Below are 130,026 nucleotides of genomic sequence, written 5' to 3' on the forward strand. Positions count from 1 at the left end.
AGCAAAATGGTTAACAATGTTCACGTTAAAGAATCATTAATGATCACTAGTTTTCGGAGCCAACATACATCACTGAGGGCAATTCACACCTCTTGGAGCTATTGTTTCAGGCTGTCCACAGAGTCAGGTACAGATCACTGCATCTGAGCACTCTGAATGAGCTCTGCACCCTTAGAAAGCAGAGCAGGAGACCCACATTTGCAGAAGGGTTCTACATCCACAACAGGGGCAGATTTTCAAAGGAGCTAAGCCTCTGTTTAGGCACCGAAAGATGGGGGCAGATATTCAAAGTACCCAGCACCCAACCACTCCTACTGAAAGCCCTCTTGAAATTCCCACTGCTTGTTTCAGCGTTTGGAGAGTTGCACCCTTTTTTAAATCTGTCCCTAAATCCCAGAACCACGGGGCAGCTCTAACATCCATCTGCCAGTCCTCTTGATCTGAAGGGAAGTTCCCTCCTATGGAGTGGTTCTTAGGGCAGTTGGCAAGCCTCGCTTATCCCAGGAGAGGTTTTCCAATGTGTATGCATCAATCAACCCTTTTATTTTTTGCTCTCATCCTTTTTCTTGACATCTCTATTTACTCAGAGCTGTCCCAGAGCAGCCCAGGCTGAGACCAAACAAAAGAGGCAAAGAGAAAAGGGAAATCAGAATGACCCTGCAGCAACAGGACAGAGAGAAGTGCTTTCCCAGGAGGCACACAATGGTCTTGGCATGCTCCAAGGAGTGAGTGCATAGCCACTCCCAAGGGAGTTGGAATCCAGCTCGGGGGCGCGCGCAGCACGTCCCCGCTGCCCAGAGGAGGAAGTGCTGTGCAGGAATAAAGTTGTGGATCTGAGTTTGCAAAGGAAGGGAAACCCACACAAACTTTCTGGAAAGACCCCTCTCTGCAAGAAGCCATGGGCTGGAGTCTGCAATGAAAAAGATGATGCTTTCCAGCAGCTGCTGTTTCTGCATGGGGCTTCTTTTAGCCTCTTTCTTGCCTGGCTGTTGGAGCACAGAAGGTGGGTCAGATTTGAAAAGAAGGGAGAGAGAGAGGAAGAAAGCAAGCTTGTGTGGGACGTTAGGGAAAGAGAGAAACCTCAGATCAGGGAGCGAGAGCTTGGCATGTGGGCGAAGAAAAGTGCTAGTTCTAGATCTTAAAAACTCGGGGTTCCACCCAAGCACACACCACCCCAAAAAAGAAAGGGAAAGGGAGACCCCAAAAACTTTGTCTAAAGTTTTGTGTAACTTGCATGAAGAAAGAGACCTGACCTAGTTTAATAATCTCAGTGTCGTCACTCGAAGATCCCGTGAGAAGAACACAGAAATTAATCATTCCACCCAGCACAGTGAGGTGTGAGGAGGAGTATGGGGGGTGGGTGAAGAGTTTGTTAATTACTTTAGCGATCATGAAATTGACTAGGTCCCAAGAGTCCTGGTTTAGCAAGGAGTTAGCTGGAGATTTCACTCCGCAGGGCTGCCACTTCAGGGAGAGCATGTTTATATGTGTTGTGTTGTTTTAGACAAAAGGGCGGTCGTTGCTTTTCTTTCCCAGGGACCATTACACCCTTCAGACGTGACTATAAAGGCAGAGACTTGCAGTTGCACCAGGAGTGTAGGGAGGAGAGACTCTGCTGGTTTTTAAAATGGTTTCTTTCATTCCCCTTTTCTCGTTGTTGCTGTCACAGGGAAAGAGTGGGTTTAAAAAACAGGATCCGTGGAGCTTGTTTCATAGCAAAAAGGCAATCACATGCAGCCCCTAAAGTTGCATGCAGAGATCTGGAGTGAGTTGTGTATCTAATCAGTGCATTGTAAGTGAACCGAGTTACCCATCTGATTGTTCTGTACGGTACCAAGTGGCTGGATCAGACTTTCTTTAACTCTCTCTAAGGTGTTGGATGACCTAGACAGGCTGAATTTTTTCTTTTTAATTGTATTTTGTTCTGTGTGTGAAATCACATCTGAGAATGAATTTGATTCCAGTAATAGTTTACCTGGGCAATTATTTCGTATCACACTCACAAATAAAATAGTCTGAAGAGGAATTTGTTACAAAATTCGAGGCTCGGATTCTAACCAGTTTTTGTGATGGGGCTGGCTGAAAGTAAATGCTTATTTTGCATGTTTCAAAATTTATGATGAGGCAATAAGCAAGGCCAAAAAGATCTTAGCCTCCTTGATTTATGCAGAAGGCAAGTTGTTTGTTGATCACGTTATCACCTCATCCATCTTGTCTGCTGTTTACTACAGTGTCAAGCTGTTTATTGTATTTGAATACTGTGAGGCTGCAGCTTTATGCTGCAGTTACATTTTGTAGTTCATTGTCTGGCCCCTTCTCCTGGACAGATAGGAAACTCTAGGTACTGACTCCAAAAGGAGTTATTCAGTATGTTGGATTTAAGTAAATAATCCGTTGCACCTTATGCACAAACCTATCTTTACTAGCTAATAGTATTTGTTTTCTGATGTCTTAGCTGAGTATGAATAGGACTTGCAAATGAGACAGTTCTTACTTTATACACATACCTAGGGTCCCTGTAATACATTACATTTAGCTATAAGGGCGGCTGCATGGTGTGGCCCTCAGAGAACAGTATTTTATAGAGGACCTCTCATCCTTGAAGCGCTTCAGAGATTTTACATATACAGGAGTAACTTCACTCACAAAGTGAGATGCAGCCAGGTCTGGTGTGGAACACAGAAGATGCCTAACAGCACAGAGCAACTTAGCCAGCAGTTTGAGGTCAGAAGCAATAGGGAAAACTCCTTCAGTTGAATCTGCAGGAGTGAAGGAGGATGTAGCCTGGCAGAATGTATTTACTCAGATTGGAATTGGCTAGGAAAGCAGGGTTAATACCCCTTCTCCTGCGGGGGAGGAGGGAAATCCCACAGGATCTTTAATTACTTTGGTTGATAACTCAGCCAAAAAACAGCACCAGTGCCCCTGACTGTCATGGTGGGACATTGGTTCAGAAAGAGCATGGCCTACTGACTTGGGAGCACTGCTAGGGTTTTCCTGTGTGTATCTGTCTGTCCCACACACATTCCATCTAGGCCCAATACTGCTAAGCTGGTGAGGTCCTAGCAGAAAGTGGGTACTGATTCTGAATCACCTCTTCTAATTCACACACCAGTAAGATGCTTTGTGTTTGTCGAGACCAGACTATTTGAAAAAAAATGTTTAAATGAATGTTCTCCCTAACTTCCCAAGAGGGACATCATGGCAGGACCTGAGTTACAGTGTTCCAAAATAAATATTGGTAATACCTCTGGCATTAAACAGTCACTGAGGATTCTTCACTTCTATATTCTAGTTTTGGGATGGGGGGCTTCACAGTTGTACATAGGGTGACCAAATGTACCTATTTTATAGGGACAGTCCCGATATTCGGGGTTTTGTCTTATAGGCATCTATTACCCCCCACTCCCTGTCCCAATTTTTCACACTTACTATCTGGTCACCCTTGTTGTACATGCCCCAATCCTGCAAACACATAAGCTCGTACATAACTCGACATATGTGTGTCTTCCCATCAACTTCAGTGGGATGATTCATGTGGGTCAAGTTTGCAGGATTGGTGTCTGTAGCGATTCTGTCCATGGTTTTATAGAGTCACTGCTGGTTCCGGTAGAATTGCTTTGGACGCTAAGAGAACCTGAGTCTGATAACGTTTGGAGCACAAGGTCAGGCCCATCTGTTTACGCAGTTGGTGGTTGTAAGGTTTATGTGCGGCTTAACCCTGGGTTGAGTCTGTGTGTGTGTTGTTTGAGGACGTTTTGTGCGTGTTCCTGAAATCAGTGCATTTCAAAATCTAACTAAATTAACTATTTCCAACCTACCAGTCACGCTGTGGAATTGTCCGGGTTAGCAGTGGGAAAAGGCATCTTCCCAGCAGCTTCAGGATTGTTCGGTGGGTCTATTCTCGGTGCTTATGCAGTCCTCTAGTTTTAAACATCCGTAGAGATGGAGCATCCGCACTCTTCCTTAAGATCCAGTTCCGCAGCCTAATGGAATCTTTGGCCATGCAGTCATCTCTTCGATTCACTCTCTCCAGACCCTGCTTAGATTCTTTTTTCAAAATGGTGGCTGTTATTTGAATGCAGATAATAAATAATAGTCCCTAGAGGCCCCCACTGAGATTAGGGCCCCACTGTGCTCGGCAACAAATAGACCTATAGTAAGACACAATTCCTGACTGAAGGGCCCATGCCAGAAATCACAGAGTGTGCTATGCTTTGCACCCTCTGCAGGTTCTTGTGAATGCACCCATCTAGTGATAGGCCCGCTTCACCAGAGGTGGAGTCCTGCACCTCTGCTACTGGGTCCTTGGGTGACAGCACCCCCCTCTCTCCCCATGACTCCTTTAGCAGGGCCAGTTTTGGCTTGGCTCCCTGAAGGAGGCTTCTCAGGAGCTGTGTAAGCAGATAATGTATGCAACCACACAGTTCAGCCTTTTCAAAACAAAGTATTGTTTATTACTCAAGAGGAACACAGTAGTGAGAGAAATGGGTTAGAATAACAAAGGCCAACACGCATGAATTTGACCTACACTTCATTCCTTCCTTGCAAGGTTTGGGCAAGTTGCACTCAGCCCAGACACCCCTACACCTGACCTGGGAGAGACAGACAGCTCCCACAGCATCCTCCTGTCAGAGATTCACCTCCAGCTGCTGCTGCCTGCTCACCATCCTTTCTCTCTAGGCTAAGGTCTTTTAATGGTTTAGTGTCCCTTTGATCCTAGGCTCTGGCCTGGGAAAAATAAACCTGCGGTCCTAGCTGGAGCCAGGCAGATGGGCATTTCCCAGTTAATAGCCCACCTCCCATTTCCTCTATCCCCCCCACTTCTCCCTTAAGGATTCTTGGTATTCTCTCTGGAAATACCTTATCTCCATCATTGTTTTGTTTCCTGTTTTTTTCCCTCCTCTGATTTAATGATTTAATGCCCTGCAGTCAGGGAAGAGAATATCAAGCAAGTAAACTGAGGCACGTATAATTATTAACAGAAAATAATATGGAAATCCCCCATGCGCTGCACAGCTAGTTAAAGGAATAGAGATTCTTTCAGAGCTGAGTGGCCTGTTTGAATCTAGTCTGTCCCGTAGCTGTTACTGTCTGATGGCTTTTTCAATGGCAAATGTGTGATGAGTTTGTGGAGCCTCCATCCAGTTTGCAGTAGAAAAGTGCTGGCACTAACTGGACCCCTTGTTAGCAGGAATTGAAAGCTAGACTGCCCACTCTGCCGAAGAATTGTTCCCTCCAGGTCAAATTTGAGAGCCATTAGCAAGGTTTGATGCATGATTGTGTGGGGCGCTCACCCCACTGCTGCCCTGCTCTGTGGTTAAACAGAGATCTTCTGTCTCCCAGCTTTTTAGACAGGTTCTGTGCACACAAGGCATTTAAAATCAGTATAAATAAGAGGCCCTTAGCCTCACGGCAAAGTGTCTAGTGCTGACTGCATGAGTGAGCGTTTAATGATTGATAATTGACTAACCTTGCTGGGCGCCTGGGCTGTCTCACATTCCTATGCAACTTTAACAACCTGCACCTAATACTCCTCCTTTGGCATCCGGCTCCCTTCAGATTCACTGCCAGGGGCGCAGAGCACAGCTGGGGAGAGAAGGGACCGCCCCATCCCCCCACCTCCACCACGGTATTCAGGCCAGCCTGGTGAAGGGGGAGGTAGCAAAAACAGAGGGCGGGGAAAGGGGTGATCTTCCTGTAATGGATGGATGGATCTAAGCTTGGGACCATCTCAAGGATGTTGCATCCCTGTTCAGTATATAGGAGTGCTAGCTGTACTTCTCCATCTCCTAGCATGTGGGTGAGATGGGATCATAGTCAGAGCATCGATTCCACCTCCTGAAACAGCAGGATACGTCCCCCCCCCTCCCATCAGAGAGGACAGAGCAGTTAGGACAGAGCTCTGGATCTTCCTTTTCTAGTTTAAATGCTGGCTGGCCAGCCCTGGAGGCTAACGTTTCTTAGCCTATCCCCTGAAGGAGCACAGCCCAGAAAACAGCAGCGCATGCTTTCCATGCCCTCCCTCCCCACACTGCCTCCCTGCAGCCTGTCTTGTGCCTGACTCTCCATCGCCTGCTTAGTCCTTGGCTCAGGGGACCAATAAAGGGATCAGTAGGTGCCAAGGGTGATGCTTTTCTGTGCTGTGCACGGTTGGCCAGTGGGCTGAGACGCACCCTGCTCGGTTTATTCCAGTGGTTCTTAACCTTTCCAAACTACTGTACCCCTGAAGCCTGAGTCCCACCCCCACGGGGCTGAGGCATGTAACTTAGTTTCATGGCGCCCCTGTGGCTCCAGGCAATTACCTTTCTTGCCACCCCCAATACCAGCTCTGCACTTGCGACCCCTCTAAAACTCCAGGTTAAGAAACACTGGTTTATTCAGTCCAGAAGCTGAGATTATCCTAAGGGAGTTAGGCACTCAGTGGCCACTGAATTTCCCACAGGAAACTTCTCCCTCCCACAGCCTCTTTTGAACAACTTGGCCCTGGTTAGCCAACAGCTGTAGAGGAAGGGATGGCCCAGTGGTTAGGCAGCGAGCCAGTGATTTAGGAGACTTGGATTCAATTCCCTGTTTTGCCACTATACGTTGTGTGACATTGGGCAAGTCACTTAGCCTCTCTGTGCCTCAGTTTCCCCATCTATACAATGGGGATAGCTGCCCTGCCTCACATGGCTGTGTGAGGATAAATGCATTAAAGAGTGTGAGGTGTTCAGATGGGGTTAATATCAGCAGATAAATAGACTCCCCTTTTTTTAAAAAAGGAGCATCATACAGAATGTGTGCTACTGATTGATTTGGATCCACACAGAGATAAAAGCTGCCCTGTTCCATTCCCTAGGAGCATATGAAACAGCTTTTAAAAGACAGGAGGTCAAACTAAAGCCAGAGGCTACCCCAGCGACAGGACAAACCTCCCCTCCCAGCATTGACTCTCCTTCCCCAAAAGGCAGAGTAAACAGACAGGCCGTGTGTGTGTAGGTGAGAGAGGTGATAGGAGGGTGAGACTCGGAAGTCAGAGCTCGTGGATTTTGGAAACACAATCCCATTTAGTTGTAACTGGGCATCCAAATCCAGCTTTGAGAAACCACCATAAAACGTACTCGTGCTCCTGGGACCAGGGGCTCGTAAAAGGCCAGTAGCCAGCAGCTCCCCCTTGTGAAAATCTGGCCCTGCCTGCATGTGCTGGGCCCTTCTGGCCTTTGCCCCACAGGAAGCCCCATCCCAGCTGCCACGGCACATTGTTCTCTGGAATTCCACACCAATCTTTTGATTAGCAGGTGGATTTAGACCTTGAGCTTTGGCTGCAGGTAATAGCTTGTTTTCGCTTTCTTGCCTTATATAGGAGGGGGGAACCCCCCCATCCCCAGAATTATTCCCCTGGCAGCAAGAAGCTGTATGTTCTCAGTTCTCATCTACGCCCTGGGCATGCTCTGGGATCTGTTCTGGTCAAACGACAGTCCCCAGGCCTGGTTGGTTGGCTCCCATGAGCCTCTAGGAAACAGCGCACACCTTCAAGAGCCCAGGCTGCCCAAAGGGGAGAAGATTCCATCTCCAGAAGGGATTCCCACATCACGCTGCTCTTGGTGCATGGGTGGGGGGGACTGGAGAACCCCTGTGATGGGGCAGAGCAGGGCTGAGCCGGGAAGCTCATGAGGATGGATCAGATCAGCCCCTGGCATTAACTCTTCTCTTTCCCTCATTACCTTTCCAGCCTTTGAGGGATTCCTCTCCCTGTGCTAGCCTCGTGTGAAACACCAATCTCCTGGGGCCCAGCTTGTTCCAAAGGTGGCCCTGCCACAACAGAGATCTCTCACACTCTGACCTCTCCTGGGCATCCAGCCTCCCAGTCCCAGCAGCTGCTGTTAAATGTTAACTCGGTTTTCCAGAGCCCTGCTTGCTGCACCCTGGGAAGTGCAGCCAGCACAGAGGGGTAGCGGCTATTCCCAGTAGTGGGGTGGGTAAGGAATGGGTGGGGACAGGAAATGGGGATGCCCTGCTGCCCTCTAACCAGCCCTGCTGGCTTCCCCAGCTAATGGGGCTGGAGATCAGTGCATTGATGTGTGTTTGGTGCAGTGGTTCCCAGCCTGCCACGATCTGCAACAGAGCGTGGGGCCCTCCTGGCCTCCATGGGGAGGGCTAGGGAGACTGAACCGACTGACACCCTTGGGCTCAGTGGAGGCTTTAGATGGGTCCTATGGGCTAGTTGATGCTCCCGTTGGAATCAGGGCTGCCCCAGCGTGCTGGCAGAGGAAGGTGACGTTAGCAGCTGCGCTGTGGCAGGCTGGAAGGGATGGCAGCGAAGCCGCGGAGTGAGGAGTGGCGCCAGAGGGTTGGCAGGAGGAAGGGGCAGGTGACCCAGAGGAAGATGAGACCCGGCTTAGTGCGAGAGAGAGAGCAGCTGACGATGACAGCCAGTTTAGGAGTCCAGGAGCTGGAGAGCATGTCGGAGCCCCCTTCATGGCGATCCAGGAGACGGCTCCAAACGCAGCCCCTCGCTCACCCTCTAGTTCCAGGCCGGAACCTCTTCCTTTTGACATTTAGCCCATTTCCTGGGACGAGGGAGGCTGCACAAACACATCCTGTGACCCAGGCCAGGAGGCGTGGCTGTCGCACACGGCCGGCTTTACGCACAAGGCAGACCACTGCTGGGCCCAAGGCGAGCTGTCAGTCAGGCTACCCGGGGAGCGATCCGTTTGCTATCCCAGCCCACAGGCCGAGGGCCGGGAAGGGCTGGTAATTTACCACTGGGGTGGGAGCAGGGGGTAGGATTGTTTGAGCTGGAGACTAGCAAGGACGGTTAGGAATCTCTCGCTGAAGTAATAGCGTGTCTGTGACAGAGGGAGAGGAGGAAAAATGGCGTCTCACTGAAACTCTGTGTGGATCAGTTCTTTCCAACCTGGATTTAAAGTCCCAAGCCTGCAGCCTGCCCAGCCCAGCCCAGCCCAGCACAGAGCTCAGGACCTGCTGCTCGGTCACGTAGCCGACGCAGCCCAGGCTTTCCAGGAATCTGACAAATGGAATCCCAGCTCCTGCAGTCTGTGGCGAGCAGCCAGTGCGCTCCTGCTGTAGGGTCACAGGGCCAAATGCCAGCAGCGCTCTCCACGGGACATGACAAGGCAGTTTGCTTTTACTGTCAGGGACTTGGGGGGCACAGTATGAATCCCAAAGGCTGAACGGCTGCTGCCCCTTTCCCTCCTCCCCCTCGTTCGCAGAGAAACGTTCGCACCCTCTCCCTTTTTTCCCCATAATCTGGATCCTGGAGAACAGCAGAATTAAACAAATCCACAAGGCTCCCCAATGGGAGGCGAGAGTGAGGGGTGATGAGTCAGGACTCCTGGGTTCTGATCCCAGCTCTGGGAGAGGGAAGTGTTTCCTGCTGGTTAGAGCAGGGATGCTGGGACTCAGAACTCCTAGTTCTATTCCTGCCCCCCCCCCCTGCTGTGTGACTTTGGATAAGTCAGTTCATCACTCTGTGCCTCAGTTTCCCCACCTACCAAATGATATGACTTCATTATTCAGCACATGACGACCTCTTGCTGCACATGTGTTAATTAAAGCTCAAGTTAGTTAAAATGGGGATAATAAGCCAGGCCTCTTGGAGTGTGGAGAAAGTTTGTTCATGTGTACAGGGTTTTGAGGTGCTCAGATGAAAGGCAAAGGGACATGAATAGAAAATTCCCCAGTGATCAGCCCGGGGGCCCGATTCCCCAGCTGGTGGAAAGAGTCGCTGCGGGGGAGAGGGGATGCCGACAGAGCTGATGGAAGAGAAACGACCAGGCTTGGGTGAACTTGTCTCTGTCCCTCAGTTTTCTATAAAGGGGTGGCTGGAGGCACAGCGCTTGCATGGCCAGAGACCCCTCGCCCAGCTGGCAGCCTGCTCCATTCTCTGGCTTCTGTCTCCACCCTGCCCACGGTGAGCCAGGCACTATCCAAGGGCCCTTTGCTCACTGGCTCTAAGCCCTGGTGCAGCCCTGGCTGGCTAGAGCCCCAGCAACCTCCTCACCTATGTGTATGGCGGGGAGCCAGGACACGCATGGGGAGAGAGCCGGAGGAGACCCCTGCCCTTTCACTCCCTGCTCTCCCCAGCGGATCCCCTGTGTTTGCCAGCGTAGATACTCTCCTGGGGAATCAGGCGCGCATCCATTTTGCCAGTGCACGGTCATCACTTGCCCACGCAGTCCAGGCTACTGGGGGGCGAGGGGGGCCGGAGTACTCTTTGCAGACCCAGTGGTGCAGCAGATGGGGGTGGGTGCTGGCTGGCTGGAAACCTGCCCCCAGGAGACCAAGGGGTGATCCTGAGTGAAGACTCTCTGGATAGCAGAGTGGTATCACGGGCAGCGTGGCCCGGGGGTTATTGATTCCCAGCCCTCTTGCTGCGGACACACAGCTGCACCTGTCTCTCCGTGGCTGGGAGTAGCCGGGCCTGTTTGCTGGCGACTTTCATTTTAACCTGCCCTCTGCCCAGGCGCCAGATAAGAGCTCCAGAGCATTCGGCTTGGCCAGGCAGGCCTGAGGCCTACCGCCATCTGTTGCTAGGAGACTGGCCACCGACAGCCGGAGAATGCCTAGCCGTGGGGAGCTGACTTTATTACAGGCCCTCGCAGGCCATTGTCCCCTGTAGAGACCCCGCTGCGGGCTGAATTCTGGGAATGAAATGTCCTTAGACGGGGCGGGGGAGGGAGGGAAGCTGAGGAGGAATGGCGCAGCGGCGTCCGGCACTGCCGTGAGATCCAACCATTCGCTCTGCTGCAACTCAGCTGCTTCCCCTGAAGAAAACTCATGCCCCCTCCAAGAAGTTTTCCCTCTGTACCATCCTCATGGACCACCCACCCTGCTGAGCCCTCGACCTGCCCAAGGGAAGACCTTGTTCCTCCAGTGAGTTGGTGTCACCCACTGGTCAGTACTTGGTGCAGGTCCCCCTTTGTGTCTGGCTTGCTCAAACTTTTAGCTTTGGAGGCTCCCTGGGCTGGTTCATTCGCCAGGGTGTTGGCCAAGATGGCGGCTATTGTAGAACTGGGACCATGTCCTGGACCTGAGCAGGAAGTATGCTGTGGGTCAGGCTCAGACGGGGACCAGTAACACGCATGCACCCAGTGGGTTATGCCAGCACCTCCATGGGGATTGGGTCCCTCAGCCCCACCACTTCAGGAGTGCTTCTCCCATCCATGTCGACCCATCGAGACCCATTATGGTCAAGGAGGAAGATCTCCATACTGCTTCCTGCCTTGAGATCACCATCCTCTGATTGCTGTCTCGCCCCTCACTAAGATCTGATCTTTTCTCTAGTTCCTTGGGCAGAGTTAGTTTCCAACCCCATTCCCCCAAGAACCCTAAGAGGCTTGTCTGTCTGCAGCCCAGCAATGCAGGGGGGTTGCCTCTTGCTCTAAGGATGGACACCAACTTGGCCAACACACAGGGATTGAAATGGTGACCTCCACTAGTGTATTGTGCTGCCCAGTAGAACAGACGTGTCTAGGAAAACATCGCACATTCCAGGACTTCAAACTGGACTGGCTCAGAGTTTCTGGTGCCTTATTGTCTGTGAGTTCCTGGCTCATCTTTAAGAAGTAAAATGGCTGGTATTTATTATCCTGTTGCAACTATTTCCCCTCAGTTTGGTTTGGATCAGTTATAAGTGTTGGACAGAGTTGGGGCATTGGCCCATTTTGAGCCCCATGTCCCCCTGGCAGCATGCACTGTCCTGGGCGAGCAGACAGCAGGCTCACAGCTGGGGGAAGGCTGCGTTAGGGTAGGCGAGGCGGAGGTGTGTCGGGGAGGGGAAGCTTGGCTCAGCCACATTGCGTCAGTCGTTTGCCTTTTTAAACACGCCCAACCTGAAAAAGCGGTTCTGCCAAAAACTGTAACAGCCTGAGGGTGACCCGCTGCCACCATCAATCGGGGAGACCAGGTGACGCAGCGCCTTGGCTGCGTTGCTCTGTGAGGAATCTGCAGTAGCGACTGGAGCCTCAGGCAGGAGCAGTCGTGTCTCTGAGCCACCAGGTCTCGAGTTCCTATCCCCATCCAGGGATTAACCTTATATAGAAATTGCCATGCTCTAGCTCACTCCCGAGGCATGGGCTGTGTGCCTGGATTGCTGGGGCCAATCCTCTGGCCTGTGCTGTGCAGGAGTCAGGGTAGATGGTCAGAATGGGCCCTTCTGGCTTCAAACTCTGGGACTCTGCACAAACCAAAGGGGTCCCAAGGCCTCTGGTCACGGCTCAGCAGAAGGAATGAAGAGCCCCATCACAGAGATTTATCTCCAGGTCAACTGTTCCCGCTAACTCACCAGTGGCCTGAAGGCCATGGACAGGCTGGTGGCTGAGACAGCAGGGACTGAACTTGAAACCTCCAGCCTAAAAACAGGAGTTGCTACAGCTGGAGCTCCCAAGGCATGGCTGGTTAGGGGGAGGGTGTAACAATAACAACTGCTCTGCTCTGCGGCTCGGCCCCAAAACACACTCACCGGTGGGTGACACAAACCCAGAACTCCCTCAAGCACCAGTTACCTGTGCAGAAGCTGGGGTAGAAGAGTCCCCTGTTCCCAGAGCGTCCCAGCAGGGAAAGCCTTGGGGGGGGGGGTTTCAGAGAGGGGTGTCTCTTCCTAAATGATCCACTGACTAGCTTAAAATGTTAGCCTCCATGTGCAGCACGCCTTAAACATGGGCCACATCTGGGCCCTTCCCGGGCAGCAGTTCCATCTGGGGAGGGAATGTTTTGTCTTGGGCTAAATGCTAACAAAGGGGTAGCTAGTAATTGGCAGTGTTGTGTGAAAGCTAGACAGCCTGTTGGCCTTCATTATCTTCTCCCACAGAAACCAGACTGACCCACTGCTCAGCACGGTGGACACAGAGGCAGAGATGCTGGGGCGAGCATGTTAACGGCCTAAGGGCCGTTTGCTGAGCCCAGTGCAATGAGTTTGTTGGGTTTCAGCTGGGTTCCTATTGGGCAAACTTCCACCCCACACAAAACCCACCCTCCTATTTGTCAGTAATTGATCTATGGCCTCCATTATCGGAGCACCTCACAGGCCTTAAATGCATTTCTGCTCACACTCCCATGAGGCAAGGCAGTGCAATTATCCCCATTTTATAGATTGGAAACTGAGGCACAAAGAGGCTAAGTGACTTGCCCATGGTCACGCAGGGACTTGAGGCCTGGTCTCCTGAGTCCCAGCTTAGAGCCCTAGTCAGGGCATCAAGCTTCCCCTCATTTCATACCATGGTGATAGAGATTGTCCCAAGTCCCTTCCTCTTCCAACCCACCCCACCCCACCCCTCCCCTTGACCCCCAGTGCAGTGCAGCCTCAGTGGGGAGGTACTCAAATCTAATGCAAGTGCTTCTGCTCTCTGTAGTGATCCAAAGCGCAGCACACAACCCTTTGGGGGTCTGACCCTTGTGGTTTGGGCCTATCCCTGCCATTGCCATTCCTCAGAGAAGTTTGTCTGGGGGGCTCTGACCATCAGCTCTCTTAACAATTGGGTCTTTTTTATCCCCCCACTTGGACTCTGGCAGAAAATCCCACGTCCCTCTACCTCCCCCAGCCCCCTTGCTGCACACTTCATGCCAGCCACGGGCACAGGGATTTGAGAGCCATCTGTGACATCAGAGTGAGCCATGGGAGGGAGCATTTCTACCATCTCTGGGCCTGGGGGTGTCCCTCTTGGGATGTGATTATAAATAGAGCCCTCAGCTGATCCCACTCCCTCACCCCACATGTGACTCCGGTCAGGTGGCTTCCTCCGGAACTGCCTGGGTTTTTTAAATCAGCATTGGCTGGCTGGGCTTGGTTTACAGAATCCCTGTCTCTGATTTCATGAGCTGCAGCTGGCTGTGACTCGGATTTAACTGCTTCAGTGCCGGGTGTGTGTGTATGTGGTGGTGGTGGGGCGTTAAGGTGAACTAGTGCAAAAATAACATGCCTCGGAGACTGCCCCATACATATCCCAGGCACAGCTGCCCCTTCAGTGCTGTGTGCTACAAAGCCCCATCCGCCAATGCCCCTCTTTGCACAGCTTCACCCCCAGGGCTGCACCAGGCACTTCTAGGGGGGCAAAATGCTCCTCCATAGCTTTCCATTGCACCCCATCAAAGGACAGCTTTATTTACTAGAACTCTGGCAGTCCCCTCCATAGCAGCAGCTACATCAGCACCCCTCTGCCTGGATTCGCCCAGATATCTGCACGTATGTTGGAATGGGAACCGTTCTACTGCCAACCTCCTCCCGCACAGAGCAGGTCTGAAAGCCCGTCTTCATCTGAGAATGAGGATGACTGGCAGACAGATGGTGGGGAAAGGGGGAGAAGTTCTGATAAATGCTTCAAAGTATGGATGCTTCTCCGACCTCTCCAGATCTCGTGTCTGCAAAATTGAGGTGGAGACTGGATAGGACAGGACTTCCCTTTGGAGTTTGGAACCAGTTTTGGGTCCTATCAGGCGGCACCGTCCTGCCTCCCAGTATTTCAGTGGTACGAGCTTGGGACAGCCTGGAAACAAGTGGGCAGAGAGCACACTTCAGCGGGAAGGTGGGGGCTCAGTGTGAGTTTGGGGCCATGCTTTCGTCTGTTCAATCCACCTGTGAGCTCCACCCTTGATTATCTAACTCCAGCCAAACACCAGCATGGCTGTAATTATTGTTTATCAGGAGCCGTGCAGAATCCATTTCCCGCTAAGGAGGCTTATCTGATCAAATGCGAAAGTGCCAGCATTGCTTTCTCTGGGTGTCTGTCTGCAGGGAGGGACTGTGGGAAGGGAGCACATGCAGCGCAAGGTGCTCTTCCTTTCTGGTGGCCAGTCAGAAAAATGAGGTCTTAGATCACCTGCCCTCGGGTGTGTTTTGTAACTGGTGTTTCATTTGCTGGGTGAACACTGGAGATCCAACAGAGGCCCTGCTATGGGGGTTGTGGGTGAGGCAGGGGCAATTCCTAGAAGCTCCAATGCCAGCCTGAGAGTTCTCTTCCCTCGGGCATGTGGTCAGGTTTGTAGATGCAGAACCCTTGACGAGCATTTAATTCTGCCCATGCCAATGCAGCTTATGTCACAGGTGTAACCCCCACGCCCGCTCAGTGTGATGCTTTGTCTCCCTCCAGGAGAGGCTGGGCAATCAGAGCCTCAAGCTAAGATCTCCAGGTCCCACATCTGATCCCCGCAGCGGACAACCCACCTAAGGGGATTGTGTGATGTAGATCTGCAGCTCCCTGAACAAGTGTGAACAACAGGCCGGGACCCGTGAGCCAGGGGCTTGGAGTTTGTACTCAGATCCCAGTTTCTCCCATGTTTGAGGCTAGAGTTTTGTTTATAGAGTTATTTTGTTAGGATCTGAAACCCCTCCCCCAAATTGGGGTGCCTGGGGGGGTTGTTTACTTCCATCCTTAGACTGTGAGTTCTTTGGGGCAGGGACTGTCCCTTGCTCTGTGTATGTACAGCACCTAGCATGCCGGGGCCCTGATCTCGGCTAAGGCCGAGGTGCTACCACATGTCTCAGTCTCACTGTTGAACCCCGCGTGGTTTTGATAGTCTTGTTCTGAGCCTGACTGAACCTCCTGCAGTAAGGGAAACTTACGGGGCTGAGCAGTGTGTTCCCAGACAAAGACAAGGTTTGCACAAACACGTGTGAGTCCAGACCCCCCACTTTGCCTGAGATCACCCTGTGCACTAATAGCACAGCTCTGATTAGGGCCAGGGAATTCTGTACAAAGGCTCCTGCCATTGACTGGACTCTGCTGTCAACTAAACTGATTCCACTGGTCACGAAAGCTCTGTAGAACCAGAGCCTCGTGTTGGCTTCCCAACGAACTCCAGACGCCTGGAACAACTGCTCCTCGGCAGCACTGTGCTTTTATCCTGGTTTAAGTGTAGATCTGAACCGGGGACAAGGTTGAGGTGCAGGGTTCCTATCCTGGGCTCTTCTGGAGCCTGCTTCCTCCTCAGAGACTTAGCTTCCAAACAAGCAGACAGGCTAGCACTGGAGGTGTAACGATCTCCAGTTCCTTCATACATTCCCCCCAGCGCAACAACACCCATGAGGACTGAGAAGTTGGGCCTGTTTGGAAAAGCCCCCTTGTTTATCGCCCTGTCTCTTTCCTTTCCCATCCCTCCCCGATGGAGCACTCTCTTCTAGAGAAGATGGGGTAGGAACTTACTCAGAATTGCAAGGAAGTTTGCTAAGGCCTTTTAGTTTGCACACACGGTTTGTCCCACCTGCGGCTCTGGAGTCAAAGCCAGAGGGAGGTGGAGATGCTGCGTGGGTTTGTTATGGTTTGTTTGTTCTCTCACTGGGCTGATTTCCTCGCCCAGCCCCGGCCAGCTCCACCCCGGCCCCGCTACAGAGAAGGCAGCAAAGCCAAGAGCTTTGAAGCCAGCATAAGGTTATGTAATGCCCCACCCAGAGGCCTTGGAGACCTGGCTGGCACCATCCCGCCACGGTTCAGGGTGCCCACCCTCTGCTGGCTGTGTGAATCAGGACTGTTTAGTTTGGGGCAGCCGGGATTTTAGGAAACCTGGCACGGGGTTGCTGAGCTGATGCCAGTCCAGGGGGATGTGCACCCATCCCTTAGCTGTGATTGAGGGCTAGCAAGAGCATGGCATAACCAAGGTAGGCCATAAGCCTAAACCACCACCTGCTATCCTAGGGAAATAAAACAGGGGGGATGTGGTGTATAAACAGCAGGCAGGACAGGAGCTGGGGAATGGGTACTCTGGGAGGGGAAGGATCTAAACCACGTGGTTCCCTGTGCCCCTGGGAGGAGACGGAGGCCCATCAAACGCTCTGTGTTCAGTTACCCTCAGTGGAGCTAAGGGCTCAGGATGGAAAAGTTCACCCCAGCAGCAGGGGGGGCCCAGCCCACCCCAGCCAGGGGAAGCGAAACTGACTGGAGGCGTTAAGTGAAACTAATTCATCTGGCTGGGCAGCTCCCAGCAGGACTAGGAGCAAAAGAGCAAGGCCAATGGACCAGCAGCGTCGCTGGGGAATGTAAACTAGGTTTCTTTAAACTAAACTGTTCGGTCTGAGTCGCCTGGGGCTGAGACAGGGCTCCTAGGAAGGAGGTGGTGGTTAGAGTTGGAGCAGGGCTTTGGGAGGCAGGATCCCGGCTCTGGGAAGGGAGTGTGATCTCATTGCTCCTGAGTTCCTTTTCTCCAGCTGACTGGATAATCTGAGCTGGAACAAGTCACTTCCCTTCTCCAGGCTGAAATTTCTCCCTCTGTGAAGTGGGCACAATGGGATTCACCTGCCCAGGAGGGCAGGCGAGTTACCCGGCGGCGTTTGTGACTCGGTGGGAAGTCTTTGTGCGAAAGGCGCCTGGGGGCTCCTTGCTGGAGTTCCATGTTGACAGCTTTTGTCTAATTAATTGACAGGAGCTTTTTGTTAACTGCGCACAATGGTGGGGGTGAGAGGTCTTGACACAGAGAAGCCGTCAATCCATTTGGCCTCCCACTGCGGCCTCCTCCGCTCACGATGAGCTTTTACATGAGGCAGTGAGGGGGCTGAGAACAGGGGCTGGGACAAAAGAAATTGCTCATTTACAGGGTCGTGGCTAACCCGGATTGTTCTGCCTTGTCGTAGGGAGAAGTTACACAGGAAGCCCATAGGAAGCTGTTGAAAGCCGCCCTGAGATAAATGGATGTTACTTTAGTTCATGGCATTTCCTGTGGAAAGTGACACTTCCTAAACACAGCCGGTGTCCAGAACGTGTGGGGAGCAAGGCTGTGACCCGGGGGGTATTAATGCCGGCCTTATTACAGCTCCAGGAGTTTGGGGGAGTGAGTTTCCAATAGCAGGAAATCCCGAACTTTCTACAGAGCTGAGGGGGTTGAACTTGGCGTGGATACAGCCGCCCGAGTGCTGAGCCTCAGTAGCCAATTGTGTGGGTGTCTCTCCCTCTTGGTCTGGTTTCTGAGGACCAGCAGGGTTTGTAACAAACACGGCACAGTGCCCAGCTGTCCAATACTCCTTGCAATCCCTCCTGCAACTTCCTACCCGCTTTGCCTCCAGTTCAATCACTTACAAATAAACCCAGCATTTTACCCATCTGCTCCATTGCATCAATTCCCATCAGACCCTTCCTCTCTGCCTGGCAGAAGTCCACCACAAGAACCATGCACAACTGTTTCTTGAATCTCTGCTTTAAGCCCAGCAGCCTGATCCTGGCAAATGCTAGCAAAAGGAGGGGGTTTTTGGGAGGGAGCAGGCGTGCTTGTAAATTCCTTTTTCATAATCTCTCCCTCCGGGTTTTTGCAAGGATTTAAGCAGTTCTGATTTACAAACAATCAGCAGTGGGTGGGTGTAGGTGCAACCTGTGAAATGGATAAAGGGAGTCTGCCTACAGGCGAGCAGAAATGACCAAAGGGGATTTCCATGATCCACCAGAGAAGTTTGGGGATTTGTTTAAAAACACCACGCCTGGCACATTGACCCACTGAGACCTGAGTTCAGGGTCGGGTGTTTTCCTTGCAATGACTGATACATAATAATCCCGTGTGAGTCTCTTGTGGGTATTTATGGTAGCATCTAGGAGGCTTAGCTGATTGGGGCTGATGTGTCAGGTGCTGCACCCACTGCGCTAACAGAATCCTGGCCCCCAGGAATTTACTATGTAACAAGACCAGCTGGGGAGGCTCATTGCCCACATTTTGCAGGTGGGGAACTGAGGCCCAGAGAGGCAGAATGGCTGGATTTTCTCAGCAGGCCTTTTGGAAAACCTGCCCTTATTTAGGTGCCTAAACGGGAACTGAACTCTGCTGCAAATCTGGTTCCGATTGCTGGAGGGGTGCCCTTGGAAATCAGACCCCCGTGACTCCTGCCACATCCCATGGGGAGAGGGGCGTCTGTAGCAGAGGCAGGAACTGAATGCACATCACCCGTGTCCCAGTCCAGGCCCCGGGCTGCCCTTCTTCTCTTTTACCTTTGGGCAGAATGCCCTGCAAAAGGGCCCGGCGCCTCTTGGCTCACAGCTCTGTGCCCGGGAGACATGCCCCCAGACTGTGGTTCTGCACAATGAAAGCCCAAGGGGCGGGTTGGGGCTGGGTCCCGTTTATCTGAACACCCACAGCTGGGGTGGTGCAGCCTGCTGATAAATGGTGTGGACCATCTCTCTCAATGGCATCCATCTTCTCTGCCCCCTTCCGGGGCACCGACCACCGTGGCCCACCCACCCTGACTGGCTCTCCCTTTCCTCTCCCCTGCAGTCTGCACGGGCACCGACATGAAGTTGCTGCGTCCCTCCAGCCCAGAAAACCACTACGCCACCCTCAGCCGCCTCTACCAGGACTGCCAAGTGGTGCAGGGCAACTTGGAGATCACCTACCTGGGGCCAGACGTTAACACGTCCTTCCTGAAGGTGAGAGACTCGGCCGGGGGCAGGAGGGGGGAGCGCTGCCCCCCAGCTCAGCATCCTCCCTTCACCCCTCCTGCTGTGGGACACTCGCTAACAGAGCACCTCCTGCTGTCGAGCCATGGCACTGCAGAATCCTTGCCTCTACCGCTCCCAGCCGATCATCTCTTTGGCCTTGCGACGGCCTGTCTGTGTCCACGACTCAGCTCTCGGTCCAGGTCCTTTCCGGGGTCACCCAAGTCTAAACACCCCAACACGAGATCCTCTCAGACTCCTCCCGGCCCACCCTCGGGGCTCATTCCTCAGCCCCACCCGGGCTCAACAGTCCGTTTGTTGGGGTTTTTCCTCAGGGCTGGTAGGGGAACCCTCTGCTCTGCGGTCTGGCCCAGGGACTCTGTGTTTAGCAGCTAGATCGGCTCTTTTGGACAGGCTGCTGCTGCCCTGGGCCACTTGCTACCTCTGAGCCCTTTGTGCTTCTTCCTAGTAGCCTGTGGCTAGTAGAGCCTCTGCTCTAGCTTCTTCCTCGGTCCTGCCATCTCAGTCCGACCCAGTACGCCGACCCAGAGGGTTGCCGGGCTGGGCCGGGCTGTTTTCCAGGGCCTGCAGCAGAGATAATTCCATCCCGGCTGCCCTCGTCAGCCTGCCTGCTCCATCCCTTCCTACAGCACCGGCACTCCCGGCCTCCTCTGTCCTGGGTCCCCTCTCCCCAGCCGAGCGCTCTCTCTCTGTGCAGCCCCCCCAGACCCTACCACGGCTGGGCTCACTAGTGGTAACACAGCCAGCAGAGCAGGGCGGCTGCGAGTCACGGGCAAGGCTGGGCCTGGCTCTCTTTGAAGGGCAGCCAGCCTGTGACGAGTGGCAGGATGTGCCTCTCTTAAGGAGACATCTGGGCCTGTCCCAGCAGGGCCTAACGTAACAACCACCTTCATGTGGACGTCAGCCCTCGGTCCTTCAGCACTAAATGCAACCTCCTCTGGCTGGAGCTAAAGGAGAAACTCCCCTAGCTAGTGGCTGTAGTAGACTCTTATCCGGGCCAGTCACTAGTGTGGGGGACACAGACCCACACTCACCTGCCTGCAAGGAACCACAGGGCAGCATCTTGACAAATCTCCCCTTGCTTGCCTTTTTATTGAGGGCGGTGCAGCTCTCCCCACAGAAAGAGGCTTCCCAGTGCTTGGAGCACATGCTCGCTGCATTCCCCTTGGGGCTCTGGCCCCATGAAACTGGCAGAGTCTGACACTTTCCCGACTCTGCCGCCCTTGGCCCATGGTTGGGGTGGTGCTGTGGGTGTTACCCTGTTGCTCAGACAGTAGCAGTTCCTGCTTCTAGCTCCAGGGGTCACAGGTTCTACTCCCGCTGATGGCCCATCCCGGGGCCTATTGCCTCCACTTGATGGGGCAAAGCATCTGGTCTGCCTCCCTTTACCCCCGCTCTCTGCCCCCTAGGACATCAAGGAGGTCCAGGGCTATGTGCTGATTGCGCAGAACCAAGTGAGCCACGTGCAGCTGGACAGCCTGCGCATCATCCGGGGCACCCAGCTCTACGAGGAGAAATACGCCCTGGCTGTTCTCTCCAACGCCGACCCCACCAGGGTGGTGGGGCTGCAGGAGCTGGGCATGAGGCATCTGACAGGTGGGGAGGCTGGCATCTGAGCCGGTCGGGGGTCTGGCCTCATCTCAGTGAGCACGCAGAATTACGGGGGATGCACCAGGGACCTCTTTAGAAGAGCTGAGTGTCACTGGACCGCTGTGCCAGATCAGAGCAGTGGCCCTTCCAGTGCAATATCCCCACCCTGCTGGACCAGTGGTTCCCCCTCCCCTAGTATCCCTGTTGCTGTGCCAGATCAGACCCATGGGCCATTTAGCCTGGTATCCCCCACTGCCCTAGATCAGGCTTGTGCCTGGTGACCCTGCCCTCCTGCTGCACCAGTTCAGCCCAGTGGGCCCCATCTAGTCACATCTCCTCCTTTCTCTGAGAGTTGCCAGTGCCAGATACGCAATGCCCCTAGTGGTGCAGTATCCCAGCACTGGGCTTGGTGTGGGGAGGTTCCCCCTGTGGCCCCTTAGCTGGTGGATGCCCTGAAGCATGAGGATCGACGGCCCTTGCTGTTCTGATCCGAGCCAGCGGGCTGCTGCCGATGCAGCTGTCAAGGTCAAATGCCTTCCTGGGCGTCACTAAGCGCTGTGCCTTGCTAATGTCATTTAAAATCAGCTTGCGGCCCCCTCGGCTGGGAGCCGGATTCCCCAGCCACCAGGAGAATGTCACATGGCTGGGCCGCGTGGGAGCCCAGGGATTGCCGGGCTGGCCCATGCAGCCCGGGGCGGAGGACTGTAGCTGTGCCGGATGCTCTGCTCACTGTTCTGTCCTCCCCCCGCTCCAGAGATCCTGAAGGGCGGGGTGCACATCGAGGACAACCCCCAGTTGTGTTTCCAGGAGACCATCCTGTGGGACGACATCTTCCACAGGGACAACGACATGCACAAGCAGATCAACAGCAGCAGGGAACGGACCTGTACGTGCCCATCTTGGGTTCCTCCGCCTGCAGCCCGGCTCCTGGGGAGGGACAGATCGTCCGACTTGTTTCGGGGGAGGGCGGGGGCGACAAGGTGCCCAGCGTGTCAGGCAGACAGATATGGCCCATCCCATCCAGTGCTGGCCTGTGGGCAAGGTTGCTGGGCTCTGGCTCTGGACAGGGGACGCAGGACTGGCCTGTGCCCAGGACCTGCTCTTAGCACCCAGCTGCAAACCCCTCTGCATGCACTAGGGCGGAGCCTGATGCCAGAGGCGGGGCCTGGTGCAAGGGGCAGAGCCTCTACACCCTTCAGGGACCACGCCTGCTGTCCCCATCCTGGTGCCCCCCAACAGGCTGGTTTATGACTCCCCCAGGCTTCATGCTCAGCCACTCACACCTGCGCCTCCCCGGATCTGCCCCCCAGCCCATTGCTCCAGGCTGAACTGTGCTTCGGCTGCTCCAGGAGTCCGAGGGGAACGGGGGCGTCGGTGCCTGCAGCCGGGGCGAGTAAAGGAGCGACGGAGGCGGGGAATAGCCCAGCTGGCTGCTCCAGGAGTGGAGGGAGGGGGTTTCCATGCCTGGGGGAGAGGGGCAAGGGAGACGGATGTTGCATCCCCCTGTGCCAGCGCTCAGCCTGGGGCATCGTCTAACGCCCTCTGTCTTCTCTCGTCCTGTCCAGGTGCTGACTGCAGAAGCTTCTGCTCCCAAGGGCACTGCTGGGGGGAAGGGCCGCAGTACTGCCAGACCCGTGAGTGAGAGGCCGAGAGACGGCCCAGCACAGCCTGGCCAGCTCTCCGCCTGTCTGCCCAGCGCAGGCCACGCAGCCCGGGGCCGAGAGAGGCACATGGGGCTAGCTCGCAAACAGGACACAGTCCCTAGAAAGCCTGGCCGGGGTGGGGGCACTGTGCCAAAGGCCCCGGACCATGGGCATCTGAGTCCGTGCCACCCCGAGGCAAAGCGAGCGAGTTGGCGCCCAGGGGAACCATGTGGCTTTCTAACCGCTCCGCGAGCTGGGGCCGGGGCAGGCATGGGCAGAGGTGTAGATGGGGGGGTGGGGGTGGAGACGCAGGTTGGGGGAATGCAGGCTGTGGCTGGGGGTGGGGAAGGGGGCACAGACACTGAAGTGTGAGGGGAGGGGGAAATGGATCCATTAAACGGGGCAGATCTCAGGGTGGGCAGAGATCCTGCCCTGGGCGCTGCTGAGACGGGGAACCCCCTGCGTGGCGGGCCGGGGGCAGCTGTTTGCTGCGGCCATGTGGGTTCCTGGCTGGGACGGTTCCCAGCAGAGTTCTCCAGATGGCAAGAGCCCGTCATGCAGCCAAACAGCCAGGCCTTAATGGTGCCCCCCTCCCTCCCCCCTTCTCTCTGCCCCAGTGACCAACAGCATCTGCCACGGGTGCCACCGGTGCAAGGGCACGAAGCCCACGGACTGCTGCCACGAGCAGTGTGCGGCGGGCTGCACTGGCCCCAAACACTCGGACTGCCTGGTGAGTGCCAGCCTCCACCGTGCCCGCCCCCGCCCCCGCCCGAGGGCCGTTAGCGGGCGTGAGCATGGCGAGGGAGTTAATGCAGCAGATGGTGCGGGGAGGGTCAGCATGGGGGGGAGGGTCAGCATTGGGGGGTGGCAGGTAGGGGCATGGCGGGGGATGGTCGGAGCAGTGGATTGGTGGAGAGAGGCTGGTGAGGGGGGTGAGTGTGGGGGACGGACAGGGAAGTTGGTTGAAGGTGGGGGGGTTGGAGACTGGATGAGGGGGGCATCCCAGTTGCTCACACTCAGGGCTGGCTGGCTCCCCCCAGGCCTGCCTGCACGTCAACCGCAGCGGGATCTGTGAGGGGCAGTGCCCGCCCCTCTTCATCTACATCCCGAACACCTTCCAGTCGATAGTCAACCCGGACGGGCGCTACACCTTCGGAGCCAGCTGTGTCAGCAAGTGCCCCTGTAAGTGCCCCGGCCCCCGGGGGGGGGGGATCCTGTGGGGTGCACGGGCGCGTCCCTCACTCCCTGCCTGCCATGAATGCTGGCCTTTGGCCAGGCACCCCCATCCAGGGGGGGTTTGCAAAGTGCCCCCTGCCGGCAGGTTCGAGTCAGAGCCTGATGGTCTGCGGGGCGTCTACTGACCTTTGCCTGGCATCTCCCAAAATGGGGGCCGGTTCCTCCAGGGGGCCACAAACTCCTGAAGCTCCAAGGCCCATAAACTCCTCCCCCCACAAAAAAAAAAATCGCCCCACCACACACACAATGCAGTTCCAGCTCACTGGGCAGCCTGCCACGCGCCTGGTTGCTAACTCAGCCCTTTATGCTGGAATGCAGCAGCCGAAGGGTTCATGACAAGGGCGCTGAGTGGCAGGGGTGGAGGTGGGGCCGCCCCCTTCCCCCCACCAGAGTCTAGGACCCAGCTCCAAGCTGTGTAGGCAAACGGAAGCCCCTGGCTTGGAATGTGCTACAGCTCGGATCTGGACTCTGTGTGAGCTGGGCAGGCTCATGCACCTTCCTGAAATATTGATCTGGCTCCCATCACCGGAGCGTCTGGGCACCTCCCACTCCTCAATGGCCTTTATCTTCACAGCCCCCCAGCCAGCAGGGACTGAGCCCCAGAGGGGTAAAGGATTTGCCCAAGGCCCCACAGGCAGTCGGTGGCAGAGCAGGGAATTGAGTCACAGGCTAGCGCCCTAACCGCTGGGTCATCCTTCCTGTCCACGTCTTCCTCTCCCACAGACAATTACCTGGCCACAGAGGTGGGCTCCTGCACGCTGGTGTGTCCCCAGGACAGCCAGGAGGTGAGCACAGACCGCGTGCAGAAGTGCGAGAAGTGCGGCACGTCCTGCCCGGAAGGTAACATCTCCCATCCCCTCTGACCCACCCTGGGGTGCCCCTGTCCTGGAGAGGGACCATGGGAGGCATGTCCCAGCAGCTTAGGGATGAGGGATTCTCTGGATTTGAAGAGGGATCTGGGGTGGAAGCACATGAAGATCTGGAGGGCTGGAAGGGTGTCTCCATACTGGGGCTCGATGGATGAAATGGAAGCATGCAGGGGTAGGGCTGAGTGATCGATGCAGGGTTATTCCATGCCGGGTTCCCTCCCAGCCACCTGCCCTGCTCTCTCTTAGTCTGCTACGGGCTGGGCGTGGATTTCCTGAAGGGCGTCCGGGCTGTCAACGCCTCCAACATCCAGCACTTTGCCCGCTGCACCAAGATCTTTGGCAGCCTGGCCTTCCTGCCTGAGACCTTCGCTGGGTGAGTAGCGGTGCCAGGTTCCCTGATCTCCGCTGCCCGTTGTCCAAGCACAGCTGCTGGCTTGCCCGGGGGAGTTATTGGCCCTGCAGGTAGGGGGTGGAGGCGAAGGCAGCTCTGGACTCAGCTGGCATGGAGTGAAGGATGCGTGTCCACAGCATGTTGGGGTAATTTGTGAGGGCAGCAAGAGCTGGTTATCTCCTGCGCAGTTATCTGGCCACCAGGGGAGCAGAAACTATATCCCCCTGCTCCAAAGCACAGGCCCTTACTGCATGAGCCAAAGGAGAACCTCCATTAGCAGCGTAGGGCCTATGCCACACAGTTGAGTGGTTCTGATTCTATCCAGGAAGGGGCAGCAATACACACACCAGCCAGTCCACTTCAGTGCTGTCTGGATCAGACTCCTTTCAGAAACCGAAACTGAAACCTCCCGTGGGCCTTAGTCCGGCAGACCTGAGAGGAGCATGCACACTAGTGAGTCCTGGGGCCTGACCGGGGGCTCCCACCGGGGCGTCCCTTTACTCTTCCAAAAGCTCCAGCTGGGCCTGGCAGAGATCGTAGTGCAAAGGCTTCCTCAGGCTGGGCGGTATCTGCGACTGCACAGCCGCAGGGCAGCCACCGCCGTGGTCCCAAGGGCCTGCGCCTCTAAGGATCCCCTTCCTGCACTGTGTTCCTTCCCGAACAGGGATTCCAGCACCAACACGGCGCCCTTGGAGCCAGAGCAGCTCAAGATCTTCGGGAGCCTGGAGGAGCTGACAGGTGGGTGATGGGCTCCGTCGCGCACGTGCTCGCTCACCCGTTCCCCTGCCCACGTCCGCCTAGAGCCTGGGGCAGTCGCCATCTGTGACGCGCAAACAAACCCTGTTTCTGTTTCACTCGCAAAGTCGCTCGTTGGGGTTCGGCCCCTTCTAGCAGCAGAGCTTTGGCTAAAGGTCACATGCTCCTGCCCTGGAAATCTCAGAGCCGCTTTAGTGTGCGCACAGAGGGAGCCCATCGGAGCCTGGCCCTGGGGCCTGAACGTGGCAGGCACCTGGGACTTTGGGAGACCATCCCCAGCCAGGGAGAGCCCGCTGCTCGGATGACTAAGGACGTGCCTTCGTGCTCCATTTCACAGGTTTCCTATACATCGAGTCCTGGCCAGAGACCTTCCCAGACCTGAGCGTCTTCCAGAACCTCCGGATCATCCGAGGCCGGGTGCTGCACAAGTGAGAGCGCGCTGGCAGTGACCGGGGGGTCTCCTGACAATGGCAGGGCCTCGCTGTCCTTGTTAAAACGGCTGGGGACGTGGTCACTCCAGGGGAATGGTACTAGCCAGCTGTCCTCACATCTTCCCCATGGGCCGAGGCCCCTCTAGGCCGTGGTGACGGGGCCTTTCACAGTGGAAGCCCAGACACGAACCCAGTGGCTGGAATCTGCCACGTGTGGAACGAGCTTGGCGTATCTCAGCCCAGAGGCCAGCACCCAAAAGCCACCACCCCAGTTTGTGGTTCGGAGGCCGCACATGGGAAGGCGTGACCCAGGTCCAGAGTCTCCCAAAGCGTGGGGCTGGGAGGGACCCTCTGCCCCCTGCTTCCTGGTCCTGCTCCTCCAGGCTCACCTTGTGCATGCCCATGTCTCTCTGCAGCGGCGCCTACTCCCTGGTGCTGCAGAACCTGTCCATCGCCTCGCTGGGCCTGCGCTCGCTGCAGGAGATCAGCAGCGGGATGGTGCTCGTCCACCAGAACCCCAACCTCTGCTTCCTCCAGAAGGTGCCCTGGGGAGCCATCTTCCGGAACCGGCGCCAGACGCTCTTCGAGACCGACAACAAGCCTGCGGAGCAGTGCAGTAAGGGGCGGGGGATCCTACCAGGGCTACAGCGGGGTCTCTGCCCTGCCCGGCTCACTGGGGCTTCAGGTGGACATGCCAGATTAGATGGGTGCCAATGGATAGGCCAGGAAGGAGTGACCCCCCAGCATCCCCTGCATCCTCACACGAGGAGTCCACCCCCCGTGGCAGGTGGCACCCAATGCCAGCTATGTCTTGTCCATGGTCTGCCTCTCCTGGGTGCAGTGGGTGCTCTCTCCTGCCTGGGGCACAAACCCCCAAACCTCCCTGCCTGTCACTCTGATACCAAACGCCCCCCCCAGGCATCCACTGCCCCCTGTGCCCAGTGGAATCTGCGTTCCCCCCGGCAAAGGCCCCTCGGTCTGGCTGCCCCAGGGGATGGAGGGGACCGGCTGGGTTCCAAGTGCTATCCGTGTCTCCTTCCCTCAGAGAGCGAGGGGCTGGTCTGCTTCCACCTCTGCACCAACGGGTACTGCTGGGGGCCGGGCCCGACGCAGTGCGTTGCCTGCGAGCGGTTCCTGCGCGGGCAGGAGTGCGTGGAGTCCTGTAACCTTCTGGACGGGTAAGCAGGGCTCTGCCAACGCTGAGCGTGTCTGTGAGAGGGGATGGGGGAGCCTTTGGCACCCTGGCTGGAGGCGATGGGGGCAAAGATGCCACCGAGCCGCTGGGCCACCCGCCCTGCCGTGGCCAGGCCCCTTCTCCCTCAGCACTAATAGTGCGGGCGGCCTTGCTTGGGTTTGGTGCGCCTCCAAGGGGCCTTGAGAATCAAATAACCAGGGAGTTTCCACCCTTGCCCCCCACCCTGCGTCTCCCCCAGGGAGGATCCTACCGATCTGGGTGGGGCGGGAGATGGGGCACTGGAACTGCTGCTCAGCTGCTGGGGGCAAGGGGCGGGCTGGGCTCTGTCCCGACCTGCCCCTGAGAGATTGTCGTTGGCGCTGCCTCACAGCAGGAGGCATCTCCCCTCCCCTCCCCCCCAGATCACGCCTCCCTCTCTGGGGTGGGGACGGGACCTGGACCATGCAACCAGGTCCTTTCCTGACGCAGGGAACAACGCTGCCACCCGCGGCCCCGATCCTAGCCCTGCCCCCCACAGGGGCCGCTGGGAAGGCAGCAGGACAGCTGTGGGGCGGCTGTGAGGTCGGCCAGCAGGCAGAGCCTCTGACATGGGCCACCACCTTCCAGGCCTGAGTTTAGGGATCTGAGGTTGGGCCCCTGGCTACAGAGGTGGCTGCGTCAGCCCTGGGGAGAGGGGGGGACTCTCCGTCTGCTGCCTGCTCCTCTGGTGGGCAGGGGCGGGTGCTGAATCCTGCCCCATCAGCTGGTGCTGTGGGGGTTAGGGTGAGACGTGTCTTTGTGCAGCGATTGGCTCAGGCTCTTTCTTCCTGCAGGGCCATCCGGGAACATGCTAACGGGACCCGCTGCCTCCCCTGCCACCCTGAGTGCCTGCCCCAGAACGGCACGGAGACTTGCCACGGATCGGTGAGGAGCTGCCTGGGATACTTGGGGGGTGGACAGATGAGGTGAAAGCCCCTTTAAGACAGGGCAGGGGGTGATCTGCATTCCCAACCAGTTTCAGTTTCTACTCTCACTCAAGGCTTTGGGCTGCCCCCGGATTCCTGGGTTCTTCATCCCCCACCCCCCTCAAATACACCCTGCTCACGCTATATCCTTCCTGGCAGGAGGCGGACCAGTGCGTGGCCTGCGCTCACTACAGAGACGCCCAGAACTGCGTGGAGAGGTGCCCAAGCGGGGTGAAGGCGGATTCCTCCTTTGTGCCCATCTGGAAGTATCCAGATGAACACGGCGTCTGCCAGCTGTGCCCCACCAACTGCAGCCACTCGTGAGTACGGGCGCCGGCCGGCACGGAGCACTGCTCTGCGTGCAGCATGCAGCGCATCCCAAATGCCAGGAGTGGTCTAGGAGCAGACAGCAAAGTGGGGCAAAGCAGTCAGGGGCAGGCATAGTGTTAGAGTGCGCAAGACTTCCTGACGCGAGATCGGCAGAGCTTGATGAGAGCAAGGCCCGGAAAGCATTGCTAAGCTTTTGCAGCAAGTATAGCAAGAGTTGGGCTTCTCGGGAGCAGAGCCCAGACGCTGCCCTCTGCCCGACCTCGGGCCGAGGGAGGAGGTGCCATGGGGTCTGGAAAATCCCGAGACGACCACATACACCTGTTGATGCTTGATAAGCTGAATGATTCCTGTTCTGGCAATAATAAAGTGAAAGTAATGCTATAATCAAGTTCTTTTTTGAAGTAAACAACTAACATCACTTTATCCCAAAAAGTCCCTAGCTAACTACCAATAGACTAATAGTAACCAAGTTTTAAGGCCCAGTCCCTACAGGGATTGAGATATACGTCATGTATTACTGGGTAAGGCTTACTGTGAGGTGAGGAGATAAAAAGGGTATATCAGACCCCCGGGAGCCTCCCCTGATTGAGACTCTCCGTGAATCCGTGCAAGCGCTAGCGGATGCCTCGGTCAGGACGGTTCCCCGGACGCCACCCGCTTATCAGAACGAAGTATGGGTCTCCTCGTTCTTGTATTGGTAAGCGCCCCTCTACCTGCTTAGATAAATCTCTCTCTACTAGATCGATGGGCCCCCAGGAGTGTATTGCTGTAGGTATCCTCTTGGCGGGTCTCTTCCCTGCTGTATGGTTCACTTCTCTGTTTACTAATTGCTGCTCAGCCAATGATAACAATAACAATAATACTGAGCGTGGGCACTTCCCCCTAGTGTAATATGGCCATGCATATCTGCAAGTTGTTACTTTATATCCTTGTGATTGATTGTATCTTCATTATCCTCTTTGCCTTAAGACTCCTGCTGGACCTTCTGTTCTATTACCGCAGAGGGCTCCCGCTCCTATTTTTCTTACGTTATCTCATTTAATAAATAAGCACTACTGAAATCATTTTGTCCGTTTGCTCCATTCCCGCTACCAAAATAAAATACGGAGCATTACACATAGGTTTCCAGGTGGGGGGGAAACTGACACGGGGGCCCATGAGCCATAGCAGGGCAGGATGCCCCGGCGCTTGGCAGTGAAACCAAGGCCTTGCGAGGATTTTTCGTGTCACTTCTGCCTCCCATCGAGTAACAAGGTGTCCTTCCCCAGGTGCACGCTCCGGAATGAAGACGGCTGCCCTGTGGATCAGAAGCCAAGGTACCGCACCCCCATCTGCCCAGCCTCCTTCATGCCAACTTCCCAGGCAGGCCCCACCTTGGGCAGTAGCCAGGATCCCCCCCTCTTCTGTGGGAGCTGGTGCCATCTTCCTTCTGCTCAGCATCTCCCTGCCCCTATATGCACCTGTAGCCCCCTTACACTCTGCCAGGTGCCACCCTCCGGCCAGGAAACACCAGAGGGGAATCCCTTCTGGAACTGATTGGCAGGGGACAGGGCCTGGCCAATGGGGCCAGGTGCTCTGTCCTCCCCCATGGGCTCCTTTCCCCCCACCACTCCCAGTCCGAAGGGGGTGGGAAATCTGGGATGTTATGAGGCAGCCCATTAACCACCAGGCCACCCAAGGAGCCACTGCTTCCAAATGGGCCACCCATGGGGAGTAGTGTCTGGAGAAGGCCCTAGATTTACCGCACCATCCATGTCCCCCCGTTCCTCTGGAGAGAGTCGATCCCGCCGGTGGGACTGGCCTCCCCAGTGGAACCACCCCCCAGTACCCAGCAGCTTCCCCCCCTTCTCCCAGCCAGGTGACGTCCATCATAGCTGGCGTAGTCGGCGCCCTCCTGGCCCTGGTCTTGATCCTGATCATCATCGTGTGCATAAAGCGGAGGAAGCAGCAGGAGCGGAAGCACGCCATGCGGCGCCTCCTGCAGGAGACCGAGGTACGGCAGGCACCGCCCCGCTAGCACCTGCCCCGGTGGCACTCGTGGTGGGGCCCATTAACGCGGCAAAGTCTCCCGGGGCACCTGAGCGGCCAGAGGATCCCAGTCTAGCTAAGGGAGGCCCTGAGGAGAAGTGACTGGTGGGGAGGCAGGGGGCAGGAGAAAGCCAGGGGATGGGGGAGGTTGAACCACCATGGATACCCCTCGTGACCGGTGCCCAGGCTGGGGCCAGGCGAAGTGTGCAGGCGCTTTGGAAAGGCAGGGGTGTGCAGTCCTCATAGCCCCCGGGGGTGGGGATGGCCCAGGCACCCCCTCTGCTGGCAGAGGCAGGGAGATGCCACACAGAGGGGTGGATGATGGGTTCTGAGTCTCCCTGTTGGCGCAGCGGGGAGCCAGTGGGCCTGGGGCAGCCTGGCTCATGCCCTGGCTGACACGGGCCCCTCCTCTCTGCCCCTCGCAGCTGGTGGAGCCCCTGACGCCCAGCGGGGCCCTCCCTAACCAGGCCCAGATGCGGATCCTGAAGGAGACGGAGCTCAAGAAGGTGAAAGTGTTGGGCTCCGGGGCTTTCGGCACCGTGTACAAGGTGAGGCGGGGCTAGGGGGTAACCAGGGCCAGGCTGACACTCAGCAGCAGGGGAAAGCAGGAGCTGGGAGAGGGACGAGGGGCCGGGAGCCGGGTGGGGCTGGCAGCGTGGCTGGGCCTGAAGCAGCACTGAGAGGCTCCAAAGGGGTGCTGGGAATTGTTCCTGCCCCAGGACCCTTTTCAGGGACTCCTAGTCCCTCCTGAGCGAGGCTGATGCTTGAACGGGTGGCCTGGCTAGCGTCTGTCCCTCCTCAAGCGTGCGGCCCCGCGGCTGCATCCTCCTGGCTGTGCAGCCCCAGCCTGCGCAACGCCTGTTCGAGCCCTGGCGGCGTGGCCCCGTTGAGCACGCTCACCATCCTTCCCTCCCCTCAGGGCATCTGGATCCCCGACGGCGAGAGCGTGAAGATCCACGTGGCCATTAAAGTCTTGAGAGAGAACACGTCACCCAAGGCCAACAAGGAGATCCTGGACGTGAGTGGGAGACTGACACGCTCACCCTGGGGGCACACGCAGCCGCATTGCGTGTGTGCAGAACGAGCTGCCCTTGCCTACCAGGCTCAGCTGTGTGCCGGCCGCCAGCCGTGGTTTCACTCTGAGTTAATGAGCCGCCGGGTCCCTTGTCTCAGTGACAAACACATTGGGCTTGCTCCGATCAGTGGCTGGGCGTAGCAGGTACAAACTCCCCGGCTCAGGGCGCTTTCGAAGCTGGTACCTACACGTCTCACCTTGTCTGTGTACGCTATTCCTGCCCCCAGCCTGGACCTGTGCATCCCAGCCCGTGGCTTTGCTGGAGAGAGACAGGTTGTTGTGTGACCCATCGCTGCAGAATGATAAATCGCAGGAGGGGGAGCAGCAGACCCAGCCTGGCCACTGTTTTCTCCTTGCAGCTCTACTCGTGGCTCTCCCACTGCAAGGCCTCCAGGCGTGGCTGGCCCATGCTGTGGAAATCTACACCCCGCAGGCAGGAGGAGCTGGGCGGGGCCACAAGTCTCTGCCTGGTGGCCCCACGTGTGGCCTTTCCGCGGTGCAGGGGTTGGGAAGCCAGCTCCAGAAGCTGGGCCGCAGGGAGGAGTGTCCCCTGTGCTGACCATGTCAGGTCCTGCCGGGGCTGATTTTGCTCCAAGCTGGTTTCTCTCCTCCCCAGGAGGCCTACGTGATGGCAGGCGTGGGCAGCCCCTACGTCTCCCGCCTGCTGGGCATCTGCCTCACCACCACGGTGCAGCTGGTCACCCAGCTCATGCCCTACGGCTGCCTGCTGGACTACGTGCGGGAGAACAAGGATTGCATCGGCTCCCAGGACCTGCTCAACTGGTGTGTGCAGATCGCAAAGGTAGGAGGAGCCCCGAGGTGGGGCGAGGGGCTCCCAGTGCAGCTCTCCTGCCAGAGGGGATGGGGGAACAATCCCATCAGACACCTTCCTGCCGCCCAGGAATCACAGCAGGGCCGACTCAGCCGTTCCACAGGAGAGAATTCCCAGGCTGCTTGGGCCTTTGAGATGAGACCCTCAATCCTGAGGGCCCCTTTGCATTGAATGGGTGTTAAAAGACTCCATGGTCACCCTTGTAAGCATGGGACAGGGAATGGGGTTGCACCCTGAGGCCAAAAATTCCTCCGTGAAATTGCACTCTGCTGGTCATTCACGCTGCCCCCCCTCCCCAGAGGTGGCTGCATTATTCCTATACATGCATAGTTCATGACGCTTGTTTGGGTCCTTCAGGCTGAAAGGTGCTACGCAAACATAGGAAGTGATCGATGTCAAAGCACAGCTGCCATTTCTGACCCCCCACCGTGATACATGGCCACAGCAGCCACTTCACAAGTCCTAGGTACATGGGGGCAGTATCCAAGGGGAAGATGGCCAGCCATAGATTAAGGGGGAATGTTGCCTACTGGTTAGAGCAGGAGGGTGGCCATCAGGACCCCTGGGTTCTATTCCTGGTTATGCCACTGACTCACTGGATGACCTTAGGCAAGTCTCTTTCCTGCTGTGCCTCAGTCTCCACAACTATAAAATGGGACTAATGTCTGTAAAGTGCTTTCAGATCTTCCGATGTACAGAGGAGGTCTCAAATCAGCTGGGTCCACAAGAACTCCACCCACGAGGCTGAGAGGTTTATGGGCCTCTATGCTGGTTCTCTCCCCCAGGGTATGAGCTACCTGGAGGACGTGCGGCTGGTGCACCGGGACCTGGCTGCACGCAACGTCCTGGTGAAAAGCCCCAACCATGTGAAAATCACAGACTTTGGGCTGGCCCGGCTGCTGGACATCGATGAAACGGAGTACCACGCGGACGGGGGGAAGGTGAGCCGGGCGGGGGAGCAGGGAACTGAATGGGGAAAAGCCAGTGGCACTGGGAGGTGCCCAGACCCCAACCCTTTACTCATAGAGATGCCATGTGCCATGGAGCAGTGGCTCATTGGTGTAACGTAGCTGCCGGTGCCAGTGCCAGCCAGGACTCCCCGCCCATCCCGTCTCCCCGCTGCTCCCGAACACACGACGAGGCAAGGGTGAAATGAACAGGTTCAGTCGCCTCTGTGTTTTTCCGGCCCCAGGTTCCCATCAAGTGGATGGCTCTGGAGTCCATCCTGCGCCGGAGATTCACGCACCAGAGCGACGTCTGGAGCTACGGTATGCCACGTCGTCTCCAGGATCCCTAGCTGCGGGGGGCGTGGGGTGAAAGTCCCATTGCTTTTGGCCCTGATGAGCCTGTCTTTCCAGGAGTGACCGTCTGGGAGCTGATGACCTTTGGTGCCAAGCCATATGACGGGATCCCGGCCCGAGAGATCCCCGACCTCCTGGAGAAGGGGGAGAGGCTGCCCCAGCCTCCCATCTGCACCATTGACGTCTACATGATCATGGTGAAATGTACGAAGGGCATTTGCTAGCCGCCTCCCCCCCCCTTCTCCACTCCTGGGTCGTATTGGTGGGAGGCACGTTTGGGCTTTACGCCTCAGCAGGAGGCTCTGAAGAATTCCCTTGCCCAGAGGAAGAAAAGGCAGGGCTCCTCTTGCTACTACCTGACAGCCACCTGAGGGTGAATTAGCAGGGAAAAGACCCTGGGGCCTAACCTCTGGGATGGTTAATAGCCCGCTCTGTTCAACCAGTGTTAGAGGGAGGGACCGCTTTGCAGGACAGGCTAATATTTGTCCTGTGGCACGGGCGGGTTAGCTGGGCTACCTTTTAGGCATGGGGACTGGGGCTTTGCCTACTCCTAATTGGGGACAGAGGGTAAAAAGGCAAGACAGGAACCCCCCCCGAACCACCACCAAAAAATCCTTCAAGCCAGCCTTGATGGTGTAGCCTCCCTGGCCAAGGCGATGCTCAGGCATGTGTTCCAAAGGGAAGCTCGCGTAGGGCATCCAGAGAGGAGGGGCTGGGAGGTGTCTTCTTCACCAGGCCCCTTGCACGAGCCCTTGCTCCTGTATCAGTGAGCACAGCCTCGCCCGGGCTGCGCATGCCTCGGACTCACTGGCGCCTTGCTCTCTGCTCGAAGGCTGGATGATCGATTCGGAGTGTCGTCCCAGGTTCCGGGAGCTGGTCACGGAGTTCTCACGCATGGCGAGGGATCCGCAGCGTTTTGTGGTCATCCAGGTGGGTGGAAGTGGTTTAGGTCACTACACGGCTTGGCATGGAGAAGGGGTGTCCCCGTCTCTCAGTGAGAGGCCTGGGCAGCAGCCATCTTCCTCCCCACCGCTTGGTTCCCCAAACCTTTCAATCTTTGGCCCCCAGCGAGAGGACACCGCTCGAGGACTCGCACCCCAACCCACCCGTAAGTGAGCTAGCTTCCTCCAGCCCGGTCAGCTCTTCAGCAAGCCCAGGGTTTCGGGTTCTTCTCTACCAGCTGGGATGCTAAAGCGTGGCATAGGGCAGGGCACGACAAGCCAGGACTCCTGGGTTCTATCCCTGACTCTGATTCACTGAGAGGCCTCTGACAAGTCACTTCTCCGTGGCTCACATTCCCCTTCCGTAGGAAAGGGATAATGCTGACTTGCTCCCGGGTGCAAGGGGGAGGATGAACGGCTGTCCAGTGCTTGGGGATCTTGGGATGAAACATCCCCGAGAAGCACAAAGAATAACCCCAATCTTTAATCAAGGGACGTTTTGTTGGGGCCGTTAACCACTGAAGTCCAGTCTGTGTGTACCAGGAGCAGTGTGCATCACCAGTACACCGGCTGCAATAAGCCCAGTAGTTGCTAGTCCTAACTTCCCCATGGTATCTTTCTGCCCACCTACTTGCCCTGGAGTTGTGATCCCAGGCTGAGGAGCCCTGAGTGCGTTTGTAGCACACAAGAATGAGGCTGAAAGGCCCTGCACTCTCCCCTGCAGAACGACGACCTGATGGGGCTGTCCAGTCCCATGGACAGCACCTTCTACCGTGCGCTGCTGGAAGAGGAGGACATGCAGGACTTGGTGGATGCTGAGGAGTACCTGGTCCCTCACCAGGGTTTCTTCAATGCAGAGCCCTCCACCAACTATCGCAGCCGGCTCCCTTCCACCAAGGTAAGTGCCAGCGCGCTGTGCTGCGGGGCCTTCGGTTGTCCACACCACGGCTTTGCAAACCAGGCTGCCGAGCCCCACGCTGGGCTTCAGCCAAGCCACCTTCAGCTGCAAGCATGTGAGAATTCGCAAGGTGAGAGCCGGTCCGGCCTGGATGGGAGAAATGCCAGGTGCAGCGGGGGGCGCTGGTGAGTCAGTAACTGGCTTCCCTTGAGGCTGCAGGTGATAAGCTGCCGTGCTGCTAATGCTGCCTTCATTCACCAAGGTGTAAAAGCAATTTTTCTCCCCGTGCTTCTCTGGCAGAGCTTTCAGTTCACAGGCCTTCTGCCTTGCTTGCGCGTGAGAATAGCTGGCCTCAGCAGGTGACACCGAGGCACAGAACCACCCGTTCCTTAAGGCTGACTCCTTGTTCTCCTCCCACCCTGCAGAGCGTCACAGACACCCAGGTGGATGCAGAGGAGTCGGCCCAGTGTCCTTATGTGGGCCAGGCTCTCTCAGAGCAGTCAGAGGGCCCCATTCCCGACATGTTTGATGGGGACTATGTGGCAAGCAAACCCCTGCAAAGCCCAGCTGTGCAGGAGGCCAGCACCTTCCAGCGGTACAGCGAGGACCCCACTAGCATCTCAAGTGACGAGAGCGAGGAACCAGAGTCTGAGAGCTACATCCCCTCAGCATCCTGCAGCACAGCTCCAGGTATGGAGAACGGGCATGGCCCTCCACTGGGGAAACCGTCCTCTTCTAGAACTACAGCCTGGGACTACTGCTGAGCAGCAGCAGGGGAGGGTGTTCTTGGAGCAAATCACAGAACTGGGATTCGGGTGATGAGGATTTATGCCCAGCTCTGCCACCGACTCACTGGGTGACCTTGGGCAAGTTCCCTGCCCTCTCTCTGCCTCTGCTTCCCCCTCTGTGAAATGCAGATAACTAGCTCTCAGGAGCTTTTAAGGCCTAATTCATTAATACCTGGAAAGCACTTTCTATCTAAGGTATTTATATGGCCCCCCCATCACCAGAAAGTCAACTCACACTCTGATGTAATTATCCTCACAACCTCTGGTGAGGCAGGGCAGGGCTATTATCTCCACTGCACAGATGATGAACTGAGACACAAAGAAGCTAAGTGACTTGCCCAAGGTCACAGGGAGGCTGTGGCGGAGCAGGAAATTGACACTGGGTCTCCCATGTCTCAGGCCAGGACCCTAACCCTGTGTCCAGCTTTCCTTTGGGAGCCTCAGCGAAGGGCATAGCATTATATATAACACTCGCCCATGTGTCTCACAGTCAGTCACTCCAACCCCACGGCCCCCACTTGTGACTCTTGCAAAGATTCCTGAGGTCTGCACTAGAGATGCTGTGTTGGCATCTCCTACAGCCTGGTTGCTTTATAGCAGAGGTTCTGAACCTGTGGCTTGCAGCCCAATCAGCACACAGCTGCAGCCCATGTGACATCCTCAGGGCCATACAGTTAGTGTATGTGTTGTGTGGATGCGGCCCACGTAACACAGAGAGAGCTGCATATGCAGCCCACCATGGTAGTAGGTTGAGAGACACTGCTTTATAACTGTGGAGTTAGGCCATTTCTCTGAGTTTCCAGGCTGGACCCTGGGGGTGGCTAAACCAAGTTGTTCTGCAGGTTCCATTAAAAAAAAAAAAAAGTGATGAAATAAGGTAAAACAAGGTCAAATGAAAAATAGGGCAGATGGATCATGAGCTTAAGAAGATAGTGATTTGGGACAATGAGAAATTTGATACTTTGACTAAGACAGGGATCCAGCCACGCACAGAAATCTAAAGGGTGTGAACACCCAGGAGGAACTGTTAGCGTTGCACAGCTAGGAGCAATAGGATGAAATGAAGCAATGGCAAATTCAGACTGAACAGCAGGGGAAGTTTGAGCTGTCAGGAATATAGGATTTTCCAGACAATCTGAGCCATCCAGCCTCCTGTCCTGTCTCTGGGTAAAGGCCAACACAGGAAGCTGCAAAAGAAGGCAGAATTAACCTATGCAGGTGGGAGGGAATGCCCCCACAGGGAAGTGTTGGAAAAATTTAAAAGCTAGACTTTGCAGGTGCTAAGAGTGAACAGGAGGAAGTAGTCCTGCATCAGTGCCGGGGCTCCGAGCTGCATGGGGAGTTGGGAAAAGAGATCCGGTTTCCATGATTCATTAGACTTTTTGTCTCCTGTTGCAGAGTACGTGAACCAGATGGAGGATTGCCTCTCACCTACCAAGCACCAAAGATCCCAGGTGTCCACGCTTGAGAAGCCAAAGGGACACCTGGGAAAGAACGGGCTAGTCAAGGAACCAAAGAACCCTTTCCAAGGCAGCTTCGCCAACGCAGTGGAGAACCCAGAGTACCTGACCCCCCATAACCTCTCCTTGGCAAGTCCGTTCACACAAGCCTTTGACAACCCTTACTACTGGAACCAGGACCCTTCCAAAGTCAACCCTGCCGAACTGGGATCCACAACCAACGGCTTCACCACGACACCAACTGCCGAGAATCCAGAGTACCTCGGCCTCACGGCATCTATCACGCAGCCCAAGGACATGTCAGCTTAATGGCTGCACCTGGTCAGCAGAGGAAGCTATTTCAGCCAAGGTAACAGTTCATTTATGCAGAGTGGGGGAGTCCTGTCATGACGGACTCCATAGGAGAATAACACCAAGGCCCATAACTATCCCTCAAAGGCAGCTCTGCCAGTCCTCTTAGAACGAGCTCTGGCTGAATATGGGAGAGGACCTGGAAGGACCGAAGAGGGCTGGTCCACGCCTGATTCCAGTGTGCGTGAAAGGGCTGAGCACTGCTTTCAAACAAGCCTCTCCTTCATTTATCTATGCAACCGATTCACTTTGACAAATACCTTGGTGTCCCTGGACAAGATGGGACTGACGGGGTCTCTTCCATCTCTACCTTTTCTGTGCAGGGGTGGTCAGACCCCTCCACTTCCACACACCAACCATTGGGGTGCTTTGCTCAGAAAAGCCAGAGCCGGGACAATGGTAGAGTTGAAATTCAAGGGCTTTAATCAGAACGAGCCTGACTGACTGGAACAATGTGAAAAGGAGCCTACAGGGACAGCAAACCACTGGCATCTCTTCTCCTTGCTGCATTCCCACCAGGAAGGGTGGGGTACAGGCCTTCATTCACCTGGGGTAGCGATAAGGGTGGATGTGCTCTCTCAATCTGAATGGGGTCACCAGCAATGTGTTTTAATACCCACAGAAAAGCTTTACAGGAACTGAGTTTAAAAATGGTGCTGGGTAGGCACTGACTGTGACAGTGAGCAGCCCTTCCCTGCCTCTAAACAACTCAGAGCTGCTCCAGGAGGTCGTGCAGGCAGAAACAGGGTGAAGCAGGCCCTATAGATGAGTTTTCTCTGTAATAAGTAATCAAGAGCAGCAAGGGAGGAGGTATGTCCAGACCAGGCCACTATTAGCACAGGTACTGGCCACGGACAGGACAGCTCAGCTGTCCAATTCAGCACACATTGTGGAAAACAGGATGGGAACAAGAGGCAAAGAATGGAGATCAGAGGTTCTGGTCCTTTCCTGGTGTGTCCAGCAGCTACAGAAACCTACTTACCAGACCTTCATTCCAACTACCTGTGGAGCTGGGAGACTCTGTCCGAGCTCTATAAAATGAGTAGGGGGCGGAAGCAGGTTTTGCTTTGCTACAGTATAACCTCTCACACCAGATCACCCACTGAGCTGGTCACGCTTGCTTTGACTTCCTGTTTTAAAACAATGGACTAAGTGGCAGAAGTACCATCAGTTCCCACGGGAGTGGCACTGTCCGCACGCAGGTGATGGTTTCCTCATCACTGTGCCTGGAGTATTTATTTTTTTTTAAATTGGCTGTCACTCACTGTCCCTCCAAATTATTCAAGAGGGCTGCATATTACACTAAAGAGCAATGATCCACTTCCAAAACTGGCTTGGGTCTGCCAGTGTGGTAATCTCCCACAGACTTCTGTTAAAGCCTCAATCTCTCCCTATAATCCTTTACGTGTACATGGGGCATTGCAGGACAAACCACAGATAAGATCCAAACCCTCCCTGTGTCCCTACTCAATTCAAATCTTCCCTAACCTACACATGCAGGAGAGAGGTTTGCTCTTACAAAAGTTCTTAAGGGGATGAGCTGACTTGTGATAAGACATCCCTAGATCCTGTTTTAAGATGTTCGTTTGATGCATTGTACAAGGTGACTGCTGGATTATTTTTAATCAACTGTATCAAAACTATTTGTATATTTGAGAATTGTACATTGTTTTTCTATTCTACGTGTCAGAAGTGTTTTTCCCCCCCTGAGTGCACATCTTCCTACTTCAAGGCAGGTGGTTTTGCTGTTGTTTTCTCCCATCAGCAAACATTAGAAAGAGGAACACTGAGCATTCAGCATCTGCAGAAGACAGTGACACTTAGCAGTGCAGTAGCACCCTCCTGCACAGGAGAGCCAAGGCATATAAGCACATTATCTACCCCTCAGGGCTGAGATCTGCCTTAAGTCATTTGTTATATAGGCTGGTAAACTGAGCCAGACACAGGGTAAAACCGGACTGCTAAGCCCTACTTTAACATCTGTTTGGTTCTCACGATGAATAATTCAACCCAATTTAGCCATCTGAAGGGGGAGAAAGGAGAGCTGAAGCCTCCAGTGTCTGCCAGTCTTCATTCAGTGATGACTAATGTCTCCTACGAGGAGGTTAGGTTCACCTGCACTACCTGAAAAAACCTTCACCTTGCTGGAAAAAGTGAAGGTGACCCGCAGCATTTCTCAGCCTGGAATCTTTCAATGGGTGGTTTAATTAGAATTGTCCAACAACCTCTCAGTTTAACCTCTATGATAAACTCCTCAGGCCAACTCTAGGCACTCAGATGCCATGGTGGGGAGCACAGCATAAGAATCTAGACAGAGCAGAAATGTCTATTTTCACTCTCACTTTAACAAAGTTGGTCAGGGGTGTGAAAAACCCACTTCCCTAAGCGGCACTGTTAAGCTGACCCATGTCTCTGTGTAGACAGTGCTAGGTCAACAGAAAAATTCTTCTCAGTGAGCTGGATTACTTACTCTGATAGGAAAACTTCTCCCGTCAGGTAGGCAGTGTCTACACTGTGTAGACAAGCCAAAATCTTCCCACCTATAAGGCAAATCTCCTTAAGAGTATCTGCTGCAAAAAAAAAAAAAAAAAAAAGTGTTTGTACACTGAGATAGCTACCTCGATGTAAAATCCTAGAGGAGACATAGGTAGTTTTTTTACCTGAATGCAGCTAGATGAGGTCAACCCCGGGGAGTATTGAAATTGACCTTGACTAACTGCATCCAGGTAAAAACTACCTATGCCTTTGTCTCCTCTAGGATTTTACATCAAGCTAGCTATCTTAATGAACAAACACCATTTTTTTTTTCTGGCAGCAAGGACAGCCTTATTTTACAAAAAGAGAACCTAAGGCAGAAGACCAAGGGACTGCCCTGAGTGCAGATTCACAGATGAAAATGTGTACCTGCTAACTCTTCATCTAGCATAAGGCAAGCACAGCTGCAAATAGACAAAACAAACAGATATAAACAACAAGTTTGTACCTTTCTAATCAAATGCATTGCAACCCTCAAGCAGCACATTTTGGGCAACTCAGGGTTCCAGCTAACAACTCCATGAACAATATTCCCCTTGAGCTCTATTGTAACCACAGCTAGAGTTTCATAGCCCAATGCACTGTACCCCTCATTTACAACACAGTGATAGTCTCTCCAGGCTTTTATATCCCCAGACAAAGTAAAAAGGAACAAAGTTTTACTCTGATTTTATTTACTACTGGCTTTTTAAAAAATACACAGTCTATAATAAATAAAGTCATCCTCCCTTGTCTCAAAGCATAAATTACACCAGGTAGCCAGAATTTCATTGGCACTGCCAGGTTCTTATCCTTAACACTAGCATTCTCTTAAGTCACTTAGCACTTTATCCTTTACCTCATTCACCCCCTTAGCATTCAGTGTCAAAGGGCAAAGTCATAACAATAGAAAGTGAAAATTGAGTGTTAAACAGAAGGGCTGGGTTGGAGGGGGAAGTTTTCTGCAGGGAGCAGATGGGCAATTAGAAGTCAGTCACTAATTATGGTACCCACAGGAGGAGAGAGAAAATAAAGGGATTTTACTATCCAAAATCTGATGTCTAATTGATCCTGCTTTAGCACTGGTTTAAACAGTGACAAGGGGGATTTGAATGATTAACATTAGTGTTCAGCATTTAAGAACAATTCCGTTCTTCTTTAGAATCTGCTTCTGATCCAAATTACCAATCTTCATAACCACTGTGGTCAGCTCTCTGCAGAAGGCCCCAAAACACTGACTATATCCTACTCCACGGCATGAAGCGCTTCTCATTTCCCAACCACAGTGCTAAACAAAACAAAGAAAGCTTTCTCAGCACACTTTGAACGCCTGTTGGGGATAGGAACTTGAAGGTCAATCCGGTCTTTGGCAGACTCCATCCAACCCAACAGGATTTTGAGAGGGTGGCAGCAAGCCAGGAAGTTCCTGTGTGTGCGCTACAGAAACAGGAGAATTGGGGACATTTATGGAGTGAAAGAGGTGGGGTGCTTTCCTCCTCCTTGGGGCTGGGGTAGGTGTCTGGGGCAAGATGGCATGCACAAAGAAGTACCAAAGTTTAGTCAGCCATTCCTACCCAACCCAATATCTCAGCTGACCCACTTATTTACATGACCTCCCCACAGCCTCCAGATATGATGCCATTCCCTACAAGCCCCTTTGTACAGCAACATTAGCAGTTTTCATGTTACCTTGAGGTCTCTTCCACACATGACAATGCCTGGCTATATAGTAAGATAATTAAGCCAGAAGGCAGAGAGGAGCAAAGCAGCAAAGTAATGAGATTTAAGGGTGGATGGGCAGGGTTGAAGGTGATCAGAACAGAATGGTGTTGCTGGGGCTACAGGATGACACAGGGGGGACGGCTGTTGGTGATTTTTTCTAGTGGTTCCCCATTTCTGGCTCTTCTTATTGCTTCAATGAGCTAGAGAACAAGAGACAGAATGGAAATGCATTAATCCTTCCATCAAAGATTCTCCCACAGGCCTTTCTAATGGAGAAGAATAATTGAGTCCTCTCCACACACGAGCCAAGATTTTCAGAAGCATCTACTGATCGTAGGTGCTCAGCCTGAAACAGCTTAAAAGGCCAGACTTCCAGAAGGTGCTAAGCATCCCGCTTCTAAAAAATCAAAAGACACCTTAAACAGTGTCTCAAGACAGGCACCCAAAAATCACTACTCAATTTTTAAAACCCTGGCCAAAGTTTCTAAGCCATGTAATATTAGAGGCAAGCAGCACAGTCTGTGGTTTAAGCTGTACTAAAGCAGGGTACAGGATGGTGTTTCAATTCCGTTATAGGCAATGTGGTTCTGATTGCAATAACATGCCCTTCAGCTTGGTATGTGCCTTGATAGACTATGAGGAGAGCAGCGAAGCCCTAGGATGATGAAATGCCTTTGAAAAGCACTTGGCTTCCAAAAATAGAAAGCCTCTGGGTCAGAAGGGGGTTGTTGTGAACAGGAGTATCTCTATAGGCACCTTCCACACAAGCTGATGCAAGAGTCAAGCTGGGATCTGGATACTTACATCCTTCTCATAAGGAAAGCCACCGTTCTCTAGTTTGGAGAAGACAAGCTGCCCATTGATTTCAATTTCAAAGGCACCTTAAAAACAGTAAGCACAACCAAGCTGTAACCATCCACAGACACTTCCAAACTACATTTTAAATTCACTGAGCAGTCCCCACAGGATCACAGACTCAATCAATGCTGATGGTCAGGGCATTCAGTCGGAGTTTAAGCACACAGGCAGCAAACAGAGAACAACATGTCTAACTGAAGCTACATTACAAGCTTGTTCTAGGCCTGTCTTAAACATGTGCCTTTAAATCCAGGAATCTCAAAGAGCTGCATAAAATGTCTTCCTACACCTCACAACCTCACCATGAGGTCAGGAATGACCATCCTCGCTTTACAGAAGGGGAAAGTCAGCCACATGCCTTGACCCTGGTCACACAAAAGGCATGATATTCAGATACAGAACCCAGGAGTCCTGCTGTGTTAGACTACACAGCTTCAAATTTGCAGTTAAGGATCAGTCTTTGTGTACAGTAATATCCCAACATCTGCATAAAAATGAGCCCATCTGAATAATGTTAAATATCTTCTCCCTCTTTAAGACTACTGCCTGCATTACTTGGTCTGAGGCTGTGTCCTGACTTTATCAAACACCATGTGCCTAAGCAGGGGCAGACTGGGTCATGCGCATGTACAATCCCTCATGATAAGACAAGACAGGACTGGAGTGCAGCAAACACAAAGGGGATTCTTTATATGCACAGAGGTGTGTCCTGTCCTGAGTCCTTGAAGATGCAGATTCCATCTGGTCACTGTGAAAGGGAATTCCATAGCCATGGATCTCAAACAAAAAAGCTCTGCCCCAGGCTCCTGAAGGTTTCAAACTGAGATTAATCACTTGCTACTTTCCTGTTGACCCCTAGTGGGCTGAGAAAGAGACAGTTCCTGTGGTTAGCAGTTCCTGGCCCAATGAGCTATATATCCAAAAGGAAAACCATGTGTATAGGATCAAAGCTGCCTAATCTCTTCTCCCAGACACTATTAACCCCATTCACCCTTGAATTATTTGCCAACACACAGGACATGTCACCTAGGTGGCCCTTAGAGCACAAAAGCTTTGAGGCTGCAAGGGTGGCATGGACGAACCTAAGTAGTTGTGACAGTTTGGTGGAAAATCCTACCTTTCCCCCCAAGCCTGGATTCGATGTCTATATCCGGGTACTCGTCTTTCACTGCACTTGCCAATTCCAGGTATGTGGACTCAAATCCACAGGGCTCACTGATAAGAAAGGAAGAAAAAAAACGGATGGCCAGAGAAGGCACACACAGGGCAAAGCTTTGGAAATGCTACTGGAGCTGCTGAGAGGCTAACATGGGGGAGGACGAATGTCAGTACCATTGCTATGCAGAGCCCAGATCTGGTGGCAGTGGAGCTGAAATGCAGAGCAACACGCACAGAGGGAAGGGCATCCACGAGCAACATGCAAAGAGGGTGAGGCATCCCCCCCATCATCGCCCCACTGAACCCCACATCCCCTATGCATCCATTACCCTACAGCCCCCCCATGAACTGCCAGTAACTCCCATCTGCCTGGCTCAGCCCGCCACGAAACACTCCCCCGCCACATTCCCTCCACGGCAGGATCCGCTCTGCAGCCCACAGTGCCCGCATCGCCCCCTAGAGCCCATACCACCCCCAATGCCTCCAACAGCCCCCCAGGACCCACACAACACACGACCCGGCCTAGAGCGCCCCCACATGACACAACAACCAACCCCCCGCTCGCTCGGTCCCTACAGGCCTATGACGCCCCACCCACACAACCCCACCCCGCCCCCCGGGCTGGGGGCGGGGCGGAGCCGGCCTCTCACCAATACTCCACCACAATGCGGACCCCGCGCCCCCCGGCAGGCGCCACCGGCTCCGACCCTTCACTCATGGCGGCCAGGCAGCGGCTCGGCCCGTCCGTCTCCCAGCTGGTGCTTCCGGGTTCCCTGGTCACGTGCAGGGGGAGCTTCCGGGACCCGCCTCTCCCTCCGCCGGGTCACGTGCAGGGGGGAGCTTCCGGGACCCGCCTCTCCCTCCGCCGGGCGCCGGCACCCGCGCTCTGGCGACCCCTGGAGGCGGAGAGGCGGAACCCACCCCCACGGGATCCGGCGCCCGCTTTGGGGCGCCCCCCCTCCTGCGCCCTTCCGGGGGCGCCCGATCCCCATGGTGTCTGACCCCCCTGGGGCGCCCCACCCCCACAGGGTACACCCCCTCCCAGAGGCGCCCCATCCCCATGGTGTCTGACCCCCTAGGGCGCCCCATCCCCACAGGGTACACCCCCTCCCGGGGCGCCCCATCCCCATGGTGTCTGACCGCCTAGGGGGCCCCACCCCCACAGGGTACCCGCCTCCTGCGCCCTCCCGGGGCGCCCCATCCCCACAAGGTCCAACTCCCCGCGCCCACCCTGCAGCACATCTGTCTCTTTTTTTCCTTTGGGGAAACCCCCCCTCGCCCCACTCCCCAGACCCCTAGAACTGAACCATTTTTCTTCCGATTCCATTTGACCTGAATCCACAAACGTTTCACTTCAAATTGATTCCTCAAACGACCAGCCAAGGCGGGAGGATACAGAAGTTTTTCACCAAATGGTCCCATCTTTTCCAAGAGCCGTTCTCCCCCCACCCCCACTTTTTTTCATGACAAACTTCCACCCACTTGTAGCCCCTGCAGTAGGGGCGGGTGCTGGCGGGAGCGTATCTGCCTCATGACACCCATGTGAATTTCCCTAATCCAGACAAGCCCCGCGAAATATTCTGCTGCCTCCTCCAACAACGGCATTAGCCTGGCCAGTGCTCGTGATTTTACAAGATTTGGTGCTTTTTCTTCAAGCCCCAGCTCCTGAAGTCAACAGAGTCTGCAAGAATCTCAGCTTTCAATTTTAAAAAAAGTACATGTCTAGTCCTCGTGGCTCTGGAGAGCAGCTAAACATGGCCCCTCGAGGCCCCCGTGCTGGAAGAGAAATTAAATAACCTCCAAAGTTGTGACTTTAAAAATTTCATTTTTAAACCAATCTCATCATCTTTGGGGGCCTGATTCAGAATTCTGGAATATGTCAGGTTGGCAATACCGCCACAGGCTCATTTGTTGCGTCAGGACAGAGATTGGGGGTTGGGGGCTATGGGACATCACTGCAGGTGATGATGCAGGAGCTACACGGGAAAATCCAAAGTGATCCTACTCCCTCCCCATACCCTAGACCTCACACAAATGAAACACTCCCAGGTGTCACAGAGCAGTGCTCAGTTTATTTCTCCTCTTTCCCTTCACTGATTTGATATCTTTACCTTATAGTTTAATTGCCAGCCAATCCAGGCCCCCATTTGCTCCATGCCAGCTGCCCCTCCACCTCACTCAGGTGATCCATTAGCTCCAGAACACTGGCTGCCCTCTTGGTGACATCCATCACCCCATTCTCCAGAAAACTGAGTACCTGCTTCTCCTCTTAGGCCGATCTTGGCCATCACAGATTGCCTCAAAACATACAGGAAGCTGTGCATCTCCTGGAAATCTGCTGCCACCTCCTCCGGGAGGGACTGCAGGTCACTCTGAGTAGCCGGGATCCTTTTCTTGTAGCAGCAACGGAGCTTTTCCACACCCTCCTGAGCCTCTAGGAAGGACGGACCACGTCTTCCACTTCCTTGCCACCACTCCGCTCTCCTGAGTACCTCTGAGGAGCCTTCACTTCCCTCCCTTCACCCTGCTGGTTCAACTGTACCGATGGGAATTTAGCAACCCTGTCAGGGCAGGAAGGTGCATTCGGTGGCGGGCTTCCCCTTACATGCGTTTTTAAAGAGTCCCCAAAGCAACATACTGCAAATCTCAGCCCCACTGATGCTGGGGCAAGTCCTGGTTCCCAGTTCTTCCCTGCAAATTGCAAAGTTCTTCCCTGAATGCAGCGGGAGGATCCCAGGTTCTAGCTGCTTGTGAAATCTGCTGGTGTCTGTCAGAGGCTGGAGACCTCATTATCCACAGTACAGAGCTTGTTATGCAATAATGGCTGAGTTTTAAACACCCACCAGGCCTGCCATCTGAGCACCTTTGGATTCTCTCACCTCTGCCTCATTTCCTTTCTCTCACCCTAAAGCATCCTGGTCTGCAGGCGCATGAGATCTCCTCAGCAAAACAGCATCATGGCCAGGTTTATTTTGCACTGGACATCGGTACTACTGGGTGGGGGCGAAGCTGCCTCAAGCAGCAATTGTGCACAATGCAAAATGGGGGAGGGAAGGAGGAATCCAGCTAAACTTTTCAAACCAGCCGCCAGGGGCAGATTCTTCAAACCATAGATTGCCTCAGCTGGCCTGTTGTTTGCATGTGGAGCAGGTGGAGTTGTGATCTGTTACAACAGGCAGATGATGCCCTGCTCTGTGCAGATGGTCTGTTATACAGGGTGCAGAGACGGTGACGTTGTCCGTAGGTGCATAGATCTGAAAGCCAGAATGGACCTCAGATCATCTCATCTGAACCCTGCAGAAGAGAGGCCAGAGAGAATCTCACCCAGTTACCCCTATCCTGAGCCCAATCATTTGGCTAAAGAATCTTCCAGAACAGCATCCAGTCTGGAACTGGAGACTGCATGGCATGGAGAAGCCACTCCTCTCTCGCATTGCATGTTTGTAAATCTGTGGTGGCGCCTGGAGCTGCAGATCTGACTCTGAGAGGATACAGCCAGAGGAGAGAAAACTGCAAGTCAATGGCCCTGGCACTCTCACCCATGGCGCCGGAGACAGCGGAGCTTGTCAGGGACGGGGTGCTGGGACAATTGGTGTAGTGCTGCTGCTGGAAGCTAATGAACAAAACTGTAACCTGCACAGGGTGGACACGCCGCAGTCAGTCGCTACTCTCACTTCAAGCCAGAGGGTGCTGCTGTATCCCCAGCACCTCTAGTTCCAGTGCCCCTGCCGCAGGAAATGCCAGCCCTCCCCACGCTCCCTGAAAAACAGGCCCCAGATTTTACACCTCATTTGAGCAGGTGGAGGAACGGTAGGTGTCACAGGAGGCCTTGGCCCTCTCCTAGAGTGAGGGGAGAGACCTATGCTGCTGGCTCACTGGGCATCGGTTTCATACATAATCAACCCTCCATGAGATCCTGTTCTGCTGGTCCCCCCGTCTGTCCTGAGCCGGGATCCAAACCAAGGGCTTCCAGTGGGATCAGCATCCTGCAAAGCCAAGGTGCAAACCAGTGAGGACCCACAGCTTAACCCAGCGAATACAGCTCCCTGTGTCAACACCAGGGCTGGGGAGGAGGGAGGGCTGTGCTCTGCTGGAGTCCAGCTGCCCTTGTGATAAAGGAAAGCTCCTGGCAGGGGAGCACCTAGACGGGAAGCGCAATCCCACAGTTAAAAGTTTACCACCAGCTGGGGGAGGAGACTGACGGCGCCATAAACCCTTTCCCTGCGGCAGCCTTTAGAAGGCAGGGAGGCAGCCCTGGTGGCCAATACCTTTGGCAGCAGGTTGAGGGTGCCAGGAGGCTCTTGAGCCTAGGGCGCTGGAAAAACCAGGCTGACATTGATGGCCAACCCCCATGCAAGCAGCAGGGTGCTCTGTGATGTCTTCGAGGGGTGGGGTGGATCAGGGTGCAGTCGATCAGGGTGTCTCCCTCCCCACAGCTCTCCAGCGTGCCACTTCCAATCCGTGGTGGAGTCCAGGGTTTTCTGCCAGCGAGGGCTCACATCCTGCCTCCGCTCACACCCCCCTTCCCTCCCCCGGCAGACAGAAATAGCTCAGGACATGGCTTGGCACCAGGTGGAGTCTGCGGCCCTCAGGATCCAGGGGTAAGTGCTGCTCGGCGTGTCAGCACACAGGAATTCCAGCATGCAATGGAACAACTGGCTTCCCCTTTATTCAGGTTGTGACGCGGGTCCGGCCCTGGAGAGAAGGAAGGGAGCCCAGGGGCAGGCAGGTGTGGAGGCCAGCGAGCCGGAGCTGGGGAGAGCCCAGCTCCGCTCTGCTCCTTGCGGCGCTGGTCTTGTCACTATCTGAAACATCCAGCCCTGTCATCACACAAGTGTGAAGTGTACGGGGCCCTCGCTGCGGCTGCGTGCGTGCAGGGCTGGAAGGGAGCCGGGGAGGGGGCTGCCCGCTCGGCTGACAGCTGAGTCATTTCGGAACTGGGGCTGGAGCTGGGCGGATGGCAGTAAAGCTTGGGCCCCCGGAGCCCGCCCTTGCTAATGGGGCCGTTTGCCAATTAAAGAGGGGAAGAGGAAAGGAGGGGGAGGCAGCCTGTGAAAGCCACGTGGAGGGCACTGGGATTGAGCCCAAGAGCTGCAGCAAGAGGGTGGGGGAACCCTGGGAAGGCGTCGAGTGGAAGCCGCAGCAGAAGATCGATGGATCCGGTTAGGCCAGAAAGCAGGCTGCTTCACTGGAAGAAGGCTGTGGGGATGGTCTTCTGCTGCGCCTGCTTCAGCAAACGGGGCCCCCCAGGGAAGGTGCAGGCGTATCCTGAGCAGAATGGGATCCTCGGCACGACCTCCCGCCGCAAGGTAATCGCTCCTTCCCCAAGGGGCCATCTCCTCTCCGCAGCTCAGGGCCCCACCTGCTGCCAGACATTTGCAACGCAACTTACTGGGAAGGGACAGCAGCTTCTGGAGCGTTTGGGCCTGCCGCCTGCCAGGCAGGGGACCAAGCCCTGCCAGTGTGTAACTCAGTGTGTAAAACTTCTGCATGTGCATGTGTCTGTGCGTGAGGGCACAATATGAGCGTTTGGGTGTGTGCACGGATGCATGTGTCCATGTGGCAGTGCATGCACGCACAAATGGGTGTGCATACATGTATGCCTGCAAATATGTACGCACTTGTGAACACACAAAGCGACTGGCATGTATAGGTGCAGAGGTATGGGCTGAGCCCTGAGCTGGGCGCCTGCCGTCCTTGGGTTCTAATCCCACCTCAGACGCTCCCGGTGGGCAAATCACATCACCTCTCTGTGCCTCGGTTTCTCCAGTTGTACAATGCAGGGAGGATGATATTCATCTACCAGGTGGGGATCAAGTGGTTCGTGGGCCCAATCTGTCCGTGGCGTATCTCTGCTGAACGCAGGACAGTATCTCTAAAGTTCTCTGGAGCTCAGTGGGGCCAGAGACTGAGTGTGCGTGTGCACAGGCTGTGTGCACGCTCCAACCCACACCACAGCAGGCGTCCCGGCACCACATCTGCAGGGCTCTCGGCCCCAGCCAGTTCCCACTGCGGTCAGTCGCATCCTCTCCTGCCTTCTCTGTGGAGTCCAGCAGGAGCAGGATCTCCCCTGCAATGCATGGGCTAAGCAGCCTCCGTGGGTACATGTGGAGACTGGTTAGCAGCCACCAACGGTGCCAGCACGTAAGGATGCAAGTCCGGATCCAGCCTAGTAACAATCCCCATGTCAGAACCAAATCTCAGCCCTTCTCCGGCTCCCTACTTGCTTTCTGCTCCTCCAAAGGCTGCTGGCGCAAGCCCTTTGCCCCACCCCCCCTCACAAGAGGCGGCTCTCAGGATTCAGACGCAGGGGTCACAGGCACGTGAGCCCTGCTGTTCCTCCCTGCCCTCCATCCAGTCTCTTCGCATCCCCTCCTCCTCCTCACAGCTCCCTCTGCCACCCATGTCAGGCTGTCCTCTGGCTGTCTCTCGTCTCCCTGTTCTCTCCGTTACACACACACACACACACACACACAGCTGCAGCTTTGGGCAAACGTCTGGAGTCCCTTGCACCCCCTTCCTCTGGGAAAAAACTTGTGTGTGCATGAGTGTGCACGGATGGGGTACAGTGTGCACGGCGCACTGAGGAGGGGCGACAGGTGTGCATGGCGCCGACAGGCTGCTAGCCGTGGCCTGCTCTCACGGTTCCAGCCTGCAGGAGCTGGGGCAGACGGGGGCTGTCAGCGGCTCTGCACAGGGCTCATATGTGCAGCAAGCGAGAGAGACAAGCTCCGCTGACAGCCTGTGGCTGTCGGAGTTAAGACCCGAACTGTCCTGCTTGTTATGGGGCCTTGTTTGGCCCAGGAACACAGGGCCCGAGGCTGGGGGAAGTGAGACCCGGGGCGATGGGGGGCAGAAGTGGGTCTGCACAGGGCCCAGAGAGGTCAGGCCTGCGCAGGGGGCCGCTGGAGCACAGACATCCCGGGGAGGCTCTGGCCAGGCCTGCCCTCAGCCTTGGCTGGCTCCATGAGGAGGTGGGGCCGGGCCGGTGGTAACGGCTCCTTGAGCTGCTGATTTACTGGCCTCTGTCAGGGCTTCTGAGAGCTCTGGGGGACCTGCAGCAGCCAGCGCTGCCCAGTGCTTCAGGGCCACCCGGCAGATCAGCTGCTGAGCAGCAGCCGGTAACCCCGTTCTCCTTTCCTCTCTCCTGCCCCGTGCCCACCTGTGGCGTTGGCCTCGCTGCCGGCCCACTCCACTGCAGCATCGTGCTGCGGCCGCCCTCCTGACCCCGGGCCATTGTCATTGTTCTCTGATGGCCCTGCACCCTCCTCTCCGGGGCTCAGAAAGAACAGCCATCCGGCCCAGTACAGAGAACGCACGCAGCCCACTCCCACGACAGCCAAACCCTTCCCTACATTACCAAGCCCCTGCTCCCTCTGCCACCCGCATCGTCCAGCTGGATTGCTGAGGACCGGGGGGCTGTGATTTCTGCCACCCAGAGCTCATTGGTAATTAAGAGCTGCCGGGGCTCAAGCAACTTTTTTTTTTTTTTAACATTCATAACAGCGGCAGCAAGCCCAGAGGTGCTGGGGCTACGAACCGCCAAGCCTGGAGGTGCCGGGGCTCAGCCCTGCCACAAATAAGCATTGCAGCCATCTGACCCACGCAGAGGGTGCATCTACGCTGCAGAAATGCCTCGGGTTAAAGCAGCGGTGTGGATGCTGCTGCGCAGCTTCAAATGGGGGTTAGCAGCTTGCGTTCAACCCCAGGCTCCCCTCCACACTTTTACTTGAGCCGCTAAGCTGAGTTTACAGCGAGCGCAGGGGCCTTGTCTGCACTGGTATTTTAACCTGAGTTAAGAGTGCCCCTCTTTTTGCAGTGTAGACAGACCTGAGTGGGCCAGAGCCAGGCCAGAATCCCTGCTCCTGGGCGTGACAGACTCGGGCTAAGGATCCCACGTGGCCACAGCTCACAGGTCACCCTAGGGCCTTAGCGGGCGTGGGCAGCAGGGAGAAGACAGTCTCGTGAAAGAACAGCCGGGGATGCAGAATGGGTCTGATGAACAGCAGCCCCTCCCCGCCCCTCGCCAGATTCGGCTGTTCCCATTGGCACTCCATGTGGCTGTGTCCCGTTGGGTTTTTTCCTGGGTGGCCGGGCTTGCGAAGGCGCCTGGAAACGCTGCCATCCCAAACGTTCCTGGAAAGCAGCTCTCTGTTCTTGGAAACCTAAGCTCAGCCTCTGTGCTGCACAGGGATGGGAGGCGGCAGGAACGCCACGGCAGCCGCAGCCAAGCCAGGGCTGTAATTGTACATCTATAAACGGCTTTTTCTTTCCTCGGGATGCCAGGACCGACTCTCCCTGCTGGGCAGAGCGGGCTGGCGGGCACCAGCCTGCCAAGGAATCCAGAGCTCACCGCTGCTTTGCTCTCGGGACCATTTGCCTGAGAATCTTGAGGGGAGGGTAAAATGCAAGCTCCCATCAATTGAAACCACTGGCGTTCTTTGCGGGAGGAGGGGCTGGTGGGGAAAAAGGGATGCCTGGAGGATTGCCATGGCGGAGGAAGGGCCCCACGCTGATCGATTTGGGGTTACCCCTGCCCCCTTCCAAGGATTGTGGGAAATATCCTCATCCATCATCACTGCTGCACTCCAGTCTCAGTTCTGACTGTGCCCCCCATCTGCTGTGATTGTGTCCATCCAGGTCTCTTCTCCCTGGGCAGAAGTCTAGGACAGGGAGAGGGTCATAGATTCCCCCTCGTTTCAGCCCGTTGGACTCCCGGCCGTCGCTCAGATGCTCACAGCACTGCTGTTCAGAGCACATGAGGCTTGGTCGGGAAATCAGACAGTCAGTGAAATCAGAAAGTGGCAAATTTAAAACTGATTTAAAGAAATACTTTTCCGGATGAAGTATAATCAGTCGGCGGGACGCCCTGCCACATGATACCACTGAGCTTAGCAGGATTCAGAAAAAGGACGGGGCATTTACATAGAGAACAAGAACATCCACCGTTCAGACACGAAGGAGTAAAAATAACCAGGAGCTTTGGATGGGAAAGAAACCCGCTGTCTTCAGGGTGTGAGGTCACCTCTCACTGATGGGGGTTACTCCATAAATGACCCGGGGCGGTTCTCACTCCTTCTGGTGCTGGGCTCTGCTGGAGCCAGGACACTGAATTAACCTTACCCTGGTCGGATCCAGACTGACAAACTGTGCTGCAAATTAACTCCATGCAACATGCCTCCTGCGGCTCAGAAGTTCCTCCTCCCAAGAGTTAAGTTAGCCCCGATGAAACTAGAGGCTCCGTGGAAATCCACAAAACATCCTCCAGGCCCTGTCTTGGGGCTCATTTTAACCTTGGCCTCTCTAGTGAGACTCTCCTATGGGCTATGACACAGACACGGATCCACCTGGAAACTGAGCTGAGTCCTGCCCTTCACTGCCCCTTGAGGAATCCACAGCCTAGGAGGAAAAGGCTCCACATCTCCCCATTCCTGATTCTCAGGGACCTTCAGCCCTCTGCTGAAAGAATGAATAAAACTCTCTTCTCCCTCAGCAGCAGGCTGGCCAGTCCCATCTAGTCAGGTTCCTATCCTGCCCCCATCACCGGTGTCCGAACACCACCTGTGCACAAAGGGACATGGTTAACATCAGTCCCACGTGGTTCTTTCTCTCTTCCCTGCTCCCGGGGGCAGTGCTGGGCCTGCTGTGACTGAAGTGGCTTGTTGTGGCAGGCTTTGGGCTGGCAGCGTCCATGCTGCTCCATGCTGGAGCGCCCGCTGCACTGGCAGCTGGAGGCGGGGACCTCTGGGATGGCCCTTCGCTCCCAGGGGAGCTTGTTCCAGTCTGAGACTGGCCCCCGAGAAAGCTCTGCCGCCTGGACAGACAAGCTCCTCCCTGCCTTGCAGCCGGTGTCCTGGGGCGTTAGGTACCACGCTCTGCGGTCAGGCCGCTTGCTCCGCTGAGCTGGGAGTGGACGGGAGGCAGAGACTCGGGGCTCCTTGGCTCTAGGCGTGTGTTCAGGATGGAGTTTAATCTAGTGAGAGCAGGTGACTGTGGACCAGGACTCCTGGGTTCTCTTCCCAGCTATGGGAGGGAGTGTTGACAAGTGGGGTAGAACACAGGTGCAGTTCACAGGGACTCTCCCATCCCCAGCTTGGCCACTAACTCACTTTATGGCCACACGCAAGTCACTTCAGCTCACCGTGCCTCAGTTTCCCCAGCTGCAAAGTGAAGTTTCTCATCTCAGCCTCTACGGATGGGCAGGCTTTGAGGCTGGATTAATTAATGTTCGATAAGTGAGACGAGATTCCCTGATGTAAGATATTTGTAGGCGGTTAAAACTTGTGCCCTCGCTGGGGGGGTCTGGACCAACGCCATGCTCCAGAAAGGTGCATGCCTCAGCTCATAGCAGAAAATGTGGGGGGCACCTCAAGAGCTTGTGGGTGCTGATGGAGGTGGGGGGGGGTGCTGTGCAGAGGCAGTGCAGAGGATCCCTCTCCTTCAGTCTCTCTTCTTCCTTCTGCACAAAGCCAGCAGCAGCAGCGAGCTATAGCTGGGAAATTACAGCAAAGCAAGAGTCTAGATAAGGCTCCCCGCGGGGGCCGGTGGTTTGGAACAGAAATGGTCAGAACTGCTCGGAGAGGACAAGAGGACGCGGAAGGGGAGTGCTAGGAAGTGGGCACCATGGGCGAGGTAGGGTGGGCTGTGGGCCCCTGAGGGATGGGGGATTCTGCTCTCTCACTTTAAAGCTAATTCTCTGTGTGGGGGGCTGGTCGGTGAGCAGGTCCCTCGAGCCAACTCTTGAGGGGTCCTGGCACTGATTTCTACCAGGGTCACTGCTGATTGTAGACGATTGGCACCAGGGAGGGAAGAGGGGGTGTCACATACAAAGCTATAGCCAGCACCACAGCTGTGTGTTGGGGGGGCGCTCCAAAGCCTTTCACTGGCAGGGCCTGGTGGGATGCAGGGAGGGTCTAAGGACAATGCCCAGACTCCATGGTGATGGGTGCAGTATAAGAATCGAGCGAGGCAGTTCCCGTGCCTCTCCCCTGCTGCTGGCACCTACCGCTCCCCTCACCGCCAGGCTCAGCAGTGAAGTCGAGGGCTGCATGGGCCACAGAGGCTGAGCTCTGGGGTTGGGAGGGTTGGGGGTGCTTTTAGCACCGCTGTCCGCACTCGGTGGCTCTCCCTCTGGGTGCCCGGCGTTCTGCCGGCGTCCCGGGTGCAGCTGTGTGAGCTGGGGCTGAGGGATCCTTCCTGTCACCTCCCACAGGAGAATGTGGAGTTGGGGATGTCGGGGCGCCGGATTCGGATGTGGATCCGAGGGAGATCGCTCCGCCTCGCCGCTCGGGGCCAGGGGAAAGGTAGGCAACCCCTTCCCCCGTGGCTTGGCCTGCCTGCCCGTGACAAACCCCAGGGAGCCGAGAGATCGGCCCATGAATCAGGGTCCCAGAGCACAACACGCTGCTGAACCCTCCCAGCCCCACTGTGGCAGCTCCCCGTCGCCCTCCCTGCCCCACACATGGGGACAGAGCCCAGCTGTCCTGGGCTGTAAGCACCAGCCCCCTGCAAGCTCTGCCTTCTCCCTGGAGTGCACTGGAAGCTGCCCCCACCCAACCGCCCGGCCAGCCCAGCACCTGGCCCTGGACATGGCAATCCCACGGCCTGGCCAGGAGACTCTGCCCCACTCCGAGCCCACCCGTGGGGGACTGCAGCTAGGAGACGGCTCGGGAGCGTTCCAAACCGGGCTGAGGGCTGCTGGTCGGGGGGCGGCATCTGAGTCGCGGGGACGGAACTCACCGAGTCAAAGCAAGTGAAAAAGTGACTGTGGGCCTGGTAATAGTCCATAGCTTGAGGGACAGAGACGCCGAGAGAAACATCGATACGCCCCCGTCCACACCCATCCATCAGACCCTCCCTCTCTCAAGTTATTTCTCTCTAAGGCTCCCATCACGGTGGCCAGGGCTTAAATTCTCACGGATTATTTCCTGGAGCCCCCCCGCCAACATGCTGTATAAACGCCAGGCCCCTGCAGCGGCAGGCTCAGGAATCCGGACTTCAGCTACTGGGCTGGGGGCGGGGAGGGGAGCTCGGGGCTTCTGTCCTGTGGGGTGGCAGGCTCTGAGCTTCGGCTGCAGGGACGGGGGGACTTGGGGCTTTAGCCCCACGGGAGGCGGGGAGGATGCCGGGCTGCTCATGGCATCGGCACCGTGGGTTTGAAAATATTTACCAGAGCTCCGCTCCAGACGGCTCCAGCTGAATTTAATCCCTGATGGTGGCATCTGGTGCTAATCCTCCCCGTTTTACTGTTCCAGTGCCACTAGCCAAATCAGTCATCGCCCACATTTCTACATCTGCAGTCTCTTCCAGCCCTGTGGATCCCAAAGCCCTTCGCGCCTGCGGGAATCTCTTTGCCTGCCTGTGGGCTGGGGACAGTTCAGGACAGGAAGTGAGGGCGAACAGATTGGGGCGAGGTACCCTGGGAGAGCTGGGCAAAGAGCGGATGCTGGAGCTGAGACGGCTGGTGGTCAGGACTGAGGGATGCTGGCAGAGCCCAGGGCGGGGAGAGCCAGGCAGCTCAAGATGGGGGCTGAGAGACACTGCGTGTGGCGAACTCAGGGCTGGAATAGCAACGCGGGAGAGCAGGGGGGAGGACTGCGGGGCATTCGCAGAGCCGTGCGCCTGTCCTGGGAGGGGTCGCAGGACACAGGGCTGCTGACAGCTGGGCAGAGCTGTCTGGGAAACCCCTGCCCTGAGCTTTCATCCTCTCGCCGTCGGTAGCACGAAACCCACCCACTACAAGGTAGCTGGCCCAGCAGCCTGCCCTCCCTCGGACCCGATGCACGCCACCCTGCCCGGCCAAGGCTGCCGTGACAAGAGGTGGAAGGGGGCTTGGTTCAGCCCATCTGACTTCTGGAGGAGCGGCCCAGCGGGTGCTCCCGTGGCTGTGACCCCACTTTCACGGGCCCAGTCACTGATCTAATCCGGATCCCAGGCTGGGTGCGGGCATCTGGCGGGTGTGGTGCCACCCCGTGGGCAGTCTGTGTAAAAGCAAGAGGAGGCTGTTTCTAGACTGGAATAAAGCCTGAGACTAACCCCAGGCCACAGAAGGCTTCAGGACCATGGCCGCACTGCCCGCCACAGCCATGCCAACCACCAGGGCAATGACTGGCTAGAGGCAGAGCCCAGAACCTCTTGCTCCACAGCGCCAGCCTTCTCCCCCGGGTGCTGGAGGAGCACGTCAGTGGGGGTGACATGGTGGAGTGAGTGTGGGGTTGGGAGGTCCTGGGTTCTACACCCATCCCAGGACCAAAAGCTAGGACTCCTGGGTCCTATTCCCAGCTCTGTGACATTGGCCAAGTCTCCTTTGCCTCAATTCCCCCCTTGCAACCTGTGAAATGGGGATCAATGTCCTGACTCCACGCTCAGGGAGGGGCAGGGGGTTAACCTGTGCCAAGCTCTTTGGGATTGTCAGAGGGGAGGGGAAGCAGGCCGAGAGCAGCCTGGGCGACTGGAAGAGGCAACAGTATGAATCAGGGATGGGGAATTTACAGGGCTCGCTCCCTTCCCCTCCTGCTGGGAGCCCCGACAACCGCAGGGGAGGAGGAAGCTACAGCACACGCTGGATTGCAGCTGATTTATTGAGCAGAGGTTCTGCTCGATTTCTGGGAGTATTACAGCAGTGCCTAGAGATGCTGGGTGCTGCAGATACATGAGACAACTCCCTTCCCCCAAAGAGTTCACAAGGCCAGGGGATCATTATCCTTCTTTACAGGGGAAACTGAGGCACTGAGAGGGGACACGACTAGCCCACGACATCTGGGGCAGAGCTGGGAATTGCACCCAGATCTCTAGAACCCTAGGTGTAAGCCCATCACTTCCCTCAACTCACAGGCTGCTTTTCCTGCCCCAGCCCCTGCTGTGCCAGCTCCCCACCTCATTGCCTCTTGGCGCTGAGCCTGGGACAGACTCAGCACCTGGCAGGAGGCACTGGTGGGTCGGAGGGATCGACCAAATCTTTCCCACCCCGCACCTTCTCAGCAAGCCATTTCCCAGGCTGATGGAGCAGCCCTGGCCCCAGCTTGACGATGGGGATGGAGTAGGAGGGGGCAGAACACGCCCGCCCTGGCACATCCTGCAGTCTATTTTGAGCTGATCTCTGTGGCTTGTGTCTCAGGGGAAGGGGACAGATGTTGAGGTAAGGCTGGTGTCCCGGATAGAGTCACTGGGCCGGGCAGACCGGCCAGAGCTGGGAGAGTCTCGCACTGGCCGGACGTAGGGCTGACTGTTTCTCGGAAGAAGGGATGGTGGTTTGTGGTTAAGGCTCAGCGCTGAATCTCCAGGCCCCGGCTCTATTCCTAGCTCTGGAAAGAGAGTGGATCTTGCGCATCAGAGCACGGGACTGCGAGTCCAGGACTTCTAGGTTCCATTTCTGACTTAGCTACAGCTTCTCTGTGGCCAAGTCACCTGCCCTGGGCACTAGGGCACCTGGGTTCTGTTGCCAGTTCTCTGTGCAAGGTCCCTTATTGTGAGTTCTTTGAACTGAGGTGGCAGTGAGGCGCCCCAGTCATGGAGGCCGTGGTGCTAGGCGCTCTGCAAACATATCTGTGCCGCAGTTTCCCTATCTGTGAAATAAGGAGCAGAACGACCCTCCCCTCTTTCCCAGCAGAGGGCTGAGTAATGCATGTAAAGTGCTTTGAGATCCTGTCACAGAAGAGTCGGGTATTACCCTTTGGGGGGAAAGGTAGTGCCAGCTGCTGTCATTAAAGGACACTGGTCTTGCCTAAGCACTGCTTTCCAAGCTTCACTTCTCCCTAGCAGGGCGTCGTTGGCGCAGAGAGCCGGGCGATTGCTCGCTTGGGACTGTGTGTGCTAGCAGATTGCCCCGGCAGGGTTAGCACGCTGTCCGCAGTGCTCTGGACAGGGGCTTTGTTGCAAGGGACATTCCCAACTCAGAAAGGGGCGCTCGCATGGACCCATGAGTGCCGGGACCAGCGAGGAATCCTGACCTGCTCCCTGCACCTTTTGCCTCCACGTGGCTGTCCCCGCCCCAGTGCAGAGGAAACTGAGGCACAGAGCAGGAAAGTGCCTTGCCTGAGGCAAGATTCAAGGGGGGCAGAACCAGGATCAGAACTCAGGCCGGCCGGCTCACCCTGATGGGTTCAGCCCACAAAGCTGGGCCAGGTGTCGGGCAATGGACACGCAGGGGATGGGCCCGTCTCCTCCAGCCCAAGGAAGGATAATGACTGTTCTAACAGCATCCCCCTTCCCCCGCCTCAGCCCTCTCCTCCAGCTGCAGAGAGAGAAGTGGGGAGTGAGCGCTGTAGAGCTGTGCGGAGGGTGGTGGTGGTGGTGAGGGCGGGGGTAGCTCTAAAGTCTCCCCGTCCGTCAAAGTCACTTCTTCCGTGGCCGGGGTTGAGAGGGGACAGCGGCAGGTGGGGGGCACCGATTGCGCTTTGAATGTTGAACATTAATCTCTGCAAGTTGCACAAGACTCTGATGGAAAATGCTGTCCCAGCACATTGTCAGGATTTACGACTCCGCTGCTGCTGGCTGGACACGGGGGAAAAAAAATCACTCCACAAGGTTAAGACCTGTTAAGACCACCCGCTACCTGGAGGAGGAACCAATGCAGCAGTCTAGGCACACGGGCATGAGCAGGTGTGGACACAAACAGGCCCTCTGCATGCAAGCCTGTGCACCCACCGCCGGCTCACCGTGAGCCGGCACACGCCCCATACTCAGACCTGCACTGTGCACACCCATCATGCACAAACCTGCCACACACTTCCAGCGTGGAACCCAGACATGGACTGGGCACACCCACCCCTTGTCCGCGAGGAGGACACGGGCAGTCGTGCCCAGTGGTTAGAGCAGGAGTCAGCACTCAAAGCCAGTGGTCAAGACTGGGTTAGGTTCAGTAAGGCAAGGCTGGGTGCACAGCAGAGGCAGGGCTGCAGGCACTATCCCAGCCAGACTTACATGATTCCAGCAGGTGAAGCAACTGGTGAATTGCGTCTGCCGCTGGCCTGAGAGCAGAGCTCTCCCAGCCCATTAGACAGCGCAGCCAGTCAAGCAGCCTGCCACAGACCAGCTACACTTGTTAGGTTGCCTGAGACTGGCTCTGCAGCAGGCCCTGATTCCTGACCCGGCACACAAACATCCACTCTGTGCACAGTCACTGTGCAACCCCAGCTGTGCTGTGCACAGCCACCAGGTGCAAAGCTTGCACCGTGCATCTACACGGTGCACAAGCGTGGACTATGCACACACCTCAAGCATAAGTACCACGCTTATCATGGAGAAGTGTGCGCCACTGACATAGACCGTGCAACATGTGCATGCACCATACTCTGCAGCACACGTTCAGTGCGCATGCAGCTCACACAGCCGCGTGCCACACACATGCTGCATGCACAGTTGTGAACCATGCGCATTAGCCCTCCTACCCTGCGTAAGCCAGCAGCACAAATTGCCCTGTCGTGCAGGGAGCATTTGCTCCCATGGCACCAGGCTGGACAGAGAATTCTCTGCCCCTCACCCTGGTGTCAGGACTGGGGGATAGCACCCCCTGGTGTGAGAGGACTGCTTTAGGCTCCTGTATTGTGAGTTTGCACGGCCTGCCCTGTGCCACGGATGGGCAGATGAGCTCGGTGGGACGAAACCCAGCACGGCTTGTCAGGACACGCAGGGGGATACCCAGCCGCTTTGCTGGGGTTTGCTGCAGCAGCAGCAGGGCAGAGGAGGCAGCTGTGCACACATAGCAGGAGTGAAGGGATCAGCCTGGGCCCGGGAGCGGGGCTGCGTAGGCAGCAGGACACCTGCTGGAGATAGTACAGGGCCCTGACATGCAGGGCAGTCCTACCCTGGGATTTCCCGCATGATAACCAGCCGGAGCCGGTTCTTAGGGGCAGCTCTGTTCTGTGCCTCCTATTGCTCTCTGGGTACCCAGGGGAGGTAATAAACACCCTGGAGCGTGCTCCCTGCCCGACCCCGCAGTTGGGCCAGGGCACGGCAGGGCCACACTAGCTCTGCCCGTCTCCATGGCGAGCCCTGAACGGTGCAGGTCAGGCCAATGTTGCTCTTGGCCGGGGGCCAGGCAGTGACGGGGCCCTCTGCGAGTTATGAAATCCATAATGAGAGTGCTGAGTAACACAGGCTGCTCGCCCCGCCTGGCACCCGCCCGCCAGTTCACAGGGGCACGGAGAGTCCCAGACGGGGGAAGAGGCAGAGGTCAGATGAAGAGAAGGGGGCACAGGGGGTGCTGGACAGAGCAGAGTCCCCTTTGTGTGGGGAGCCCCGAGTTGGGGCAGCAGGGGGGCTGCAGGTCAGGACTGAGGGGTGTCAGCCAACCCACGGGAGGGAATCCTGGAGAGCATCTGTCCACGCTAGGCCTGGCCTTCCTTGACGTTCCACGTGGCAGCGTCCTTCCTCCTCACTGGCGGGAGTGGGGGGCTCATGAACACAGACCCCCAGGGAAGCTGCAGCGCTGCCTCTGCCCTTCGTGGAGAGGGTTGGCGGTAAAGCATGGCATGGCAGGTGCTTCCCCATCCAGGGCTGCTCTGAGGGTCGGTCCATAAAGCCAGCGAAAAGCCTAGGATGGGGGACACGTATCCCCACTGACGGGCGGTGCGTCTCCCCCAGCTTCGACGCCCCTCACTCCTGCCAATCAGCTGGGGGGAGGGGGGGGGAGATTCATAACGCCGGGGGGAGGGTGGGGGGAGGCCTCTCTGATGCACCCAGCCAGGCAGGGCAGGGAGGGAGAGGCACTAACCACACGGGATGCCGTGGGGCACGGGCCAGGGGAGCGCTGAGCTCCCTGCCCCAGCACAATGGGCCCATTGATTCTGGGCCAGGTGAGGAGGCGCGGGAGTCTGGTCCGGGCCAGGGTGGGGCCCGGAGGCGGCGGGCAGGTGCCAGCGAGGACGTTGGGGCTCGGAGCTTGGTTAAGTCTGTGCTTTGCGGAAGCCTCGCGCGCCCCAGGCGTGGTGGGTGGGCCTGGCTCGTCCTTCAGGACCTGGGGACCTGAACGCCTGGGTTGGGGGGGGGGGGGGGAGGGGAACAGCCGGGATTTGTTTCCCTTAGTGACCAGGCACAGCCTGCCCCTGGGTGGGAGCCAGAAGAGGGCCCGTTTCCTGGCTAGGGTGAATGGCCCCAAAGGGCGAGACTCTGGGGGGCGGGAAGGGAGGGAGAGAAAACATGGCAGTAGCGCTGAGCAGCGGCACATCAACCTGTGGGCCTCCAGGGGGCACTGCTGCCCTTCCTCCCGCCCGTACCCCCCCATGCCCCCCGGCTGCTCAGCCCCCCGAAATGCCGCTAAGGTGGCCAGGTGTCCCGGTGTTACAGGACGGTTGTGTTGATATTCGGGGCATTTTCTTACAGAAGCGCCTATTACTCCCCCCAATACCCCTCCCGACTTTTCACACCTGCTCTCTGGTCACCCTACACCAAGCACGCCCACTGCTGACCCCCCGGGCCTGGCTCCAGGGAGCACCCTGGCAGCAACGCCTTGTTCTACCTCTTCGCCGCTCCCTGCCATCCCCCTGGGCACCGGCACCTGCCATAGCCCTGTAGGATGCCTCCTGCCGCGGGGCAGCCATACCAAGAGGCAGGATGGCACCCGCCAAGGGCAGGGCCTACAGCGGAGGGGTCAGTTCCCCCTGGGGTGCAAGAAAGCCCTGAAGAATTAGTCCACTTGTGACGGCGGGGGTGGGGGTGGGGGAGCAGGGAGGCTAGCCCAAGGTCACACGGAGCAAACCCCGCTCTCCTGGATGCTAGCCCAGTGCTTTAACCACTAGGCCAGCCTCCCTCTCCAGGGCTGTGGTGATCACAGGCTCTTTCAAGGCCTCATGGGCTGAGTGAACCCACAACTTCCTCTCCTTCCTGGTCCCCTCAACCGCCCGCCCCGAGGCTGGGACAAAGCCTGATGCAAACAGTGGTCCCCCGGGGAGGGCATGGAGGTTGTTGGCATCTCCCGATTCTCGGCTCTGCTGAATCCTAGCGGCTTGGCAAAAGAGAAGGGGCAGGGCGTGTGTGTGTGTGTGTTATCAGCAAAGTGACTGAGTTACAAAGTTAATAGCAAAGTGGCAGCCCCAGCCAGGCCTTACACCTGCCCTTGCCACGGAGCCTTTTGTTGATCCTGCTGGGCCGGCCAAGTTGTTTTTCCTCTCCCCGCCGTGATGTCAAGCAGGGGGCGTGTGCTGCCAGCCGCCAGCAAGGCAGGTAGATAAAGGGTTAGAGCGAAACAGGAATCCCCAGTTTTTCCGTCAAGCCAGCAGGGACAGAGCGTCTCCCCACCGCTGGGGCCAGGTAGGCGGCTGTTTTGCTCCCCTGACACACTAGTCTGGGACGCGGGGCACGGCTTGTAATGCGGTGTGGGGCCTGACGCTCCCCGGGCCAGCAGAGCTTGTGGGCAATGACCGTCCGGTTTCAGACTAACGCCTTTTCTCTTCCACCATAGCCCTTCCTTCGCTCCCTCGGTCCTTTGTTCAACCTCCCCGTCCTCGCCTTCTCCCTCCCGCCGTTCCTAGTTTTCTTCCCTTTGTTTCTTTCCCCTCCCCTCCCTTCTCACCTGCTCCCCAAATCAGCCTCTCCAGCCCAGCCAAGCGAAAGCTGCGAAAGAGGGATAATCGGGCGAAGGGGATGCCCTCAGGGGGGAGCTGGGCCCAGGTGCTGCCAGCACAGTGCCTTGTTCCCGGGGTGTCTGCTGTTGGGAAGGGAGTAGCCCCAGGGAGGGGTTCCCGGGGAGCACCTGCAGCTCCCGCCCTGTGTCTGGCTGCTGCAGCCTCAGGGCAGACCCTAGGAAAGCCAGGGCCTCAAGCGACGTCTTCCCTGCAGGGCCAGGGGGCTCATCGCGAGTCTCTGGAGCTCCGGAGTCCAGCACCTGGCTATGTTTATTCTCTCGGAGGCTGAGGGCCCTGGATGTTCCACTTTGCCTCCCTGGCCACTGCTTTTGTGCTCCATCGACCGTCTCTGGGTTACGTGTGGATCTGGCACCTCTACAGTGTGGGATGGTGTAAAGTGCCTGCAGGGGCACCCAGAGCAAACAGGCAGCATTGGTACTGAGCAATGTGACACCTGGGAGCGTTGACCTGAGGCCATGGTGATGGGGTAGGGGTGCGGACCTTGTTAGACCGGACTAGGAAATACAGTAAACCAGGGTAGGGGGAAGCCTCTAACGGGAGCGGCTGGTCCCCAGGAACATCCAAGCGGGGCCAGGTTACAGACAAGAACAGCGATGGCTGGAGGACCTGTCCGAGGGCCAGGTTTGCGCTTGACAAAAGGATCGGCATGGAAGCAGGAGGACGAGACGAGAACCTCTCTCTTTATTCCTGTCCCCAGCAGCGCCAGCTGGGTCTCTCCTTGCCCTGCTGATGGCCAGGGCAATGGACGAGCGAGACATGGCATAAATGGAAGCCACTGGGGGCCAGCCCGCCTGGGACAAGGGAGGTCCCTGAGTCGTGTGGGGGCAGAGGTGTTGTGCGGGTAGGGCTCTGTTCGCTCTCTCTGGCCTCCTCCCTCGGGTCATGTCCTCTGCTGTCGAGCTTGCAACAGTCAACAAAGGCCGCGTGCTGCCACGCCGAGGGTCTGCGTCCTTCCTGCAGTCGGTGTGCTTTGTGCCCAGGGCCCAACCTCCCGTCCCTCCGCGTGCCGCTCGCCTGCCTGGGAACGCTTGGGGCAGGCAGCGCATGTCTGTGCCCTCCGAGCTCTCTGAACCAGAGCCTGGCTTACCAGGCAGCTGCAAAGTGAAGAGCTCTGCCGCTGCTGAGCTGGGGGGACTTCCCAGCCCCTCCCGGCCAGTGTCCTTCAGTCCTGGGGGGCGAAATCATGCTGACTCCTGCTGGGCCGCATGGCGGGCGCTGCTTGGAAGTTGCTTGCACATGAAATGCAAGCAGACAACCTCCTTATGAGAAGTTTTAATGGCTGGGGGTGGGAGGGAGTTCAGGTGAGGGTGCATGTTACTGATTAAAGCCTTTGGTTTGTGTTTGCCAGGGGGCCGTCAGTGCTGGGTGGTCTCTCAGTGGGTGGCAGGGTCAGAACATGGAGTGAATCAAGCCCCGGGCACCTATATTCCCTGCCTGCAGCCCATCAGCTCAGCTAAGCATGACTGTCCTGAACTAACCAGCGGAGCCAAGAAGGGCTGCGCTTTGGCAGGGTGTTGCTGATGTTTTGTCAACCATTGCTAAGGCCCATATGGGCAGCTGCTATTGTTGTGTTTAAACTTTAAACAGCTTTCATGGGCACATGGGATTTTAAAAGGTTCAAAATTCAGGAACCCGGGAGGTTCTAAACGGATCAAAATCTTTGAGCCCGGAAAATCATTGATATTATCTGTGATTTGAGAAATGCCAGCCATGCACAAAGCGCCCCCAGTCTTTGGCCAGAGCCGTAGCTAGTGTAAACTGGCCTAGATCCACCAGCCTTTACCTGATTTACATAAACTGAGAATTCGGCCTGTAGTCCCTGCCCCAAAACGTTTACAGCCCAAAAGAAAGTTCTTAAGGGTTCTACAATCTAGAACCTACCGACGTTTAAGGCTGTTTAAATGGTAGAACCCAGGATGTTCTAAATTAGAAAACCCACAAAGTTCAAAAGGTTCTAGAGCCTGCACTATCCTGAACGATTCTTTGTTTTGATTAGAAACGTAGAAAGTCTCAAATCTGTCAGGTAAGGCACCATGCTCTAGAACCCAGGATGTGGCCAGCAATTGGTTAGGGGCTTCCCACCTGTCCAGTTCTGTGCTCTCAGCTGTCACAGTCTCGGAGCCCTGTTTGCCCTGGGAACACAGCTGTGTATTGCCTTCTGTTCAGGCTTCTCTGTGGTAGACATCACACAGACTGGGGAGGTCCTGCACGCAGCAGGAGATAGGATTGAGATGATGGGCTGATTTTCAGGCATCAGCATGGATGCCCGTCCAGGTTGCTTGGAGCATCAGGCAGTATTTCTCTGGGAGGTTTAAGGAAGTGCCTTGCTGCTTTGTTCTGGCTTCATTTGATCCCCATATACTAGTGCATTGCCCCATGTTGAGCCCTCCAGCCAGATTCACCATTTGCAGAACTCGGATGCGCCACAGTCTCTCCTCCTTGTCCTTACCAAGGATAAGCTCTTTCCATCCCAGGGTGCTGCTTTATAATCTGCATTTGCCCATTGCAGCAAGGTCTGGGGAGGAGACCTCGGGATGCAGAGGGTCGTCTTCTCAAGCTATTTGGACTGGGTGTGTTTTTATGGCTCTTGTTCGCTGACAGCTTGGGATTCACAGAATTCATGGATCTGAGGATTTGTAATGATAAGTGCAAATTGTAACACGCTAGTTGTGTTTCAGGGGAGATGTAAAACTGAGGTCCCAGCCACTTGTGGCCATATCATTTTGCTCATGCTTCACGTGATGGGCCTGTATTCTAGCCAAATTCCAACTCTGCCTCCTTATATTCTGCTTCATGTTTGAACTGGATGCAGCAATCTTCCCCACAACTCTTGTGTAGCATTGCTGCAACTGTTAAAACAGCTGCTGTGTTTCACCCTAGAGGTGGCTGCATTCAATGGTAAGTGAGGGGATTCCTGGGCTTAGAAAACCAGGCTTAAAACTCAGTTTGGCTTGTGCTAAATCTACAGTCAGTGGGGCCACTCTCAATTTCCATTGGCAAAACTGAGCTCTGAATCCAGCTCATTGTTTGGAAAGCTGGTCTGAAATGTCAGGCCTTGAAATTGCTGCCCGCTCCAGCGGCACACGTGAACTTCCAAGCACAAACGTCTTGGGAAGTTGCTCCTGACAGAGCATAAGCCTGGGACCTTGACCAGAGACAGACAATGGACTCTGAGCTTCCTGCCCGGCCAGGTTTGCAGCGACCTGAGAAGGAGGGTGGAGAGAAAAGTATGCCTTCCTCCCTGGGGATTGTAAATAAGAAATGAATGATTAAACCCTGAGATCAATGAGCCTCTCGACTTGGCCTGTTGAACAAATTAAATTTTAAATGGGGCTACTTTCTCCAGGACTTGCTGTTGGTTGTGTACTGATTTCATCAGGGATTTTTTTAAGAGGGGTGTGTGTGTGTGTGTGTGTGTGCGCACACGTGCGTGCGTGTGTGTCTGTGTGCTGGTGAGCTCTGTGTCTGTACTGGTGTCTCTTTGTTTATGCATCTATCTCTGTGTGTGTGCATGTGTGAGTGTTTATGTGCGGGTGGGTGTGTTTTGCATCCCAGCCAGTGGCTTTGCCTTTAGCCAGGAAGTTGTTTTCCAGGGCTCGGCTCCCAGGCACAGAGCATAATAGTTTGCAAGGTTTGGAGTGGGTGGTGTGGCCCAATTTCCTGCTACACTTAGTGCCTCTCAGCCGCCCTTTGTAGAGGCGTGAGATCAAAGAAACAAACTTTTAGATGGAAATATTAGGCGGTGCCTGGCTTTCCAAGGTACAGTTGAGATTCTGGACTGGAAGCATTGGTGTCTTCAAGTGTCTGTGTATCTATCTATCTTGTCTGCAGCGTTGCTGTAGCCAAGTTAGTCCCAGGATATTAGAGAGACAAGAGATATTAGCTCACCCACCTTATCTGTCTGTCTATAATCTATCTATGCTCTTTATATAGCGCTGCTTATGGTGGTGTCTCTCCCTGTTCTGTGCATCGTGAAGACCCCCCCCCCCTTTAATGCGTTCAGAGACACGGTGCAGTTACTTTCAACCCTGTTTTTTGCCACGTTGGAGAGTGACATCCCTGCTCCCCTTCCCCCCACAAGTCCTCTGTGAGCCTCACTTCATGCTCAGAGTTAGCGAGGAGCAAGCCCCTTAGAGTAACGCTTTGGGGCAGGTCCCCTGGGTGAGGGGGTGGGAAGGAATTGGGCCTGTGACTCGGCAAAGGGGATGCGATGAGCGAGGCTGAGGTCAGCACCTAGCACACCCCTGACCGACACAGCTGTGCCGACTTAACCCCCAGTGTAGACGCAGCTACGTGGACAGAAGAATGTTTCCAGGGCTGTCCTGGCGTCGTTCTGGGCGGTGGTGTTCCTCCACCTACGGAAGGAAGGACCCTTCTGCCAGTCTAGGTGGCGTCTGCTGGCGTAGCAATGCCGACGGAGTTGTGCCAGTATAGTCTCCAAAGCATAGACACAGTGTCAGAAGCTGCCTTCGGGGCTAGTGGTGCCTTCAGAGCTCTGATACCGTGGATTCCCAGCCTCCCCTCTTTGAACCTGTCACCCAAGAGTCTACCCAGATCAGCTGGTTCATTTCAGTCCTTTGCTAATTTCATTTGGCATGGTGGCTCTGCACAGCCTCAGACCACAGGCATTTATTTCACAGCAAGAAGCCACAGGCCACCGTGATGATGCCATGCTTCAGGTTATAAATCCTTCCCCCAACTGGGGATCAGGAAGGAAATGTCCCCTGTGGGACTGTATGGATCAGTGAGGAGCATTATTGTGCAGGGTTGGACCTTCCACTACAGCACCTGGCTTTTGGTGTCTCCAATAGGGACAGGATACTGGGCAGCATGGACCACTGGTATGCTCTATGATCCGTGGGGCCTGATTCTCCTCTTTCACTGCAGTCTGATGCTGGCCTTGCTCTGCTGGTCAATGGAGTTATTCCTCATTAGCACCAGGCTGAGAGAACCGATACTTCTCTGTGTCCATGCAAGACATTGGTACAGTGGTTGCTCTCACACTTAGAAGGGGCTTGATCTGGCATTGTGTATAGCATAACAGCAAGATCAGGAGCTGAAAGGTGACCAAGAACTTCAGCTGAGGCAGCAAAGTGTCTCCAAAAGCCCTTGTGCTGGTGCTTATGTCAAAACACAGAGGGGAAAACGGGTAGCGGAATGAAGAGCCAAAGTCACTGTGCAACAGCAAAGTTGTGAACTGCTGGAGACAAATGATGACAGGCTGCTGATCTTGATGCTATTTGGGGCTTGGTGCCCATTAAAACTAGGAACTTGTTCCTGGGCTGTACATCCTGGGCGGGTGTATTTCTGGTATTTCCATTTGGGCCATGTTTAGATTAGGAAGATGGGTCATATTTTAGAAAACATGTTAACTAGGGAGGTGCCCGGGGCTCCTCACAACCAACCACCAGGCACTAAACCTTTTTTACACAACCGTTTGAAAATGTGCAGCAGACACACTGTTAGACACCAGCTGTTTTTCTACCTATCTATGTGGTGTCTATCGCGGAGACACTGAGCACAGTGCAGTCAATGCTGTATTCATCCTCACCCGCTGGGAGGCAGGGCCATACCATTACTCCCATTTACACATAGGAAACTGAAATGCAAAGAGACTAAGGGCTACATTGTTAAAGGTATTTAGTACCTGCTGGGGAGCCTATCTGCATCTTTAGGAACTTAAATGCTTTTAGGAATCTGGCCGCTTGCCCAAGGTCACACATGAAGTCTCTGGCAGGGACAGGGCATTGAATCCAGTTCCTCACTGCAGCCTTTGCGTATGTCTCCAGTGCACACTAAGTCCGAGCTCTGACTCAGATTTGAGCCCAAGCCTTCCTTCTGTCCACACATAAATCAGTCTGATTCGGGTCGCAAGCACGCAGGACTCTGCAAGGGGGGGTGGGTCTTAGCCTGACTGTGACTTGGGTCAAAGCCCTATCATTGTGCAGGGTGGACGCAGCTCGAGCTGCAGACCCAAGACAGGAGGTTTGTAGTGCGGGGTGGACATGTTAGTACAGCTGTGAGATCTGGCTCCAGCAATCGTAAGCCCAGGTTTAAAATGCAATATGGGCGCTCATGCATGGGCTTGGAATCGCTGAGTCCATACACCTGGATTGACGATGTAGTGTAAACACACCGTCATTCCTCAGCTCTGCTGTCATTGTTTTAGCCCTCAGCGAAACGCTCGTCTCATATGACACTATGCTCTCATGGGCTGTATCGTTGCTGGTAGCTACTGGATTAGCAATCTAGTCCACATTCAAACATTAGACACATGCTGATGAGAAATAAAAACACAAACATGTCCTATAGACTTGTGCAAATCCTTTAGAAGTCTGTGTAAACAACCAATAAAACTATGAGACAATTAACATGATTGGCTCATACTCACATAAAAATATCAAAAGCAGGGATGGATGTATTTTTATTATAAACACCTGGAAGGCACTCAGGTGCTGATAGACATCTAGGGTGGGGTTTTTAAAAGCCACTTAAGTGACTTAGGAGCACAAGTCCCATTGCAAGTCAATAGGGCTTCTAAATCACTTAGATTGTTTTGAAAATCGTATCTGTGAAGTATTATATCATTAATGTATCCAGTATTTCAGGTGTGTAATAGTTAAAATGCTTCATCTTGTTTCATGCAAGATGCTATGTGTTATATGACATCAGGGAAATGTAGCTAGCTAGCTACTTATAATACAGTGTTTCCCAACCATTTAAGTAGCAAGTACCCTTAACTTCTGAAAATAATTTTAATAAGTACCCCAACATTCAATTTTCCACGGGATTTTATGTTTACAGACTAATGTGAGCCATATGTTGGAAGAAGGGCTGAGTCTATAAGGCTGTGATCTGACATTTCTCATATCTAGTGTGGGCAGGGTTACCACCTTTACATCAGGGGTGCACAACTCAAGTATGTACCTGGGCTAGAGGTGATGTTGGCCAAAGCTAGGAGGCTTTGAGCGGCATGCCAATGCTGGGGAACATAAAATGCCACGCCAATTTTTTTGCCATAGATTTGAGAGGAGGAAGGGGTGAGAGAGAGACAGGAAAAGAGGGTAACTGGTGAAATCTGGGGCTGTCATAGTTGCGTGAAATTGACAATTTTTCTGGGCACTGGGCTTTGAGCCAGGGAGGGAGGCTGCCACCTGGGCAAGTTGCAGGAGGCTGCCGCCCACCTCCCAGCTAGGAGTTAGGACCTGGCAGGAAGCGAGGGGCTGTTGCCTGCCTTCCCCAGAAGCTGGCAGCTACCGCCTGCTTCCCAGCTGGGAGCTGTGACTGGGCGGGAAGCGGGGGCTGTTGCCCAATTCCCCCAGAAGCCGGAGGCTACCACCTGCCTCTCCTTTACTGTTTTTCCCCGGGTACCCCCTGCCTGTGTCTCGCGTACCTGTACCACAGATTGAGAAACTATGACTTAGATCGTGATGCTTTGCACTTCTATAGAAGTTTCATCCCTGAAAGTTACATTGCTTTACCATCCAGGGTCAGTATCTTCACCCCCATTTTACAGCTAGGGAAAATGAGTTACAAAGAGGGGAGGTCACCCAGTGCGCCGGTGGCAGAGGCCTGTCTAGAGCCCAGGAGTCCCGAGCTCCCCACCAACCCACCAGTCTCCTGCTCCAAGTGTATAAGGTCTATATCAGCAGTCCCCAAACTTTTTACCTTATGCCTCCCCCAGCTGGGGTAGGAAGTGGGGCCACTGTTGGGGTCAGGGTCTGCAGCTGGGAGCGGGCCCACGGTTGCGGGGTTGCAGTCAGGGCAGGGGGCCAAGGCAGGGGCCGGGGGCTGAGGCCATGCACCATGACTAGGGGCTGAGAGGGGCCAGGCGCCTAGGCTGCAGCCAAGCTGGGGGCAGAGGCTGTGGCCAGGCCCAGAGCAGAGCCCGGGGCAGAGCGGGGCTGGGTGGCATCCCCTCCCCGCTCCCCGTGAGGGCTAGCCCAGGCCCAGCCACATCCTCCAAACATTCCTCCAGTTTGGGGAACTCAGGTCTATATGTATGCTGGATCCAGACCCGTAGATACGTCTATGGGGAGAATGTTTTTCCTCTGTGGAAATTCTGCTGTGTTTGCAGCCTCTGGCTAATCAGAGGACTTTAACCCCAGGGCTCTGTCTGCCTCTAGGCCCCTCCTGGGCTCTGCTCTAATCCAGCTCAGACTTCTCTCTCTCTGCAGTACGGTATGTGCTAGTGGAGAGGTTTACGAAGCAGCAGCTGTGCTGGGCTGAGTTCCACACATTGATGTGTCTCCACACAGCCCCCTAATCCTCTAGCCTGGCTCCAGGAATCCTTCCTTTTCTCAGAGCCCCCATCTCCCCCCAGTGCCACCGGAAAGGCAGATTGTCAATGATGGTCCAGGCTTCTGCCACGAACCTCAGCCTTGGGACTTTTCATGCTTTGCTGGGCGCTGCCAACGTGCATGGCGCTGCACAAACAGGCAGGTGCAGCCCGTTTTCCAGGGACTTGAGGATCTAGCGCAGGTACAGACCCACTGGGCCACATGCAGAACCAGCATAAGCAGGCAAAGAGCCGAACCCTCATTGCCCTGCAACCCTAGCTAGAGGGCCGCTGGGCACAGGAGCCAGGGGTGGGGTGGGCTGGTGGAGAGGCCAGAGAGTATCTGTCCTCTGCTGGTTCTCCACCGATGGCAAAGCCCCAGCGGGGCTTTGAAGCAGGGGCACAATTCAGGGCTGGCCTAGCCGGCACAGGGGACCCGCAGCCCCTGCAGAGAAGAGCTGGCATCACTGTTTACAAGTGCCTGCTGTTCCCCATCAAACTGAAGTTGCTCTTTGCGACTTTAGGACTTCCCAGAAACTCACTCGACCATAGAAAAGGGTTCTTAAGCCTGAGCCAAGGAATCAAGCCAATTACATCCCTCAGCAGGTTTATTGCTGTGGCAGCTATAGGATTTGTTCCAGCCGGAGCTCATGGTTGGGCTTGGGCGTCTCCCTCCCGAGTCTGAGCCAGCAGCTGTTCATTTTCACCTGCATCCATATGTCATGAGGTGTTAGCTGAATAAGCCTGGCACCCACTAGGATACAATCACTAGGGGCATCTACCCTCATGCTGCAGGGCACAAAGCCATGGCTAACTACGGGGGTCAGGAAGGAACCTGCCTTCCTAGGACAGTATTGCAGAGCTCAGTGCACTGCAAGTGGGTGGAAGGAAAACTGCACCTTCCTGTGACTCATCCAGCTTTAGTCACCATCTGAGACAAGTTATTGGATCAGACGGGCCCGCTGGTCTGCCTGGCTGTGGCAAGGCAGGTGGGATGCAGGGCTAGATGGGCCCAATGGTCTGATCTTGTGCAGCAGGGAAAGAGGGATAGTAGCCTGGATGGAGTCAGTGAGCTAATCCAGTACTCTGGATTAGGGGGATGAGACTGGGCTGGATAGACCACTGGTCTGTTCTAGACTGACAGTTCCTTTGTTTTCTCTCTATCACCCCTTACTTCTGTGCCCTCTGAAGCAGCATGGCCTTGTGTAGCAGGGTCCTCTTCTTGACAAGGGCTCAGGACCCCACAACACCCTCACTAGGACCTGGTGTCTGAAATGTCCCAGTCAGCTGGATGTTCCAGATACCAAGGGGGTGAGCTGCAGCAGGGAGGCGCCGGCGGTTCATCATGCTGGGGAGGTCCAGGTTCAGAACTGGTTTAGCCAGAAGCAGGGTGGTATATGGGCCGTGGGGTAGGGGAAGAGATTATCAGCTCCATTAGACTGTGGAGCAGTGTCCTACCTGCACTGTCTGTACCGCTCACGTGCCATGCAGAGATCTCCCAGCACACTCAGTCAGGCTGGTGCCTTGCTGGTGGTTTCAGGGAGATTCACTCCTGTGCAGTGGGGTCTAAGTGCCACTTAAATACTGGAAGCAAAACCCATTCCTCTGCCTTGGGGAAGTTTTACAATACGTTAATTTAAAACAATAGAATTTGCTCTCTATGCAAGGATCCCTAGTTTAGCAAATTGATTGTGATTGGGAATTATGTCCTCTTTTTCTCAAATGCAGCAACCTCTGGGGTAGGTCACAGCTGCTTGTAACAGCTCACAGCGACACTATATAACACTTGCAGTCAGGAAGTGAAGGAGAATTTTGCATCCAGTTGAAACTCTGGGGTGAAATGTAGGTCAGCAGAATGCACTTACCCCAGACTGGAATTTTGCTAGGATACTGCGGTGAACACTTTGATTCCAGTGCAAGGTACAACCGGATTTAATCACCACAAGAGCCTCAGATTGACATCACGTCCCTGTAATGGGGACAGTGGGGGGGGAGGGGGGGAAATGTTCATAAGCACCTTACTGATTGAGAATTGAAGGCCCCTGGACTTTCAATGCCTATGTCACTTACAGAAGTTCTACCCCTGCCTGTGTGTGAAAAGTGCCGTTTTCCACATCGCTGTCATGCTTCATCTCCAGCCCCTGCTTACAGTCTCGCATCCAAGCACAAACCCCATGAAATGCTGCTTCGCTGGGGACCACCCGTAGGAGCCCAGCAGCAAACAACACAGTTGTGCAAACAGCTAGTCTCTCACTACAGTCCCTGGCTCTGGTGCTGAGGCTGTGCAGCCCAGCAGCAAACAACACAGTTGTGCAAATCTGCCCCTCAGTGCTCACTAGGCAGGTCTCTCACAGAGATACAGTCCCTGGCTCTGGTGCTGTGACCTGGTGCTGAGGCTGTGCATGGGGCTCAGTCGTACCCACTGTGCGCTGATCCCTCTGCTCTGGACAGCCATCGTCTGGGCCCTATGTTGATATAATTAATAACGAGGCACCTGTCTGGATCTTTAAGCAGCAGAGTGCTTTTAAAATCTGCCCCTCAGTGCTCACTAGGCAGGATCCATTCCAGGTGGGTACAGAGATCCGGGCCAGGAACTATCTGTGATCCTGCCAGGGAAAAGACTCTTCTCTGAGGACGCCTAGGTGCTAGGCATGGGGAGGACACCCGCTACCTGTGAGCTCACTGCAAAGGCCGGGGTGGATCCCACTGCCCACTGGGAAGGGGTTCCGGATGCAGAATGGGATGGCTAGGCCCAGCCCACCGTCAGGGACTGAGGCTGCTTCCAGGGTGTTAGCAGGTGGGATGAAAGATGAACAGGGACTCCTGCTGCGAGCTGAGGGGCCTCAGCCTGTCGGCGGCTCCCAGCCCTGGCGGAGAGAATGCCACGCCCCAATTTCCTGGGGGCTCCCTAGGCATCGGGGTGGGGCCATGCAGCCATCCCTAGAGCACCCTGCTCGGACAGGATGGCTCCTTTGAAAGTGGAAGGCGGAGGTCGGTTACTTCTCCCTTCCCGCCTCTCCAAGACCCATGCACCCCCTTCCCATTCCCTGCCCAACACTCCTGTTCTGGCCGGGGTGAGCCCCAGGCCTGAGATCTACCACCCACTGCCCTTTCCCCCCGTGGCTGGTGTCTCAGAGGCGCCTGGCAATGTCCGTTGCACAATCTGCGTGGCAATCGCTGCTTTGTGTTGCGGTGTGTCTGGGGTGGGTGGATGTTTTCGAGCAGGATATAAAAGGCAGGAAGCCGTGAGGGTGAATCACAGCTCAGGGCCCTCCTTAAAGGAACCCTGCCCCATTCCCCTTGGGCCAGGGTGGCGTGAGTCAGAGCAGCGCTTGGGGGAGGGAAGGAAATGGCGAGATGTTGCCAAGCTGGGAATCCAGGTGCCCCCTTCCCCTGGCCAGATCTGATGCCCCCTCCTCCTTCCCGCCCAGACCCCCTCCTGGATGGACAGCATTGCTGTGGCAGGAGATCTCGATGTAGGGAGAGCTCTGGCCAGCTGGCAGGGAGCCTTGCATTGCAGGGGGTGCTAGAGTGGCAGGGGAAGCGGTCCTCACCCCCTCACTCCCCCGACATGCCCATGGAGCTGCAGACGCCTCCAGCTTTAATACTTCAGTGATTTTAATGATGTTCTCCCAGGCCCATAAAACCTGCTTGCGCAGTGACACAGGGGAGGGCAGGGGGGCGCTGTTTATCCCCCCAAATATGTGTCAGCTGCGGCCACAGCGACTTACATGTGTCCACCCCTTTGCCCCTGGAGTCCCCTACTAACCCGCACCAGGCTGGCACAGCCCTGGCACCCACAGGTCGAGCTCCGTTCTCGCAATCAGACACCCACCCTGTTAGCCACAGGCCTCCGCCCTGCTCTGGGGAGGCCTCTGCCCGCCAGCGGGGCAAGGAGAGCTCGGTCTCACGGCTGACAAAGGGGCCAACAGGACAATACCTCAGGAAAACTGAGAGGCATCGGGCCAGGTGGAGGTGCCTGACAGCAGTCCAGGGGTGGCCGATGGGGATCATCTGGCCAGGATGACCATTGGCCCCTTCAGCGATTGACGGGATGGAGCATCTAACCGGTGGCCTCTGCGTTTGTGGATCTGCCTGGGCAGAGGCATCTGATCTGGAAATGGCAGGCTGGGCTGTGCCCGCCTCAATAGCAGCCGCTGCATGGCAGATAGTGTGAGCCGTGCCTGCCCTGATCTCTGCGGCCCAGACAAAGCTCCGGGCAAGATGGAAAGAGACCAAGCGCAGGGGAGAGACGAATGCTGTCTCCTGCTCCGCTCTAGATCCCACCATCCTTGACTGGGGAGTTGAGCATGGTGCCCCTGGTGAGTCAGTGATTGACACCCAGCCCCAGCTGCCAGACAGATAAAAAGGAGATGGGCACCTGTAAAAAACTGCTACACCTGAGCTGGCCAGGCTGCCAGAGAAAGCAGGCGCAGAGCAGGCTGGATCGAAGGGTAACAGGCCGCACTCAGAGGGGACGCTGGTTCCTTTCTGGAGGTGCCAGGAACCATGAAACACCTCAGCAAACGTTTCTTTAGGCTAAGCCACATTTGGTGCTGATGGGCTGAGATGGCTCCATGGCCTCAGCGCAGCTCCCCTTGCCAGCAGGTCCAGGCAGTGTGGGATGTGAGTAAAGGTGCAGCCAGCCCTCTTCTGTGCAGAGTGGGGGTGTCCCCTCCCCAAACGGCCTCTGTGCCTCTGCCCCAGCAGGACATGGGCTGTGGCTGAGCCTGGCGCTGGGCATGGCGGGTGGGGAAGGAGCTGTGGTTTGAAGGAAGCCCCAGAGGTGGGAGTAACAGTTCCGGTCTCCGCCCTTCTCCCTGCAGATAATGCCATGGACCTGGGAGCTCTGCGGAATGACCTGCCCAACACCTTGGACAACCTGTACCAGGGCTGCCCGGAGCAGGAGCGAGCCAGGAACCTGGCCAATGGCAATGCCTTCCCCACCGGCGAGCAGGACAAGGCCGGGCTGCTGGCTGGTGGCGACGTGAAGCGCTCACAGCCGCTGTTCATCCAAGCCAACAGGTTGGGAGCAGGGCATTGTGGGAAACTCCATCCTGCCCGTGACAACTGGTGACCCATCATTTTCCCAGCCGTGTGCCCAGCCTGCCCCTGGGGGGCGGGAGAGCTAGCGTCTATGTCCCCTCGTGGAGCTGTGACACCCTCACCACCATTAGCCCCAAAGCCACATGGTCTTGGAAGGTTGATCAGGTTAAAGCACAGGACTGGGAATCGGGATTTCTGGGTTCTATGCCCAGCGCTGGGAGGAGCATGGGGTCTAGTGGTTAGAGCGGGAGGGGGGGAGTGAGCTGAGAGTTAGGACTCCTGAGTTCTGTTCCCAACTCTGCCACTGAATTGCTGTGTGACTTGGGCAAGTCCCTTCCCCTCTTCGTACCTCAGTTTCCCTGTCTGTAAAATGGAGGCTTGTGCTATAACCCTACCCCTTGGGGATGGCGAGATGGAGTGAAGCGTCAGCCAGTGGAGGGATCCAATGGGAGGAGACAGGTGCAGCCTGCAAAGAGGGCGTGTTTGTAACAAGACAACCACATAACGCAACATGAACAGAAAAGGAACCAGAGTCTCCCAGCCCCCACGCTTGGACCTCGCCCCTGGCACTGGCCCCCAACCATCCCATACACCTTTACTTCCCAAGGAGCCAACATACAGGCCCCGTGGCCAGCTCTGCTGGGGTTAACCCCCTATTCGCTGGGGAACTGACAGTGCCGGGATGGGGAGATGGATGTTTGTGAAGCTCTTTCCTCACCGGAGAGCCTGGATGAACAGCACTAGGGAGAGCCAAGGAGTTTATGGTTAATTATTAACTCGCCCGCCCACCTGGCTCTGGGTATCAGCATCCTGGGCCCCTTCTTCAGCCTGAGGGACTGTTCAGTGGCACAGTGAAATCATCAGGCCTGCTGCTCTGACGAAGGAGGGAAGGCGGGGGGGGATTTTGTTGGCACGGCCATCAGTCTCTGGGCGGGGGTCTGTGTGGCTCACATGGTCTTGCTTTACCCTCTAATTCAGCCAAGAGTCGTGCTGCACGGGGCAGGGCAGGGCTGGGGAGCTGGGGCAGGGAGCCCCCCTGCGCTGCCAGGCCCCTGCACTGCCTGCGCCCTCACCCCAAACCTCTCCTCTCTGGCAGAAAGTTGAAGGAGGAGGAGCCGCGAGCGTCGTCGCTGCCGTCCATCCCCAACCCCTTCCCTGAGCTCTGCAGCCCCTCCAAGTCGCCCATCCTCAGGAGCCCCACGGCAGGGCAAGGCCCTCAGCATGAAAGCGGCTCTCACGTAAGTGCGCCTGCACGGCATCCGGCCAGCCCAGAGGCTGGGTTGGCCACAGTGGTGGCTGGACACATGGGGAATCAATGGGCCTGCGTACCAGGACGCCTGGCTTCTCTCCCTGGTTCTGGGAGGGAGCAGGGTCCAGCGGTTAGGGCAATGGGGTTGGGTGTCAGGATGTCCTGGGTCCTATTTCTGCTCAGCCACTGCCCTGCTGTTTGATCCTGGGGGAGTCATTCCCCCACCATGGAGTGGGGATAACGATACTCAAGTACTAATGTTGCTAGTGCCCTATCAAACCCCTGAGCTGGATCAGTCTGGGATGCAGCTGGGCATGACAGGGCTTGATGAGGCAGGCAGTTGGTTCCCATAGGGACAGTCGGCATGGATCCCGGTGTGTTTCGGCGGCCCAGGCCCCCACAAGCTTGTAATTACAGGCAGGATAGTTTCCAGGCACCCTTGGAAGCTTTCCAGGCTTCACACCTCCCCAGGCAATCACCTGCCTCCTAGCTGAGTCCAGCACAGCCGCTTAACCCCTTCCACGCTAAATGATGCACCCTGAAAAGACCAGAGGCCCCAGCACGGCACCCACCGTGTACACCCACCCGTGCTGGAGACCTGGATCAGTGTCTTCTTTGCTGGACTGGTAGTGGGGGGCAGCGAAAGGGGCTAGCAGCCCCACATGAGAGATGGGTCCTGTGACATTGTGGCACGGGATAATGCAACTCATCAATGCCTCTGAACCAGGAGGAGTTGCAAAGAGCAGCGAGGGCTGGGAAATAACGCAGAGAGAGACTGGAAACACGAGCAGGAAATAACATTTCCGATTACTATTATTTAAAGTCTATATCACAGCAGTGGTTAGAGATCAGAACCTCCCTGTGTTGGATGCTGTATAAACCTTCCCTGCCCCAAAGAGCTCACAATCAAAACAGATGGCTGAGATGGGCTGGGGCAGGCCAGGAGACAGGGAACAGCTGGGAAATGCAGGTGATTCGCTGCCAAAACAGATGATCTGAGCCCAAGGGAGGGAAGTGGCTGCACTTTCTAGGCTCAGTTCCCTTTTCCTGACAAATCTGGTTGGTTTTGCTCTCTGAACCCCTTAACCTGTTTTTCCTGAGAGCTGGATCAATCGGGGTCACTCACTGGAGATTTCACAAGAGGCCAGGGTGTTAACTCCTGGCATTCTGCCAAATCCCAATTTGAAAAGCTCCATTCCCTCTTGCTAAACTCCCCCTATAGTTCAGTACCTTTCTTCATTCCCTGCCCTAAAGTATTAGGCAGTGTTGCTCAGGCCTGCTGAAACTGCTGACATGCTCCACCCCAGAGGTGGCTGCATTTCAGCAGGTGGGGATGGACGGATGGATGGAGGACTCTATTTTTCACATGTGAGCAAAGTGCTTTGGGATCCTTTTGGATGAGAGGCACTATAGACATGTCAGTCTCTGTCTATGTGTCCATCTTTGGCTGTTCCTTCAGGTTCTGCAGGACAACTGGACACAGCTGGCAGCTTTCTGGGCTGGGATGGGGAGATTATGGGGATTATGTGTCTGCCCCTGGAAGAGTCTCTGTATGTCTCTTGGAGATCTCTGTGTCCCAACACTCTCAGATCTCGCAGCCAATTTACTGATTTACTGGCAAGAAATAAGATTACAATTAAGGGCTTTAGAGAATAATAACAATAAAGGTTCCTTTGCCTTTCATCTGGGGCGTGGGCACTGTTGGGTGGGTGGGAGGGGGGTGCTGGTTTGTTCTAATCCCCGCTGGGATTTGATCACAGACAGGAGGAGCTGGGGGGCCAGGGTGGGGTGAGGAGCAGAAGGCCAGTGGGAGGGGATCGCATAGCCACAGACGGGTCACTTTCCCACAGGGTCACTCTGGTGCTGGGCCCGTCCCTTCCCATTGTACCCAGGGGTGGTGTCTGCGTGCACCACTATCGTATCTTTCCAATGCACTTTCGGATCTCTCTTCTGCGGGGCGTCTCACCCACCCACTATGTGCCATGAGCTTCATGGCACGCATGAGGGGGGAGCTTGTGGTTGCAGGAGAGCGGCTGGCAACCTCCCCATGGCCTGGGCTGCCCCCTGCCCCCTGCTGGGGCCTGGGTGTTCAGAGCAAAGCAGACCCCCCCCCATCGCCCTGCCCCTCGCACAGTCATTTGCAGCAGTGCAGAGTTGGGTGCACAAGGCTCCCATGAAAGCTTTGCACTGGTGTCACCGATGCTAGGAGGCCCAGGACAGTGGAGATCTGGGCCCAACGGAGCAGCTGATGGGTCAGTCAGGCTCATCCTGAAGTCAGAGGGACCCACGTGGGACCCTGGGACCTGATTCCCAATTCAATTCCAGCAGATTCTAAAATGGTTGCTGCGCAGAGAGAGGAGGGGTGTTAACAATCCTGATCCTTTGCCCACTGGGGGAATCTCAGACATTCACCCAATCCCCCAGCTTGGCAGGGAAGGGAGGAACTTGGATTGCTCCACCTGCCGCTGAAACTCAGCCACCTCTGGGGTGGGCTGCAGGAGTTGTTGAACAGCAGCAGCACAGCACGGGGCAGGAAGTGAAAGCGAATCCTATCTCCAGCTGAATCTGTAGGGTCGGAGGGGTGGGAGGCGAGAGGGGTTTGTGTAGAATACCAGCGTTAATGCTCCATCAGAGTCTTTTTTTAAGGGGAGAAGACATGAGAAAACTGGAGAGGCAGTATCCCGAGGGGCAGGATACCAGCCTGGGAGTTAAGCAGCCTGGGTTCTGTTCCCTTAGCTGCCGTCTGACCTCTTTGTGCCGCAATTTCCTCTCCCACTTCCTTATTTCTATTGCTCTGACGCCCAGGGGCCCCAGTCACAGGCCAAGGTCCAACGGTGCTAGGCACTGTACAATCACAGAACAAAAAGACAGTCCCTGCCCCAAAGAGCTTACAATGTCATGAGCTCTTTGGGGAGCGCCTGTCTCTCACCCAGTGTCTGCACAGTGGCTAGAACAACGGCGCCCTAGTCCCAGCTGGGCAAGGACTGCTTCTCGCTGTGCATCCATGCAGGGCCCTCATCTCAGCTGGGGCCTCGAGACAATATCGAAGCGCAGGGGATGAATACTAACAAGGCCTGCCGTAATGTGGAGGCCCTTGGTCCCTTATCGCCTGTCCCCTGCTCTGCTGGGGAGGCACAGGGCGTCGAGCAGTACCCAAAGAACAGGCAGCAGGGCTGAGAATGACAGGCTGGCTCTGCAAAGGGTGTTGTTAGCCATATGTTCCCCCCCACCCCGCTCGCTGTACCAGTTCAGCAGGTGCTTAGCCCCCTCTTGTGGGCCAGCTGGGGACTAGCAGGGAGGATTCGGGTCTCAGCCGTACGGGTGGTGCTGCGGCACATTGATGTCATTGTAAATTCTTTGCGGGCAGGGCCGCGCCATGCTGCTGCTTCCCGCCAGGATCCCCTGGAGGTGGACAGTCCAACAGGGATGTGAACGGGAGGCTGGACGCCCGGGTTCAACTCTTGGCTCTATCCCAGGCTTGCTTGCGTGACCTTGGCCACGTCCCTTCGTCTTTCTGCCTCCATTGCCTGGCTAGGGGCAATGCTCCAGCTCCCTCTGGAGGGGCTGTTCAGGTTCAGTGGGTGTGAAGTGCTGCAGGGACCCTCTGGGAGAGAGCGCTGTGGAAGGGCTGTAGGGTTAGAGACTCAAGGAGCTTGTTGCATTCACAACCCTCCCCCCTCCACCACCACCACCACAACACGCACCCAGAGCTGACCAGCCAGACACCTGGATTTGCAGCCGAGGCAGGAATCCTGTGCCCCTCGTACCTGCTCTAGCTCTTAGATAACTCTCCCTCTTAAAGACGTGAATAGACCCCTGGAGTCCTGAATCCTTGCTGTCATCACTAGACAAGACTCCCTCCCAGATTTGAGTCCTGGTGCAGGCTAGTCTGCAGTGCTCCGGTATCTTTGCATTGTTTGTTTTCTCTTTGTTGCTGGAGAGATTGTGGGCCCAGTCCTGCACCTTGGGATTCCTGCCTTTGACTCTGACAGGGACAGGACCACCCACCCCCAAGCTCTGCTGGCTGCTGACACTTTTCTGTTGGCAGGCCTATTTCCAGCTAGCGCGAAGCAGCTGGTCATGGGGTTCCTCTCCCCACAGTGCAAGGGTGCAGCTCGGGGTGCCACTGCCACCTAGGGAATGCCACTTTCCTTCCCCACCCATATCCTGCCCCCAACGCCAAACCCCCCAGCGACCTTTCTTCCCCCAGCCCATCCACACGCCTGGCAGGGAACCTCACACCCTCTGTTATTCCTGCCAGCAGGCAGCCTGTTTACATTAGCCAGCAGCGCCCATTCCCTTGGACTCTCCTGGGCCACAGGCAGCAGCTCTTTGAGATGAGACACATCTGGGCCAGGAGGAGCAGGGCTCCCTCACCCTCCAACCATCTCCTCCCTGAGCTGACCTCTCCACCCTGGCCGGAAGCCCCTGATTCTGCCTCTTCCATGGCCTCTCCCCTGCCTTGTTCCTCTGCCTCCGGGTTTGGTCCTGGGGCTGAGGGGCCGGCTGGGCTGGAGATCTCCCTCCATGGCAGTGACACAAAAGTAGGCTAAGGTTACCTGGCAACTGGGTCTCTGGGCAACCAGTGTCCCTGGCACCACTTCCCCAGGCGCTGGGAGCAGAAGGACGCTGCAGCCTGAGAGCCAGGGGTCTCAGAGCCAGATGGGGAGGGGTCTTTTGGGAGGGGGTTACATAGCTGAGCTGAGCCAGTTACCAGCAAGAGGGGTTTGGGCTTCTGGAGATCAAACCACCCTGTTCCAAAGAGTCAACGCCTGAGAACAGTTCCACGCCCCAGCCCCACGGGAGGGAGACAGAGAGAGCTTGTGCTGGGGAGGTCTGCTCCCTCCCAGGATCAATCCTGCGACCTTCAGCTCCCAAAAAGGAGAGCCTGCTGGCACTTGAGCTAAAGAAGCACTTCAAGCAGCTGGCTGCAGTTGTAGGTTCTTAGCCTCTGTGTGAAGCAGTTACAGCCAGCCAGCATGTCACACTTCATTCCACCCCGAAACTACCGCCGAGATATTAAATCTCCTGCTTAGGGCTTATGCCAATCTCTTCGCTTTTAGAGACCAGGATGAGCCCTGCCATGGAGGGCAGATTACCACCCTGCTACTGCAGGGACCTCACACCTTCCTCTGAATCGTCTGGTGCTAGGCCCTGGCAGGATGCTGGGCTGGATGGATCTTGGGGCTGATTCTGGCTGGCGGTTCCTGTGTGATCCCACAGTGCTGAGCACGGTGCAAATGCTCCAAAAGTGACCGGGGGGTGGGTCTTGGGGAACAGTCGCTCTGACCAGGTGGGCAGACAGGTCTTGCTTGCTAACACCCTCTACTGTGCACACATCACTGCCTTCCCTTGGGAGGGGGATAAACCTCAGCCCAGCTTGGGTTTTTCCTTGGGACTGGCTGTATGACTCTCCATGCCCAACCCTGTCCTCTGCTGCAGGCAGCATTGAACCCAGCCACAGATACTTTCAGAACTAAGACGTGAGGAGAACAGGGAGCCCAGGCAGTGTCCGGACGGAGGGGGTAGGGCTCTAGGAGAGAGGAATGAACCAGGCCTGGCCTCTGCCCCACAGGTGGTAAAGGTCTTCAGTGAAGATGGCACCTGCCGTTCCCTGGAGGTCACGGCAGGCGCCACGGCCCGCCACGTCTGCGAGATGCTGGTGCAAAAGACTCACGCCCTCCATGACGACAGCTGGTCCCTAGTGGAGCTCCATCAGCACCTGGCCCTGGGTGAGGAGGCATGTACAGCCCAGGGGAGCCTTGCACAGTTGGCGTTGTGCACACGGCCACCAGTGCACATATGCAGCCAAAGGCTTGGGGGGGAGGGGGGAGATGTGCACGGCTGGTTTTGTGCACGTGTGTCCACTAATGCCGAAATGCAAACACGGGCTTGGGGGGGGAGGGGGCACGTTGCCAGCTCTGTGCATGCAACTGCAGGCTTGGGTGAGAGCAAACTAGGAACTAGCAGCCCCTGAAGCACAAGCCCCCACCACATGTGCTAAGAGAGCGACTTTCCTAGCTGGGGTGGTGGCAAGCTGCTGTGGTCTCTGAGGCTGGCCACTAGCAGACATGCTGACCCAGGCTAAGTCAGCGTGGTGTGTTGCACGATCTGTTCCCTGACCCTGTGGCTTTCTCCTCTACAGAGCGGTGCCTGGAAGACCATGAGTCGGTGGTGGAGGTCCAGGCCACCTGGCCCATTGGGGCAGACAGCCAATTTGTCTTCCGGAAGAACTTTGCCAAGTACGAGTTATTTAAAAGCTCACCGGTAAGTGCCTGGGGACCCAGCCCGGCATGACCTAGGGGGCCCAACCGGTCTTTCATGCCTCAGACTCCAGTGGGGGGAGACGACAAGGCATGTGTTTCCATGCACCTCCTGTGATAGGAATGCCCAGGCACAGAATAGCCCTGCCTAGATAGGAGCCAGCTCCAGACATGCATCAGCATGACCTGACGGGACCTGGTGGTGCTCAGAGGAAGAATTTCCGAAGTTGCTGGGAGGTCTGGTTGTCTTCTCTTCTCCTGAACCCCCAGAGCTGTCAAGCTGGGAACGAGCTGTGAATATGCTAAAGCAGCTGGACTAGGCAGCTACCCCCTTGCTGCCAGGAGATTCGTGGCAGGGCCTGGGGCGGGGGACGCGTTCCAGCATGCCAGCACTGCCCTGCCTTAATTGGACAGTCAGGAGACCATCCTTTCATGAACCCATTGGTACTGATCCAAGGGGAGCCAGCCTGCTTCCCAGCCAGACGCTGGGTGCTGCTATGGTGCAGAGCCCTTCTGCTGCACTTGTGTTTGCCCCAGAGTCTCCGCGAACCATCGTCTCTCTCCCTTATCCCAGCAGTCCCTGTTCCCTGAGGTGATGGTCTCCAGCTGCTTGGATGCCAACAAAGGCATGTCCCACTCGGAGCTCATCCAGGTATGCTTGGACTTGATGCCTGATATCCTCAAACTCTGGGGCCAGTTCAGTGTCATCTCCTCCTTCCCATGTGCTCCCCGACCTCTCCTCTCCCCTCCTGCAGAACTTCCTCAATTCCGGCAGCTGCCCCGAGATCCAGGGCTTCCTGCACCTGAAGGAGGTTGGGCGCAAGGTCTGGAAGAGGTTTTACTTCTCTCTCCGGCGCTCAGGGCTTTATTACTCCACAAAGGGCACCTCCAAGGTAAGGCTGAGCCCACGGGGGGCAGATTTGAGCCTCTCCTTCCAACAGGTCTGGAAATGATCTCCCCAGCACCACAAAGGGGCACTGCAGGAGGGGTGGGGCTGAAGACATCCTATGGCCACGGGTTTCTATAGAAGTGGCTCGTTCTTAGTTACTTTGGGTGAAGCGATCCTAACAGTGCCCTCTATGAGTCACAAGAGGGGCTTGAGCCCTGGATAATCAGCTCAAAGTATGGGATTTACATCACTTGGACTAAAGGAATAGCTCCCTCAGCTGGTAGCAGTGGTAGGTTCTTATCCTGGTATGGAGCGCTGAGTGTCCTGTTGATGCTACATGTACCGCACACATGTGCACGTGGTGTAGGACTCTGTCCCCCTCCAGTGGTGGTTGGGCCACCCTTTGCTAAGGAAGTGGGAGCTTTTACCTCAGGCAGTGAAGGCCTCTCTAATTCAATCCAAAGGTGCTTGCTTCATTCCCCTAGCTGATAACCCAGCCAGCAGCTGGACTTTACATAGATCCACGTACTCAGGCTGCTACCGCAGAAATGATTTTTAAAACCCTTCCTTGACCTTTCATGCCATTTAAATCTGACCTTCATTCCATCAGGCCAGTTATTATTGGTGTTGTTATGGGTATTCCAGTAGTGCACAACACCCCTGGTCAGCACTGGGGCCCCGTTGAGCCAGGTGCTGTACAAATGTGTGGGGAGACCCAAAGGGGTTAGAGACCGATGGGTTATACTACCTCAGGTTTCCCTTTCTGCTTTTCGTGTTCTAAGGCCGCTGTGGCTCCTTGGTTTGAGTTGCCTGTGCCATATGGTTGGGCTGCTACAGTGTCTGAAGTCTGTGGCCCTGCAGGAAGTTGGATGGGAAGTGTCCTGGTCCCTGGTGCCCCTGGTCCATGATTGCCTCTCCTAGTACAGTACATGCTCTTCCTTTCTCTCCTCTCCCAGGACCCACGGCACTTACAGTATTTTGCTGATCTCAACGAGTCCAACGTCTACTGCATCACCCAAGGCAAAAAACAGTATGGGACACCCACTGAGTTCAGCTTCTGCATCAAGGTGAGGGGAGCCAGGGTGTTTCAAGGGGGGGATGGCTGCCACCTGGCATCCTCGGAGCCTCAGCTGTGGGTGAAGCAATCCCTGCCCAAATGTGGCCAAAGCCAACCCTGGTGTAAACCCAGGAGAAGTCAATAGGGTTACACCAGCGGTGAGTTTGGCCTAGTGTGCGAAGTCCTTTAGGGTGCTCTTGAGGTGGAAGGGTGGAATGTAGGAACACCAGCGGCACCCATGAAGGCCGTGAGGTTAGAGCAAAGCAGGGCTGGGACTCAGGAGTCCTGGGTTCGACTGCCAGATGTCAGACTGGAGTGTAGCCTACTGGTTAGAGCAGAGGGGCCTGGGGTGCAGGACTCCTGGGCTCTGTTCCCAGCTCTGGGAGGGGAGTGAGTTCTAGTGGTGAGAGCAGGGAGCTAGGGATCAGGACTCCTGGGTTCTTTTCCCAGTTCTCCCAGTGACTTCATGGGGCAAGTCTGTGCCTCACTCCCCCAGGGGATAACGACTGGGGGGCTCAATTAGCGCTCGGGGAGCTCTGTGCCGTCATCTCTCGGCCGGCGCTGGTGACGGCCCCCTGTGCTTATTGCTGTTGCTCTGCTCTGCAGCCCTACAAGGTGCGCAGCGGCATGAAGGGCCTGAAGCTGTTCTGCAGCGAGGACGAGCAGAGCCGCACCTGCTGGATGGCCGCCTTCCGCCTCTTTAAGGTAAGAGCCTCCCGACCTACCCCTGCTCCCTGCCGCCAGCGCACCGGCATGCTGGAGCTGACAGCCTGCTGGCGGAGGTGGGGACTGCACTTCTGTTTCACTGGGGAGCCCAGTGCCTCTGGCTGGTGGGGTTACTGCTGTTACTTAGCCCCCCTGTGCTGCAGTGGGATGCTACCTGGCCGGTGGGGGTGCTGCTTGCCTGGCAGCACATGGCGTTTGCCCGGGGTGAGGCAGTGCCCTCCTGCTGGGCTTGGCTCTGCTGCTGCTGCTGCTAACAGCGGCGGTTTCCTTCCCAGTATGGCGTGCAGCTCTACAGGAACTACCAGCAGTCCCAGTCCAGACGCAGCCAGCAGTCTTGGATCGGCACCACGCCCCTGGTAAGTGCCTCGCCTGAGCCGCCTTGAGAGCGTGACGAGAGGCTCCCGTTGTCGCGTCTCCAGGGGACACCTTCCCGACTTGCCCGTGGCTGGCACAGCAGGTTGTGTTGGCTCAGGGGGTTCCAAATTGCAGTGCACTGTGGGGCCCCACGCCCACATTCCCCCTACATCCTTCCTCCCTGACATGCTCGCAGAAAGAGTAGAGCCCAAGTTGGAAAAGGATCGGTCCAGACATCAGCTGTTCACTGCCCTCATTGTTCTGGGCCGACATTCTCGTGTGTTGACATCTTCCAAGCTCCTGTTAGCACAGCAGAAGATACTGTTTCTTCCTCACGTCACTAGGGGTGCAATGAATGCCTTCAACATAGAGAGCTGGTCGAAAAATGGGGATTTTTCCTTGGAGAGGGGTGTGGTGCATCATGGGAAGCCCTGGCCAGGGTGCATCCTGGGAGACGTAGTCCAGCCCAGGAGCCTGGCCCATAGAGGAGAATGGCAACACGAGCCGACTGAACTACAGCTCCCATGAGGCACCATAGCAGCCTTTCCAAATCATACCTTTTCAGACTTGGGGGAGTTTGTTTTTTGGAAATTTCACATTTTGTGAACCATATGTTTCATTAAAACCCCAATTTCCCCTCAAAAAAACCAGTTTCAATGGGAAATTTTCAACAGGCCCTTTCCCAGGGCTCCCCCACCCTCCCAGGGCATGGGAGCGGTGCCAGCCAAGATGCCCAGCAAGGCGTGATGCTGTTCTAAAGTTTGCACAAACAGAACTAGAGGTGAGACGGCCCCAGACAGCGCTCTCTAGAGGAGGAGCCTGTCAGTGCTGCGTGCCAAAGGGAAGACAAAGAGACTGGTGTCTGGATCTGACCTGATGGAGCCCTTATGGGGGTTACATATCAGGTTCTCTCTGCACTCCTCAGCTAACAGCATCTCCATGAGGGCGACCTCTCTGGAGGGCACTGATCGGCCCCTTAGATCCACCCCACCCCAAACATGGATCTGAGATCAGTGCGGGGGAAGGGGATAGGTCATGCCCCTTGTTAACCCAGGGTAAAACGGTATCGGTTTAAACAGCAAATCGCCCCCTTATAGCATGGCTGTCAGAAGGGCTCGGCTCTCACATGTCACATGTTGGGGGCATGTCAGGTGCTGCGCTCTTTGGAAAATCTGACCCCCAGCGTGGCATCAAAAAGTCACTGGAGAGCATCAGTCCAAAGTGACATTCATTCCCTTTGACACCTATGCACCTGATGGGGCAGAGGCCGGTTGGTACCTAGAGATGTAGCTGGCCAGGAAATGGTTCCTTTAAAATACCCAGGTGGGATTTTATCATGCCCATAACGGAGCTTTGATTTTTAAGCCCATTTTATGTGGGGGAGAGGTGCCCAGTGGAGAGCCCTGTTTATGCCCAGAACTCCTGTAGTTCAACACTTAGAGGGCCCCAGGCCTTTTGCTGATAAGGCTGTGCTGGCATGATGGGACCCCTCTCAAAGTTGCTTGCATGGCACTGAACTGCAGAGCTGCAGGCAGTGCCTCTGTCCCACCGCTCCCATCTTCCAGTGCAGGGTCCCCCTTCCCCACCCCAGTGGCTGCTTCTCTTCTCAGCTGTTGTTTCATCCCACAGAGGAGCATGTCGGACAACACCTTGGTGGCCATGGATTTCTCGGGGTGCACAGGCCGGGTGATTGAGAACCCCAGCGAGGCACTGACGGTGGCCCTGGAAGAGGCTCAGTCGTGGAGGGTGAGTCTGGGTATCCATATGGAGCTAGAAGTCAGAGGCCAGGCAGAGAAGCGGGCTATGGCTGGAGACGGGGTTGAGGCCACGCATCTTCATCAAGCTAACCAAACAGCTTCCAGCTGACGGCTGGTCTGCATACAGAGCTGCACTGGCTGAGCTTAACCAGTTAAACTGGGATATAGGCTATTACATGCAGTGTTGTTGTAGCCATGTTGATTGATCCCAGAATATTAGAGAGAGCAGGCAATTGGACCAACAGAGAGAGAAGCTTTCAAGTTCCACAGGGCTCTTCCTCCAGGCTGGGAAAGGTAGTCAGAGTGTCACAGCTAGATACGTGATGTGAACAGGTTGTTTAGCATAAGTAGTTAGCTCGTATTCTAATTCAAGGTGAAGTGGCCCGTTAGCACTCCTGCACTTATAGGAGAAAAAGTGGGGTTAGTGGGTTACAGATTGTAGTAATAAGCCATAAATCCAGAGTCTTTATTAAGACTGGAATTTTTAGTGTCTTACACAGTTATGAATTTAAGCTCCCAGGCTCATCTTTTGAAAGTGTTGGGACGGATTCCTTTGAGAATGAGGACTGATAGGTCAGATACAGAGTGATCGCTGTGTGAAAACTGCGATAGGGCGTTGTTCTCTTTTATCATTTTCCTGTGTGAGTTCATTTGAGAGCATAGTGATTGCGTGGTTCACCCACAGAGTTGTTATTGGGACATTCGTATATGAACTGGTGGGCGGTTTGGTCAGCCAGAGAAGGGAAGCAAAAGCAACATCCTAGTCCTTTAAAGGCCCTTTTTTCAGGCCACGATTTATTGTGTGAACACAAAGGATGCAAAATAAAACAGCTTAACTGACGAATGCTGACTGCTATCCTCAGCGACTTTTCCCTGCCTCCACCAGTTGGGATGAAGTGAAAAGAGAACACACCCTTCTCAGAAAGACCACTTCCCTTTCCTTATATACCCCACCCAGCCATGTGATAGGCAGGGACCTCAGGCTCTTAACCCTTTCCACACTGCTTCTTCACCTTGTCACAAGTGATTTTAAACTGGCTTAGTTAAACAGGCCCTAGAGACATTCAGAGAACAATATTTCCACCCTGCAGTAAAATTTCAGAATTTTGACTTTTGTTTTCATCCTGAATTGGGACAAAAAGTTGAAATATCAAAAATTTTCATGGTACAAATAGTTCCAGAAAGTTTCAGTTGGGAAACATCCAAATGAAAATGTCAGTTTTTTCTGTCTAAAAGAAATATTTCATTTCCAATTGACATTTCAGCTTCAAATAACATTTAATTGCCAATTTGAATAAAAACTTTTCATTTACATTTTCCTGAATGTAAAATTGAAAAATGCCATTGAAGATTAGCTTTTCTGATGGAGAATTTTGATTTTGACAAAACCAGCCAGAGAATCTCTCCCAGTAATTCCTGCATCAAGCCCATAATTTTTGTGTGAGCTGCAGGATGCTTTTAGGAAGAGACATCCAGTCTTGAGTTAAAGAGTCCAAGTGACAGAATCACGACGCAAATTGTTCCACTGGTTAATTCCACTCATTGTTAAACATTTGTGCCGTATTTCCAGTCTGAACTGGTCTAGCTTCCTCCGCCAGCCATTGGATCTCGTTCTGCCACTGTCTGCTAGTTTAAAGATCCCTCTGCTGTGAGAAATCTCTTCCCCGTGTAGGTACTGGTAGACTGCGATCAAGCCACGTCTTAACCTTCTCTTGGATAAACTCATTCTAATGAGCTTCTTTAATCCCTTGCTGTATGTTTAGCTTAGACTAGTGCAAGCTTGTGTGTAGACAAGGCCTGAGACGGGCTCCGTGAGGCGCCTATCAACTCATCTGGGAGTAAGAGCTGCTAGCAGCTCAGCCCAGCTCTTCCCAAGTGAGGTCAGCTCAGCCCGTCTCCATCAGTGTTGAGTAGGATGCTCTGGTGAGTGTATGGCGGCACGGTGCCATTGGAATGAGTCTACGGTAGCCCTCACATTGCAGCTTCTCTCCGCTGCAGCCTGTGCTGTTGCTCTCTTTGGATTTGTCCCATCCTTGCTCTCAGGTCATTCCCGTCATTCACCGTGGTGCTCATTTCTGGCTTTATTTTCCCTTAAAGTAGCATTGCGCTAAGTCCTAATAACAACGACACATGGTAAAGCCCTGCTCTTTCCTTTGCACGCCACAGAAGAAGACAAGTCACCGCTACAGCCTGCCGACTCCCTGCCAAGGCTCCCCGCTCAGCACAGGTGAGTGGAGACCCTGCTACCCGGCTCCCGTTGGCTGCGGGTCGCACAGGGAGAGGTCCCTCCCAAAGGGATCCTGGGCTTGATGGAAGGGGAGCCAAAGCCAGACACTGAAGGGACACAATGAGCCCGATTCCCCTGAACCTTGTGCCAAAGCCAAGTGGGTGTGAAACACCAGCAGAGCAGGGTGGTTGTGTCTTATACACACCCTGCACTGGTGCAAACGGAGACACAAAGTGGAGGGCAGTTCGGATTGGGGCTCCTTCTGTCTTAGGGTCCAAAAGTGAATTTTCAGATTAAAAAAATGAAAAGATTTTACAAAACCTAAAATGCCCCCATGGATTTTGGGGACTGGATTAAAACCTTCCCTAGGATCTGATCTACATGGTGGATAAGGGCCTACTACTGCTGCCAGATAAAGAAGGGTCTTGTAGTTAAGGTGCTCAATGGAGACGCGTGTTCAATTCCTGGCTCTGCCACAGACTCCCTGAGTGACCTTGGGCAAGTCACTTGATTTCTCTCTACCTCAGTTTCCCCTACTACCCTTTGTCTTTCTTGTCTATTTAGCATGGGAGCCCTTTAGGGCAAGGATTGTCCCTCACTCTGTGTCTGTGCAGCTCCCGGCACAATGGGGCCCTGATCTCAATTTGAGCCAGTGCTACTTTAATTTATTATTATTGTTTATTATTTGTGTTGAGATAGCATCTAGGAGCCCCACTCACAGACCAGGACTCCATCATGCTAGGCACTGTATAGAAACAGAACAAAGAGATAGTCCCTGTCCCAAAGATTTTGCCTTTTTTCTCTCTTTTGCTCTCTCCAATGTCCCTTAAGTTTTGCGGACCCCAATATACCAACTTGCTCTGTGAAAGGGTTTGTAAGAGAGTCAAATCAAAAAATCTTTTCTTCCTCCGTTTTCTTTTCTTTTCTCAGCCATCCATCGAACGCAGCCATGGTTTCACGGGCGGATCTCAAGGGAAGACACACAGCGATTGATAATCCAGCAGGGATTAGTGGATGGGTACGGAAAGGCTCTGAACACTGACTATGTGGCTTGTATTAACTTGGAATAGACATTAATTCGAGGGACTCCCTGCTGCAGGATGTCAGTGAAGCCAAATGTTGGCGAGGTTCCAAAGACACTTTTACAGTGTTGCCAACTCATGCAATTTTATCCCCAGTCTCACAATATTTTCCTTAAAGTGTTTCCTTAAATGGTATTTTCCTTAAAGCTCCAGCTCCTGGAGACATGTGATGACATGAGAATCTCAGCTTTTTTTAAAAGCGAGTTTCTATCCCTAGTGGTTACAGCGAAAATGTGACCCCCTACTACAGGCTCAAAAACAAGAAGGCAAATAAGAAACCCCCAATTTTAAAAAAATCTGATGATTTTAGAGATAAATCTCATGCTTTGGGGGGTCTTTTGATGCATGTTTTTGAATGGTTGGGGTTAGCAGTACTGCTTTTGTGGATAAGATGAGCACCAGCAGCGATGCTAGAGAGGATAAAATGACAAAGGTTTTTGATCTCCATGCTTCAAGGCACCCATCAGTTCTGGGGTCAGGAGGGAATGTCCCTCCTTGGTATAGGGCTGTGCAATTAGACAGAGTTTTATGACTTAGAGAATTTTGCAGCACTGGCCACTGTCAGGAACAAGATCACTGCCAACTCTCACTGCACAGGGTTACAGTACCCCTTGGCCGGGGCACAGTCTGGCTGCTTTCAACAGCGTTCCGCCTGTGTCTGTGCTGTTCTCAGCTGAGCTGACTGAAAAGCTCAAATGCTGCTCTGGGCTCCCCCTGGTGGGCAGCAGAGGCTGGGCGCAGTGGCAGCCTGTTGGTAACAGCCCCCTTTCTGGTTTTGATATTTTTTTTAGGGTGTTCTTGGTGCGGGAAAGCCAGCGGAACCCCAAGGGGTTCGTCCTGTCCTTGTGCCACCTACAGAAAGTCAAGCACTATCTCATCTTGCCAGTAAGTGCCCTTCCCCAGCCCCAGCTGCCATGGACTGTGTCTTCCCAGCAATATGGGAGGGGATGCTTCACAAACTCGCTCAAGGAGCAAACCCCTGGGGAGGAGAGTCACATATAGGAATGGTCTAAAAGGTGTTCCCAGCTGCTCCAGGCCCGCCCAATCCCAGCAGTAGACACTGTCGGGAGCCCTGCGGGGGAGCTCCTACTTGCTCCAGTCTCAGCCTCTCCCTGCACTTTAAGGAGTGGAGCAGGATCTCTGGCTGTGGGGGGAGCTCACAGCTACTCCAGCCCCAGCTTCTCTGAGCAGGGGGTACTGTTGGGAGCTCTAAGCCCCTCCCAGTGTGAGTCCCTGAAGAGGGACCTATCAGACAACACTAACCGGAAGGATCCCATTTCCTCCGGTATTGCCTCCGGCCAAGAGTGGTCACTGCTGCAGTGGCTTAGAACAGAGGTTTTCAGCCTGTGGTCCCCAGAGCCCTGGGAGTCCACGGACTATGTCTAAGATTTCCAGAGGGCTCCGCATCTCCTGTCAAAATTTTTTAGGGGTTCGCAAATGAAAAAAGGTTGAAAACCACTATCTTAGTAAGTCCACGGAGGAGCTGGCTGTTCCCAGCCTGCATTGTCCAAGCAAGGGCCAGTAGTGCTGAGCGCACCCTCCCCCCGCATTTCTCTGCAGAGCGAGGAAGAGGGGCAGCTTTACTTCACCATGGACGATGGCCAGACACGCTTTGCCGACCTCATCCAGCTGGTGGAGTTTCACCAAATCAACCGGGGCATCCTGCCCTGCAAGCTCAGACATTACTGCACGTGCGTAGCCTTGTGACAGGTCCCCGCTGGGCGGCAGGGCTCTGCAGGTGGCCATGGGGAACCCGGCCAACGCGCAGCGAGCAGGACCTGGATCAACTCGACCTTCCGCCCCACGCCCCACTTCAGCCAGGACGGCGGCGGCCACGGGGGAAGGACTTGGTTCGTGCTCCACCCTCTGCTGGGACATCAGTGACTGTTCAGCGCCCCCCCCGAATGAACATGCTGGGCTAGAGGGTGGGATGGCACCCCCGGTGCCCAAGGAGGCTGAAGGATGGAAAATCATTGTTCCAAGGGTAGTCCTTGCCCCTGGGCTTCCAGAAGCTCACAGCCTCAGCTCGCTAGTGCCCCTCTCTCATCCCGCCACTCCCATCTCCCTCTGCCGCCATATCCTTCTGCTCCCATCTCTTCCTTCCCCTCCACCCTCGTATACTTCTGCTCCCATCTCTCTCTGCCCCTGTCTCCATCTTTCTCTGACACTCCTCCTGAATTCCTCTGCTCCCTTCTCTCTCTGCGCCTGTATCCCTCTGTCCCATAACCCTCCACCCCGTGTTCCCCTTCCCACCTGTATCCCCCAGCTCTGCCCCAATATGCTCTTTCTGTTTTGATCCCAGAGCTTTTCCTCCCTGCCCCTCCCCACCAGCTCTTCAGTGTTAATGGTCATATTCTGTATGCCCTTGGGAAGCCAAGCCCTGCTCCTCCTCCCCTTTCAGGTGCTGAGGGAAGTCCCAGCACTTCCCTCCCACAAAGCCCTGGATGCGATGTTCTGCACCCTCCGCCCGGGCCCCTGCAGCCCCTGAGCTGGGTTCAGAGCTCCTCGTCCGTTGGGAAGATCTACCCATTCATGCACTTTCTCCCCTGGGTTGCGACCCCTCCGGCCAGTGACCGTCAGGAACCAAGCCAAGGGGATGGTTATGTTGCGTTTCTCTTCAGGTTTCCCCTTCCTTCAGTCAGACCAGTGCCAGCGTGGCCCCGTCTAACCTAGGCCACTGGTCTCCCTGGGAGTCAGAGCCCAGACTCTTCTGGGCATGGACCAAGGCCCACCTCTCTGCTCCCCATAGCAGCAATGTGCCTGAGGGCAGCCACCATTCCCTGGCCACGGAGCGCTGTTGGTCGTTGGCGGTGGGCCCTCCATAGCTAATGCAGGTCCCACCCGCTTGCCCCCTGTATGGAAATGGCCATGTCTCCCTTGGCTTCCCAGCCCCTCAGGGGCAGCATTCTGAGCTGGCTGGTGAAGCTGGAGTGCCCTGTCACAGCACCGTGCTGTTCCCGTGCCAGCTGGGGTGAGCGATGGGTTATCGGGCCGCACGGAGGGGCCCCGGGGTGTCAGTACCGATAGTAGATAACATTCAGCCTGCTGTTGACATGGCTGGCATTGCTCCCAATCCTCCTGAAGGAAGTCCCTCCTTGGGAAAGAGGTGGAAGCTAGTGTCAGCCAGGTTCGGGGCTGGCCAGGAGCCAGGGTGACTCATGCAGAGAGTCCTCTGCCATTTCCCTGGGGCCGCGGGCATCAAGGGGCAGCTGGGTCCATTCAGGCTGAGCCACAGGCAGGGAAAACCTGGAGGTGCCAGGAGTCCAGGGTCATGCCCCAAGCTGGGCCCTGTTCAGATGCTGGGGATAGAGAGTCTGGCCCCAAGCCCTGCTCTGAACAAGGCAGGAGAGAGAAAAGGGGGCTTTGGCAGCCGAGCAGACAAGGGGAAGAGCCATAATAAGAAAAAAGCTGGACCGTGCCCTGTCCCTTCCTGTCAGCCCACAGGGGCTTCTGCTCCTTGAAGTGCAGGCTGCCAGGACTCGGTGATGGGGCTGTGCACAGGTCTGGAAGTTCGGGGCAGGGAGGTTTCCATCTCCGAGCTATCTAGGTCCCGGCTGCCCTTCTGAACCCATCTCTCTGTGCGCTCCAGTGTGACGCAAGCACTGAACTCAACACCGCAGGGACCCTCAAAGCCAGGATTCCCTGGGGTGTTACTAGCCCCCATAGCATCAAAGAACCCTGGGGGGGACGGATGTGACCCACTCGGTGTGGAGCTCTGGCCCCTTTAGTGGCAGCTGGGCCACGCATAAAGCCTGCCATACGCACAGCTAATCGAGGGGGGTCTTTCAGCTCAGGCAGTAGCAAGCAAGCACTAAGATTTCCAGGTTCACCTCTTGCTGCTGATAATTCAGCCAGGGGTTGTGGTGTCGCCTGTGTTAGAAGGATCCCAGGTTTTGCTAAGAGGATGGATCTATCTCTATTGTACATACCTGAGAGGCCAGTCGAACTGTGATGTGTTTTATACAAGTGGTAATAAATGTTATTTTTTCATATCCTCACTTTTATTTTGTATAAAAAAAGAGAAAAACAACCCAAATTAGCACCAATCCCTGTAAGAAGACAGATTTATCTCTATTTATATCTACTCCAAAATCTTCTCACTACAAATAAAGCTCGTCTATTTCACACCTGGCTGCTTTGCTTTCCTTGCAATGAGGTGATGGGGGATGGGCCAGGGGAGTTTGGGATTCAGCCGCCTTCCCGCTGAGCTTCTGATCCCCGTGCAGCGTCCCACTCCTATTGCAACATGTGACCTTGGGCAAATCACTTCATCTCTCAGGGCCTCCGTTCCCCAATCTGTCACACGGGGATGATGCTTTCCCTACCTTGCAAAACCCGTTAGTGTCTGGGAGCGGCTCAGGTATTGCCACGCAGGTATGCTTAACCCTCACGGTGCCCATTCCTTGCCATGCTCACTATGCAACTCCCTGCCGTTGCCAGCAGAAGGGCAGCTCATCTCATAGGGCCAGCACAGCCCTGGGCTGCCTCCCAGTCTGCAGCCTTGAGAAGCCCAGGGTTCTGAATCAGCCCCCTGCAGCATTTTAGACTGCTTCATGGCAAAGCAAAATCCAAAGAGGCTTACAATGGCCTGAAGAGGGCTCTTTACACCAGCTTTGCATGGCTCAGCTGCAAACCTTCCAGGTATTTTACCCACCAGAGCAGAAATTCACCCTCCTTTCCTGCCAAAGCACCCTGTTTCCACCGCACATTGTGCTAACTAACTGCCCTGCCTCTGACCCAGCCCTTGACCTTCCTGCACAGTGTTCGCTTGGACAAGGGCTCCAATGCAAGGCATTTCATTAGAGAGAACCCTCTTCAAGCAAAGGCTGTATTCCCTGATGAGTTTCATAATTACGAAAGAGATGAATATGTCAGGAGTTTCCCAAAATAAACTAGTGAGAGCTGATCAGCAACAGAGGAAAGATTTTAAGGCAATTAGAATGCTGTGATGCTCCAATGTTCACATCCAGATACAAGTTCTACTGAAAAGAAGATCTTTGAAGTCTCTTTCTGATCTGTTAACTGTCAGACTCTTCCTCCTCCTCCTCAGCATCCGCTTTCTTGTTCACCTCAGATGTATCTGAAGATTCGTGGAGAAAGACGTATTCCCTGCTACTGAACCCAAACTCCAGCACATCCTTTTCTTTCAGTTCGTAGTAACCTTGCATGCCGGGTAAGAGGGTTTGCCTGCCGCCTTAGTTCTCATGGAGCTCTTTATGCATCACATGTGGTGGCCGCCAGATGAGATTAGCCAGGAATCATCGTGCAAATCCATCCTGAGATTAACAAGGGCCAGAAGATTAAGGTCTTGGGTGCTGGCGAGTTAGGAGCCAGACCATCCTTTATTAGGGGTGGAAGGAGGGTCAGAGTGGGATGTGAGGACAGAGTTGGGAGCTGCCAAGACCCCTTGGGAACTTCCAGCCTGACAACAACACTCTGAGTTCTCCTTCGGCAGGAGGATTTTGAGGGACACCATGGCTCCCAAGACGGTGCTGATAACTGGCTGCTCCTCCGGCATCGGCTTGGCCTTGGCTGTGAAAATGGCCCGGGACAAACAGAAGAGGTTCAAAGGTGAGCGCTTCCCACATGCAACAATGCCCATGTTGCATCAGGATGGAGCTGGTAGAGCTGGGATCATGGGAGACCCACGACTCCACTGCGGCTGGGAGGGACTGTGCCTTCCCACCCCCACTCCCAGACTGGCAGAGTCCATCTCCCTGCCCTATGCCACCGAGCCCTGAGCCCTGCAGCAGGAAGGAGAAAGAGGAGCTGCCCCGCTCCCTCGCTGGTCCTGGGGCCTTTCCGTGCCGGCATGCAGCAGGGCTGTGGGTGCATTTGATACCTGGCCTATGGGACACAGCCAGGCGTGGTTGGCTTTGGAGGGAACGCTTCCTGGTCCCCCATCCTTGCGGCAGTGCTCCTGGCACTCAGCTCCTGGTGACGACCTCCCCGCCAGCTGCCGAAGAGGAGGTTGGGGGAAGGGGTGGAGGGTTAGGAATGTTTTGCAGGAGGGACAGGGCAGAGGAGACGTCTTTAAACGTGAGAAGGTAAAATAAACAGTTTGCTCCGAAGGGAAAGAAATGGAGAGGGCGATGGCAGAGGCCCCAGCTGGGGACAACTCAAGGGAGTGGGAGTGGGTGCCTTCCTCCTAACTGCCCCTCCCTGGATGGTTTGGGCACCATAATGTGATCCAGTGGCCTGGATCTGAGTTAGCGTGACTGCCATCCCTCCTTTAGGATGCAGGAGGGGAGACTAACCCCCACTAACTGGTACAGCTCCCCAGGGAGAGGCTGACCTAAACACCTTTGTGGGAGGGAATGGCTGCGTGGCCTGCAAAAGCCGTGGGCAAGACCGTGCTTGGGGCAGGGAGACACCAGCCAAGTCTGGGGTCCTCCAGAGAACACCTAGTGGGAGCACCATGGCTCTGATGGCCCACGAGGCCCCGCATGTGCCTTGAGCCACGGGTGCCACTCTGCCCCTGCACCCTCATTCTAAACCCGATTGAAAGCCCCCCGCAGTCTCTGGGGCGCACAGCCCTGGGATTTGCCTTAGGGGTCTGCTCCCCTATGACCAACCCCTGCCGCAGTGGGAAGAGCAGAAGCACGTTGTGTATCACTGCCCCCTTCTCCCCTTGACACCAACCCCCCAGCCCTGCAGCGTCACCAGGGCCTGTCCGGTTTCAGCAAGTGCCATGCATGCCCCAGTGCCTGCAGACAGGCTGCTCTGTGTTACAGTCATTGCCACCATGAGGAACCTGGCCAAGAGGGGCTGCCTGGAAGCGGCAGCCGGGGTCGCCCTCCACAAGACCCTGGAGATCAGGCAGTTGGACGTGTGTGACGAGCGATCCGTCCGCAGCTGCATCAGCGGCATTCCCAACCGGCACATCGACATACTGAGTGAGGTCCCCTGCGTCCCTCTGCCCTCCCTGCACGGTCCCCCCACCACGCATTGCTTCCCCCTATCTCCTGTGCTTGTCTGCTCTTCCCATACGCATCTGTCCTCCCCAGTGCCGCGACAAGTCCCGCCCTCCCCTACCCAGACCTGTTGGAAAAGGAGAACAAAGAGGACCCAGGGAATTATAGACCAGTCAGCCTAACTTCCATATCTGGAAAGATACTGGAACAAATGATTAAACAATCACCTTCTCATAACACAAGAACTAGGGGTCACCAAATGAAATTAACAGGCAGCAGATATAAAACGAACAAAGGGAGTGTTTCTTCACACAACACAGAGTCAACCTGTGGAACTCCTTGCCAGAGGACGTTGCGAAGGCCAAGACTATAATGGGGTTAAAAAAAAAACTAGAGGATAGGTCCATCAGCAGCTATTAGCCAGGACAGGCAGGGATTGCTGTTTGCCAGAAGCTGCGAATGGGTGATGGGATGGATAACTTGACAATCACCTGTTCTGTTCATTCCCTGTGAAGCACCTGGCATTGGCCACTGTTGGAAGACAGGGCACTGGGCTAGATGGACCATTGGTCTGACCCAGTAGGGCCATTCTTATGTTGTTATGTTATGTTTAGGAGCACCTGGAGCAGTGGTTTTCAACCTGTGGTCTATGGACCCCTGGCGGTCCACAGACTATTTCTAAGATTTCCAAAGGGGTCTGTACCTCCAGTTGAAATTTTTTAAGGGTCCGCAAATGAAAAAAGATTGACAACCACTGACCTAGAGGATAATAGGGTTATAAGGAATAGCCGGCATGGATTTTTCAAAAACAAATAATGCCAAACCAACCTAATTTCCTTCTTTGACAGGATTACTGACCTAGTGGATGTGTGTGTGTGTGTGGGGAGGGAAGCAGTAGATGTGTAATTGTCCTGAGCTGCAGTTCTGTGGCCAGTTCTGGGCGCCGCACTTCAGGAAATATATAGATAAATTGGAGAGAGTCCAGAGGAGAACAACAAAAATTATCAGAGGTTAGAAAACCTGGCCTATGAGGAAAGGTTAAAAAAACGAGGCATGTTTAGTCCTGAGAAAAGAAAACCGAGGGGGGACCTGATAACCGTCAGCAAATATGTTATGGGCTGTTATAAACCCTGTGTCCACTGGGCTTCATCTGCAGCAAAGGAGATTTAGGTTCGATATTTGGAAAAGTTTTCTAACCTTAAGGGCTGTTAAACTCTGGAACAAGCCTCCATGGGAGGTTGTAGAATCCCCATCATTGAAGGTTTTTAAGAACAGGTGGGATGAACACCTGTCAGGGATGGTCTAGGTTCCCTTGGTCCTGCCTCAGTGAAGGAGGCTGGAGATGATGAGGGCCCTTCTACCCCTACACGATTATGATTTATGATCTTCCCCTGTGATATTCATTCTCCCTCTCACCCTTTTATGCCAAACCCTATGTCCTCTCCTGCGTGCCTGGACTTCTCTGCATGTCCTTTTCTCCCCTACAGATGTCTGCCATCCCCTATGCACATCTCTCCTTTCCCTGTGCCCTGTGCATGTCTGCCCTCCCCCTGTGCCCTATGCCTGTCTGCCCTCCTCACATCCGCTTCCCATGACCTTTAACTCCACTGGGGGGAAAGATGCTAGCAGCATTCTCAGCCCTCAAACTGGGTCAGAGGCTGCCAGCAGTTGGGCTGGCGCTGAGTCATGTCTTTAATCACAGGAGCCCTTGCCCCATTTGCTGCTCCCTGCCCGCACAGATCCCACGGAGGCTGATCTGTGAAAGCTATGTAGGTCAGCGACCCACGTGCCTCAGCCCCCTCCCCTGGGATTTACGGAGCAATTGGCTCTCCTGCTTTCCAGCCACAGCCTGAGCCTTCCCAAACAGAGCCTCTCCGACGTCTCTTGTGCTGCCCAGCCAGGCAGCGGCTCATGCCCCCAGCAGGACAAGGCAAAGACGCAGCAGGAGGGAGATGCTCCCACTGGATGGTCCAACGTAGAAGCGGTGGCAGCCCAGCCACACCCATCCGGCCCATTAACTGCAATGCCGCTGGCCTACTCAGCGCTGGGCTGTGAGCTGGATGGGGCCCCATCCACTTTACATGACAACAGGGATTCCCAGCCGGAGGAGTAGGCCTGGTTGCACGCTCCAGATGGCACTGCTTTCGAGGCCCATAGGGAAGCCAGTCTGCAGTCACTGGGTGCTGGGAAGCCAGGACTGAGCCATGTTAAATGCCTGTGGCCCCTCCAGACTCACAAACAGAAAGATTCCAGGGTGCAGTCAGCATGTTGCTAAGGAAGGGGCCCAGGTTACCTGCCTCGCCTTGAGGGAGGGCTAGCTGGGCCAAATTTGAGCAAGTGGCACCGCGTCCCAGCTCACCGAGTTTCCATGCCACTCCCTTCAATTTGGCCTGGATGGCCCTTCATTGTCTGGTCAGGGGTCATGGGAGGGGAGTCCCGGCCCCCCTTTGCTTGTTGTGCCTCTGCCCCAAGGGGCTTGTCAGCTGTTATACGGTTCGGTAACCAGAGACTCACACCAACAGCTTGTTCAGCTCTTGCAATCATGAATCTTGCCACGTTTTTTCTTAAAGCCCCAGCTCCTGGATTCACAGGATTAACGGAGAGTCTTGGCTTTCAAAGTAAGGTCCCTGTCCTCACGGCCGTTGAGTATAACACGAAAATATAAACCCGAAAGGTTCAAAACCCCCGAAGACCGAGAGGAAGAACCCAGAATTGATACTTGCTTTTAAAAATCTCATGATTCGGGGGCCTTATTTATGATATCAGTGCACTCGGGTTGGCAATGCTGCTCCAATGTACCTGGAAGCAAGTGCCGGTCAGTGAAATCCTAAACCACCCGAAAATAACCCACTCAGACTGAAATCCAAGCAGCCACACAGGGGTTGGCATCAGTGAAACAAGGCCTGAGACTGCACGTTGGCAGCTGATGGTCAAGCCCGTGCAAATCACGCTGGCTCAATGCAAGGGGGCCCCTTGCCGGTGCTACACTGCTTGTCCGTGTCTTGCAGTTAACAACGCGGGGGTGGGGATGATTGGCCCCATCGAATGCCAAACCATTGAGGAGATGAAGGGCGTGATGGAAACCAACTTCTTTGGTGTGGTGAGGATGATCAAGGAGGTGCTGCCCGATATGAAGAAGAGGAGGAGCGGACACATTGTGGTGATCAGCAGTGTCATGGGCCTGCAAGGTAGGTGGGGGCCAGGGGAACATCTCTCTATGACTGTGCAACTCCCATTGAACCAGACAGGAGTAAGTGCCGCCCACTGGGGAATGAGTTACACATGCCCCTCTGTGCCACTCTCCGCAGCATATGAGTCTGCTATAATCCCTACCTAAGGTCTTCTGCTTATTTTGTAGCAGCTTTATGGCTTTAGTACTGGAGGTCCCCAGTTCAATTCCCAGTGTGTTGTCCAAGATGGTGGCCATCACATAAGGATGCCAGTTTCTGGCTTTGTATAACCATGTGTCTCTCTGTCACTAAAAAGGACCTGTACGGGGGAGTTTTAATCTTCTCTTTGAGACGTTACAATTGTCAAGCTTTCAAGTGGTTGAAGCAGAGATCCAGTCTCCCTGCACTCATGCCTCCTGTCTCACACACACAGTGCAAGACTCACTAGTCTGTCTGAGTGCCACTTATTAGTTAGTTTTGCACTATTTCATGGTTTTTCTCAAAGCCCCAACTCCTGGAGTCAGGTGGTTAGCTGGAACTCTCATAGACTGTGCTAGGTGCTGTACAAATACAGAGATCCAAGGAACTTACCATTTAAATGACTCACTATTCGGGGTCTCATCTGCCCCAAACCAGTATTAAATTAATCCATTGCAGGAGGTGGTGGAACTACAAAAAGGAATTTTACTGAGACGGCTGAGGGCTTGATGATGATGGGGGTGGAAAGAAGTTTCTATAAATGACAGGCTCAGTCCTGCTGAAATGTCACTGGAGTGTTAACGAAGACAGGTGGCTTAGAGTGTTGGACAGGCATCTTTTTAATTGTTTATGTCAGCATAAATACATCAACTGAATCAGTCATTTTCCAGGTGGGAAATGGGTAGATCTGACATGGGAATCTGGACGGGTCAGGCAGCCAAGCCCTTTGTTAGTGACCGGCTCCTCGTACAGAGGGAGGGGTGGAAGAAGGAATTCTGGGGAGGGAAATGGCCCATTGAGAGAGGCTGCATTGCATGGGGATCATTCATCTCCCGCCTTCCCGCCCAGAAGACAGAAAGTGCTTGGGACCTGCTGCTAAACAGACAACAAGCTCTTTGGCTGAGAGGTGGGGAAGGGCATGGGCTCACAGCGGATGCCCACTCACGCCCCCAGAGCGAGAGCACCGACGGCAGGGTCCCACGCAGGGACGTCATGGATGGTATTTACTGCCACAGTCAGAACTTCTGGCCAGTCCGGGAAGACTGCTGCTGTCACCCAGCAACGGCAGCACACCTGTGGGAGCCAGGGTTCAGCTCAGCAACATCAAAGGGAGAAGAGGCGCAGCCTCCCCCCAGCCTGTGGTTTGTGAGGATTTGACTAACTCTCTCCACTCTGAGGGGGCAGGCCAGAGGGGAAAGGTTTGTCATGGGCGGCAGCCCTCGTGCTATCTATCACCCAGCGCCAAGGCCAGCAGGCTAACCTGGCCCCTTTGCCCAGAGGAGGGGTCACCAAAAGGCAGCTGCTGCCAAGCCCTGAGAGCAGGTGTTCTGCTGCTTTACCCGCCCTGGGCCACAGCCTCCGCTGTTGTACATGGGCACTGACTTCAGCAGAGTTACATCCATTTGCACCAGCTGAGGACCTGGCTTCTTTAGCTTTGTCTGACAGAGAAAGCGGGTTTTTGTTTAGGTGATAGTAACAGGGTCAGCCGCCCGCCGAGTGCCCCCTCAAGGCCCAGGGTGTCTCTGTAGCACCCTGCCTCGGTTTCCCCTTCTGGAATCCTTCATAACCCTCAAAAGTCTTCTCTTGGTCTCCTCAGGATCTGCTTTTTTTGGCACAAAGTTCAAAATAAACACTCACAAAATGGCTTCCCCCCCGACTTATAAGTTGGATACAGCCCCTCCTCCCTGAGGTGCTGTCTCAAAACTCCCCTGCCGTTTCGGGGTCTCCCCTGCAGGAGCTGTTGTCACTCTCTGAAACCTCTCTACAGCCTCCTCTGCCTCTGGCTTCAAGGCCCAAACTCCTTCCTCCCCAGTCAAGGGTCTCCTAAAGGAGCCACCTGCTCACTGCTGCTCTGCTACAGCTTCCTTCCTGTCTCCTCTCCCTCTCTGTCTCTTTATAGAGACCAGCTGCCTCACTCAGGCCCCATCAGGAGTCTGTTCATGAGGCACAGGTGGGCTGGACCTGGCTCCTCTGACAGGGCCCAGTCTGTCTGTGACACTGATCTACAATAGCCATCACTGACCTGGCGGATAAGGCACAGGGCTGGGAATCAGGGCTCCTCCTGGATTCTGTTCCTTGTCCTGCGACCACGCTGCCGGGTGACCTTGGGCCTGTCACTTCCTTGCTTCGTGCCTCAGTTTCCCCCCCCCCCCCTCCTTCTGTCTGTCTTTAGACTGCAAGCTTTCTGGAGCAGGGACTATCTCTTACGAGGTGTACATGCAGCACACAGCACAGTGGGGTGCTGATCTCAGTCACAGTGTCTACACATCCCTGAAACCCATGTAAATTAATAACAGTGAAAACACAGGTACCTGGGAGATTTCAGGGCTATAGGTGTTGCCATCCGACATCAGACTCAGGGTCCATCTAGCCCAGTAGCACGTCCCCATCAATGATCAGTGCCAGCTGCTTCAGACAAAGGTGCAAAATCCCCCCCATTATGGACAGGTCTGGAATAACCAGCCCAAAGCATAGCGATGGGCCACAGGTGTTGATAAAGGGGGAAGCAGGCAGCATCTCGGCCTGTATCAGGGTAAGCCGGGTCAGTACCGCTGTCACGTGATAGGAGCCAGTATCCATGGCCTCCAGCGCCCTCTATTACAGAGCCCCTGAGAACCTCCGTGCGCTTGTCACCGCAGCAAATCCATTTCTGCTTGAACTTGCAGCTTTGCGTGTGTTACTTGCTCTGCTGAGCTAGCTGATTGCTGGGTTGCCTTTTTCTGCTGTGGTGAGGCACTTTGTGGGTTTACAGTAAAGTCTGGGGGATAAAAATAACCATCCCCTTCTGAAGTACAAATGTCAGGAAGCACTTCCTTGTGGGCCTGATACAAATCTAATTGCAGAGGAGATTGATGCAGAGACCACATGTGTTATCCCGCCAGGGACCTCTCTCTTCTTGGGACTTTACACGCTGAACAACACAAAAAGCTTCACGCGTGAAAAAGACTCCTGACCAGCCGTGCCAATTCAGATATTTCCTGGGGGGAAAGGGGGAGGTGGAATTCTGGTTCCCCAGCTGGGACCCTGTCCCAGTGCCTGCTCGTCCCCTCCCCGCCCTGGGATCCAGGTCCCTCTTAGCCTCCCCCACCCTCTGACCCACCTAGTGCATGAGGTGCCAGCAGACACATTCTCAGCAGGCTTCCCTGCACAACACCATGTAGGGACAGATTCCCCATGTGCTGGGTCACAGCACCATTTGGCCCATCCCCTGCTCCAGTGGTACATAGCGGTGGCCTTGCAACCACACAGCTAGAGTGATGCTCTGGACTGTTCTGGCAGCAGCCATACTGATTTAGTACCGTACCACTGCTTAAAACTGGTTGGGCCGTGACCCACTCCTTCCCTCCTCCTGCCTCCCCCCACCCCCAGCTCTGTGGCCTCTGGAAGTTTGAGCAAGTGCAAAAGCCTTGGAGAGGGTGAGGGTGTGTTTTCCTGCCCCTCCCCCATGCCCAGCTACTAATTGGCACCACTGACAGAGATGCCAAGTGTCTCATTCCTGGCGCTGCATTGCAAGCCAGCAGCAGACCCTGTGTGTCCCCGTGCCAGTCCTGGGCTCTGACCACCAGACCAGGCAAGACCAGACCAGGCTCCGACCACCAGACCACAGCACTTGGCTCCATGGTCACGAGTTGCAAGGCAATGAAAACGTCAGTGTTTGTTAGAGCAGGCTAATCAGGGCACTGCAGGCTGGTAATTAGCAGCTCCCAAGCTCCTCTGAGGAGCTGAGAGACGTGTATCCTAACCATGCAGCTCCCCAGAGGGTTCTGCCACTTAGGTCTAACTCACAAAGCAACACAGCCCGTTCTGTGCCAAGCATTCAGTCCAATCCCTAGAAGTCTGCAATTCAAAGCCACCACCTCGCTTTGCCTGACTGGCCAGTGCATCACTCCAGATTGTTTCCAATCAATAGCTACTCCCAGATTACCTGTTGTATGCTGTATCCTTCCAACCTCTGCCCACAGCCAGCTACTCACCACGTCCGATCCAACGTGCAAGAGACTAGTTTGTGAACTCATTGTGCCCAGTCAAACAGACATGCTGAGGAAGCAGTAACGTTGTAACTGACACACACTTGCTGTTCTCTGTTCTCATGCTATCATCACTTCTGCCTCTTTCTTCCAGGCATCATGTTCAATGACATCTACACGGCCTCCAAGTTTGCTGTGGAAGGATTCTGCGAAAGCCTCGTCATACAGGCACTGAAGTTCAACATCTTGTGAGTTACGGCTGTCAGACATGCTCAGGGTGCCAAATTAACAGTGCTGATTCATTCTCTGTTCTGAGGGCATCATCTTAAAATATCACACCGATGTGGGGAGCCATCCCTGGTATGAAGGTGGCGGGTTGGGGGGAGAAGGGAATCTACAGGAACAGACAGCTGGGATTAGCCTCAGTCATCATTAATACCTTCAAATAGGAAACAGATCCTGGAATATCCCCTGGGAATACAGCCCTAGGACTCAACAGAGACGACATGGTACTAACGTCAAATAGGAAATAGATCCCCTTCGGCGAATACACCCTTAGCATTCATTTAGCAAGCAACAGTGCTACCATGCACAGCTCTAAAGTCCTGTCTTATGGGACATTCTTGACGTCTTGACAACCTGCAGCCAGCCTGCAGCCGCCACTCCCCTTTGCTCCAACTGTCGGTAAAAAACAATGACATTTTCATGCCAGTAGAAAGCGAGGCGAGACAGCTGCGGTCCAGCTAGCACCAAGCCCAGGAATGCACGTTGGCCTATTCATTCTGGTCTGTATTTTATCTTAAATCTACAAGTCCTTGAGATATTCTGAGTCCCCCATGGCTCAGAGTGTGAAATAACCCCTGGGCATTGGCTGGGGGAGCTGGCTGTCCAAACTTCCGCCTATGCTCTTCTCACTGGAGTATACTGAGGCCTTTGTTTTCTTATTGTGCTGAGATTCCCTGCCTGAACCAATCAGGTTGGCTAGGGTGAGTTTTCCCAGGGGGCAACTGTTGCTTAACCCTTAAAACACTGGCCAGTCCCCAGGGAGATGTCATTTGGGAGCTAGCTGATTTCGAGTTTATCAGAGGCCACTGCGAGGCATGCTGGGTTGGGATTCTTAGGAGAAACAAGTCCCAGACCAGACATTCCCTCCCCGCTCCAGCCTAAGCTCCATCCTATTACAATCTGCCTCTGGCCTCTCCTGCAGGCTGGGAGCCAGCGGGGGAAGGCAGGCCAGGGGCAGGCCCGAGGAAGAGGCAGGGCAAAGTGGCCTGGGACAGAAAGGCTGCCCTCTCTCTGGACCATATGCCTCTGGTGCCTCATGAAGAAGTCAGAGGTAGCTCAGGGCATGAGAAGGAATTTGTGCTCAGCGGGTGGGAGCTGGTGAAGATATTTTACCCCTAGTACTGCTTCTATTGGAGCTCCTGAAACATGACCCAAGGGAGCAAAGAATCGGGGAAGACACGTTCAAGAAAAGTCACGTGCCCAGAAAGAAATAGTGGGATTGGTCTGGGTTCTCAAGTGTTACCAGTTTTGTCATAACTAGTTCTGCAGTAATGTTGCCCATGCGACATATTGATGGCTTCTCCCCCCGGTTAACGCAGCATCACTGGGCATTGTCACGCTACCATGCCGATATGATGTCACAGGGCATGGTTACCTAGGAGACATTAACACGTGCTGGTCTGGCATCCAGGGATGACACGGTAAGAGATGCCTAGGCAGAGCTAAGGCCGGGCTGAGTCGCCTTAACCTAGGAAGGTCAGACTAGAGGATCACAGTGGACTCTTCTGGCCTTACAATCTCCTGACCCATTGCATCCTGAATGAAGCTGTTGTGTTTGCCTGTGTGTTCAGTGTCAGCCTGATAGAGCCGGGCCCCGTGGTGACCGAGTTTGAGATGAAGGTCTATGAAGATGCAGAGAATTCAGATTACTCCACGACAGACCCTGAGACGGCAGACATGTTCACTAACCTCTACCTGAAGAACTCCAAGGCGATTTTCTCCAGCCTGGGGCAGACTCCTAATGAAATAGCAGAGGTAAAAGGACTCGCGAGTGTGCCCTTGAACACAGACAGGGGTGCCTTCTCTCCTCATTCATACATACGATATGCATTGCCCACGTGTGCTCCAGGCCACACACAGTAACACAGCAGGCACATGTTCCCATAGGCACGGCTTTCCACAAGTGCACACGGCACAAGCCCAAGATCTGGAATGCCCCAAACAAGGGACAGATGAGCACGATTTGGGAACCCTTCGAGTCAGGCCCTTGCAAGTTCTAGGGAGCACTCAGCGTGCTCCCATTCACCCAACATGGGTGGCAGCATTAGATAGGCCGAGATCTCACTCCCCCGCGCTGCCTCTTTTGCAGGCAAGGCTGTGGGATGAGTTTCCCTTCTGATCCCCACTCCACTGTCTGTGGTAGAGCATGTCTTGCTGGTGGACCCTGCGGTATCCCATCAGAAGGGAGGTTCTCCATATGGAGCACATCAGTCACTAGCGGGCTGTTGAAAGATCTCAGCAGGAAGGCTAGTAGCTGGTATGTTAATTCCCTCCTCCATGATCTGCACCTTTCTTCCCCCCACACAGGAGATGCCATGAGACATCCTGAGCCCCTGTCCCAGCAGTTTGAGATGCTAAATCTTAACATTGACCCCTGGCAGCAGCATGCCATGGCCACAATCCATTCCAGGCAGGCAAGGAAAGCCATTGCCACATTGCCCAGGTGACAGGTGTGAACAAAGGAGGCCTGAACTAGGAGGGTCCCCTCGGCCTGCTTGGTCACTTGGAATAAGGAGGAGGTCACTGTCACGCGGACTGGAGTTTATATCTTCCGGCTCATTCGCAAGTTAATTAATCCCTCCCCCTCCATCTCCACAAAATAATCCTCCCTAATCCCCACTTTATCCTGCCCCAAAGCCTCTAAGCATCTCTAAACCCTCAGGAGTCCATTCAGATTGGCTCTCCCCCTCCACTGATCCCTCACTGAGTTTTTTTGGAAGGCACAAGGGGGGTTTCTGAGTCCCCGCTACCGGAGTGCAAAGTCCAGTGGGTCGTCTCGCCTGGCCTGCCCTTGGTCACACGGCCCTCCACGGTGTCACCATGGGAGCATGGGAGATTTAGGTTAGATGCCTGTATTAGGAAAATCTTCCTAACCCCAAGGGTAGTTAAACTCTGGAATAGGCAGCCAAGGGAGGTTGTGGAATCTGTGTCACTGGAGGTTTTTAAGAACAAGTTAGAAAAACACCTGGCAGGTAGGGCCTAGATTTACTTGATCCTTCCTCAGCAGGGCTGGACCTGATGATCTCTCGAGGGCCCTTCCAGCCTGACATTTCTAGGGTTCTGTGTGACTCACCCCAGGTGCAGCAGGGCTCCTGGGAGGGGGACTTGGGAAGGGAGTTCGTCTCCAGAAGATGAGATTCATTGGTCTGAAGAGCTGTGTTTTGGGGTGGAACCCAGGGTTTTGCCCCAGCATGGACCCTGCCTGGGATGTCTCCTTTCGCCCACTCTCTTGCTCACTGGTGGATGTGTGTCAGCGATAGCCTCCTTCCACTGAGCAGATTCAGTGCGCTGCCTCCTACCCCATGATTCAGAAATCCTTAGACAACCCTCCCTCCTGCGCTCTGTGGGGAGATGATGCATAGGAAACGGGGGGGTTCCCCTTGTCATATGAGACTGCTGCTCCATCAGGTCAGGCATACTGTAAACACCTGCTACTTGTCTAGTGGTTAAAATGTAGGAGTGGGTTCTGGGACTACTGGGTTCTGTTCCCAGCTCTGTCACTGACTCTCTGGTGACCTTGGGTGAGTCACTTCCCTTCCCTGAGCCTCAGTTTCTCTCCCCTCCCTCCCAGCTCAATAGGGATCGTCACCTATTGGACACATTTGGGTATTGGACATGGAGGCAGCTAATGACACAGACACACAACCCAGGAGGTTCAGACAAATAGGTCTTTCTTGCAGCACAACCAAAGTCATGGGGGTGCACCGCTGCCAGCTCTCTTAAAAGCGCAGTCTGCTGCAGGGCTACAGCTGCCGTCCTATCTCCCAGGGCATGGTGAAGTTGATGTTTGCTCTGGGATGGAACTGCAAAGTGCGAGGCTGGTAAAGCGTTGGCTTGTCCCCGATCTAGCACAAAAGAGAGCACTCACGTGAGGCCGTCTCGGTTCCCTTGCAGCACACGCTGAGGGTGATCTGTGCTGCCAAACCGCCCTTCCGCCACCAGACCAATGCTGTCTACACGCCCATGACGGCCCTGAAGCACGCTGACCCCACTGGAGCCCTGATGACCGACACCTTCTACAAGATGGTCTTCAAGTACGACACACTCATGCACGTCAGCCTGAAAGCCATCAAGCTGATCCGGTGGCAGGCCCGGAAGATGAGGCAAGGGGTGAAGATGCTCGGGTTCAATTAGGTCCTGAGAACCAGGGTGAGATGGGGTGGGGGTGGACTCAGGTACAGTGCGTCTGGAAAAAGGCTGGAGTTGCTCCAGGAACAAGGGGTCCAGTGGACATGTGCCTCTAGGAGTTGGACAGAGACCTTCCAGGTCACTGAACCAGACACTAACCCAATATGGCTTCATTTTGTATGGTGCTCTTTGCACAAGCTGGGCTCAAAATAGCAGGGAGAGGGCGAAATGGAGAAGTATGATGGGTAAGTGGTTTTAGCTGAGAGATAGAGGCAGTCAGGGTAGAAAGCTCTTGATGCAACAGTGGTGAGCTTGTATGGGATGGACAGAGGTAGGAGGGGAACAAAGAGGGGCCAGAGTCTTGATTCTCCTCTCAGAATTGATTTGCACCAGAGCCCACTGAGCTAATAGGACCCACTCCTGAAGGTACATGTGTCATCAGAGTCAGTAACCAAGACAGGGCCAGGTGCCTTTGCTTGCTGGCTACCAGCCTGGGCTAGATTTGAACCAGTGATCTAGAGGCACAAGATTTTCTTTCCCCAACAGAACAAATTCCCAGCCTCTTCCACATAGTTTTAAATAGCAGCAAATAGGAAGAGTGGCTGCTGCTTTAGAGGCAGGAAGGAAGTGCCCTTTTTCTTGCTGCTGGTTATGTGATAAAGCCAAGAGCTGCCATGCAAACTAGAGTCCTACTTGCCCACATCCAGTCCCCACTCCACCGCTGTCCCCCAGCCAGCCCATGAGCACCAACAGACGTGCCAAACTGAGAGCATGGTGCTCAGCCACAGTGCTTGGCTTTTCGGGCTAGATGCATAAGCAGAAAATGCATGATTGTTAAAAAGATCACAGGAAGCTCAAGTGAACAATGCCCAACCCCTGGGTAACTGTAGGATCACAGAAGTCCTTGCTATTCTCTCAGGGTCTTTGCTCCATCTCCCGTCTCCTGCTGGATCTAAGTTACACAAACTTCCAAAGATGCCTTTCAGGAAAACTTAATGAGACTTGATGTCTCCTCTTTGGAAGCCTTCCAGTAGGACTCCCCAAAACTGCATCAATTAGTGGTTCATGCTTGTTAGTGGAGCAAACTTCATGGCCCTAATCCAAAACCCATCAAAGTCAATGAAAGTCTTTCTCTTTACTTCAATGGTCTATTTTAATGCCAAGTCTGGAACAGGCATAACCTCTCTTGAAACACAACCGACCTCCCAACAGAGGGTTATTATTTGGTGTGGCTGGTTTCAATCCCTTCCTGCCCTAAAGAAAGTTTCCTTCCTGTAAGGTGATCATGTCACTGGTAACCTCGACAGTGCAAGCACAATCGAGCTCGGAGTCCATGACGTTCAGTGCTAGGTCCAACTGTGTGAAACGTTGCAGTAGGGAGACGCAATGCAAGGGATGCTGAGTCTGAGTGCATGGCAAACTGCACCTTTGCAAAGTTCATGTTGTTTGGCATGCTACCCACGATGGAAGAGAAGAGCCCACAAAGTGGAGGATGAACTATGGAATAAAACGCCTTCAGTTTTTATGTCTCATGTGTGAAAACTTTAGAGTGGAAAATGTAATTATTATGTATACATGTCTGGATATATCTGGAGGATGTGTCCCTGTTTGTACACCAGATATCTTGGTGACGGGTGGAATGGATAGATAGATAGATCAACAAAACATGAGAGAGAAAAGAGAGACCATAAGATACTGTGCCCTGAACTATGGAACTGACGGGTCTGACTCTGTGGGGGACATAATCACTACTGAGAGGAGACTTCCCACAGAAAAAGGCTGTTGTGACTAAGGTACCAGACTAGGTCTCAGGAGAGGGCAGGGGTTCAATTCCTAGCTATGCTACAGACTAACTGTCTGAACTGGGGCAAGTAATTGAAATCCCTCTATGCCTCATTTTTCCTCTCTGTAAAATGGGTATAAAACTCTTTCATTTCTTTGTCTTGTCTATTTAGATTGCAAGCTCTTAGGTGTGGGAAGTGTCTCATACTATGTTAATTGGACTTTTAGGAACTGCTGGAATACAAAATATTAATTATACCAATTCCAAAGGTTTAGAGGTTCCGATATTTATCTAAATCTTGTACAAATGTACCCAAGGAGTTAAAATTCCAGGCAAAAATATCTCCAAGCAGTTTTCCTTGCTGTATTTCAGCATTTCTGACCCAAGGTATACTAGGAAGCACCAAAGGTCTGGATTTTTTTTTTCCTGGCTGAAATAGTTACCTGAACTTTACAGAACGACGGAGAAGTTTCCAGGATTGTGGTTCAGGTGGATTTTTATCGCTAGGGGTTCATCCACCCATGCTAAAACCCCAAAGTTCAAATCTACCTAAACTCAATTTCTAGGAGCACAGATCCTGCTGCAGTCAGTGGGAGCTGCACCCGTGCATCGATGAGCAGTTTTAGCTCATGACCATGTCTGTTCTGCGGTACACTGTACTCATGCTCAGTCCCTGGATCATGCAAAGTTAAACCACCTGTTACATTTGTAGGACACTGCCGGTGTCAGCAGGTCATTGCACAGAACCCATGGGCAGTGACGGGTACGTGCACCTGCAGTGACATCCAGTGGTCAGTGCTAGTAACTGCAGCAGTGTATTTTGCCAGGTCTGGGTGGGACAGAAAGGCCCAGCTGGTAGGGCCCGCAGAGCCTTGGGATGGCTAATGGGGACATGAGAGAAGCTTGGAATGACTGAATGGGAGAGGGAATCGCAGGCTGGATGATGGGCAGTTGGGGAGACCTGGACAAACTAGCTGGAGGTGAGGACTGATGCAGCCCAGGCATGAATGGTTTCTGGGGACCTGATGGGGAGAAGGTGGGTCACAGAGACCCAGCGTGGTCACAGGGAAAGTGCACAGCCCCAGAATGATCAACTGGCAGGAGGAGACCCTTAGAGAAGCTGAAGTATCACGTCTGAGGAGACACCCAGGGGCTGGGAAAAGGCACAGGAGAGGCCAGCTATGGGCCAGGACTGAGAGATAACACTCTAAAGGGCAGGGGTTATTACATTCACAGCACACACACAGAGATGTTAGATAAAAACATAAATGCTCTTGGTGGAAGGATGTAATGTAATGCTACTTGATTTCTTAGAATTCAGAACAATAACACACAAGAACCCATAAACAGAAAGAGAGAAAACAGGCTGCTCCCTAAGGCAGTAAGGCATAACACACCCCACTTTGCTTAAACCTGGCTCTTTCCAGACTGACTCTGATCACACACTTTGCTGCTGAGTCATCCCTTTCCCCAAAGCCTGCAACTACAAACAGGACCAGGACCTCCCCACATCTCCACCTGCCCCTCTTTTCTCCTCCTGTGCTCTTAAAGTGATAACTTGCAATTCCAACACAGTCCTCAACACACCATAGGAGTGAGTGGGGATCCAAGAGCAACTGGGGTAGGAAAATGGGAGGCATCTAGTCAGGTGAGACTTGCTAGCTCTGGAGATGGTCTGCGTGTGTGGGTGGAAAAGGAGCAGAAAGCAACGGGAGGGAGGAATGATGAGGCCAAAAGAAGCTGAGCGGCCTTGTGTCTTTTGTTCTTTAGACAACAATAACAGTGTGAAGGAACCACAGGGGTATGTGGGGTCCATATAACGTTGCTCACTATGACACGCAACATTCAAGGGTGAGTGACATTCACACACTGTTGCACAGTGAATCCAGTGAGTGCCATAAACTGTTTAAAGGGATGCTACCCAATTCGTACACACTGCCAGGGGGTCATGAGTGAGGGATGGAGCTGGTGGGTGGGAAGGGATCATAGGCCAAATGTGGCAAGGTGGAGTGGGTCCCCCACTTACTCAAAGTGTACCTGCGTTTCACTTGTGTGTGTGTACGTAAAGAATAGGCACACTGAAAGGCTGATAGTGAAAAAATTCCCTGTGCCCTGTTGAGGGCTGCAGAGGTTTTTGGGGTTTGGGGAAAAATCTGAATCTGAGCCAACCCCAACCACCCTTCTAAAAGAAACAAGGTGCAAAAATATTGAGTCAAGGTCAAGAGGGAGGGGGCTTGGAGAGCGAGCCCACCCCACAGTGGCGGCTCCAGCCCCACAGGTCTGGCCTCAGCCCTCCCGCTTCAGATGTTACAACCCGGTGGCATGTGGTCTCAGTGCCATTCAGGTTTGAGGGCCCTCTCAGATAAGGGTCCCAAGGCAAACTGCCCCTTTGGCCCACACCCTCTGTCTTGGCCCTTCTGATATTACATACCTTTTTTATCTCACAAACCCTACACTCAGAGTAAGGCGCTTAGCCAGGATGGTTCTTGATCATTACAGAATGATAGCCACGCACCCCAGTAATTTGAAGCTCACTCTTCATTATCAGCCCAGTTTCCAACACCAACCACAATTTCTCCAAAAAGAAACTGATCTCCTGAAAGATTGCATGTTTTGTTGCGTCTCACAGCAGGGTCCATTTTTGCTGGGAAGTTTGGTAAACATCAGACTTTTCTAAAGTGACAGTGTTTTGAAAATTTGGCTTTAGTTTGCTTTCTCAACGTTTTTCCAATGCACTTTTGATTGTGGTTCTCCATCCAGTAGGTTGATTGGTCTGGGGACTTCACGCCGACCTGCTGAGGACACACACCTTTTGGGGGGGTGGGCACTAGTGGGGGATTTAAGAACATATAAAGAATAGTTTTTAAGTGAATGAAGAGCATAATTTGTACATGTAAGACAATGGGAGTGCAAGTCAGAAACCCTAGGCCCTAGCAGACCTAGTCCTGAGAAGGGAATTAGGGCCGGGGGTTAGCCCAAGTGGAATAGGACTCCTGGTTTGTATCCCTAACTCCAGGACGGGGGTACAGTCTTGTGCTTACAGCAGGAGGAAGTAGATGTCAGGACTCCTGAGCTCTACGCCCTGAGTTGGAATGCTTGTTTAGCTGCTCTGTCCCTCATTTTCCTCACCTGTAAGAGGGGGAGTTTTATTATTTATATTTCGCAGTAGCACCTAGAGGTCTCGTTGTGCTAGGTGCTGTACATAATAAGAAACAGTCAAGGCCCTGAAGAGCTTAGAGCCTAACTAGACCAGGGGTTTGGAGAGGAAACAGAGGTTAAGTGGCTCACAATGGGGGTTAGTAGCCAACCTACGAAGAAGATCCAGTCCTTGCCAGGGCCCCATCCAGTGGCCTGACCACTGGGCAGTGCTGCCTCTTGACATCAGCCTGTTGCCCAGGGGTGCTGCAAAGCCTGTCTCGTGGCCTTGAGTGCCAAGTGCTGGGAAGAGTGGGAGTGCTTGGGGAAGGGGTGTGTCTGCCAGGTCTTGGGGAAGAGCAGTTCAAGCTCATTCTGGCAGAATCAAGTGAGAGGCTGTGACCAGACAGAGGGTTTCACTTCCCGCTCCCAGACAGAAATATCTCAAGCGACAGCCCTTATTAAAATCTGGAGTGATATTTTTAACCAGCACCGGGTGAAAAAGTACAGAGGCTTCCTTTGAAAGTGCAGCCACTGTGACTGCAAGCTGGGAAGGGCTGAGCAGCTGTTCCGATGGTGAAGGAGGGTTTAGGCCCCCCTGCCACTGCAGCTGCTGCCGGAACTTGTGCCTCCATGGGCTTCCTAAGGGCCATTTCTGAAATGAGTCCAGTCAGATGTCAGCCCAGCTCCCACTGCGCTGGTGCATCCCGTTAGCACTTCATTCAGCATTCATTTTCTCCTGCCTTTGCTACTGCAAATCCCTCTGCTTCGGCCCACCCCACAGTTCCCAGCTACCTAGGCTGCCGCTGCTGCTGCGGCCACCTTCCATGCGTACAGCAAGGGTGGGTCGTCGGCTTATCACCACCCTCACACAACTGCCCTTTAAGGACTCTAGCCCCCTGTGGCACAGATGCTGCTCCCACTTAAGCCAGCAAAAGTTGCCCTACTGTCAAAGGCAAAACTCCCATTAACTTCAGCATGGGCAGGGTTTAACCTCCACAGACTCACCCCATCTGACCTGCCGGCTCACTCTGCAGAGGGGAGATCCAGGCCCTGCCCTGGTGCAGTTGAAACCGTGCTAGCAACACATGTCCTGCCTGCTCCTGAGAGGCTCCCACTGACCTGGGTGGGGGCTGGCAGGTACCCAGCACTTCTGAGCGATGCTCAACACTGTGCACGACTTGGCCCTTGTGGTCTGGATTTTGAAAGCGCTGAGCTTTCCACAGCTCCCTTGGCTCCAGTGGGGCGTGTGGGTGCTCAGCACCCTTGGACAGCGAGGCCACTACCGGGACAGTAGTAACGATAACGGGAGCAAGTGACTGCCAAAGGGACGGAGCTGCATGATGCCCACCATCTTGGCCAACGCCAGGGACTGAACCAGGAATCTTCGCAACTAAAAAGCATGAGCTGCTAGAGCGTGAAATAAAGACCCACCTACGCACCTTATGCTGTAATAGACCCACATCCTCTGTGGGCAAGGCACAGCGTGGGAGCGCTTCATGCACGCTGACCAGTGAGTTACACAGCAGCAGTTTTCTCCCTCAGATCTGTCCCGGCACGGAGCTAGGGGGGGCGGATCTTGTGTTGCTGTACTATCTGAGATGTCAGACCAGAGGCCTGGCGCTGGGCAGCTTCTGTTGTCATGGCAGGCTGCTGCTCTCCGCACAGCTTTGCAGGGCTGGGAATGCTGAGCGAGCTGCCTGCGGTAGCTGGGGCCCACCTCTGGCCTGGGTGCTGTGAGGCAGATGGAAGAGCAAGGCAGCCTTGATACTGGGGAGATTGTCACTCTGTGGAGCTGTGTTAGCCCTGAGGTCCTGGCCAAATGTCAGCCTAGGGAATTAAATCCCACCGGCAAACAGGGGCAGTTGATTGCCTGAGGTGCTGGGTTTGGAGGGTGTCAGGCTGGGGGGGGGGCTGGTTTTGTTGTTACCAACAAAAGGGAAAATGGAAGGTTTGAATAAAATGTTTCAGGTATTCTGTAGGCGGATTCATTTTTCAGTAACCTCCTAGAACATTCTGGACCTTTGTAGCATCTCGTGGAACCTTCCGGACTTTCTGGAAAAGTTTAACAAATGGGGGAGAGGGGGGCCACACACGCTACTCGCCTGCGGTGCCATTTGGTGCAGGGTCGGCCCTGCCTGCCAGTTGAACCACGTGCAGGACTCTCCTTCATGTCCTGTCCTATCCTGCTGCTTTGTGTGGCTAAATAGCTGGTCATCCCACTACCAACACGGGGAGTCATCAATGCACTGACATGGCCCTGGAGGTCTGGTGTGGTGCACACTAGGGCAGCCCTAGATTTCCCCTCACTTGTGCCCCTGCTTGAGTGACCACCGAGGGGCTTAGCAGGAGAGCAGAACCGCTGGGCTACAGGTCTGCCTCAGCCACACCCCTGCCAGTCTATCCAACCCGCAGCAGATTGCCTGTGGAGGGATCAGGGGCTGTCTCTGTTGGGGATATTCTCCAGTGAGGGCTGACACTTCCCTATAGTGCCATTTGCACCAGCCTCGCTGGCATCCACAAGCCGTCATACACTGTCCAGTCCAGCCTGAAGTGCTCCTTGCTCAGGTTTTCATGCTCAGTGTGGTGTGCAGTACTCCCCCAACTCAAGGTGCTCAAGCTACAGCAGCAGCCGTGCTGGTATTATTCACTGGCTCCCGGTCCCACAGCCGCCCTTTTGCAGTGCTAGCCACCGTGTGGGCGCCCAGCATGACTGAACTTTGAAGATGATATAAGAGAGAGAAACCACAAAAAGGTCCTGGATGATTAAACCCCAGGCACCATTTCTCAGAAGCAATTCTCAGCGTCCGCCATTCGGCTCCTGTGGCAACTGAGCCGTCTCTGAGGCCGGCTCTGAAATGAATGTGGAGGGAGCTGGGAGACAGTGTGGGAAAGCCCAAAAGTGCCCTTTCTCCTTTTCTAGATGACAAATGCTGTCTGCCAGATGGACAGACTCTGCGCCGGCCTGGGAATTCATCTTGCAACTGAGGCTCAGCCCAGGAGGAGCTGTGTGTGTGCGTGCACTGGATGGGGGTTGGGGGAATTAGGAAAGGCAGAGGTACAGAGCTCCACAACAGAGGGGCTAATACGCGTCTGAGCCACCTGTAGAGCATCGCTCTCACTTTCTATTCACTGACGCTTGGGTCCATGAACCCTCCTCACCAGCCTTCTGGGAGAGTGTGTTTCCCAGGGCTCAGAACACGGGACTGGCTGCCAGCTCTGTCACATCACTGACTTGCTCCATGACCTTGGACAAGTCCCTGCCCTGCTCTGTGCCTCAGTCTCCCCATCTGGAAATTTGATCTAGTAATACCAGCTTCCCATGCAAGGGGAGGGCGGTGAGTCAGTCAGACTCTGAAAAAAGCCTTGGGGCCCTTGGGTGAAAGTGCAACACATCATGAGATGTCTGAGGAGGGAAACACCACAGACAAGACAGGCTGCATTCTAGAGAAAGGTCTATCTGCAATACTCATATGGGTCCTGTTACCATGGTACCCAAGCACCTCACAGACTGTAATGCATTTATCCTCCCAATACCGCCATGAAGTAGGGCAGGGTTGTTATTCCCATGGGACGGATGGGCAATGGATGCACAGAGAGGCTGAGTGATTTGCCCAAGGTTACACAGGAAGTCTGTGTCAGAGAAAGGATTAGCATGCAGGTCGGCCATTGAAGTGTTAAACGAGTCTCCTAATCACTAGACAACATAGCGCAGTGTTCTGGGGTGCTGCTCCCCTTCCCCCTGGAAGGCACTACTAAACTACAAGGGAGGCAGTGTGTCCTAGTGGAGAGAGCATTGGGCTGGAAGTCAGGAGATCTGGGTGCTCTACTGCTGGATGACCTGGAGCAAATCTCTTCCGCCTCTCTGGGCCTCAGTTTCCCCAAGTGCAGATAATGATACTGACCTCCTTTGTAAGGTGCTTTGAAATCTACAGATGAAAACTGCTATGTAAGAGCTAGGCATTGTTATTATCACAGGCTCTTACGCTGCAATTACTATTTGGGTTGAATTTAAGTTGGGGTGGGGAGCGAACAAGATCAGCAGCAGCTGCTGCTCTCCTTAGTGCTAGCCCACTGAACATGGAGTCCCAGGATGCAGGCGACTGCATGTTAGAGACCAGTCAGCTCATTCAAGAGACGTTTCTGTGGCTCTGTTCTTTCTTTCTTGTTTTTTTTAGTCAATGTTAATCAGAAAAAGTAGTCAGGGGACGACTTGCCTCCATCACCACAGCAACAGCAACAGCACCTGCGGGACCCAGGGTTCAGATCAGTGACATCAAAGAGACGAGAAGCTGCAGAGATGCAGCCTCCCCCCAGTTTGTGGTTTATGAGAATTTGACTAACACTCTGCACTCTGAGGGGTAGGAGCGAAGGCGGGGGGTGGTTTACCCAGGGAAGAGAGAGAGACAGTCGGAACAATTGCAATTACAGTGCCGCTAACTCTGAGCATTCAAAAATCATGGATCAGGCCCTGCAAAAACCATTAGCTTGGCTTAAAAATCATGAGGTTTTTTTAATCAAAACCCCCACATATTTGGGGTTGTCTTTGCCATCTGGTTTTTGAGCACAAGAGTTGGGTGTTTGAGCTTTCCCCCATAACCATGAGGGCTAGAAACTGACCCTTAAAAAAATTAAAAGCTGAGATTCTCTTGTAGTCCCAGGGCTCCTGAACCGGTGGTTTTATGCAAAGCGTCAAATATCGTGATAGGATCGTGACATTACCATGTCTTCATTGAGGCAGCCAAGAAACCCCAGAGTCCGAAGAGCAGCTGGGATAGAGTAAGCAGAAGTTGATAACCTCGCATCGCTTTGTTGAGGCAGTCAGGGACAAGCACAGAGAGGGAGGGATGAAGCTGGTTCACTTTGTGCACAAATAGGGTACTACTATCAGGCTGTCCTTTAACAGGGGTCCCCACACAAGACTAGAGTCCCAAAATATTGGAGTATGCGTAGACTGGGGAGAAGCAGCCCCCAGCTGCTGACTGCTGATTACTCTTCTATGTCTTTGATCCCAAGTGGGCGGCAGGGGGGCGGGCAGGGAGCTTGCAATGAACTTTCACCATCTCTGGCCCTGCTGTGGGAAAGGGAAACTGGCAGTGTCCTGTCTGCAGCCCTCCCAGAAGGGGGGGACGACTCAGGCTCTGTCAGTGCAGGGGCCTTTTATGAAAGGGGAGGCACCACCTCTGGAAATGAAAGCAATGAAAGGGGAGTGTGGGCTCTCTCTCCACCTCATGAATCATCACCAGTAATAGAGGTTGTGCTTGGAGTGTGATGAGTGGAGCTGGAGAAAGAAGGTCAAGTTTCAGTCGGGGCCTACTTCAGTGTGAAACCAGGTGTCTGAGGGATACAGTCAGAGCCTCAGCATGTAACACTGGCCCCGGCAAAGATCTCTCCCCTACCACTCTGCCTTCCTACTGCACCCCTTATTGCTAACAATAGACACTACAGTCCTAATTTGGCCTTTGGGTGACACCTGTGCAATCACATCGGCTCTAGATGATGTCCCAAGTGGATGCATTTGCCCTGGGGACATTTGTCTGTTTTCCAGTGACGAATGCCAATGAGCCTGCTGAATGATTAGCACTGAGAACATAACTGTGTCGAGGAGCCAGAGGGAATGTGATCCAGTGAGTTCATCTCTGCAGTGCTAGTAGAAGTTAAAAGCTGCAAAGGCCTTATTTTTGTCGCTAGAATAATTTCATCTGACTCTGAGACAAGCATGCAAGGAGCAGATCTGCTGAGCAAGATGGGGTCATTTAGGTACTTTCCCTTATTGTGATCCTATCCACGCCTGCCATTTGCATGGCCACCATCTTTCCTGCCTTTGGAACCTGTGAAAATCACTCGTTGGTCAGCTGGATAGGTTGCTATTGAATGGCACAAGGCATCCTCCACCCACCACTTCCAGAGGTGCTAGCACGCTTCCAGACCTTACGCGTTACAAACGGAGAGTCGACCATGTTTTATGGTACATGAACCATGCATTTATTTTGTAATCTAAAGTGATAAACAACTAATTGAAGATCATTCATGGCTGCAGTGGAAATTACAAGTCACAACAGTATTGGGGGCATGCGATGGGTGGGAAATGTTTGCTCCACTGGATCAGAGAAACAATCCATCAAAGTCTGCTGTCTGACCGCCGGTAGCAGCTGACACCTGGGGCTTCAGAGAAAGGAGGAGGACTCCTCATGCACCCGTGAGGGCCAGCTGGAGAACAGGAACTCCCTAGCAACCTTGCAGTTATACCACCCGCACCTCATGTGGAGAGCACGGAGATGACTTGTGCTTATTCCTCACTCTTCAGGAGCTCTAGCTCACAAAATACTCTGCCCACAAATCTCCTGGCTGGGGGGACATCTGTGGTCTGAGCACTGTCTGGGGCCCCATGGGTCTGGGTAGGGGACCCATGAGGTTTGAGATCTGTGCTCCCTCACATAAAACACCAAAGAAAAGGGATGGGGAGGAGGTGGGGTCATGGGCCAGAGCTCTCTACACCAGCCTGCACTAGGAGAGGCAGCCTGCAGTCCTCTCCTGTCCCACGAGTATGCAGCAGTGGGAGAGATTGTCCCTCTTTGAGGCATAATATCTCCAGCTTTCTACCATCCCCAAGCAGGGTTGTGGCCTGTGTATTGTGTATGCACAAACGTGTGTGTGCGTGCACACGTGCATGCAGAGGGGTGTATGTATGTGTATCCATAAACATGGCTAGATCTGCGGATGATGTAAATCAGCAATGGAGCTATGCCATTTTACACTGGCTGAGTGTCTGGCCCATAGTATCTTAAATCTGGGAGACAAAAATAATAAATTAATACAACACTTTGCATCTTCATAGGTTCTAAGTCCAGAAGGGAACATTGTGACCATCCATTCTGACCTCCTGTATAACACAAGCTACAGAAATTCCAAAATAATTCCTAGAACATGTATTTTAGAAAAACATCCAATCTTGATTTAAAAATTGTCAGGGATGAAGAATTCACCATTACCCTTGGTAATTTGTTCCAGTGGTTATATTCACCTCCCTGTTAATTTGTGCCTTATTTCCAGTCTGAATTTGTCTGTTCTCAGTGTGCATCCATTGGATCATGTTACACCTTTGTCTGCTAGTCTGAAGAGCCCATTATCAAATATTTGTTCCCGATGTAGGTATTTATAAATTGTGATCAAGTCACTCATTAACCTTCTGTTTGTTAAGCTAAATAAATTTAGCTCCTTTAGTCTATCACTGTAAAAGATGTTTTCTAATCCTTTAATCATTCTCATGGATTTTCTCTGAAACCTCTCCAATTTATCAACATCCTTCTTGACTTATGGAACAGGACCAGAAATGGACATAATTTATTCCAGTAGGGGTTGTACCAGTGCCTAATATGGGGTACATTAACCTCTCTATTCCTACTCAAGATTCCCCTCTTTATGCTTCTAAGGATCTCATTAGCCCTTTAGGCCACAGCATCGTACTGAGAGCTCATGTTCAGCTGATCATCCACCATGACCTCCAAATCTTTTATAGTCACTGCTTCCCAGGATCTTCCCCCATGCTGTAAGTGTGGCCTGCATTCTTGGTTCTTAGATGTATACATTTACATTTAGCTGTATTATATTGCCTATTGTTTGCTTGTGTTCAACGCAACTTAGCAAGTGATTCAGATCTCTCTATAACAGTGACTGCCATGTGCAAACTAGAAACTCACCTGCTTGATGATGATTCCCCTTTACAATTACATTGTGAGACTGATCAGTTAGCCAGCTTTTAATCTATTTAGTGTGTCATGTTAATTTTATACCGTTCTAGTTTTCTAATAAAAATATTGTGCAATACAAGTCAATGCTTCCAGAAGCCTAAGTATATTACAACAATACTATTACCTTTATCAACTAAATTTGTTATCTCATCAAAAAAAGATATCAAGTTAGTCTGACAGGATCTATTATCCATAAAGGCACATTGATTGGCATTAATTATTTTACCCTCCTTTAATTCTTTATTAATTGAGTCCCATAGAAGCCGTGCCATTATCATGCGTGGGATCAATGTCAGACTGATAGGCCTATAATTACTCAGGTCATCCCGTTTACCCTTTTTAATGACTGGCACAACATTAGCTTTATTCCAGTCTTCTGAAACGTCCCATGTTCCAAGAATTATTGAAAATCAACATTAGTGGTCCAGCAAGCACCTCAACCAGCTCTTTTAAAAGTCTTATATGCACGTTATCTGGACCTGTTGATTTAAAAACATCTAACTTCAAAACATTTATATGCTTTAGCAAGCTAAAGTAGTGGTAGCTAGTATAGAGGTTTTAACTTAGCAACTCTTGAAAGGAAAGTGGATTCTTCTGAAAACAATTGTCTGCAGGGACTTTCCTTTCATTGGCGAGTCTGCGTGTTACAATTGTTAGTTACTGTTCTGCACTCTTGCTCCCTGGAGAATTTCACTAGCTGCACAGATGCAATGGTTTGCTGATATGCAAATTGCAATACAAATATAACCTTCCTCTGATGGAATGTCTTCATAGGTTAGCCTCATGACAGCACATGGGCCAGGAAAAAGAGAAAGAGAGTGATTCCCTTGAGGGCCTTGGTCTGATAGCTTGAGAAGGTAAACTTCCTTCCCCAGGGTGCATTTTGCCTGGTACAGACCCACTCTCGCCAGTGTGGTAACATACATCCTTTATACTTGACTGAATTGTTTTACATAGAGCCTGAAGTCAATGGGAGCATTCTCGTAATTGTAACTTACTGTAAGGCTGGCACGGGCCCATGGTATTTGGGGTTGTGTCCAGGCAAAAGAGTCAGCTTTTCTAAAGAGCAGCTCAGTATGTTGGGTGCTGAGCTTTTTCGAAAATGTGGTCATTATTCATGCTGTAGGAGCTGGGCTCTTTTAAAAATCTGGCCCAATTATGGACGCTGAGTCCTTGAAAATCTGGTCCTGTATGTGTGGTGGTTTTTTTAAGTCTCTCCTAAATAGGAAATGATAACTTTTTGCACATCTATAGCTTCTTTCATCCAAGGATCATAGAATCATAGAAGATTAGGGTTAGAAGGGACCTCAGGAGGTCATCCAGTCCAATCCCCTGCTCAAAGCAGGACCAACCCCAACTAAATCAACCCATCCAGGGCTTTGTCAAGCTGCACCACCTCCCTAGGTAATCCATTCCAGTGCTTCACCACCCTCCCAGTGAAAAAGCTTTTCCTAATATCCAACCTAGACCTCCCCCACTGCCACTTGAGACCATTGCTCCTAGTTCTGTCATCTACTACCACTGAGAACAGCCTAGCTCCATTCTCCCTGGAACCCCCCTTCAGGACGTTGAAGGCTGCTATTAAATCCCCCCTCATTCTTCTCTTCTGCAGCCTAAACAAGCCTCGTTCCCTCAGCCTCTCCTCATAAATCATGTCCTTCAGCCCTCTAATAATTTTCGTTGCCTTCCACTGGACTCTCTCCAATTTGTCCACATCTTTCTGTAGTGCGGGGCCCAAAACTGGACACAATACTCCAAATGTGGCCTCACCAGTGCCAAATAGAGGGGAATAATCACTTCCCACGATCTGCTGACAATGATCCTACTAATGCAGCCCAATATGCTGTTAGCCTTCTTGGCAATACGGGCACACTGCTGACTCATATCCAGCTTCTTGTCCACTGTAACCCCCACATCCTCTTCTGCAGAACTGCTGCCTAGCAAGTCGGTCCCCAGTCTGGAGCAGTGCATGGGATTCTTCCATCCTAAGTGTAAGATTCTGCACTTGTCCTCGTTGAACCTCATCAGATTTTTTTGGCCTAGTCCTCCAATTTGTCTAGGTCACTCTGTATCCTATCCCTAACCTCCAGCGTACCTACCACTCCCCCTCATCTTAGTGCCATCTGCAAACTTGCTGAGGGTGCAATCCACCCCATCCTCCAGGATCTCAACATGCTTTACAGACACTCAAGGGTCCAATCCTGTTTGCATTGAAATCAGTGGGAGTTTCATAATAACTCCAGTGGAAATAGGAATAGTCTATAATTAAGCCTAACAATTTTCCTTACTCACTACACACCCCAGTGGGGTCGGTATTATTATCCCCCTCTAACAGACTGATAGGGGAGCAAGTTGTCCAAGGCCACATACAATTATAGCGTGTGCAGGAACTAATTTACAGTACATAAATAGCTTCAATGACCTCCTATGTTCAACTATAGGTAGTTGAAATACAGTGCAAATCAAGGCCCTGATCCAAAGCCCATTGACTTCAGTTGTCTCTTGAGCAAGTCCTAAGAAAGCAGAAGAGGCAAGCAACGTAAATTTACTTGAAGGAAGCAAATACTGTTTTGGTGTCCTAGGGTGCTGCTGCTAAATTAATGTGGAGGTGCTGATGATAATTCAGAAATGGAGGATGAAGGGACTTTGATGTGGGACTGCATGGCTCAATGAGCTGGTGATAGGCTGGGAGACATGTAGGGTTCCCGTTCAAATCCAGCCCAGGACATTAAGGAGTGTCCCAGTTACCATTCAGTAGCCACGTGGAATGAGCTTGGTGATTTCCATACAGTTTCCATTGAGTAAGCTATCTGTTTCACTCATTTGCTTCCTCACTGGCAGTCTCTGCAGAGCGACCAAGACAGAACATCTGCCACTACTAGACCTGTTACCTTCTGCAAAGTGGGGTAGAGACAGTCTTGCACTATATCCCCTAATAGTGAACCTTTTCTATACATCAATTTCAGTCCACATAGAACATCATTCAACCCCAGCTAAAATGCCACATAGGCCTTGGAGGACAGTAGAGTATTCTTCGCACTCTTAAAGTGAGTAAACAAGATGACTTCCTGCAGCATCAATGTCTGAACTCTTACAGTTCTACAGTCCATGCTGGAAGCATTTAGTTATGCCAGTAGCATCTTTAGGACTGCTCAGAGAAATGCTACTCAGCATGAGTAAGGCTGAAGAATTGATACGAGAAAGAACTGGTAACTGGCTTCCTGTCCCATCAACTGCTTTCCTCACTACATTAAAGGAGAGTCATTCCCACCACCACAATTCTTAACACATTTGGAAAAAGCAATTGCTTGTGGGACTGTTGTGAGTTCTGCACTCAGAGCAAAAAGCATGAGCACATTAAAACATTCAAATGATACAATTTAATGCTGTGTACACTTTTTTTTAGGATTTTCATGTGTTATAAAGTATGTTTCAATACTACAGGGGAAATGAGTTCCTCTATGTTCTATCACAATTATAGTATATCAAAAGATAAGGATCTCTTTTTCATAACATCAACTGAATATCTTTATAAACTTTATGCTTAAAGTGTTTCTGATTCCAAGCACACAAATCTTTTTTTCCAGTGTCAAAAGAATTATTTTTATTAAAAGAAAAGCCACAATAAAGATACATTAAAATACAGAGTTTGCTTTTTAACATTTTGTTTGCCATTCTAAACCTGTTAGTACTGCTACATTTCAAAAACTGGAAATTGTTTAAACAATTCTTTAAGGCTTAGCTTGAAAGTTTCACAGCAAGGGGGAAAAATCATTTACAGTTGTTTAGCTTTTACTGGGTGGTAGGAAGGAAGTAGGTGATTATAAAAGAAGAAAAGGGATGCATTGAGTTTTTTTCTTTAAGCTAGTCCAGTTTACTGTGGTGAAAAGTGTCAAGAGGGAATGAAAGAAGTGTGAACAAGTGTGAAGCTGTTAAAAGAGGTGCTAAAAAGGGGCCTGCTGGCTGTCATAGTATTATATTAGCTTGAATCTCAACCTCTTCCACAACTTGTTACTGAGGCTTCTCTCTAACTGATATGCTCTAGAGCAGTGGTTCTCAGCCAGGGATATGCATACCCCTGGGGGTATGCAGAGGTCTTCCAGGGGGTACATCAACTCATCTACATATTTGCCTAGTTTTACAACAGGCTATATAAACAGCACTGATGAAGTCAGTACAAACTAAAATTTCATACAGACAATGACTTGTTTATATTGCTCTATATACTATACACTGAAATTTAAGTATAATATTATTTCAATTGATGTTTTAAAATGATATGGTAAAAATGAGAAAGTAAGCAATTATTCAGTAATAGTGTGCTATGACACTTTTGTATTTTTATATCTGATTTTGTAATCAAGCAGCTTTTAAGTTACGTGAAACTTGGGGGTATGCAAAACAAACCAGACTCCTGAAAGGGGTACAGTGGTCTAGAAAGGTTGAGAGCCACTGCTCTAGAGAGGTAGGTGCAGCTCTAGTCATTCAGAAACTCCTGGATACTTGAGCCTTCCACAGAACTCCCCAGTGGCATAGGTTAGCTTACAGCACTTTTAAAAAAGAATCTGGAAACTATGAGCTGAATGTAACCTTCACCTGCTTTGTAGATGCAGAAAGCACTAAAGGCAGCAGAACTGACACAGTTCCATTCCCTGGGGTGGAGCAAGCCAAAGACCAGTTGTCATGGGGAACTCTACACCATGTGCTCACCACACAGTTCTTTTCTACAGTACCAGCAAGATGGGGAAAGGAGGCAGGGGCACGGCTGGTGGAGGCCCAGACTAAAGAATGGATCTACCACTACAAGAATCTACAGGCCTAAACATCATGCACAGGGCACTAGCTCTTGCTTGTTACAGTGGCAACCGACTGGCCATCCAACCACTTCACGCCAGAGGCATAGCCAGAACTGATTTTTTGGCAGGGCCTGTGGTTGACACAGGTGGGCCCAAGCCTTGTGTTACAAGCAAAACAGAGGTTGATAAAAATGCTGGATGAATTGCTTAAAATCTGATTGGATGGGCCTGCTTTCAAAGTGGGTGAGCCATGGCCCACCCCGGCCCACCCAAAGCTATGCCACTGCTTCACGCTACTGGATTAAGGGGGAGAATAGTCCTTTCTATCTTAGGTATTTCTATCCTGCCCCTCACTCTAGTATCAAGAGCTTTTAAAGGCCTGTGCAAAGTCTGTTTATTTAGGCTTTACAGAAAGAGTGTGTGAAGGTAGAAAGCCTTTGACCCTATAACAATGTAAAGTGATGTCACTCAAGCTCACCAGGATATGTGGAAAAATGGAATTTCTATTCTTTAAATTCACTCCTAATTCTTCCATATTACATTATTTTCCACTGGCTGGCAGGTAGCCAAGACCACTGCCAAATCAAAATAGAGGGGTTCTTACTCCCTGTGAACTATTGCCAAAGCCAACCTGGCTTCAGTAACATAAAGCAAAAAGGGAACAGGGATTCTTAATACAATGAGTGACAACGAGCTCCTAAGAACCAAA

At 54.1% G+C, this 130,026-nt stretch overlaps 4 protein-coding genes across 8 annotated transcripts; 3 read left to right on the forward strand and 1 right to left on the reverse strand.

Moving 5' to 3' along the window:
• Positions 1 to 811: 811 nt before the first annotated feature.
• ERBB2 (erb-b2 receptor tyrosine kinase 2) lies at positions 812 to 40,103 on the forward strand. The gene is made up of 27 exons (XM_067541235.1): positions 812 to 1,003; positions 19,186 to 19,337; positions 20,777 to 20,963; positions 21,712 to 21,843; positions 22,523 to 22,591; positions 23,218 to 23,330; positions 23,641 to 23,782; positions 24,560 to 24,676; positions 24,952 to 25,078; positions 25,761 to 25,834; positions 26,190 to 26,280; positions 26,700 to 26,899; positions 27,329 to 27,461; positions 28,291 to 28,381; positions 28,582 to 28,742; positions 30,021 to 30,068; positions 30,607 to 30,745; positions 31,206 to 31,328; positions 31,700 to 31,798; positions 32,472 to 32,657; positions 33,473 to 33,628; positions 33,880 to 33,955; positions 34,046 to 34,192; positions 34,821 to 34,918; positions 35,654 to 35,827; positions 36,253 to 36,517; positions 38,014 to 40,103. The coding sequence occupies exons 1-27, from the start codon at positions 916 to 918 to the stop codon at positions 38,382 to 38,384; spliced, it is 3,759 nt and encodes a 1,252-aa protein (XP_067397336.1). The 5' UTR covers positions 812 to 915; the 3' UTR covers positions 38,385 to 40,103.
• Positions 40,104 to 40,138: 35 nt separating this feature from the next.
• MIEN1 (migration and invasion enhancer 1) lies at positions 40,139 to 45,451 on the reverse strand. Of its 4 annotated transcripts, none has more exons than XR_010918526.1 (5): positions 45,329 to 45,451; positions 44,638 to 44,735; positions 43,467 to 43,543; positions 42,630 to 42,862; positions 40,139 to 40,227 (listed from the first exon to the last, which is right to left on the reverse strand). XR_010918526.1 is itself a non-coding variant. In XM_067541236.1 (4 exons), exons 1-4 carry the CDS (start codon positions 45,394 to 45,396, stop codon positions 42,070 to 42,072), a joined length of 402 nt encoding a protein of 133 aa, XP_067397337.1. In that variant the 5' UTR covers positions 45,397 to 45,451; the 3' UTR covers positions 41,615 to 42,069. The 4 variants fall into 4 exon arrangements, 2 of the variants coding, with proteins under 2 accessions (XP_067397337.1, XP_067397338.1); XR_010918525.1 differs by lacking the exon at positions 40,139 to 40,227 and adding an exon at positions 42,091 to 42,228; XM_067541236.1 differs by lacking the exons at positions 40,139 to 40,227; positions 42,630 to 42,862 and adding an exon at positions 41,615 to 42,228.
• A 4,278-nt stretch (positions 45,452 to 49,729) lies between these two features.
• Positions 49,730 to 97,499, forward strand: GRB7 (growth factor receptor bound protein 7). 2 transcript variants are annotated; one of them, XM_067541240.1, is made up of 16 exons: positions 49,730 to 49,987; positions 55,891 to 55,981; positions 77,366 to 77,564; positions 78,682 to 78,823; positions 84,410 to 84,566; positions 84,980 to 85,101; positions 85,672 to 85,749; positions 85,853 to 85,990; positions 86,943 to 87,053; positions 87,650 to 87,748; positions 88,045 to 88,125; positions 89,753 to 89,869; positions 92,047 to 92,107; positions 93,038 to 93,125; positions 93,981 to 94,074; positions 94,750 to 97,499. In XM_067541240.1, exons 1-16 carry the CDS (start codon positions 49,832 to 49,834, stop codon positions 94,894 to 94,896), a joined length of 1,881 nt encoding a protein of 626 aa, XP_067397341.1. In that variant the 5' UTR covers positions 49,730 to 49,831; the 3' UTR covers positions 94,897 to 97,499. The 2 variants fall into 2 exon arrangements, with proteins under 2 accessions (XP_067397341.1, XP_067397340.1); XM_067541239.1 differs by lacking the exons at positions 49,730 to 49,987; positions 55,891 to 55,981 and adding an exon at positions 63,799 to 63,926.
• A 1,164-nt stretch (positions 97,500 to 98,663) lies between these two features.
• On the forward strand, positions 98,664 to 111,858 carry LOC137148313 (retinol dehydrogenase 8-like). Its single transcript, XM_067540959.1, has 6 exons — positions 98,664 to 98,760; positions 99,924 to 100,085; positions 103,112 to 103,291; positions 107,594 to 107,687; positions 109,296 to 109,479; positions 111,619 to 111,858. The coding sequence occupies exons 1-6, from the start codon at positions 98,664 to 98,666 to the stop codon at positions 111,856 to 111,858; spliced, it is 957 nt and encodes a 318-aa protein (XP_067397060.1).
• The last annotated feature ends 18,168 nt before the right edge of the window (positions 111,859 to 130,026 follow it).

The sequence above is a fragment of the Emydura macquarii genome, unplaced genomic scaffold (assembly GCF_026122565.2).
Source record: "Emydura macquarii macquarii isolate MOO-44397 ecotype Brisbane River unplaced genomic scaffold, CSIRO-AGI_Emac_v2 contig_629, whole genome shotgun sequence".
In the NCBI taxonomy this organism is placed as follows: domain Eukaryota; kingdom Metazoa; phylum Chordata; order Testudines; family Chelidae; genus Emydura; species Emydura macquarii.

What these genes read in the sequence shown, in the direction of transcription:
- ERBB2 (XM_067541235.1), top strand. Translation starts at nt 916, where the DNA reads ATGAAAAAGATGATGCTTTCCAGCAGCTGCTGTTTCTGCATGGGGCTT. An exon ending in GAGCGACGTCTGGAGCTACG is followed by an intron (nt 33,956 to 34,045) that starts GTATGCCACGTC and finishes CTGTCTTTCCAG; the next exon opens with GAGTGACCGTCTGGGAGCTG. An exon ending in GCCGGCTCCCTTCCACCAAG is followed by an intron (nt 35,828 to 36,252) that starts GTAAGTGCCAGC and finishes CCCACCCTGCAG; the next exon opens with AGCGTCACAGACACCCAGGT.
- MIEN1 (XM_067541236.1), bottom strand. Translation starts at nt 45,396, where the DNA reads ATGAGTGAAGGGTCGGAGCCGGTGGCGCCTGCCGGGGGGCGCGGGGTC. An exon ending in CGCATTGTGGTGGAGTATTG is followed by an intron (nt 44,736 to 45,328) that starts GTGAGAGGCCGG and finishes CTTTCTTATCAG; the next exon opens with TGAGCCCTGTGGATTTGAGT. An exon ending in ATCCAGGCTTGGGGGGAAAG is followed by an intron (nt 43,544 to 44,637) that starts GTAGGATTTTCC and finishes ACTGTTTTTAAG; the next exon opens with GTGCCTTTGAAATTGAAATC.
- GRB7 (XM_067541240.1), top strand. Translation starts at nt 49,832, where the DNA reads ATGGATCCGGTTAGGCCAGAAAGCAGGCTGCTTCACTGGAAGAAGGCT. An exon ending in CGCTCGGGGCCAGGGGAAAG is followed by an intron (nt 55,982 to 77,365) that starts GTAGGCAACCCC and finishes TTCTCCCTGCAG; the next exon opens with ATAATGCCATGGACCTGGGA. An exon ending in AGGCTCCCCGCTCAGCACAG is followed by an intron (nt 92,108 to 93,037) that starts GTGAGTGGAGAC and finishes TTCTTTTCTCAG; the next exon opens with CCATCCATCGAACGCAGCCA.
- LOC137148313 (XM_067540959.1), top strand. Translation starts at nt 98,664, where the DNA reads ATGGCTCCCAAGACGGTGCTGATAACTGGCTGCTCCTCCGGCATCGGC. An exon ending in CCGGCACATCGACATACTGA is followed by an intron (nt 100,086 to 103,111) that starts GTGAGGTCCCCT and finishes CGTGTCTTGCAG; the next exon opens with TTAACAACGCGGGGGTGGGG. An exon ending in CTCCTAATGAAATAGCAGAG is followed by an intron (nt 109,480 to 111,618) that starts GTAAAAGGACTC and finishes GTTCCCTTGCAG; the next exon opens with CACACGCTGAGGGTGATCTG.